Consider the following 102411-nt stretch of genomic DNA (forward strand, 5'->3'; position numbering starts at 1 on the left):
TTAACAAAAATCTTTCAATCTGATGAGGAGAGGATGTATAGTAAACAGTCTCCAGTTTGTTATTTAAATTCTCTGAACTAGGAAAATGCACTCTGTCAGATGAGAAATCACCAGTGATTTATAACGATGTAATTCTATATGTCCTTATACTTAAACACTTGAGTCTAATGTCAAACTTGTCTGCATTTTTCAGAGATCTAGATTTATATCTTTCTGGGAAACCATTCGTGCAGTATCAAAAGAGCATGTTTTTTGACCGTTTTTTACAATGGAAAGCCCTTGAGAGGTGAGTCAGCTGTGCCTGTAAATTTACATTATTAGAACAAAAGTTGTTGTTTTTTTGATGAACCTTTTGTACATTTACTCAACTAATATTTGTTTTGGCAAAACGCTCCCATTATACTTTACCTATGGCTCTATGTTTCCTTAAGGCAGCCTGTAACAAAGCATTGTTTCAGACAATATAGACTTCTGGGAAAAGGAGGGTTTGGAGAGGTCAGTCTATGTACACACAGTCACTGATTTTATAAGCACTTGATTGAATGCGTACCATCTGAACTTTTGTAAATGCCCTAATGACTAGCTGCGACACAAGGGAAATTAAAATGTTATTATGTTTTCTTTTGTAGGTGTGGGCTTGTCAAGTGCGATCCTCAGGAATGATGTATGCCTGCAAAAAACTTGACAAGACTCATGTGAAGAAACGGAGAGGAGAAGCTATGGCCCTAAATGAGAAAGAAATTCTTGAAGCTGTGGACAGCCGGTTTGTGGTAAGACAGTTAACTTAAGGCTCTTTGCAAAGTTACATACAGTTGTCCTAACATGTGCCCATTGTTAAGGTAAATTTAGCATATGCCTATGAAACCAAGCACGCCCTTTGTATGGTTCTGACAATGATGAGCGGAGGTGACCTGAGATTTCATATTTATAACATTGGTACACCGGGCCTAGAGAGAGAGAGGGTGTGCTTCTACGCTGCAGAGGTATGCTGTGGGTTAACACATCTACACCAGATGTCAATAATCTACCGGTCAGTGAACGTTTTAATTAGCAATTGATGTATTACACGGATAATAGCTGATTAAAATACTCCTTTATTTCTAGAGATCTCAAACCAGAAAATATTCTCCTGGATGAGTATGGTTAGTACAGATTAATTGTATTATTTTACTGAAAGTGTAACTTATTAATAAAGGTGGAAATGACCAAGGAGTTAAGACTGATTTATTGGTGATGAAAAATAAGTAATTTATATTTGTGGAGCAGAATGTGGCTCGTTTACTTGATGAAATCACCTATATTATTTTTTGCTTGAGGAAGTAATGATGGTATTGTGACATAGCAACTAAGAACTTTTGAGGAAGTAGGTGTGGTGGTTCTATTTTGAGAAAATTATGCACTTGTCCCGTCTAACTATGTGCTTTGAAACCTGACCTAATAATAAATTATAACTTTTAGAACAGTTAAAATAGTTTGAATAGAAAGTGGGTAAGGAAAAGGAAAATTCAGCAACATTTTTTAACATTGTTATTTACACCCAGGTCATATTCGGATTTCTGACTTGGGGCTTGCTGTGCGTTTGCCTGATGGGAAACTAGCTCATGGTCGGGTGGGAACTATAGGCTACATGGGTGAGTTTGCACTCTGTGTTTCATAGAAAGTACAACGTTAATAACATAATACAAATGAAAACATCATTTGCAGCTCCTGAGGTGATTGGACATGAGCCTTATGGGGTGAGTGCTGACTGGTGGGGTCTTGGATGTTTGATTTATGAAATGACTGCTGGAAAGCCCCCTTTGAGGAGTAGAGGAGAGCACCCCAAGCCCCCTGAGATGGAGAGGAGGATTCAGAATGAAAAGGAAGAATATACTAAAATGTTCAGTAAGGAAATCAAGGATCTGTGTTCGTCGGTAAAAATCAGAATTAAAACTACAACTTAGCAAATTTAAATTCTCTCTAGTATTTTAAAATTTCACTATTATCTAGCTGTTGGCCAAAGACCCAATGAAGCGACTGGGATGCCGAGGCTCAGGGGGAAGTGAAGTTAAAGCCCACCCTTTTTTTAAAACAATTAATTTCAGGATGCTGGAGGCTGGGTCGGTAGATCCACCTTTTAAACCAGATGTAAGTATCATGTATAAATGTTCTATTCATCTAGGAGAGACTATACATGACACATATTATAGCAATGTTTTGCTTATTTTATGATTTGCTAAACTGCATTTAACAGCCCAAGCTGGTGTACTGCAGTGATGTACAGGACATTGAAGAGTTTTCTACTGTAAAAGGAGTGGTTCTGAACGAGACAGATGGGGAATTTTACTCGAAGTTCTGCACAGGTCGAGTTTCCAGAATGTGGCAAAATGAGGTACACTTATTACACTTCCGTGTGGTGTTTCTAAGAAAGAATTAATTTAAGTCTGCCTTCTCTCTTAGATGATAGAGACTGGATGTTTTAAGGAGCTAAATAGTTTTGGTCCAATGGGCACTCGTTCTCCAGACCTGGTGTGTTCCCAGGTGCCTAACAGCCCTAAACGCAGTCTACTGCGTCGCATCTTTCGCAGACGTGTAAGGCCAAAATAATATATTGACACCATTTCAGTTTCATTAGAATCTCCAGATACACTTTTGCTTTTTTTTTTTTTTTTTTTCAAATTAGCACCAGCGCCCAGACTCACCAGAAGAATATAAAGTAATCAAGGATTCAGGACCAGACACTGAACTATGACCTATGACCTATGAACTGTTCACCATCAGAAAGCCAACCTTAAGTGTCATCAGTGGTATTCAAGATAATGTAGTATATGTAATGTAAATGTAGAATATATTGTAAATTGTGCTTATTTTTTGAATGTTTCAATGTAAATATATTTTGATACAAAAAACTACTGGGCTTTAATTTATTTCTGACAGTTAAATGTTTGGGTTTACTGCAAAGTGAGTTTGCGAGCTACTCATTCTGCTTTCTAGGTTGAAAAAACAAACAAACAAAATATTAAAAATGTAAATGTCTAGTACTGTCACATACACTGTATGGCCAAAAAAAAAGTCACCAACTGGATTTAACTAAGCAAATAGGTTGGGGTTGCTGCAGTTGGCATTGGAGGTCTAGGTTCAGCAACAGTCTGTGCTCAAAGAATGAGGTCAGCTGACACCTGAATATACTGAATGACCAGGTTATTCCATCAGTGGATTTTTTTTCTTGCCTGATGGCACGGGCATTTTCCAAGATGACAATGCCAGGATTCATCAGGCTCAAATTGTAAAAGAGTGGTTCCGGAGCATGAGACATCATGTTCACACATGGATTGGCCACCACAGAGTCCAGACCTTAACCCCATTGAGAATCTTTGGGATGTGCTGGAGAAGGCTTTGTGCAGTGGTCAGACTCGACCATCATCAATGCAATATCTTGGTGAAAAATTTATGCAAAACTGGATGGAAATAAATCTTATGACATAGCAGAAGCTTATCGAAACAATGTCACAGCGAATGCGTGCTGTAGTCAAAGCTAAAGGCAGTCCAAGGAAATATTACAACGTGTGACCTTTTTTTTTGGCCAGGCAATCTATATATTACCTTTAAAAAGTTGCAATATTTTAAAGTAGTGCTGTTAGACATAAATGAAAATACTGTTACAGTTCAGGAACTATTGAGCTTGACAAGACATACAATTTTATTGATCAGAGCAAACAATAAAAACAAACTTGTATTAATAGTAAAAAAAACAAAAAAACAAAACACGCACAAAACTGAGAATGTGCCAAATTATTAAATGAAAGTGGACTACACATTACAATACAATATTTTATGCATTATGATGCATTATGCCAAAAATGGTCGCAGCACAGCATATAGCTCTGTTTTGTACATGGCAATGGAAAACTGCTAAAAAAAAAAAAGATTGTTGTCATGGTGGAATTATCCTAAGGACTTTGTTTTAAGGAAACTGATCATCCTTCCCAGGGTGGACTACGCCTGCCGTCTACATCCGTCTCCACATGGTACAACATATCAGCTAGAGTGTGCTCTATCACAGCTCCCCAGCCCATGTCACTCATCTAAAACAGTAAATCAGAGGCTCAGAACATGTAAATGAAGTCATGGACTGCTAAAACACTGAAATTCAAATCTCACCGGCTGGTACTTAAGATCTTTGGGAGGGTGTTTGAAGTGAGGCCCAAAATTTACAGAGACCTACAAAATATATTTTAAGTAAGATATTAAGAAATTCCAAAATGACCAGAACATATACACCATGTATGTAGCAGGAATCTACCAACCGTGCAGCTCTTGTAGAGTGAAATGGCTGGATAGTAGATTCCTTCAAATAGGTTTTCAAATGCCACTCCTTGACTAGCCCCATTTTTGTAAAATATCATCTGAACCAGACATACAAGTTAGTACATTAACAATTAACCTTTGACTGCAACATAGATTGTCATTTCATCTTACCTTACTGGGGCTTGTTGCCTTGAGGTTTTTTTCTGCTTTATCCACATAGTCTTTTTCTTCAAAATACAAGTAACTTTTGAACTTGATTAGTGCCTTAAAAAAAAAAAAGAAAAAAAACAGCACTAAAGCTGTGCTATTTATTATGCATTTTGTACACTGGTTTGAAGCTTACCTTGTCCTTGTACGTGTCAGGAAGAGCTTTTGCAGTTTCAGTTTCATCTGGCAGCTCAATGTAGAAACCCAGAGTGTCTCCTTGGCCATATCCTGAGGAATAGTGCTTTCCTATAGACTGGTGAAAGCGGGTGCCCTTCTTGCTACGCCATGAATAGCTGAACTTATCATATCCTAAAGGTGCCTGCAAGTTACCTAAGCAGGAGAAATATAAAAAGGTTAGGCAATATAAAATTCAAAGGATTGCATCACTTAAATAATCAATACACTTTATGTAGCAACATTTAGGCTAACATGTTAGCATTATTGAGTTGTATGAAGCTCCACCTACCAAGAGGCTGTGACCACCCTAGCCTCGCAGCAGTCTCTGGAGGCATGTCATCAACAGTAACCTCAAAGAACCAAGCCCCTTTTCGCACTCCATGAGAAGCTCGCACCATTGAATAGCCCTTCTCCCCAGTCACAGTGAGCCGGTCATCAGAGATCTTCAGCTGCGGTGCTGAAACAAAAATCTGCCATTAATACCAAACATGTGCAGTAATATTGCATTATTTATCCAAAGAACTTATCAGGTACCTCTATCGTGCAAAGCTAACAGCACCCTCTCATAGAGACATGCCCTGTAGAGATCACCCGGTATAGGTTTCCCAGCCCAGCAGTCAAGCTCCAATTTTTCAGGATCAGGAGCATGTGGGTCTGGCTCAGCAAGGATGTACCGATAGCCATCCTTATTAAAGGGGTGCTCCAGAGGATAACCGTGAGGTGGGAGACGCTGGGCTGAAAACAAAGGGTCACTGTACGATGCAAACACAAAACAGAAAAATTTGATTATTTAACTTTAGAGACTTATTTCATAAGTGTGTGTGTTCCTACCTTCTGGTCCGCTTAGTTGCTCCTGCAGCAGTCCCTTCTTGTTGCTGCTGTTGTTTGCGTTTGGCTCCCCGTCCTTTTCCAGGACCTGCAGCTAATGCACCTACAAAAAAAAGAAAAAAAAAAGAACAAAAAAGAAAAAAACACAGGCATTAGAGAAACTTTCTAGAAAACTACGATACAGACAAAGACTTAAGCTGCAGCAGCCCAGTTAATCAGCTTTACTCCCAACAATGACTGAATGACTATTGTCACTTGTACTTAAATTTCACACAGCAAGCAATCTTATAAATAACTCAGTGCATTTTTCTATAATCTATATTCCAGAACTAGGAATGTGTTAACATATTTGATTTATTACACAATATGTGAGCAGTGTTCAATTTATTTGATTTATCTTTAAAACACCCTGTTCTCACAGAACCTTTGACATAGAATTTTAGTGGAGCACAGCTGAAGGAATTAGAAAGCCCATTAGCAGCAAGCCAAAGACAGGGAAAGAGTAGGAACCTTTTCAGGAAAGGGTAACAGAGGCAAAGAGAAGACAAGGAAATTATGAATACACACAGATGAAGTTGCCCAAAAGATGACAATTGATCATGTGAATTGATTAAAATTTTGGTTTTCAATTTAATTACAGATCTTGATCAAACATCAGGGTCAACTTCTATCCAGAGGATTACAACACACAGACATTAAGTAGCTCAGGGTACTATATATTCACCTGAGAAAGTAGATCCACCTGGAACACAATGCACAAAATGACCATTGTCACCATGTTCGACACTTGGAACATGAGCAGTATGATTTTGTTTATTCTGCGTTGCCTTCAACTGTAGTTTAGTTTAAAGGTAGGGTATGTAGACTGCAATTTAACTGGTTTTAAGAAATACATTTCCACCCGAACCTGGGTTGCCAGTGTTTTAACCTGCATATTGAGGACACTCACTATATGTACAGGCCATGCCCCATGTGACTCTACTGAGATTGTTATCAGTAAACTCAATATTTGATTTGAACAGGCTTACTTCATATCTAACAAGCATAGAAAAATATAAAAAAAATATTGAATAAAATCCTACATACCCTACCTTTAATCATTTTCAAGATTAATTTACCATTAAGTCCGGCAGTGGTGGGAGGTGCTGTGGTCTGTTTCTGTGTATCATATGAAGGACCAATGTTTCCAAGATCCTGAAGGAAAACAATAATTGATCATCGACAAGTGATATGTATCGAAGCACATTGTAAAATACTGTGAGACAATACCTGATCCAAAAGGCCAAATTTGGGGTACTCTTCTTCTGTGTCTTTGCTGCCAGGGTCAGGGTGTTCTTTTACAAGGAAAACATCTCGCTCTTTGCTCTAAATGAAAAAGACACATCACACACTATCTACTGACTTATTCAACAGAAAACACAAAAACATTCTTTCAAGATATTGTCAGTGGTATTTGCCTAAACAATATTAGCAAAGTTATCAATAACGTTACCATTGTCTTCACAATGTTGTTGGGCCATGTTAGTTTTCCAGGCCTCTGGCGAGTTGTCATACACTCCCAGTATTTATCAATGAAAGGTATGATATCCTTAAAAAAGTAATAATAATACAAAGTTAATGACCACAAAATAATAATTAATGATAGAAGAACTAAGGTTCTAAGAGCCCATAATATCAATGTCGGCTATTCAATCTCCCAAATAAACACAAGCACAATTGTAACATAAAAAAGTTATTTGCTTATGATACAAAATATTTTTGACATTTTAACACAACAAGGGTATTGATGCAAACTTAATGATTATTAGTAATGTGTGAAATAAATGAATAGACTCCTTAGAACCTTGTCCTTGGAGAACATCGTCTTTGGGTGTTCATCCTGTGTCCTGGAACGCCAGGTGAGGTTAGCCAGCGCCGTGAGGCACATTTCCTTTAAATCTGGGACAGGACAAAAAGGAAATGTTGATAGAACAGTTATTTAATTGGTAATTATTTATATATTTATATATATATATATATATATATATATATATATATATATATATATATATATATATATATATATATATATATATATATATATATATATATATATATATATATATATTTATTTATTTATTTTAATATATATATATTTTAAATGCACATACTTGCTTGTTTTCTTAAGAAGTATGTGTTGCCACTATGGTGACATGCATTGCAATGGAAGACATAATTAGTCATAAAGGGAAGACAAGTCCTGAAAAGAGAGAGAACATAGCATAAGCATATCCTGAAACTTTATCGTTTGCTAGGTTGGTTTTTATTCAGCATACGCGGTGTCGATGCCAAATGTATCTGCAGTGAACCACTTCATGCACAGGGCACACTGGAGCTCCACTTCGCCCAGCTGTCTGCCACTCTCCTCATCTCCAGACCCAGTAACAGTGTCTGCCGCCTCAGAGCCTTCACCAGCCGTGTCCTAGGGTTCACCACCACCACCAACCAATCAAATTAGAAATATCTGTGTCGTACAAGAAATATAGTGCTACTGACAGGGGTGTTGTTGATTTAAGGTATAATTTGTTACCATTCCTTCCTTGCCATTGGAGGATTCATTGTCCATACTGGCAGGCATTTCTCTGAATGTTGCATCACTGAAAGAGAAAATGAATAAAACCAACATTATCCAAATGGTTAAAGGGTGTAATATGCATAAATCTTCAACCGAGAATGTACTTTCAAATAAGAGAAAACTGGCTAATAGCATTGCCAGTTATAGTAGCAGCGCTATTAGTAGCTTGTACTGTTGCATACTAGTACCACGTGTAAACACAAAGAAGGATTATAACTTATTATATTTCATTAGTACAGGGGAAACATTAAACAGTGGCATATGAATAAGACATACCCATCTGCAACCTCGCCACTTGCTCCAGATCCGATGCCCGCCTCTGGCTCAATGGTCGCCATGTTTGGTTTAAAATCAATGAAAACAAAAGAAACATCCCGAGAGACAGAGACTTCCGGTTTGTGACTGGGGCTCACTAGCGCCCCTTCTGGGATCCTGTCAAAACAGCAACATTGATAAAAAAATCGTAAAAAGATGTAAATAATCAGTTGTGCAAGCACATTATGTAACAAACACTGCACTGTTATCTGTTTTGTTCCGTTTTAGTCTCACTGAACCTTAGTGAGAACAGTGGTTATGGTCAACTTGAGACAGAAAAACCTACCACGTAGATCATAAAAACATTAGGCTATAAAAAGTTGTATCTAATCTATTGGATTGAACACACATTATCATGACCGTAGATTACTGGTAGATTGTGCAGTGTCATTTAAAGCTATGAAGATTTTTAATATCTTTGCCTTAGTGTAGGTCTAGACCTTTTTATTTTGCCATGCTGTTTATTTTCCTCTTTGTCCTCTACATTTCAGAATATTTCGCCACATATAAATGCTCACTAATCTTGTTGGCTCATATTTACCCAACAACAACAACATCATAGCAAACACCATGTTGAGATCTTGGAAAACAAGGAGATGGTTGGGCTTCCTATACAAATAACATTAGTTCTATCTAACACAGTGATCTATGCATTTGGAAACGATAGGCCTTGTGCAATCAAACTATAAATGGATTTACTTATAAATTCAAAATGTAATCTAGTTTTTTTCAGGGGAGTGCTGGTCACAGAAAGAATCCAGTTGTCCAGATTTTTAATGGAGGAGGAAAACAGGGTAGTGGGAGCAAAGGCAGACAAGGGGCAGATAAGCAAATTACACCGTTATGCTTTAGTACTATATACCAACAAACTATATGGATTTTTCACTTGAATTACATTACTGTTTTGATATATAGGCCTACATTTAGCCTGATGAGTCGACAGAAGAAACTGCAGGCTACTTCTCTGGCTCAGTTAAGTCCCAGTAACGATACATTTTTTACTCTCTACTTCATTTTATTTTTTTTTTATTTAGATATTTTTAAGGTTATGAGTAAGTCTGTAAGTATCAGTAGAAAGGATGTGCATTTATTTATTTTTGTTTTAAATATTGAGATTTTTTCCAGAAGTTACATCCAAATAATTACTCAGTTCTTGAGTATTAGGCTACTTAACCCAATTTTAACCTTTTTAAAAATTCTAATACCTAATATGAAATGCATAGTGCTGATGTATTATGCTGAATTTTCTTGGCAACAGAAAACATCTGTTTTCACCTACCCCCATCTCCTCCCACAACTCATGGTGTATGTAACTTGTAATTATTCAAAACATTCAGACTCTGTGTCATACATGTCTGGTTAAAAATAATGTATTTCAGATTACAATGATATTTACAACTTCATTAATACCCCCAAAAACACAACATGTGATACTGAAGAGCAATCATAGCTTTTGGTTTGACAGATGTGGAGAAATTATAACTTGGGCAACCTAATTTTCCTTAAATCCCAAGTGGATATTACAGTGTACTTTCAAGTGCAAATGGCCTTGTTTGTATTTTGCTTTTACAGTTTACTTAGAGGAAGGCTGTAAAATCTTTTGTTGTGACATGAGACCACCCCATGTAGTTTCTTCCAAGTCAAACGTTATTTCAAAGATTGTGGGGTCGTTCAAACACCAGTAAATGTTTGTCAGATACAAAGACAAGTGTGCCAGTAAGCATCTCACAAAAGAGCAAGAGAATGCTAAAGAGCACCACTGGATGCTGCCATAAATGCCTTTAAGTCATTGTTGAGAATATAATGCTTGTGTTTTCTCCTCCCCTTATCCTGTACTGTAGGCACTACATCTGTGAGACCAAAGGTTACGACAGTGATCAGCTGGTGTTTGCCTGAGGTTATTCTGTCACAATAGCGAAAACAAAGTACTATATACATTTTTTCCAGAAAACATTGTGATTAACAGTAATAGTGATGACCATTTTAAGCCACTCGTACTGTAACAAAGGCAATCAGCACACCCTTAATATTTTAAATTATGAGCAATAAATGAATGACACAAAGAAAAATAATAACAAAAATTCTGACTAATGGGCCAACTTGTGGTGAGCCTTCTTTTATTGCTCTGTATTAAGATAAAATGCAATAGTACAGCTGACAAATGTTCTTGTTTATGCTGACTTACAGTACATAGTTGAGGTTGAGAATGTTTTGCCCTAAATTGTGTGTCAGTTATGTAATAACAGTAATAACTATTTTATCATTCCTCTATCATTATCAAGATAAAAAGCATCATTCTTGTCATTCATTCACCATGTTGACAGTGGTGGAATGTTGCTAAATACAATAAAGAGTGTAATTATGTTTATTTATTTCTACATCTGACATCTCTGCTGATTAGTCTCCTCTGACTCTTTTGACTTCAGTCTGTGCTGTTTCACAAAGGCTGGGGTTAGACAGGGTCAAACATCTGCTAATTGTCCCAGTGTCCGGCCTCTCTCAGCTCAGACCTACAGCTCTGTGGTGGACTCTGCTGGAGGCGACGGTGGCAGCTGTCCCTACTTCTCCAGAGTGGATCATTTACAATCACTTTACACCGTGACCAACAACCTCGCTCATCTTTAACCACATAACTGTAATGGGATCTTAAACATTGGACTTTGTGAATTAACAGAGCTGTTCATGAGTCTAAAAGGTTCACATTATCTTTGATGTAATAATGACTTCAAAACAGGAAATAGTTTACAACCATTAGAAATATAGTTTTAAGTTGTTCAATGATCTTATAACACATGTCACTGTATGGATAGCCTAAAATCACATTAGTATTTAAAATGTCTGCGCCAAAAAAGGCAAAATACCCAGTAATTATAGATATATTAATCCTTAAACCAACTCATAAAAACTAGGCATATACAGTTCGAAACAGAAGTTTACATATGCATAAAAAGACGCATACGCTTTGTTTGTTTTTTTCTCACTTTCTGATATGAAATCAAACTAAACTTTTCTGCTTTAGGTCAATTAGGCTTACCAAAATAATTTCTATTTGCTAAATGCCAGAATAATGAGATAAAGATTTTTTAGATAATTTTTACTTTCTTCAAGTCGGATGTTTACATACATTTCATTAGTCTTTGGTACTATTGCATTTAACCTGTATGATTTGAATCAAACATTTTGGATATATTTTTCTATTTTTCCACAACTTTCTCAATAGTTGGTAGGAATTTTAGCCCATTCCTCCAGACAGAACTGGTGTAACTGAGCCAAGTTTGTAGACCACCTGGCCTGCACATGCCTTTTCAGGTCTGCCCATACATTTTCAATAGGATTAAGATCACGGCTTTGTGATGGCCACTCCAAAACATTGACCTTGTTATCCTTAAGCCACTTTGTAACCAGTTTGGTGGTAAGCTTCAGGTCACTGTCCATTTAGGAGACCCATGAGTGCCAAAGCTTTAACTTCCTGGCTGATGTCTTGAGATGCTGATTCAGTATTTTCATAAAATGTTCTTCCCTCATGATGCCATCTTTTTTGTAAAGTGCATCAGTTCCTCCTGCAGCAAAACAACCACAACCACAACATGATGCTGCCACCCCCGTATTTCACAGTTGGGATTGTGTTCTCGGGCTTGCCAGATTCTCCCTTTTCTCTCCCAAAGTAACAATGCTCATTATGGCCAAACAGTAACATTTTAGTTTTGTCAGACCACAGGACATGTCTCCAAAAATTAAGGTCTTTGTCCATGTGTGTATTTAAAACTGTAATCTGGCTTTTGTTATGTTTCTTTTGGCGTAATGGCTTCTTCCTGAGTGGCCTTTCAGCCCATGTCAGTACAGTCCTCGTTTTACTGTGGATAATGACAGACTCTTACTAGCTTCAGCCAGTATCTTCACAAGGACTTTTGCTTTTGTTCCTGGGTTTATATGCACATTTTGGACCAAAGCACATCTCTGGGACACAGAACCTGTCTCGTTCCTGAGCGGTGTGATGGCTGGACATTCCCATGGTGTTTATACTTGCATGTAATTGTTTGAACAGATGAACGTGGCACCTTTAGGCATCTGGAAATTGCACTCGAGGATAAACCAGACCTGTAACTTCTCTTCCTGATATCTTGGCTGATTTCTTTTGATCCAAAGGTGTGCCTCTAATTAACTCAAATGTTGTCAATAAACCTGTCAGAAGCTGCCAAAGATATGACATCATCTGGGTTTTCCCAAATTGTTTAAAGGCATAGTAACTTCTGACTTTGAAAAAAGTAATGAAAAATTGTGTAAAAAACAAACAAACAAAAAAACTTCTTTCATTATTGTGGCATTCAGCAAATGGAAATAATTTTGGTAATCCTAAGTAACCTAAAACAGGAAGTGCTTAGTCTGATTTCATGTCAGACAGTGAGGAAAAAAAAATATGTGTATGTATATTTACTATGTAAACTTGAATATTTAGCCATCATCTTTAACTATGGCAGTGGTGGAACGTAATGAAGTACAAGTAGTAAAGCACTGTGCTAAAGTACACATTTTTGGTATTTGTACTTTACTTAAGTAGATTTTAGTGGATACTTCTCACTTTTACTTCACGTTGTATGAGAGCAGGTATCTGTCTACTCCACTACATTTTTCAACAGGACTGAAAAGTTTGAGATCTGCCGAAAAGACTGAGGGGTTTATTTTTTAACATGTTTGTAGTTTGAGTAAATGATCAATTCAGTTGTTTCTGTTGAACAAAATTCACCACAAATTTTGTATCAATTAAAAAAAATGATGCTTCATTAGATCTCAAAATCTGATATACTTGAGTATTGTTTGCTCAGGTATTAACAAAATATTCTTCTTCTTCTTTCACCACTGAACTATGAGTTATGCGTGTACCCTAACCCAAAGTGAAGTTATTTTGTTCAGATTTTGTACTTTAAGCTTTAGTTAGTGCCAATAGTGTCCACTCACAGTCATGGGGCATGTCCTGACAATAGGCTATTTCCCCTTTAACTGCAGTAGTCTCCACCATCCACTTTGTGAGTGAATATAAAAGTATATATATAAAAAGTAGTTATACTGAATGATATTATCTTAACAAGTAATGGTAGTTTTCATTAAGTTTTCTATCAGTAGGCACATTCATTTGTTTAATGGTGAAAGTGCCGTGTAAAAGCGGATCAGGTGGCCCTCGTTTCTATTGCTCGCATAAAGTTGTAGTGTTTTCTAATTCAGCTCGTCTGCTTTGTGGAGATGTCAACCTCCGCAGGACAAATGGCGCTTTAGAAACCGGGACACAACACACAAGAGAGGAAAAGACGCAAACTTTCCCTTTGACGAGTCCATCAATTAACATAAGAAGGTGCGTTCACGTGTCTCACCAGCGTAAAATCTCACATTTGCAAATAATGACAAGCCAGGACACAATAACGAACACGAAGAAGAAGAAAGGAGGCACATTTTAACCAGATGCACGGCAATAAATAACCGCGTTCGTGTGCCTCCAGCTGAGAGGCTAAATTTACATTTTCAAGTGCCACACGGGGGTTCCACGGGGCAGGAGCGTGTCCGCGTGCCCCCGCCGAAATGGCACTGACTGATTGTTCTCTTTTTATTTTAAACACTTATTTGAATGGGGTTAATAGGCAGTGGCGTTTGGGACCTTCCTATAAAAGCTAAGAGTTGCTCTGGCACAGTGTCAACTGCTGAAGCCAGCGCGTGAACGCAAAGATGCAGACCGTGAAAGACGCGTGTGCGCACAGGACGTCCTTCTCCGTGGAGGACATCCTCGACCCGAGGAAATTCACGCGCAGAAGGCCGGATCAAGACGCTGCTTTGGAGATGGCAGGTATGACTATATTTTAATATAACCTAATGAATTAGGCCTACAATTACAGAAAGACATCCAGTACATTATCAGGTTTTCCACCATATCTTTGTCCAATTTTAACCACACGTGGGTACTTGTTTCTTTAGAACTTCAAACTCCAAAAGAGAACCAAGAGCCCAAGGCCTGTATGGTCCATGCCTCTTCAGATGACAGCAGCAGCCCTGACGAGGAGGAGGACCAAGATCCAAAAAACACAAAAATAAAGACCAAGAGCCGCCGTAACCGCACTGCGTTCACGTTGGAGCAGCTTGAGATCCTGGAGCACAGTTTTCAGAGGTGCCACTATTTGTCAGTGCTGGACAGACACAACATCGCCACTCACCTGCACCTATCTGAGACACAAGTGAAGATTTGGTTCCAAAATAGGCGTACGAAGTGGAAGAAAGAGAGGCAGCATGGCAAGGAGGGAGAGGACGAATACAGTGCCTTCATGCCAAACTCTTCCACCTTTCATCCATCAACATTCTACAGCTCTGTGCCCTATAACACACCGTACCGTCAGCAACGTACTGCAGTCCACGTGTTTGCACCCTCACCTTTGGTGACCTACTCCTATTACTAATGATGGACAATATCTGTGTGTGTGTGTGTGGGGGGGGGGGGGGGGGGGGGGGTATGTGGGTGTGTGCGGGGTGTGTGTGTGTGTGTGTGTGTGTGTGTTTATGTGTGTGTCAAATGGACCACAAAAATATGTTTAATATTTTTTGAATGAGGATATATAAATTATTTTGCTTACTTTGACACATTTAAAATATTTTAAATAAATTTGTATAATCACATGAAAAAGGCAAATGTTATTATTGAACAACACCTAATGAACATCATGATTAAATAAAGAGACAGACAATTCTAAAATGTTACGATAAAATATGATAAAAATGAGGGATAAAAACTCCCATACGTCCAGACAACTGTAGCAAAACTGGTCAAAGACACACAAGTTACTATGACTATAATACTAGTTTCTATACTGTGTGAGCATTCTTCAACTACTGCCATGAAGTTCACAGAAGATAAACTAAACAAATACTTTTCTACATTTCAATTGTAAAATATATATATATATATATATATATATATATATATATATATATATATATATATATATATATATATATATATATATATATATATATATATATATATATATATATATATATATATATATATTCCTTAACTTGTTACATTCATGTCCACTTACATATGACAGACTAGTCTACTCTGTTCACTGAAACATAGGCTAATTATATTTATACTAAAAAATCTGCTCAGTTTTTTTCCTCTTCTCTTTTTCTTTGTCTTTATTTTGGTTTATGGTTTTTGTTCCTGGTTGGGCACAAGCAGCAGATATGAGATACATAGAGGTATTTGCATAACTCATACTTATAGCAACATTAATGGTAACACACTAAATTGCACAATATAGATTAGATTATTAAAAACAAATGACTACACCTTTGTTTTGTTAAATGAACGTTTAAATAGCCAGAAAAAGGAATACTTAAAGGTGAACTGTCCCTGAGAGCTGGATGAAATTATTAGTGTTGTAGATGTTGCATTTGAGTTCCACTAATTTCTGTATTTTTGTATGTTTTTTCTGAACTTTTTTCTATAAACTGCCACTTAACTGACATACAATTATTTACTATTCCACCAAAATGGAGTCATATATCGAAAAACATTAAACAAACATGAAAACCTGTCACAAGCAATTTTAAAAAGACAATTCAAATATATGATGGGACTCTACAGATAGAGACAAAAGCTCTGAAAGTCAATCACATGTCTTAAATGCATACCTATGTGCTGAAGGGGGGATGAGGTTTTTTAAAATCACATCTGAAACACATCTTTAACCACCTACACACACATACACACACACACACATACACACACACACACCCACACACGCATGTTATTGGAAACAGATGGAAAGAAAGAAAACAGGGCTGTGTGAGTAGGAGGTCAGACAGGAGAACAAGTGAACTTCAAGGCCAAAGAAACAGTCATCCGGCTCAGCTTCAGTCCTAACATCGAGTGCTCGTAAACTACATGATAGCCCCAAGTCTAAAGATATCATGTTATTTTCCACTACGATTGATTTTAAAGCATGTGGAAAACCGGAAGCATTATCAAGGTAATCACAAACACGGTCAGATGTGGTCAGCCTGATCATTTTGGAAAATTGAAGACTGCTTTGTTATTATATTACGTAAAGTAAAAGTCTGATTATTTATTAATGGTACGCTGCTTTTTCTGGTGGGGGATCCAACACTTGCTTATCTCTATGGAGATATTACATTTTAAATGTATTATTATTATTATTATTATTATTATTATTATTATTATTATTATTATTATTATTATTATTATTATTATTATTATCATCATAACAGTGTTTCTCAAACTGTGGTATCTGGGGCCCTCTTCAGTTAAATTATTTGTTATCTATCTATCTATCTATCTATCTATCTATCTATCTATCTATTTATCCACCTTTAATTTATTCAGGCTTAAAAAAAAGCTTTAAAACTCTCAACAAATCTGAATTTGTCTTGATGGTGTCACCTGTTTGTTTACATGGAGTTTGATAAGTTTGCCAAACTGGAACACTTTAGGCAAAGCAATAACATCTCCAAAGAGACACGTTCCACCACCAAAGGATTTACACAGAGTATTTGTGGTCAAATGTTGACCAGTAAAAGACTTCAATGATGTTGGCTTACATAAGCTGTTACAAAGATGACTGTTTTGTGTAGTTTAGTGGCAAAAACACAAACTTAAAAATATATATTTCAGTGGAAAGCAAACACACTTGAACCTGATTGAGATGGTGGATTGAGATCATTGATCAATAGTGCATTTGAAAAATAATAAAGAAATATTAAATAAATTATAAGTGTAATTGTAAATTTGCTCCAATCACAATTTCCTCTTAAGCAGACAGTCTATGGGAGCAGCCCATTGGGGTGAGTGTACTCCCCCACCTCCTCTTGTTTCCATGGAATGCGTGTGTGTGTCAGAAGCTCCACCCCTCCGTGCAAACCAGGGAGAGGGGAAGGGGGTGCAGGGCCATGAGGGAGAGATGTGAGTCCAGGCTGGGACGGGGCTGGGAGTTTGCCCTGGACTGATGCATTTCCTTTTCTTCAACAGTGCCAAAACTGACACTTTTATTCCTCTGTCCATGCACCAGTGAGACTCTGTAGTGTTCATCTTTTCTTCTCTGAGGACTTTGAAGACTTCCTCTGTAGCCTGGAGACCAGAGTGTTCATCTGCAGGTCAGATGTTGTAACACTAGACAGCTGGCGCTACTTTAAGGTTTCATTTCCAGTCTCTTCATTTCTCTCAGCAACAACTGGGGAAATGAGGGCGCATGTAATGGTGCTTCTGGTGCTGGCCTTAGCCCTGACCTGTGCCCTGGTTAGCTCTGAAGAACAAACAAAATCTACCAACGTCAGAGGTCAGCTTCAGGTGAGTGAGGCTCAGAGTCTGACCGAGGAGCACATGTCAGATGAACCAACTCAAGTGGACATGCCCGAGACCACAAAACCAAAAAAGAAGAAAACTCCAGAGGAGATAGAAGCAGGTAAGTGTCAACTTTCTCCCACTCCATGATAAATTACTTACAAGTTATTCTTGGACTGAGTATTGATTGAAATGATAAAAAGAAACCTGGTGATTTCACAGTTTTCACTGTTCCCACATCTGCAAACTACTCATCTCATCAAAAATGTACTTTTGAGACCAAACATGAGCAACAACTAAAACATTTCCTTTAAATGTGGAGCACTGGATTTGCACCATGTTTTTGGTTGTGGTTAATAGTACTGATGTTTTTACTCTAGACTTTCCACTGCATAAAGCAAAACCACAAAGACAGCAGTCCAACCACTTATAGGCAATTTAAGCTCCTCAAAAACCCCATGATTATCTCAGCCTCCTGAGGACCATACAATTTAAACACTTGTTTATATCTCATGGATTTTTGCTGCATAAGCAAATTTAGTAGACCTAGTTTATTACTGTTCAGCTGTTGAGCAATGAATGACTTTATACAGCGGCCTGTGGGAATCGTGGACCGCTATGAGATAAAGGTAAATGAACATGTCTGTAGTTTCTTTAATTTTCTTTCATTGTAGGACAGTTTGTACAATACAACTGCATATAGTAAAAAATATGTTTTTTAAAAGCTTAATTTTGATTCAGTTTATATCATGCTAAGAAAACAAAATGTTTCTTTGCTGACCAACTGTCATGATGTTTTTTTAGTAAAACTGTATGGATGTACAAAAAGTTGAAAATGTATCAACGAAATTATCTTTCTCAATTTTTAAAGTGTTATTTAAAAAATGTTATTCACCACCCACCCAACAAGTAAATGTTGGTAAGACCTAACGAATAAACAGAAGTGAAGCTGTGTTGAAATACAACTTTTACTATTGCAGCAGCACATAGTGAAAAGACATTTAAAAAAACATGGAAAGTTTGTACAATGAATGACTTTATTGGGTCTCGGCTTAAGTTCTTCTACTCCTTCCTTTGGTCCTGACCCAAAGTAACAAATGTTGTGGCTGAGTCAGAAAATCCCAGTTGCCTGTATGTCCACTTCAACTTTAACTGTGAACAACCTGAACAAAGTTACACTTAATTTTCCTGCAGCAAGGGCACAAAAGGCAGCAGAGAAGGAGGCCAAGGCCAAGAAGCAGAAAGGTCCAAAGCCCACCAAAAAGCCAAAAGCTCCCAAACCAACCAGGAAACCCAAAGCACCAAAACCCACAAAAAAACCTAAGACCCCAAAAAAACTGAGGACCACAACTGCTCCCGTGGAGGTCCGACTGACAACAGAGGGACAGCAACAGCTCACCACTGACTACAACCATCACACATGTAAGCCCACTATTCAAACACTGTGTTGTGTTAATGATAAATAAATGAGCAACTGCAACTGAAACACAACTAATGTTTTACAGTTATTGATACTGTGACCATAAAGGCACCAATATGGGAAGAGCCGGAAGAGCCAGATCTGGGTAAAACTCTTCAATTTACATGCATTGAATTTTATATATCTGACATACCATATGAGGACACAAGATCGACCTGAACAATTGTTGATAAACTTGTATGAACGTGAGTATAAAACAACTCTCTATTAATTTAATTTTCATAAATAGTGCGTAAGAAGCAGACTACCACCACAGAGATCATCATGTACATACCAGGTACTGTTATGTAACTCAGAAAGCTACTAAATCTGTTGAAGAAGTTTACTAACCCCCATCTTTTTTAGAAGAAACAACTGGTGTTCCATTTGTAGGCCCATGGTATGAAGAATATGACTATGATGACTGTAAGTTTTATCAGTATATTTTTGCGCAATGAGTCAGTGTTATCTCATGATGAAGTACTATCGCTTTTACAGTGGCAGCCAAAAAGCAAGAAGAAGAGGAAGAGAGAGCACGAAAGGAAAAGGCTGAAAAAGGTAGAATACTATAAGACTGTAATATAGGTTTACTCAAGATGGTTCATTTATTATGTTAAACCAACTTTGAAAAAGTGGGGGATTGGTTGATTCAAATGAAACATGGTTTGCTTTGGCGAGTCTCCCTGATTAAAAAGGGGGCAGCCACATGTGATTCTTTTACAGAGGAGCAGGAATGTTATTGATAAACATAATATTTTTTTAATCTATGTTTGAACAGTCATGACACAAACAGAGCATTCAGTTTTCAAAAGGGTCTATGCTCAAATAATTTACAGTAAACAGTTTGTAATCATATTTTACCAAGAGCAAATGTGCCTTATTGCATGTCATTGTATACGCATAAATGTACCAGTTCACAAAGCATGTTTTGTTTCGTTTAACTCTCTAATAACTTTCAGTGCTGGCCTAAAATGGCTTTTTGAAACAGGGCCAATAGCAGTATACACTACTGCTCCAGGTTGTTTTAAACTTATTGATTTTCCACATGTGTCTTTTCAGCTGAGCGACTGCGGAAGCAGTGGGAGGAGGAAGAGGAGGAGAGACTCAAGCAGGCAGCTATCCCATTGGAGCCCAAAAGTGAGTAGCATTTCATAAACAAATGAAAAAGCATTGTTGGACATGGAATTTGTGCTTAAACAACACAGAAGGCAACATTTTATGCCATGTAAAATTTTACAATGAACAGCACCATGTTGCCCCAGAGATTGTTTCTGATAAGTAATTAGAGCTGAGATCCTGAGTTTTTTTTCTGTCTAGAATGTCCTCCTTTGGGTCTGGAGTCTCACCGTGTGGATGACGACCAGTTACTGGCTTCATCACAGTCACATCATGGCTTTGCAGCACAGAGAGGCCGCCTCAACATGCAGGTATACAAGTCTCCTTTCACTTCACAACTTTAACGATAACACATTAACAGGCAGCTTTGTGAAGGGATCTGAAAGTGAAGATGACATGTATGGAGGTGCGTGGTGTGCTGAACCTGAAGAGAAAAGCCACTGGTTTGAGGTTGATGCTCGCAAAGAAGTGGAGTTTACTGGTGTGATCACACAGGGCAGGAACTCAGAGCTACAGTGAGTGGGATACATCACATAAGAATTATTAACCGACACTTTTGCAATAAGTGCATTTTCTGCAGGTAATAACAGTGTCTTTTATTTGTTTATTCCATTTCCAGCGAGGACTTTGTGTCTTCTTACTTTGTGGCTTTCAGTAATGACAGCCGTGACTGGACTGTGCTTCATGATGGCTATGCTGAATGGGTGAGTAAGAACGTTTTTAACCCAAACTTGTAATTCTGACCTGTTCTTATGCATTTATGTCAATGGTCCTTGTTTTTAGTTGTTTTATGGAAATGTGGATAAGGACACACCTGTGATGAGTCAGTTTTCTGCACCTGTTGTGGCTCGTTACATCCGCATCCTTCCTCAAAGTTGGAATGGCAGTCTGTGTCTCCGAGCAGAGATAATGGCCTGTCAGCTACCAAGTCAGTACAACATACAATTTTATTACTTTTATTAACCCCTTGAAGCAAGAGACAGAAGCTATATGCTCTATTGATTTAGGCAGCTATCCAAGTGAGAATGAAGTCAATGTATCAGATGACCTGGACTTCAGACACCACAACTACAAAGAGATGAGACAGGTAAATGTTTAAAATTGTGGCCATTTACCATTTGTTAAATTAAAATCACTGCTTTGTTTTCCAGATGATGAAAGTAATAAATGAAGAGTGTCCAAATATCACCAGAATCTACAATATTGGTAAAAGCTCACAGGGGCTTAAGATATATGCCATGGAAATTTCAGATAATCCAGGAGAGCATGAGACAGGTAACATTATATAGCTTCTATTAATACATCATCAGTTAGTGGAGGTGGCTTTTAACTACACTTAATTCTGTTCCTGTTAGGGGAACCAGAGTTTCGTTATACTGCAGGTCTCCATGGCAATGAGGCCCTCGGAAGAGAATTAGTTCTTTTACTGATGCAGTTTTTGTGCAAAGAGTATAACGATGACAACCCCAGAGTGCGCCGCTTGGTGGACAGCGTGAGAATACACCTTGTGCCTTCACTGAACCCAGATGCATATGAGCTTGCTTTTGAAATGGTATGTCTAATGCATTACATAATGGAGAAAATGTGAAGTTTAACTTTGGGGTCGGCTGGTTTACAATAACAAGTAGCAACGAGTGCACGTAAAATTCTGATTTCTAGGGATCCGAGATGGGCAACTGGGCACTGGGTCACTGGACTGAAGAAGGCTATGACATCTTCCAGAACTTTCCAGATCTTAACAGCATCCTTTGGGGTGCAGAGGACAGAGGATGGGTCCCTCGTATAGTTCCCTATAATCACATACCCATCCCAGAAAACTACCTCAATGGCTCAGTAAGCTTTAAAGACACTATTGTGGACTGTGGATATAAGTAAATACCATAACAAAATATCTTTCTCCCCCTTCTTTTAGGTTGCTGTTGAGACAAGAGCCATTATTTCCTGGATGGAACGTAATCCATTTGTCTTAGGTGCAAATTTACAAGGAGGAGAAAAAATGGTTGTGTATCCATTTGATATGCAAAGACCACCCATTTCTGTGAGTTTTGTGTGTGTACATTTCCTTGTGCCTTGGATATTGTTGCCTGTTGATCACTTTCTCTTATTAATACTTTTGCAGCTGACAGACAATCGTCGATGGAGAAACAATGCTGAGATGAATGAGGAAACTTGGGCTCGTATCCAGCTTCAGAATCAAGGCGCCCTGCGAGAAACCCCTGATGATGCAATGTTTCGCTGGTTGGCCATGTCTTATGCTCACAGCCATCTGACTATGACAGAGACCTACAGAGGCTCATGCCATGGAGATGACATCACAGCGGGACAGGGCATCATCAACAGGGCTAGCTGGAAGCCAGTTGTAGGCAGTAAGTGGCCACTTACACTACAATATAGGCTCAACAGTAATGAGAAAAAAATGACAACTATACAAAAAAGTATATAGATAAGTATATAGATGAGGTGCCAATTTTTTTCTGTTTATGTACAGGTATGAATGACTTCAGCTACCTTCATACAAACTGCTTTGAGCTGTCCATCTTCCTCGGATGTGACAAGTTTCCCCATGAGAGTGAACTGCCTCTGGAGTGGGAGAACAATCGTGAGAGTTTGCTCTCTTTTATAGAACAGGTGTGACTGCATTTTATGATTTCAATGAGAAAATAAAAATGTTGCATTTGAAGCAATATAGCCTGTTTTATGAATGATAAATCATTAAAATACTTCAACTTTATATACACCATCTTTTTTTTGCATTTTCAAAGGTACATAGAGGCATAAAAGGTATGGTGAAAGATACAGAAGGCAACCCTCTGGCCAATGCTACAATCACAGTGGAGGGCATTAGGCATGACGTCAGAACAGGTACAATTCTCACTTTTCATTGCGTAACAACAAGCAATTCCACTTATCATTTTGTTTCTGATTTAAATCTTTTTACTTTAGCGGCAGGTGGTGATTACTGGCGCCTCTTGAACCCTGGCGAGTACAAGGTAACAGCTAAAGCAGATGGCTACACCCCTCAGACCAGACTCTGCATGGTGGGCTATGACTCTGGGGCTTCTCCATGTAGCTTCACTTTACCTAAATCTAACTGGAACCGCATCAAGAAAATCATGGCACTTAACGGCAACAGACCAATTCGACTCGTCACAAAGAAAGTGGCCACAACAGCAACCCCATTTGTGCCCACCACAAAGGCTCATATTGACCCTGAAAGGGCGGAGAGATTGAGACGCCTCAGACAGCTGCGCTTACGCAGACTGCGCTTGCAAAGACTAAGAGGCAAACTGAACACTACTCCTACAACCACGACCACCACGACCACCACACCCCCTACAACCACACCTGACCTTGAAGGTACTACATCCTGGTATGACCCCTGGTTTTCAGTCGACAACTGGTTAACCGAAAACCCTTTTGATGGCTTTAATTTAGAGTCTGCACCAACACAAGACTATCCTTTTGAATTTTCTATTGACTGATTCTCTAAAGTTCTTTACATGCCAATAAAGTAATTATTCTTTTAAACATACACAACGGGTTACCAAGCCTATGCCTGTGTTCAGTGGCACAATTCACCAAGATAAATATTTGTGTACGTTAGTGGAGAGAATATATCTGAAGATATCTGCTGAGCAGACTGTATTTGGTTTTTAGTGAAAATATAAATCTGTACAAAATAAAACACAATTGCAAATATGTGTGTCCAAGATCAAATGATGTCCTTTTATAAAAGTGATTTAATTTGAAGAAATAGACAACAATTTTATTATAAACAATATCAAATACATTTTTATTGAACATGGTCCAACAATAGTCAGATGAGGCTTAAGAGTGAATTAACAAAGGTTTTACTGAAAAATGTAATATTTTTCTTTTTCAAAGACAAAACAAAACTAATTGCAGAAGTGATTAATAAGTTGTTGTTTTTTTCTTTTAACATCCACTCACTTCCATTCCACAGCAACTGCAGCTTCAACTGGTTCACTTTGATTTTTTGTTTCTTCCTCCAGCATACCGGAAAGTCTTCAATGGATTTTTCCCTTTAATGTTTTTCTACATAAAACAAGGTTTGAATTTTAATGGAAGGTTCATACCATAATAATTTATCTATGTCACCTACACCTTATCCCCACCCACAGCTCTGTACTTACTTTAAGTACAGAGCTGTGGGTGGGGATAGGTAACATAGGTAAAGCCCCCATTCCTGTTCAAAGATGGACTGTTTTTCCTAACAAAAATTGCCTCCCCTCTCAAACCTTTTCTTTTCTATGGTCAAGATACAGTACCTCATTACCTTCAAAGAAGTTATTAGTGGCTTTGAGATTGAGTTGTGCAGCAGATTGGGGTCCCAAGCTACTCTTGCAGCGGTGTTGTTACATTCTCTTATGGAGTGGCCATTTTGTTTCTCTAATGTAACGCTCACTGCACTCTTCACTACACTGAATGAAGTAGACCACATTGCTTTGTTTGTGGCTGGGAGAACCAGTTTCTGTCTTAAAGTGTTTGTAGGGTTGAACATGCATATGTTGTTCTTCTTTCAATTTTCCCTCTGTATTTGTGAGAACCACTTCAGTTGAGTTATTCAAACATTAAAACACAAGCGGTTCCTACAAGCACAGAGGGAAGAAACACTTTAAGACAGAAACTGGTTCACCCAAAGGACAAACCCCCAAGCCACAAACAAAACTATGTGATCTACTCCATTCCTTCACTGCAGTGAGCATTACATTGGAGAAACATAACAGCCATTCCATAAGAGAATGTAACATTACCGTCACAAGAGCAGCTTGGGATAACAATCTGCCGTAAATCTCCATCTCAGAGCCACTAACCAATCCTTTGAAGATAGTGAGGCACAGACCTTAGCCGCGAGGAGAAATGGTTTGAGAGGGAAGTTAAAGAGGCATTTTTTGTTAGGAAAAACAATCCTACTTTGAACAGGAATGGGAGCCTTAGACATAATTTATCTCCTATTTTTAACTCTATCCTCAGACCTAAATCAAAATAAGGAAAACAAAAGTCACAGCCAGTGTGCTAATAGGTGTGAGGGCACCCATTAGGGGCCTGAACAATCATGCAAAATATGAGTCAGGCACAGTTCACATTTAGTGTAGTTCAAAAGACCTAGCTAACAAACAGATATAACTACACTGAAACTAACACACCTATTTGTAAACAGCTTCTATCTGAAGGGAGGATCTAAGCCATAGTCCACCAGCAATCTGACCAGAACTGAAGAAACGGCTTGAATAAGCAGCGAAAAGTCTTCAGTTGAAACTTTTTTTTTCCAGTTGACAGAATTAAATTGTCTTTTGCTATATAATATGTCTTCTTTAAATATAATATGTATAATGGTCTGACAAATGCATGCAAATAATGGTCTTTATATTATATTAATGTCCTCACCTTAAAACTTGCTTTGATAAGACCATCAGTTCTAGGTTTATTCCTCTTCCTTCTCCTTCCCGACAATGGATTGACAATGCCTCTCAATGTTTGAGGAACTGCAAACCAACAAGTCAAGTTTATTACAACCAAACGCATCTGATGACAATTTATTTTTTATTGCTCCTCGAGTCTCTTACTGAGATAATCTGGAACATTTTTCATGTGTGGTTGTATAACAGCAGGATGGAGGTCCTTGTCATGTCGTAGCAGCTGCAAGTCTCTAGGGTTATCTTCAAAGTAAGTCTGAATGAAAAGTATGATACTTTTGTTAGAAATTATCAAAAAAAATTTGCACTTCAGCAGTATTGATAAAAATGCACTGTACCTTTAGTTTTTCAGAATTTAGAAGTTCTTCTTTGATCTCTTTAAGTCTAGCCTCCTTTACCGCTTGCTTTGTCACTGAACGCATGGCATCCTAACAGCAAACAGTTTTAGAGGCAGCTGTGAATGTCTAGAATGTAGCAAAAGCGTAAATGGATGAGGAAAGAGCCTAAAATTTCTCTCACCTGACATCTATAGCGAAAACCTTCAATTTCCTCCATCTTGAATTCATATGGTTTTAAAACACAATCTGCATTATCTAAACAAACAAAAGTAGGATTTTGTTTTTCAAACAATTGGTGTCATTAGTCAAGTATTATATTTTTCAAAGAAAGTTTGTACCTCCTTTTAAAACCTCTTCTACTTCTGCCAGCAGAGGCATCTCGGTGTGAGAAATAAAAGAGAGAGCAGTTCCAGGATTGTCTGCTCGAGCAGTCCTAAACAAATAAAACCACAGCTCTGATTACAAATAATTACAAACAAGTCAGTGATGAACTACACATTTAAAAAGATACATACCTTCCTACTCGATGAATATAAGACTCCACTGTTGTTGGAAAGTCAAAGTTGATAACATTGGCAATGTTTTGGAAGTCAACACCTCTGGACACTCCATATTCCTTGTCTTTATTTCTTTAAAAAAAAAAAAAGAAGACTTTTTGAGTTTAGTTTATGTAACTGACTCAGACATAACACGAACTAAGCTGCCAAACTACTATACAAGTATAGCTGCTTGTTCCACTAAATACAACTCACTTTGACCCCTTCCCTGTGGCTCGCTTCTTTCCTTTGCCTGCAGTCACTTGTGATGCATTACTGGGCTCAGCCAAACTCTCTTCATCAGTGGCAATTATGTAATCATAAAAACCTCGGTTGAATTGTGTGATAATGTGGCACCTGAAGAAGAAAAAACTAAAGTTAGCCTGTCACAAGTCAGGAATTATCACATGTTTGTTTTTTTTGTTCAGACCTGGACTGTACAGGTAGCTCAGAGTTCAACACACACGCAGGAATACCAAATTGTTCAAGAAACAGTTTGACTCGGTAGCATCTGTCCACGTCTCCCACAAACAGAAGAGTCTTCCCCTGAACTAAGCGGAGCTTCAAGAGTGTGTAAATTAGCAGGAATTTGTCTTCCTCTTCACATTTGATACTGTACTGCTGCAGCTGGCTGCTGTCTGGGAGTTGAGAGCCTTGCAGTTTCAGAATCACCTGCGAGGTCAACCAAAAGCCATATTTTAGTCAGAGACGTACATGGCAGTTTCATTCATTTGAAAAGAATGACAACAATATGACACTGGGATTACCGGGTTGTGCAATAGCAGCTCCTTTAAGGCCTGCACATCTTCACTGAATGTAGCCGACATCAGAAATGACTGGTAGATATTTGGCAAATGACTGTTTTGTACAGAATCATAGTAAGCTTTTGTTATGGTATGTTATAATGCAAAAATGATAGAAAGGCTAGGCATGTCCCACTCACCAAAGTAAATTTTTCAAATCTGCCTCAAAACCAAATGAAAAAAGCAGGTCAGCCTCATCTACAACCACCATCTCAACTGATGAATGCAGGACAAGGTTTTGTGCGTTCAGGTGTGCAAGTACACGTGACGGAGTGCTCACCACCACATCTGGTTTCTCCATCAGGATAGGTCTGGACAAAAAAATATATATATTTAGGTCAATGCATGGATTTACTATGAACTTGTATGGATGAAGCAATATGCACACCTTTGAGTTGACAGGTCTGTTGTGCCAGAGATGTCAGCCACTCTAACATCCCTAGAGCAGTAGGCGGTTAACTCTCGTATCATCATCTGAACCTGGTGACCCAGCTCCTTGGTTGGCACAAGGATCAGTGCTCTTACATCCTGCTCCCGGACGCTCTAAACAGATGACATGATTCCCAAAGATCCAAACATTCCTACACCAAATAGTTACATGCTGCTACCTTGCCATTGCATACCTGTTTGGAGTCTAGTAGACGTTGTATCACAGGTATCGCATAAGCGGCTGTTTTTCCAGAACCAGTTCGAGCCCGAGCCAAAATGTCTTTTCCTTCTAGTGCCAGAGGAATAGCTTTCTCCTGGATTAAGGTGGGCTGCGACCAGCCTAGGTCTGCGATCGCCTGCATGGCAAAATACCAATAGGTTGGTTAGCCCACAACATGTTTTAAATGAGTTAACACAATAAACAAGTAATAGCATACTGTAAACATCGACTTGAACTAGGCTTGACAGAAGCATTTTAAAAACACAATTGACTCCCATTTCGTTTCTGTTAGCGCTTTATCTATCGCTTTCACAAACTTGTACCTTCAAAACGCGATCATCTAATCCCATTTCATGAAATTGTAACCTCTCTTCTGCCATAATTGCACCATAAACTATTCAGTAAACACGTGCGTCGCATATATTTTACGTAAGCAACGTGGGCGGGGCGTGGGGGGACACGCTACTGGCATGAAAAAAACAGGATAGGGTAATGCCTTTTGCTATCTTAAAGCTTTTTTTCTTTCTTTTTTAAAAATTATTATTATTATTATTATTATTATTATTATTATTATTATTATTATTATTATTATTATTATTATTATTATTAAACGTTATTATTACAAAAACACGTTGAGGTAATAACATATAAGCAATCAACTTCGGGAACACAGCTTCTGCAAGGCACAAAAAGGAGCACACAATATCCAGACCAGAGAGCCAAAATCAAAACAAAAGGACCTGAGACATCGAACACATTTTTTTTTTTCGCACAGACAGATTTAAGCAATTTCAAGGTGCTATCTTAAAGCTGTCTCGAGTTGGATTGGGGTCACTCCTACAGCTTTCAGAAAGATCGAGTTTTGTGGCTATGTTTACCTATTTTCAGATCATAAACTTTTTCTCATCTAAAAATTCTTCAGTTCCGTCAAATTGCAAATAACAGCTAATCGTTACCTTTGTTATTTTAATAGAGCCATGCTCTATTTCCCTCTGATTGGTTAGAGCGGGGACACGCTCACGAGCGTTTGCGCGTGCCCACGTGAGATAAGTGTGCATGGTCCATGGATGTAGACATGGTCTATGGATGTAGACATGGTCCATGGATGTAGAGATGGTCCATGGATGTAGAGATGGTCCATGGATGTAGAGATGGTCCTTTGTGCCCTTATCTGGTCCTCCTTGTGGCACAGATGTTGGCTACACAGGTTAAATTGACAGATTTCTATGGTATCTGTTCTTTTGACAGAGAATTTAAATTATCACAACTGGCAGACAACACTGACATCTTCATTAAAAATCAAGCAGAAGTAGGTAGAAGCAGTAGAAGTATTTTACTGTATTAAACAGTTTTCCCAGTTGTCAGCATTAATGAATACATTTAGGAAACTCTGTGCTTCTTCCTCTCAATGTAGTTCTTCAGAAACATGTGGTATTCAAAAGAACAGCTAGCTACTTACCTTGGGGAAACTTTAAATGGCAGTGAATCTTATCGGTCGGTCTTAACTTCAACCCTATTGTCAGTCAGAATCAGATCAGAGTCAAATACAATGCTTAATATGTGGTTAATGTCAGATCTGTCCATTTTTATGGACAGTGTGTTATTAGTAAAACAGACTTTCATGATGATGATGATAATAATAATAATAATGATGATGATGATGATGATGATGATGATGATGATGATGATGATGATAATAATAATAATGATGATGATGATGATGATGATGATGATGATGATGATGATGATATCACAATAATCATAATGGTAATCATAATAACCATAACCATAATCATAAACAGACAGAGACATGAGCCCATGGAAGTATAATAAGTATAATAAGATCTTATTATAAACATATGCATGCGCCATATTTAAGCCCGGGGTTTGATTCTTATTTTTATAGATCTCTGGTTGGATTTCCTCAAAACCTCAACACGTCGATTGCTGCGATATAATAACCACGCGGTGTGGGCCACACATACAATATCCAATATAACAACCAATATCTGCCTCTTTTTTCTTGTTTTATTTCCTCTGAGGAGCAGAGTACTCGAGGAGCCGCGCCATGTGGCGTATCGATTCTGTGTTGTGTTTTCTTTCAGACAGTAGATGGCGACAAAGAGAAAGTTATGTAGGTCTTTTAGTGTTTTAGTTTAGTTATATAATCTGTTCTACATAAACGATGCTAAAAGGCCTAAGAAAGCAAGAGCACCGTATATGTGGTGATAATAACCATCTTCTGGATGATTAGTCTTGTCCTTATAGTCCCATTCTATAATTTTGTTGGGTCCACTTTAAATAATTTTACACACGTTTTCCCCTACATCATGTTTAGACTATTTGTATTTTCAGAAACAGGGAGCAGCAGCCTGTTCGTTCCGCACTGCACGGGACCTGTAGATAAGATGGTGAGCCGCTGGAGGGGGATGCAGATGTCTGGTTGCTAGGCGTCTGCCTCCTCATCCTCCCACACCGAGGAGGCATCATGGCTGCGACGCTATTCAGCTCTTAAATATTGGCAAAACAAAGACAGGAAATACACACAAGGTAAGTGGTAAAGCGAATATCTTAATTGATAACAGCCATGGCATTGTTTTGAATAAGCCTATTCCAAACCCACAGGTATCCTAGTACAAATGACTCAACCGGACGAGTAGGCTACATCTTTAGTATTATTATTATTATTTATTTGTGTTTTTACAATCTTACAATCTTTTGTGCTTTCTACAGCAACGAGAGTGGCGTTATTCATTCAGAATAAATGGCGTTTATGTCCCGGTTTTCCCGGTCAAGGAGCAGCTCCAGATCCCCCAACAGAAAAGACTCGGAGCGCGCGTCCCCTGTCCTGTCCGTGTCCGAGCTGGAGAGACTACTGTGCACTGGCAAAACCGCGTGTAACCATGCAGATGAAGTGTGGCCACGGCTGTTCATTGGAGACCAGTAGGTGCTCTTGGCGTTATTATTTGCTCTTTCACTATGTGTGTTTAATATGGCTCTATGTTCAACTTTCTAGAGACATCGCCTCAGACCGCCGAGAGCTGGCCAAACTTGGCATTACACACATTCTGAACTGTGCCCAGAGCAAATGGCGAGGAGGAGCAGAATATTATGCCGGGATGAACATTACCTACCATGGTATTGAGGCGCATGACTCCCCCACGTTTGACATGAGTGTCAACTTCTATCCTGCTGCAGAATTTATTCATAAAGCCCTCATCAGTGGAGGTGAGTTTTCTTATGCGCTGGCACACACACATGGCCTATAAGCTGTTTATAAAGTCTGCATCATGTGTGGGCATCATCCGCACCACAACCTTAGGCCTATACACACCATAGTGTAAAAGTTTTATTGTATCCTTTTCCAATGCATATGGCCTTTGTTGCATCTGTGTGTTCATTTAGGCAAGGTGCTAGTGCACTGCACTGTGGGAGTTAGCCGCTCTGCCACGCTGGTGTTAGCCTATTTGATGATCAGACAGAACTTGACTCTGGTGGAAGCCATTAAGACTGTAAAGGACCACAGAGGTGTCATCCCGAACAGAGGGTTCCTCCGTCAGCTCAATGGGCTGGACAGCATCTTGAGAGAGAGTAGAAAGACATCCCCACAGAGCTGAGAGCCAACTACAAGTGAGCAGCCAACTTCAAGTTTTTAAACTCTTTGGATCATCTGAAAAGTTAGTTTCAGTTTATGGTGCACATCATTTACTCTTGGTGGCTATTGAGAAAACCAAATGACATCCTTAAAACCTTTGAACCAAAATGATTAAATTTACATCAACAAATAAGTTGACTAATTGTTTCAGACATATTAGCCAATATCAACTAAAACACATACACCCATCTCTTTGTAGCAGGATTTATGTGTTTATGTAACAGCATACATTATCTCCAACTTGGTAGTATAGAATCAAAGATTATGTGAGTTTACTTAATTGGCACACTTGTCACTGTGATGAAATATTGTAACTAAGTTGTAACTAAGTTACTATAGTTATTTTCTATTGCAATGTTACTTTGGGGCCCAACATGGCCGACTACCACAGTGAGCTTTTATGGGCAACACACTGACAGACCAGCACTGTTATGTAGCCTTTTTGAACAGCATCACAAGTGTTAACAATTATGATCCAGAGACACAGTCTGTTGCTGATGTGTTGCAGTGAGTACACTCACACTCTCTATTAACTTGTACTTTGAATATGTGTGTTTTAAGCGTTTTTGACCTTGTATCACATTGTTTATCAATTTCACTTCAGAGTCAAAACATGCTGGTGAAGCTGTGTTATTACTTCAAATTAAGTTTGACTACTTGGTACTAATCAAAAATCTATTATTAATTTCTACTTTCATTGCGCGAGAGAATGCGCCTAATAAGTATTGAACAGTTTATTTATATCACAAAAGTGCCATTTCAATAGCTACTTGCTGCCTTTACGTATTCTGCAGCGGTTGTGCAAATTAGATTTGCACGATACTATGTTAGGCCAATTTAAACCAGCTTTTAAATCAAAACAAGTAATTGTTACTTGTTACAAGTGTTGCATATGAGTATTCTCCACACACTGACACATGTGCTCTGCTGTTATCACAACTCAAAGTGGTAGTTGCTTAATATTTCATGGACATTTTACATCAGACGGGAAACTTTCACATATACACTCATATATACATATACGCTCACATATACATTCACAGTGTGAACATATTTGAGTTTGGGTTTTTTGTCACTACATCTCACATAATGTGCATGCTTTTCTCCATACTACCTGCATTATTTATATTGTACTGGTGAGTAATCAGCTCTTGGCTGGATGTTTGTATTATACTGTATCTTCAATTTGTTATAAATCTTTCTATCTTTCATAGACATTTCTATGGCAAGGATTATAAATATAATTTTACTTATTTTTGTAATCTCTCTTTCTGTGCTTCATTGTAAAGTAACCTGGCAAAGGAGACGTTGATGCCTTAAACTACTGTATGTAATTCTATCACTTATGACATTTTATTTATTATGCCTTGAATGTTTTAATAAAAATGTTGTAAACGTATTGTTTCTTTTATGAAAGCAAAATCTGCTGAGGGATTGCCTTGATTATTAACTTGGAGTGGTCTGTGGCTGAGATATTTTTAGCACAGGTTGGAAGTTGAAAGCTGGGGAAGGGGGATTTTCATCTTGGTCCAAATTCAACTCTCACCACTAGATGGCAGGAAACCTTATGTAATCTTAGTACAGGTGAAAAAGCCCTCAGTGCACAGTTCAGTCTAATTTTATTAACAATTATTTTCTCAGTTAACAAATATAACCTTTGTTGGACAAATAAAATACAATATATTACACAAAGAACATAGACATAAACATAATTTAAGGAAGGTAAAAGTGGACTGGGTTTTCTACTGCAAATATATACTCCTGAACCTCAAAGTACTTCATACTTAAGATACAGTGATTTGATGCAGCTCTGCAACCTACTTAAGTTCACCAGAGTCAGCAATGACAACTTTGGCTTTAGGAGTGCCACTTTTTGTCCCATGCTTCTCCATTGCCTTGACAACATCAATGCCTTCTACAACACTGCCAAACACCACATGCTTCCCGTTCAGCCTACAAAACAGATCGAGACCTTAGTATGGTACAGGCAAAGCAAAGACTTTTAATGACAAATTGCCAGTAGAGGGTGAACATACCAGTCAGTGGAGGCTGTGCAGATGAAAAATTGGGATCCGTTAGTGTTGGGCCCCGCATTGGCCATGGACAGGCAGCCCATGCCTGTGTGCTTTAGCTGGAAGTTCTCATCAGCAAACTTCTCTCCATAAATGGACTTGCCTCCAGTACCGTTGTGGTTGGTGAAGTCTCCCCCCTGAAAACAACTTGGTGTAAGTAGCAGAGTGTATGTTATAATAAACATGGAAACAGCTAACATACCTGGCACATAAATTTAGGGATGATGCGATGAAATGAGGAGCCCTTATAGCCAAATCCCTTTTCACCAGTACAAAGTGCACGGAAATTTTCTGTAAAGTAAATAATTTATCAAATCTCAGACAAGAATTTCTTCTGGTCAACAAGTGAACTGCATGTGAGGGGAGCAAAATGAAGAGCTTATGCTGAATGCTGTGCAGAGAGAGACATGTAGGCCATTATGCATTCAGAATAAATGAGGTCAGAGCTAACAAAGGCAATGTAGGACAAAATCACTGAGAGCATCAGGGCAATGCTGGCCCTGTCGCTTTAAGCTTCCGTTTTCTGTCAAGATCAAATAAATATTAGTCTAAATATTAATCATCAGTCATCACTGTCATGCACTGTCAGTGTGGGATACAACCTTTGGAGGGTGGCTGTGGGTTTGCAGTTAGGGTATTTCTTTTAGACCTATTCACAGTGTAAAATCGACTTTTTTCCATGTCTTACCTGCAGTCTTGGGAACTACATCAGCTCGCAGCTGGAACACAAAGACATTCATGAGAGGATGCTGCAGTAGTCTAGTAGTTGACCATACCACATTCAACATCAACACAAACATCATTTGGCAATGTGTCCCGATTTGTTCTTCAAAGATAAAAACAAACAAGAGCATCACTATAGTGAATGCGTAACATTTACTTCAGTGTTGCCATGGGCGTTCCCAGTAAAGCAAACACACTTTCTGGTGATTTGAAATTATGGAAGATCTATTTTCAGCCTAACCCATACAAATGTCTCATAATAGACCCTTGATCACTAATAATGCGTGGGGATTCATATAGCCTAGTTTTTTGTTTGTTTGTTTGTTTTTCCTAGTAAATGCATATGTCTTACCTCCATTACAATCCTGCCCGCGTTGGAGCCATCAACTGTAATGTCAAAATAAACTCGAGGGTTTCCCATTTTAACAGATATGTTTGAGATAAAAGATATTCTGATATCCGACAACGCGTTGAGTCCGCTCTAACCAGATCTGTATAAATATGTGCCTTTGGACCGGTGATGCTAAAGATTCAAGCCACCAATGAAAGTGCGCACACCCTCAGCGCCTCATGTGCGGACCGCAGTCTGGACCAATCAGGGACAAAGGGGCGGGTGTTACTCAGCTCATCTGGACAGGACGCTCAGAGCTATGAGAGGCAGCCTACATTTGTGTGATTAAATCATAGTCGGCGCTGTATTTAAAATAGACTCATGAAGCATTGTTATAGTTATGTAATAAATTACCTTGTTATAAATCAATGTACAAAAAAGGATAAACCTAATAATGTAGTTTTCCTATATCAAACAGATACAAGTCAGTAAGTATCATGAAAAAGTGAATATAATTTTACAACTACATCAGTGTTCAAACAAATTCCTTTTATTATTCATATTTTTTAGGAAAGAGAAATAAAAGTACAATGACAAATATGATTTAAAATAAATATAAAATAATGGCATTTTCAATGTGTTACAAAATATATACAAGATAATATTTAAAAGATATTTCAATGAATTAGCAATTAAATATTAATGTAGCCTATTCCCAACACAATTATTCCTTGCTTAATTGTCAAAAACATTTATTGCTGCCTTCTTCAAACAATCTTGGACCCCACGGGGTTCAGTCCAAATGTTAGTTGTAGAAAAATCTAAATGCATTATTTATTGTCAGGTGATAATTACCGTGACACATACAATTTGTATGAACTCTGTTGTGTACCAATACTTTACACCTCCATCGACAATTCATTATCAAATTAATACAAATTTTCAATGAATATAATCTTTTGTTACACACGTTCTCTAATGAAAACATTTGATTTACATAACATAAACCCGTGCCACGATGGGTTACACATATCAAATCTAATAAATAGAACACAGCTTTCCAATGGCAGAAAATGCCACAACACAACAGCTGTACCAAATGTTACATTATGCTTGAAGCCCTCAAAGGGAAACAGAAAGTCTATCACAGTGCACAAGGATGCTGTAAACTAAATTTGTGAAGGGTTAGAAAAATATGGTTGGTACAAACCCAACAAATTTAAGCACATATATGGAATCCACTTTCTTTTTCTCAATTAGTATTTAGGTACATTTTGTGTAAATTTCTCAAATAATAAGTAAAATACAATTCCTTTTGCATGTGCTGTAGTTTATACTGCTGGTTTGAATTGTCAGTGCTTACTGCATCATTGACTGTAAAAACAACACATGATTCTGAATGGACATGAGCAAACAGTCAAAGAATATAAAACACAAAACATATGTACAAACATACAGTGCATGCTCATAAATATACACTTATATGCCTGCGCACACAGGGCCGGAGTTAAGGGCCCAGGTAATGTGTGCCATGTGGCCAGCTGTGGATTGTGCGGTCAGTTGTTCTCAAACAGTGACAGAAGGTCATCGCTGCTGTTATTTGGGAGATCAGGGGGGCCCAAGTAAGACAGCAGCTCATCTGGGTTAGTCAGTTCTGGAAGAAACTTTATTTGAGAGACAAAACTGTTTACAAATGTCTCAAGGTCAAAGTTGTGTTTATTTGTTGTTAAATACAAACTATTCAAATGAATTACGCACTCACATCAAGGGTTTGGTCTGCTCCATCTCCTGCAGGTGTGACTGGGCCTCCTAGCCCAAAAGAGCCCTCACTCTGTAGTCGTGTGTTCTGGGTACTACTGGTCCTCTGGGACAGAGGGCTGCCTGTGTCAGCATGGCCCTGGTTACCATGGGCACCTGGGCCCATGTTGTGGGAGTGTTCGATACGCCCAGCATGAGGAGCCTGACAGGAGTGAAATGAGAGGTCAAGTCCTAGTGAAAAGTGAATTCATACAAATATAACAAAGTTTTGTTGTAAAATGAACAAAATGTTGCATGTTTTATATTGTTAAGAGGCCACACACCAGACGTGAATGACATAAGATAGACACTTTGAAGCAGCTGCATGTGACAGGGGGAGCCTGTTATTGCGCATGACTGTCAGATAAATACATTTCAGTCAATGCTGTCTACTTCAGCTTCAGTCAAAGACTCTCCAGAGACCTTGTGAAGCAGAAGGACTCGACAGTGAGCGCTGTATAAAATGGGCATAAATGTACCTGAGCACAAGCTCTGGTAAAACATAAGAAAGGATTTCATCATGACCATTTCTCTATTTTATATATATTTTTAACCAGTTGCATAAGAGGGTTATTCTATTATCATATTGATGCTTGCTTTGTTGTCCTGGTCATTGTCTTATGCTAGGTCAACCATGAAGGTAAAGAAATTAATCCAGTTCCATCCAGTTGCTGGAGGCAATTTCATGAACAAGCTAAAATGAAAATGCACAGTATGTGTCTGAGTGTGTAGGACAAAACTGATCTTACTGGGTCAGAAGAATAGGTGAGTGATGATGGTGGTCCTGAAGTTGGATATTCTCCTAATGTTGGGGTTCCAGGTGTGTTGGGGAAGTCTGAGAATCCAGATTGGCTGATAAATCCTTGGCTTGCTGAAGCATCAAAACAATACAAATAACTCCAAGCTAACAAAAACATTAATATTATGTAATGTATGTGTTTAGTGCAGTTTAAAGTAAAGGTGCATCCAGCTGTGTAGTAATCACAAGCACCAATAGAGCGTACACTGAGGCACTCAGGACTACTTATATTTTTCCAGGTCAAATCCTTTTCAAAAGCAGTACCAATAACACTTTCTGTGCATTAAGTCATAGAGAGATACTTTATATAGAAGGCCAATATTGAATATAATAATTCAATTGCAGATTTTACTATAAAATATATATTAAAATAAAATATTTATATTATATAAAATGAAAAAATTTAACTTATTAGCAGGACAAAAACAACACCACCAGCTGTGATGAGGGCATGCATGTATGCCAAATAATCTATTACATTAATAATTCATAGCAGCTAGGGACTTTATCCCAGCACTTACATGGCCTGTTGAAGTCAGGAGTTGATCTGCCCCCTGCTGTCAGGGTCTGGTATGGCGAAGATGCAGGCCCTAGAGCAGCGATCATTTCCATAACATTAGGCAGAACCATGAGGCTGGGGCTGACTGTGCGGCAGCGTTTCAGCACAGGCCCGTCAGGCTCCTCTTTTATATGGAGATCTGGTTTTACAGGTACTGGTCTCCAGCCACACACCGGGTCTATGGTAATCTCCTCATAGTCCGAACTGAGGAAGATCAAGTGAAAGAGAAACAATAACATGACCAATAAAAAGAAATTGTTTCTTACACTCACTTTTGAATATACACAAGTATTCCAAGCATGTATTGGTCCACCTCAAGTCCTTCCAGCAATGCTGTTTTACTGCCATCAAAAAGCACAAGAGTCAATGAAAGATTTAGGACATACACAAGACAATCTTGGATTGCTTTGTTTTGTATACATACTTGCATACAGGACATCTCCAGGTCCCTCTTTCACAGTTTAGTTGCAAATATGATTCTAAGTCAAAACACTAGATAAAACCAAAAAAAATGTTTATGGAAAAATAATAACACGTGTGGATCTACAAATTGCCAGTTACCTGTATGTGCCTGCAGTCATGGCCTCGTGCTGGAAGCTGGATCCTTCTGAATGTAATTGGACATTTTAAAGACACTTTGATAGCTGTTTGCTCAACTCCATCCTCCCCGTTCAGGCCAGGGGTGCCAGGAATAGTTCCAGAAGTGAAATTTCTTTTTACTGTGAAAACAAATAGAACACATAAGTAGAGTAGTAAAAAACAGTGACAGTCACTGAATAGTTTGGCTTCAGATGATGTAATTTTAAACTGCCCATGGTTTAAAATGATGCTGAAGACAGATGAGAACTCTATGGTCATATTGTCATAAACATTTAATCATTTTGTATTTTCACCTAGATGATGGTTATCATTTAGGTAATATAATACTGGGCCTATCCACGTGAAGGTTAAGGTAGGGCTGGGCAAAAAAGCAATTAAAACATTTAATCAAATTTGAAGTTCAAATTGTTTTGTTTGGAAGAATTTGCTTTGGAAATTGCATTGGAAATGTAAGAAAGGCCGCTCACTGCAGTCACAGGGACCAAAGTTTAGCAAAGGGCCATGCAGCACTGACTGTTCTGAAACCAGTGACGTCAAAGTAAATGTTGGGGCTGCATGTTTAATGCAATAGTTTGTTTTATCTAATTCAGAAAATATTTCCCTACTGGCCAATGGGTTAAATATGATCTCTGAAAAAAATCTTTTCAGTTTTTACCATTTTCTGTAGTGTTCAGAACATTTTAGTGGAGAGGGAGGAAAAATTTTAAATCAAACATTTTGACAAAAAAAAAAAAAATCTTTTATTTTCATGTCAAATAATCCAGTCCTAGGTTAAGGTATATGTTATTGTCCTTGTGAAGTTCATCTACTCGGGTCCAAATGTACAGCATTATTCAGTCATAAAGGTGTGATCTTTATCAGTTGAGTCTGAGAGGACTTTTGGCCACAAAATTGATATGATAAGTCTGTGGACCTGATTTCTTAACAAAGAATATTCGGTTCAGCATTTTTGGATTGTCATTTTTGATAGTTCACTCACCCTTTTGTATCCATGTCATAGTTTCCAATGGAGGGAAGGGGTGTATATGGGCAGGGGGCTATTAATGGGTTTCAAGCTATTGCAGAGGTGCTCCATTGGCATGGCAATTATAAATGATCGATTATATGTTTTTAATGGGCAAATGTCTTCTTCAAATGCCTCTGAAAATCCTTAATATGGAAGATTCACTGTTCTTAACGTTGAACCTTATTATACTATTGGACAGGGATTGTGTCCACAAAAACAGTGGTGATCTTACAGAACCAGTCAATGACACTTTTGTAATGCAATAATAGTACAATTTTTGGAACCATTGTGAGGAAAGAAATAATCCACATTAGTTAATTTGTGCGGAGAGAATAACTTTTTTTTGTTTCACGTGGATAGGCCCAGTAAATATCAGTTAGCAAATTAATTAGTACTATAGATATTAAACAAAACTTTTTTTCCTTTACAGGTGATCATCCGTATAATGCTGAGCTGCCAAAAGAGCAGAATTTTAAACTATAGGCATAAGAGTGCTATGAAGACATGTGAACCTACTTTTAGCAATGCAGTGCTCCGCTGGCAAAAGCCTCTTTTTCATCAGACCTTGTAGGACGGATCTGACAGACGGCCGGTGGACAAGTTGTAGCACAAACAAATGGGACTAAAAGTCAAAAGAATATATTTGCTATGCGTTATGCATGAATGGTAAATAACTGTAATGCATAATGATTCACGGTTACTCACACAGCAACAAGCTGTAACAGTGATCTGTACGGTGTTGCGTCCAGGCTGGCACACCTGTTTAAGGTACAAGGGCTTGTGGGAGGTTTTATTGTCCCCTCTTTCAATGGACAAAGGTGTGGCATTCACGCTAACCTTAAGTAAGGGCAAAACAATATTGTAGTAGTCATAACATGATATGCCAAACAAATTTCTGTAAGATTAGGACTAGCCTTGGTTTTAATACATACTTGAACAGATGCTGGCCAGTTAGTATTCATTTGTCTGTCCTCATGATGATAGCATTTAAACTGTAACTCCAAGTCTGGTCTGAGGGGGGCAATAGAACACAACTTTGTGAGACCGGGTGGGGTTAGGATAACTTCTTATACTGTGTCCATTTACAATATACACATCATTAGATAGGTTACAAATCTGCTTCTTACCTCATCATGAGTGTTTTGTACACAGAGTCTCTAAGCTGAAAAGCATGATTACTAACAGCAAGGTTGTGTTCCAGTCTGAAAGGATCTAACACTATTCCATCTCGTACAGGAAAGGTCAAACGCAGGTCATCACTGGGGTTCCCTAAAAATAACCCTTATGTCACTGGATCATTCTTGATAGACACATTGATTCAATACAACAGTAGTCTTTACCTGTAGAGACCTGTTGTGATGTGATGTTGGGTTTAGAGTCTGGGGGTAGGTAAGGAGGTTTAGTATCCTGGCCTGGAGAAAGATATGAAGGCATTGTGGTCCCTGGCGTCATCGGTGGAGTAGGATTTCCACCCATAGGTGAATTGGGATATCCCAGCATCACTCCACCCCTACCTGGCTATGATATGTAAATAAGCTGTTTTAACATTCAACCATTCACATTCACTTTTATAAATTCTAATTATTTATACATGAAGTAGTTTACCCCATTTACGGCAGCTTGTGTGAAAGCATTATATGCTCCAGTCCCTCCCTGTGGATGGCTTCCTTGACCATTGAGAGGTTCAGGCTGCAAAATACAAACAAATCAATAACTACAAAGTTCGAACAGAAAAGGTTAATAACTCATACTGCAATGAAAGTGTAAACCTTGTAATACTGTGGAGGATTTGGTTGGGCAGCTCCTGGGGGAAACTGTCCTGGGTTGAGCGATGCAGAGTTGTACTGTCCTAGATGGGGTAAGCGGCTGGATGGATAAGACGGGGAGGGGGCACAGCGCTGCTGAGGCCCAGGCGGAAACTGTAAAGGCTGGTTAGGGTATGACATTCCCCCAGAGGCATATTGCTGCACTGTAAAACCCTGAAAAAAGAAGGGTTTGAGATAGAGTTGTATCTAAAGGTAAAAATACATTCAAAAGTAAGAAATGGAGTCGCATAATATCTAGCTAAGTGAATAATGTTTGTGCACCAAGTGAAGGGCACACCTCGGAGTGGAAAGGCCTTTTGATCCCTTGCTGTCCCCCTGAATAGCTTCCATGTGGGGGCATTTTCTGCATCTGTGCATGATGAGAGGGGTACAAACCCCCAGTGGATGGTGAATGGCCATGTCTGTTTGCACTCATCCCACCAGGATTCATTCCAGGAGGACCACGGGGCCCAGATTGAGATAGGAACTGGGTGCTGTAAGAGGGTGCTCCACCGATCTGGAAGGGAAAAGTATGAGAGAATACTTTTGATAGCAAAATCTTATTAGATATGTTGCTCTAAAAGAGTTCATCTTAACATGTATAAATAATTAGACACTGTCTGTAGCTTTTGTTAAGTTGGATAAATAAAACTAACCATGTAAAAACAAATAAACACGTAGTCTGCTCCCCTGGTACTTTAACTATCAGTTCATAGTCCAAATTCTTTGCCGTTAATTGGAAGCATGTGTCACGAATCTGTGTCAACAACAGAAACCCAGCTTTGTGCACCTCCCACAATCCTGCCACCCAGAGATAAAATAAAGCCAAACAGGAAAATAACATCTGAATAAGCCTTTCTTATGTCAGACTGTACCTGGCCATAGCTCAGCTCTTGATTCTGTTTTTCTTGAATGGCTGCAACAGTAGCTGTAGCAGTGGCAGTTGCCGTGGCAGCAGCGGCCGCTACTGCAGCTGCAGCCGCCTGCGTGAAGTCTGAAGGAGGACGTGCTCCTAAACCAGGTCCCCCATTGTTCCCAGAGTAACTGTGTGGATGGAGAGATTGAAAATAAGCAGGAAATTATCCTGGTGTGTCTTATAGTGTAAAAGCTTCAGTTACAAAAGAAAACTAAAGAAAAGAAATACCTTCCGGTGTAGGCTGGAGGGTTGTATGTTGAACTTGGGCGCCCGTACATTACATGTTGGCCGTAGCCTTTAGAGATTGCATCACTGTAGGATGGCTGGCCCATAAACTGTGAACCCATGCCAGAACCCATACCCAGGCTACCACCAGGCATCATGTGACCACTGGAGTTTTCACCTGGACCCATAGGTGCACCAAGTACCTAAAGAATGATACCATGAGAAAGATGAATTTTCAGCACAAGGTATGTACAAAAGCAAAACTAAAATGTACCAAGACACTGGGTCATGTGTTACCTGGCCGCGTGTGGGATTGGTCACGCCCCACACTGTAGTTACTACAGAGAGAGATCCTGCGTGCTGATTGGCGCTTGGTTGCCAGGAGACTGGGTCATGCAGGAATGGGCTGTCACTGCTGCAAATGATGATAAAGCCAAGTTATTGTAATGGTTCAGGAGCCGTATGAGAAGGTGCAATCAAAATGTATAAAACCAGCCATCTGTACTCTTTGACTATTGTTAACAGGTGTAAAATAATCTATGCCTTTTTTTAGATGTTTTATGTAATAATTTGTTATGACAAATGGCACTGCTGTTGAGACCTATACATGACACAATGCAGCACATTTGTTTATCACTGTCATCTCTTTAATAAAATTCAAATTATATTAAATATATAATAATATATTAAATATTAGGTTATGTGGATACAATGAGTTTTCATTTCATGTGTGTTTTGGTTGACAATGAATGCATGACCACCAAGGGCAAAAATAGCCTACATTGGACTGGTGTTGAATTATTTATATTGCTTAAAGTTGGTGTGTTCCATGAATTGTTATATCAATTATTTCAGGCTTGAGTCACAGAGGTCAGCTAAGGAGCAAATGGTTCACCTGAGGACAGCCAGCAATAAAACATGTTCAACAACATGGGTGAGCATACCTTTGTGGAGTGGGAGGCAGGGTGGGTTTCATGGAGTTTAGGTGGTTCATCTGATGAATGGTGAGATCATCAGAGCACCCCTTGTGCTTTAAGAGGCAGCCCTAAGAAAAAGAGCAGAGGTAGACACACAGAAGTGGTTAAAGCCAATTACCTTCACTGCACACTTTGTCATCCGCAGATCCCACATGCCTGCATGCACACAGCCTGTACAGCACCCTCCCACTCAGTGCCACTAACTTTAATCTCTGTGTGTGCCTGTGTGGACTGCGCACATCAAAATGTTAGCCTATCAGTGACTGCTGTAGCTCTGATACCTCTCAAAAGAGGGGGAGGGGTGCTGTAATCTAAATTTAGCTCTGATTTCAAAAGGAATTTAAGAGAACAGAGATGTGAAGAGAAAGACTCTTCTCTCAGCTGACTAACAAAGCATCCGCATGTTCTCCACACAATTGCTAATGTGATTTTAAGAGTAATACATCTGCATGTTGATCTGGCTCTTTGCACTTAAATAATTTGTAGAATTTCCTTGTACAATTTGTAAAATTTACTATCTCACGTGTAACTGTTTTTATTTGGGTCAAAAATTCATTATAGATCTTGTACAATAAAGGAGGCTCACAGTGTTTGGTTAACACCTAACTTCAGTACTAACACTAGAGCCACACTACAGAGCCACACTAAAGGTACAGGACATCCAGGTAGTGCATTATCAAGTTCAATAACAACTGAAGAACTGAAAAGCAAATGAAGCAGGTCTCATCAAATATGTCTCCCCAAAATCTGATACCAAAGATGAATGAATTCTGTGTGTGACTGCACCACTATGCTTCTTAATATGACCCCAACTCTCAGATTGTAAGACACGTCTGACACACTGTACTCATATAATTTCTTGTCTGCACGTACATTACATTAGCAAATGATATGACAGACAACCACAACATCAGACCTAATTTGGTGCAAATGAAATGACTTGAGAAGGAAACTATCAGTGTGATTGTTTTCCCAGCCAGCTGCATTTCTGTGCAGTTGTATTTAAGCAAGTGTATAAGAATCAAAAATATGTTTTCTCTGTGGAGCTGCTTATGATATAAATTAATAGGCTAACATATTTATGCAGGACAGGATTATAATTATAAACAAAGAACAAAATGCAAAAATACATACTAATACTATGTACCCCAGGACACAGTATAAGATCATTAGTGTCACATTAATGCAGACGGAGACAGGTTCTCTAAAACATGTGTTACAAACTGCCATAAGATTTACATGCATTAAAAACCCTCAGTTGTCAGAAGTCAAAATCTAAAGGCATTCTCCAGATCTATCCACCCCTTGTGTGGCTCCGTGATTCCAAAACAACAACAAACTAAACATGCAGTAGCGGAACAGAACAAAGCAGCTGGTGCAAAGACTCAGTGAAAGACTTTAAATGCAAGTGTGACCAGTCCATGAAAACACAAAACACTCACCAACAGGATCCTCACAATAAACACATGAGACAATAACAATGGACCCTGCACAGCAAGTGGCGGAGGACATTTAACCTCTTAATCATAAAAACCGTTGTATAATATCTTCACACCTGGTTCCAGGTATGAGTTGTGCGAGCATTCTGTTGCAGAGGTGGACGCGCTGTGGAGGAGCCTTTTACGCGCTGCGCTGGCACCAGTGTCCAAATCCGACTCCACGCGCCTTTACGTGGTGGGGTTGAACAACGCTAGTTTCTTGATAACAGTTACTAGCCTAATTAGCTGTACGCTGTTGGTTGTTTCTAGTCCCGATGCAGGTGTGTGTGATGTGACTGCCGCACGCGAACTTACCCCAGGCTGCTCCAGCTGCCAGACGATGTGACCACTTGGCGATCAGACACTTTAGCTCAACATTAGCCGCCTGCGTCGTACCCGAGCCACCGCTGGGACACAACAGAACTGCTTCACCGAGCGTCCAAAGCCAGCTATTCGCATTGCCTTTTAATGAGCCTTTTCACCTGCACATTAAACTTGTCAGTCTATTCATCTATTAGTAACTAATAATATTTTGCAGTAGGCCTTATAAGATAATCGACGTTCTGTTGGTGTTTAATAAACTTAGACAAATTAAATGACTTTCTAGTCTGTGGTCTGAAAGCAGGACAGCAGTTCATTGGCAGCCCGTAACCTGACAGCCCAGTGTACCTTCCTGATTGCACAATGACCCGCTATAATATATTCATGAGATCACAGGGCTAATGTCTCCCACAGAGAAAGGAATTTTCCTGTCCCTCCTCCAAGTCAAGCGGCTGACTATACAGACAAGACCAGCAGATCATTTAGCGCGAGGGAGCGTCGAGACTGACGTCACTTGTAATTGATTAAGGTATCTGTGATCAATGGCTGCATATGGTGTGTTTTGCACTTAATGAGCAACCTGCTTGACAGTGAGTGCAACAGTCACATCCTCATACTGTATTTGTCAAAGACTGCATTCCTTTTTGTCATCACATGCCTTTACATCCACTGCTCATAGACAGTGTGTCACTAGGAACATGCTGTTTTAGTAGTCTAGCTGGACTAGGGAGAGCTTTGGAGTCATTAAAGGTGTCTGAAATATGTTGCCAGAGGGCAGTGCAGCTCTCAGAATAAAAAGTCCAACCTGCCTGTGTTTTTCAGACCTCTGTTGCCCTGGAAACAGGTGCTGAGATTTCCCATTTCTTCCTTTTTCTCTACACTATCACTGCTCACCCCCTCCGCCACCCCTCTCCTGCTGCTTCCTCCCCCACGACCTGCCGCATAGTAACATACACACACAGACCTCGCACAATTCAGTGTACTGCAGTCATTTTACAATGTCACAAGACAGACCGACTGACTGCTCTGTTCTGCTCCCATGGTACTCCTCTGAGATTACACCTACTGCCAAGCCATCTCCATATTTAAGGAGAGCATCAGCTGACTGCAACAATCTGACCTCAAGCTAATCTCTGAGGAAAAAAAGTGAGGAGATGGGGAGGGCCAAGAAGACAAAGAGGAAACCACAGACAAGTGGAAGTAAAAGCAAAAACTATTGAGCACTCTCTGTAATAGTGGTTTATACAGAGTGACACAAAACACAGATGATCTGTTCAGTTGACTCATTAAATAAAAACTTCAGAAGAAGAGGATCATTACATTGTTGAACATATGGATGAACATATAGTGCACATGTATTTTTATGGATGCCATTTAGAAAACAGATCCCTCAAGAAGAGGGTGCTGCCTCTCACCTGAGCCTACACGATCATCTCGTTTTCAGACCTTTTAAAGTCATTTATTTTGTTTCTACTGCATTCTCTGTGCGTTCCTTTGTAGTGACTGCTCTTTGGCAGGAGCAGAGCATTCCTGGGAAATGGTTGACCCAGAATAACACAGAGACGCAGGGTGACTGAGTGAGAGAGGTCCTCCACCCTTTCATTGCTCTGCATACACAAAGCCCTATTTCCTATAACACGCATCAGCTCGTCACACTACAGCAGTCAGTTCACACACATGACTGTCAATACCAGACCACATGACTGAACTCTGCTCTGTGTGTCTGTTAATATTGATGTCCTTAAACCATGCACATGGTACAATATTATCTCTAAATATAGGTTCATCTGTACTGAAATTCAAATTCAACTTTTAATGTCTGGTTTTACCATTGGCTCATGTTAAACAACCACCAAGACCATCAACTGCTTACTGTGTAAATGTGTCAATTATCCGCAGACAGACCTGGGATACTGTAGGTGGTGTGTGGAAGACAGGCATATTGTTTACTGTCAGACCTACAGCACACTGATACCAGTGTCATAGCTCCCAAATTTGTGAAATATTACCATTACAATTAGGCCTATAGGAAAATAAAAAATAGTTTTGAGGAGACATTTGGAAATTTAATGGGGAAATTAACACCTTTTCTATTATGGATGATGGAAATCAATGTGTAAAACACAATTCCCCTTTGACTGATGGTTATGTGTAGAATTTGAAGAGCACTGCTGCCACCATGCGTTTATCCCAGTGTATTGACAGTATCATTTTCATAGACTGTGTCACTTATGCATAAACACCTCACAAATGTGTTATATTATATACCTTTTCAAAAGTAGGGTAAAGCTGCAGTATGTTTAACTAGATACAACACTTTGTCTAACCCGCTTGTATTTGCGCTCGTTTTAATATTTTGTTTTACGTTAACAGGCCTGACCTACCTGCACCATGACTCCCTCGGCATTGTAGTTTGGTGATAAGTCTTAGTTATTGATGTATAAATAGTTATGTAGCTCTGAACTTCCACAGATAGCTTTTGTGATGAAAATGAATTAAATGAATGTTTTCAAAAGAGAATAGTTTTGGTAGTGCGAGTTAAGTAATAAAATAAAGCAATGCACTGGCATAACCACAAGGGGGCGATAATGTATCTTTTTGATTCTGATTGGCTACAGCAGAGACTATCAGAGCATACCATGTGCTTTACTGAGCTTTGGAGAGCTTGGTTTTAAAACATTAAAATATCGCATTATGTAAGCTTATTTTTAATGCAATAGCAAATGTCTGATCAGCACTAGAGAAGTGTATTCAGTAAAAAAGTGTTTGCGCAATTGACAGCACTTGGATCATAATGCTAGTCTAGGAGTTAAATTGGCACAGACAGAAGTATATAAACTCGCTATGAACATAGGTCTAAGACATTTTATGTATGTCTAAAGACATGAGAAACTGTTGGCAAATAGTTTTATTTGTTAAAAAATCCCCTTCTAACAATATACAGAAATACAATGTGCAAAATTTAAAATCACTTAATTAACTTATTAATTAACAGTACAGTTGATGGAAGTGTTAAAGTAAATGTAATATGTTGACAAAAGCACATTTACAACCATGTGTCACATAACATTCAACAATAAGCATGTAATAGGTTCCTCATTATTTGTCTCTGAAATTCAAGAAAATTCCAAAAAGTAACTGGGGGTTACCAGATATTTTCAGCGGGTTCTCTGAACACATATGATATACTTTTGCAACTAGCGTAGACAAGGCTTGTCACACTTTAAATGTAGTTGTAAATGTACATTCCTGTAGCATAATAAAATGAGTTGCAAAAGCCAACAGTTGTAATTATGGGGGTCACTTTGCAACTGAAAAAGGCTGAGAACCACTGCTCAGTGGTGTAGCTAGTGTAAGATCTTCAACTCTTTTACTGAGAGTCTCAGTTGACTCTCACCTTTTCATACTTATCTGTCCTGTCTAATAAAGCTCATAGCTCAGAAATTCTCAAATGCAATTCTCATAAAACGTAAATGTAATTTACATTCATGTGTAAATAGGCTACTACATTCAAGTAACAGTTCATTGTGCACATTGTAAGAATCACAGTAGCTTATGTTGAACTGATTTGATATGTCTATGATAAATATTCAAAGCTTTGGCTCAGTGGTGGCTTTCTTGCTGAGAAAGTTACAGATTGAAGGCTGTGTCCAGCAAGCGCTGCAGCTCCATGAGGTGAGTCTTTTTGTTTCCTGTAGCCGGTGCAGCAGCAGACTCACGGCCAGCATACCTGTAACAAAATCCACAGAAAGATGTACAGATATTAACATTCTCCCAGCCCTTTATGATATGCACCACATCAAGGCCAGTTATGTCACCCTGAATTTGAGGACAGGTTTCTCACTGTTGTGTCGGCCTGTGGGGCAAGGAGCAGCGCAGAGTACCTAGCCTTCTTGGAATCCCTGGGGGGGTACTGGACACTGCACTGACCGGGGACTCTGTTGTTCTACTGGGGGACTTCAATGCAATGACAGTGACACCTCTAGATGGGTAATTGGAAAGAATGGCCTCCCTGATCAGAACCCGAGCAGTGTTGTTATTGGACTTCTCTGCTAGTCAGTTTGTCCATAACACTATGTTCAAGCACAAGGGTGTCCATCAGTGGCACCAGGACACCCTAGACTGGAGGTCGATGTTTGACTTTGTTGTTGTGTCATCTGTCCTTCGGCTGCATGTCTTGGACACTTGGGTGAAAAGAGAGGCCACACTGTTTATAGTGAAGAGAGGGGCAACATTGTTGCCCCTTGTACATTGTGGGTGGAGAGCTGCTGACCTCGACTCTGGATATTGAACAGTGGAAGGAACACTTTGGGAATCTCCTCAATCCCACCATTACGTCTTCTGAGGAAGAAGCAGACCTCATCCATTACCCGGGTTGAAGTCATTGAGGTGGTTGGCAACCTCATCAGTGGCAAGGCACCGGGGGTAGATGAGATCCATCCTGGATTCTGTGAGGCTGTCTTGGCTGACATGCCTCTATAACATTGCACGGCAGTCGGGGACAGTACCACTGGAGTGGCAAACTGAGGTGGTGGTCCCTCTGTTTAAGATGCTGAACCAGAGGGTATGTTCTACATGGGAATCGCATTCCTCCGCCTTCCTAGTAAGGTCTATTCGAGCATACTGGAGATACAAGAGGAGCATTCGAGTGATAATCAAACCTCGTATTCAGGAGGAGCAGTGTTTTCGGTTCGGACCTGAGTACACAGGACCAGCTCTGTACCCTCCATTGGGTGCTCGAGGCCTCATGGGAGTTTGCCCAACCAGTTCACATTTGCTTTGTGGATCTGGAGAAGGCATTCGATAGTGTCCCTCGTGGTGTCCTTTGGGGGGGTTCTCCGGGAGTCTGGGGTCCGGGGCCCTTTGCTAAGGGCTGTCCAGTCACTGAAAGACCGGAGCACGAGCTGTGTTTGCATTGCCACGGCTGCCCTTTGTCACCAGTTCTATTAACTGTTAAGGAGCTTAGTTGAAAGGCAAAGTTCTTGATTTACCGGTCAATCTACATTTCTACCCACACATATGGTCATGAGCTTTGGGTAATGACTAAAAGAACAAGATGGTGGATACAAAATGAGTTTCCTCCATAGAGTGGCTGGGGACTCCCTTAGATATAGGATGAGGAGTTCAGTCACAGAGTAAAAGCTCTGAGTAGAGCAGCTGCTCCTCTATATCAAGAGGAGCCAGTCGAGCATCAGTTCTAGATGCTTCCTGGACCCCTCCCTGGGGAGATGTTCCAGGTATGTCCCACCGGTAGGAGGTCCTGGGGAAGACCTAGACCACTGGTGGGACTATGTCTCGCGGCTGGCCTGGGAATGTCTTGAGGTCCCCCGGAGGAGCTGGAGGAAGTGTCCAGGGTGAGATAAATCTGCGAGTCCCTGCTTAGACTGCTGTCCCCGCGACCCAGTCCCAGATAAACATAATAAGATGGACATTCACCCACTATCTACTCTCAACTCAGGTCTTTAAGGCAAAAAAGCTAAACATACCAAACAGGGCGGCTCCTGTTGATGGTGGTGCGAATGCGTGGCTTAACATAGTCGTAGAAGCCCTGATTCTTGTGTTCCTCTTGACACCACATTAGGTCTGCGTTTGGAAACAGGTCAGTCTCTTTTTTGACCAGGTCAAAAGGAAACGGTGACAACTACAATCCACACACAAACATGTTTTTATTCAGTAATACCATTATTAATTATCATTATCATACAGAAATGACAGGAATTCATCATGATTTTACCTGTTCAATGCGGACAACTGCTACATCACTATCCATGCCTCTGTTTGTACGCTCTCGGGTCAGGTCATAGTAAACTTTTCCAGTGCAAAAGATTATTCTCTTGACGTTTTTAGGGTTGGTTGATGCAGGTCCATCATCTGGGATTAGTCGCCTGAAGCTTGTGCCTATGTACACAAATGACAGTTTAAATGACTGAAAACAGAACACATTGCTATTCTTTCTCAGTACTCACCTGGCAGCATGTCATCAAAGCTAGATTTAGCCTCTGGGTGGCGCAATAAAGACTTGGGAGTAAATACAATGAGCTAAGAAAAAAAAAAAAAAAAAAGTTTAGTTTCTTAAATGTTTTAGATACATATCAGATAATGAGTCACATTTCTGATAAGTTGCTCACAGGCTTCCTGAAAGGCAGCAGGATCTGACGGCGAAGAACATGAAAGTAGTTTGCCGGGTTGGAGCAGTTGACGACAATCCAGTTACAGTCATATAGTTGACGTATTGCAAAATCATCTGTCAGTTTCTTCAACAAAGATACATTGTTAAATCACAAAGAAGTTCTGCATATATTCTGTTTATTTGATTTACTTACAGGGAATACATCTCGATCATCATTGCACATTTGTAAAAATCTCTCTGGGCGAGCAGAAGAATGCTCAGGGCCCTGAAAGAGCCAAACATGAATGAACTGAAGTAGAGATCTGACAGACAGGATAGTTACCAAACACATGTTGCTTCCTAATACGCACCATTCCTTCCATTCCATGAGGCAGGAGCAGCACAATCCCATTCTGGCGGACCCACTTGGCCTGTCCTGAGCTGATAAACTGGTCGATAATGCACTGAGCTGTGTTGTGGAAGTCACCAAACTGGGCCTCCCACAAAACTAGAGCATTGGGGCTAGCCATGGCAAATCCTAATTCAAAACCTGTCCGGGATAATTTGATTTAGGGTGAGTTCACACTAATGGGGTTAATTTTGAGTACTGCTAAGGTGCCTTGGAACCTTAATATCAGCTCTGTAGCATATCTGTTGTTGAGGTCATCATGGTAGAGAATATTTATTAACACTTGCAGTAGAAAGTACTAGTTAGTCCTATGGGCTAATTCACCAGGAATTTTTAGATCAACAAAAAATAGTCTGATAGCTACATTTGGCACCTGGGGTATTGTTTGGAGGCAGGTGAATAATGTAAAATGTGGATTTAGTTTAATATGATTTTGTTTAATACCTAATACTCCATATTCTGACAAGGAGCTGTTGCAGACTGTGTAGGGTGCTTGATTGGGCGAGATGTAGTTCATTGGGATACAAATCCTTTTATCCACATTCTGATCATGAAGAACATGATGCCGATGGCTAGGATGAGAGACAAATATATGATATTTCTGTAAATATCTGTACATAAAAGAGTCATGAAAGAAATCTTTTGTTTTTACCTAAAAGTTCCTCTCTCCACATCTTGTCCACTAAGACGTACATGAGTGCCCTCTTTGAGCAGAGAGCCAAAGGCCATATATTCTCCTAGTGCCCAGTCACAGAGTCGCTGGTCTACCATATTGGCACGACCCTTTAAGACGCGAGAGAGTCCTAAAACATCAGTCAGATTAGTTTTGTGAGCCTGGGTAAAATGTACAAATAAACAACCAGGTGTCAGTGAAGTTATACCTCCATGAATAGTGAAATCTTTCACTGGGACACTAGCTGCAATATTTCCAATGTGCTGTAGTTCCTCTTCTGTGATACCAGTGAGAGGACAGCTCATGTTTTTGGGCTGACCATCAAGAGTGAAAAAATCTGCAATTACATCGAAACATTGTTACACAAAACAAATATGCAAGGAACGCTTTGTATGTTGCAAACTAATAGTACCAAAAGTTTACCAGGCCAAGGTGAGTCTAACCAGTGTTTAATATGGAGGATCTTCTCATCTTTGGAGCGGGCATATGCATCTTCGCAGATTTTATCATAATTTGACACTATCTCCTAGATAAGCAATAATAACACATTAATAGTGCACGTTAGAAAAGTAAATACATATCAAGTAAACAAAACAGCCACTATACACACATTTTGCATACCTCATATTCTTGAGCAGAGACAACTCCCTGGCCAATAAGTTTTTCTGCAAAATTCTGGAGGACGCCTTTCTGTTTTTTGATGCGTTTGTACATTAGTGGTTGAGTAAACATGGGCTCATCAATTTCATTATGTCCATTGCGCCTGTAACACACCTGAATGTAGACACAGTGTTTGTTATGACTTACAGAAGATATGTGGTTTCCTGGTAACAGTAACACTGTACAATATAAAATGTGTACTAAACAAACAGTTGAGCTGTTTTCTAAAAATAATTATAAGAGTAACTGTGACGTACAAGGTCTACCACCACATCTTTATGGAATGTGTTTCTCCACTCAGCTGCCACTTTGCACACATACATCACAGCTTCTGGGTCGTCAGCGTTTACATGGAAGATAGGAGCATTGACCACTCTGGCCACATCTGTCGGGTAAGGAGAAGAGCGTGCCATTCTGGGGTCAGTGGTGAAGCCAATCTGCAGAGAGCCAAAAATAACTTTTTAATAAAATAATCTTTTAAAAAAAGCTATGACTGTTACGTGTAGGAACATGCAGATTGTACCTGATTGTTGACAACCACGTGAATGGTACCATGAGTGGTGTATGAGGGCAGGTCTGATAAATGGAATGTCTCATAGACAATACCTTGGCCAGCAAATGCAGCATCTCCATGAAGAAGTATAGACATCACCTGCAACAGTTAAACACATAATTCACCTTGCCCTTAATAACGGCGCTGTATATGAATACTATATATTTGTTAAGAGGTGCCTACCCTTTTGCCCTCTGTGTCCCCACAATAGAACTGTTCAGCCTTGGTCTTCCCCTGCACCACTGAATCCACTGCCTCCAGGTGAGAGGGGTTGGCCACCAGGGACAGAGTGATGTACTTATCACTCACACGGTTCATCCGTTTGTGATACATACCTAAGTGGTATTTTACATCACCAGAACCCTGAAGGTAAAAGACAAAAACAAATATGGTTGGTAATTTGTGCACGTCGCTGTGCTGAGGGTTATTTGTAAAATGGAAAAACCCTCAAAATCCCTTTTCTAACCTCATCTGCTGCCTCTAATTTGGAGTCAAACTGGCAGAAGATCTGCTCCAACTCCTTCCTAATAACGTTGGCCAATACATTTAATCTTCCCCTACAAAAAAAAACAAAAAACATTGTTTACAGGTTCAAAGACAAGAAACAAAGGTTCCCGCTGATGGTGCTGTGTACCTGTGTGGCATTCCCATAATGACACTCTCCACGCCACTCTGACTTGATATGTCGATAATTGTCTTCAGAGCTGGGATTAGCGACTCACAACCTTCTAAACCAAAACGTTTCTCTGAAGACCATTTCCTCTGAAGGAACTCTTCAAATCTGTGAATTGAACAGATACTGGTTTCAGCTAAAATAATATTTGAAATTGTAATTGACCCTTTCATGTTTGTAACTAATATACAATACAAGTACCTGGTGGATCGGATCATCCTTCCTAGGAGGGTCCTCTTTTCTGCAACATTGAACTGCATGATGTCTGGAGTCTCAAACTTTTGTCTGATCCACTGGCACTGCTCCACATCATTAATAAACATAAACTCAACTCCTATGTGTTGACAGTAAGCCAACTGGAACAGAAACAAAGCTGTGTGTCAGTGGGTACATTTACATGATCAGTGTTTAGTTTAGTGGCGTGTGTCATTTAATTGTTGGAGTTTTAGAGTAGCTGTTCTGAAAACAATTTTGGAGTACACTCTTCAGCATTTTCTCTTTCATTTTTTCTTTGCCACATTTGTTTAACCTTTTTTGGATATTTTTGCTTGTTCTCTTGCTCCGGTGTGAATAATCAAGAAATATATATATATATATATATATATATATATATATATATATATATATATATATATATATATATATATATATATATATATATATATATATATATATATATATATATATATATATATATATACACACACACTCTGTCAGTTTGAATGGGCATGTCTATAAGTTTAACCCACCTCTAGACGTCGTATAATCTCTCTAAGTGGAAGAGCACTTTCACCTCCTCCAATGAAAGTAGTGGTAGGAAGACGAAACACTTTGTCCAAGTCAGAGTCAGCCAGCCCATAAAAACCTGTTTAATTACCAAAATAATACATCATTTACACAGTACTACAAAAGAAAAATAAACACATACACATGGAGGTTAACCACTATGGTAGTTTGCCACATAGACCACAATCTTAATTTAAACAGGACCAGACTAAGACTAGAACAGGAAAAAACCCAACTGTGAACGCAGCCACAGATACATTGAATAAACAGCAAAATAGTGAAGTTTGCAACACCACTCAAACAGAGATTAACTGTAACACAGGGGATAGACTGAGATGTCACTTCTGTGCATCAGCAAATTACACTGCGGTATGCACACAGGCTGCTCAGCTGAACAAGGCAGAGTCAGCTCTCTGTTACGTAAAAAAATCTTTAGACTTTAGACTCCAAACCTCTGTACTGCACCACACATAAAAGTACATTGTTGTTTTCTTTGATGATTCAGCATAAAGGCGTGATCCAGTGAGGTAATCAATGACAGTATCTGCTATCTAATCAGAGCACAACTTCAACAAAGATAAGTCTTGTCCGACCCCAGTGACCAACAGGCAAAGGTCAGTCCCCCAGGAATCACAAACACCTCAGATGTATACAGCAGGTAAAACATTAATACCAACACAACAATGTTCAGCATTATAATAACTTAACTGCATTGTTTCCTTGGACCATTGAGAAAGAGCTACACATGCTCATTACAATAATTGATACTGTACATCAACATTTCCTGGGGAGGTGATGCTAGCTAAAGGCACTGCTCTGCCTGAGGCATTGTCACTTAAGTTAGACTTTAATCTGATCTTTGTTAACACAATCTGACCTTAAAGAACAAATTTAGTTGGAATTGCAGCAGGTGAGCTGATTTGTGCTGTTAAACAAGTCCCTCTCAAATAACATTACAGTCACAAGCTAGCTAGATTACCCAAAGGTTTTTCATTCACCTTAACTTTTCTTGTTGAAAATGAAACACCTACAACAGGACCATGAACTCTTCTTTTGGCTCCTGAAATTGTATTGTTTAAATCCATTTTGTATTATTTTTTATTTATTTTAAAATTTTTTGCAGACCATCTTGAAACTTTTTTGGCTGTGCTAATGTTTTCATTGTGTCATCATGTGTAATTGCTGAATGTTCTGCCATAGACATACATGCAGAACCCCCGAGGGTGATGTCAGGGTTTCATCTGATAGTCAACACTAGCTTGTTTTACCCTTGATAAGAGGTACATCAAAAGCTTCAGTGACAGTAATGAGAAAGATGAATTTGTCGAGTAAAGTGACAGTAACACCACGTTTTTTACTTTGCAGTGCAACTCGGTCACATCCATTATTAGGTGACACAGTTAAATGACACTGACTTAAATAGTGACATGCTCTAAATCAAAGTCCTTGCCAGTAGTTTTTAATTTCACTTTTGATTGCATTTCCAGCGTAGTCAGGCAGATCCTTTGTAATAGTAACTGGAATGGTTTCAATGACTTCAAATTGATAACATTTTCAAAGTCTTGTTTTTGGCTATTTTGATGCAAGTTCTGGTCCTATTATAGAACTGCCAAGATAATGCACAAGAGGTTAGACCAGGACTAGTATTGACAGGTGATTTATAAAGCATTTTTTCACTCCTACTAGGTACTCGAAAAGCTGGGGGCAAGGCAGGTTAGGTGCCTAAGAACACAATAGCTGAAAGCGCCAGTTGGAGTGGGGATCAAACTTCAGGTCAAGCTGTAAAAACTCTACCTACTGAACTACGCTAGTGAGCAGTAAATAAATGTAATATAAGTAAAGATAGGACAGGTTAAGAGATGAAGTAACATATATATTTTCTTCTTACCAACATTTTGGAAACCCACAGCACATGGAGCATCATCAAAATCTACACAACTGATCCCCAGCGGGTCAAGTTTGGCTATGTGGTGACCTCGAACCTGAATGGAAACATAAAAAATGTGGGTCACAAAACCGGTCCATTGTGAATACTGCACAAAAACACAAATATCATATCTCAGTTTTTACCTGATAGGCACGAATTAGTGAATGTACTGCTAGATGATCTGCAACAAGTTTCTTTGTATTGGCTTCAGCCCCCAACAGAGAAGGGGCACTTTCTGCTCCCTGGGACATCCCATTAAGATGCAAAGGACTTTGGTAGGCTAGACCAGGAGGCACCCCAGCATTAGCATTACGGAAAAAGACATCCCAGGACTGCAGAGAGGAAGACTGATTTAAAACTCCATAGGACAGAATTCTTAAATATGATATTACTGTTTGCAAATGTAATATTAGTTTTGAAAGAGAGAAAATATAGTAAGTCCCTTGTTGTTTGTACTGCAATATTTACATATGCATAACCTTTAGCCTACATTTTGAATGTGGAACTCCAGTAAAGTTTCTGTTAGTTCACACAACTAGAAAGAATCCAATCCAAGACAAGCTTTACCTTGTGCACATTCTTTGGATTCTCCAGCCACGCATAGTACATCTCTTCTAGATAGTTTGAGCTTGTGGCATTGAGAAAAGGTTCAGCAGAAACAGATGTAATTGGACGTCTCGTGGGCTCAAACGTCCTGGGAGCCGCTCTGACCCGCAGGGGTCTGGGCTGAGAGATGTTCTGTCCCGCGTGCGCAATGGGCCCAAGCCGAGCCACTGTAGTCCTTAAGCGGTACATGACTGTAGCTCAGCCGCTCTTCACTCACTCCAGAAACAGAAACACAGCTGATCCACACGTTTACCGCTGAATTAGAGCGTGTCCTCTCGCATCTTCAGCGCAGTCTCTTTTGTTGTCCTCACGACACTGAAGAAAAAACCTTTGTTACTCCGGTCAAGACACACTCATAAGTTTAGCCCTGGATAAAAATACAGCCCACGTGTTATTTTAATTAGAATGAAGCCGCAAACGTCCAGGTGCCTTCAGAATTTTTACTTCTTAAAACTTTCCTCTCCGTCCATTGACTGTACGACTGTCCGCCTCTCTGCGCCAAAATAAATGCACCGGTAGCCACACTTTCCCCACAGGGCATAGCCCCTCTCCTTTAAGCCCTAGGTGAACTTTAAATACCTGACTAAATGGTAACCACAGAACATTACCTTTGCCTCCCGTTTGCGTCCCGCGTTTTACGCAGCCTTTCTTCTGATGTGTCCGGGGTGAGGGGGGGAGTTGCGCTCTGATCAGCGCGCACTATGGCGTCATGTTGACGTCAGGAAGAGCCATAGGTGAAGACTGAAACTAAAATCTCATTTAAATTTGTAATTGCCCAAAGCCTAATGCTAATTTTGAACTTCTAGTTTAGAAGAAAAATGGGCATCGATCATGGTAATTTAATGGCCTTATCATGGTCTTTTTATTTTAGAAAATATATTGGGAAAACTTTTGGCTGTGTATAGTATGTGTCTAATTGTCTCATTTACATGTGTAAGCGGAGACCTCCGGAATGATAATTAATGATAATTTAATCAATTTAGCAGAATAGACGGTTTAGGTTTATAGGCTCCCTGTTGTGTGTAAATCTGTAGGCTATTATATAAAGATGAACGTAGGCTACAGTATATGTCTGTCTATTCATATTCATCTAATGTGGCACACAGTTTAGTTCAAAAAAAGCTTTATTACATTTTAATCTCACATGTCCATCGAAAACGGTTTGCTATGCCCTTGGCTCAATAACTGCATAAGTTCTCTGTTTGTAGGACCTTTAACTAACCTCAAGAACATAGATGTCTCTTGACACTATTGACACTGTTGAGGCCCTACACAAGAGGAGGTCTGGAGGCCTCTGACAAGAACATTTTAACAGTTGATTATTTTAAAATGTTTATTGTGCATGTACAATTTAGATTTAGGAAAGTTTGCCTATCATCACAACTGAAACTTTTCCCAGCCTGCTCGTTAATTCAGTCACATCTTTTAAGGCCATTTTGGGGTCTTTTGGCATGTTTGCCCACCCCACTGTGGTGACTCTGGTTATAAATAATGCAGCTGGCCAGTCTACAGTGAGTGGTAAATGTGGAAAGGAAATGTAGAAAGCACTGTACACTTGTGTCTAATGCAGTTTCGGGGAATGTTAAACAACCTGAGTCCACATTAACTGCTCGCTGCTCTAGCATTATATTTTTCACAATGCTACTGAAGTTTTGTCTGATACTTATATTTATTGCCCTCAGTCAGTGCGCACCATCAGTGTAATGCATTTTGATTGAAAAATACACTGTGGTGTATTTATCAGCACATAATTGTGGGTATGAAAATGATTTAAAAAAATAATAATAATAAAAAATAAAGTAAAAAAGTAACAATACAAACCTATCCATGTAAATGGAAATTTAGAGGAAAAAAGTTATTTAGTGAAGTTTCACATTTTGTGCTCAAACAGCCTATTAGAAAAAATCTAAAATTTTGAATTCAGTTGTTTAAAATTTTCATAACATTCAATTTATTGATTAAACAAATCAAATATGATTTGTGATAATATTCTATTATAAATTGCAAATTGTATGCAATTACAGAGCCCAGTGCAAAAAGGCATTCATTTACACTTCTGCAGTTTAGTTAACAAAAATAAAAAACACAGAGAAACATCCAAATTATCAATGTATTAACATGAAATGTCATGCGATTAAATTCAGCATATTGGAGATAGATCACCACAATAAAACTGCAAATGTACACAACAGTGTTATTACTTAACTTGTTATTTATAGTTACATTAATTTCAGTAGTTACTTGCAATGTTCAGGATGTTATTAGCTCATGTACTGTATTAGCATGCTGCATGTTTTCACTGCATTTGTGCAACATTTTACAGAGGGTCCATGGGACACTGCAACACACAAAGTCTGTTCTGGGTCAAACACACACAAGAGAAAGCAAAAAAACTGAACTTATTACACCAACTGGTCTCTGTGAGACTTTAGTACTGAATGTTCATTGTCCACAGGCAAGTCGTGCATAATAGCCACTGCTCTCAATAGCACAGATACAGAAGAATCATGCTTGTTATAAAAAGATAGCAAAATGAAAGAGAATGACTATTAATATACTGTACAATAGAAAGAGTACAACAACAGGCCGAATCCAGTAAGAATTTTAACAATGACTGTAGTGGAAGGTAAAGGAGGTTACGCCTAGGTATGTCGGGTCACTATGGTGTTAATTTGAAAGTACACCTAGGTCCAGGCCATTGGCAGAAGGTTTGACGATAGTGTTGCTTTCATGTTTTAGTCCAGTGATGTTACTCAGAGAGAAGAGAGAGCTGGTGTACAGAGGACAGGTCTGCACCCAGCTGATCCTCTCTCTCTGTCATAACATGCTGATCTTTCCATAGGTTTTCTTTGTCCTCCCACAGCACCAATTCATCCTCCTAAAAGAAGAAAGTAGTTGCATGTAGCTGAAAACAACAACGGCTAATTTGTTTACTGTGCAAATTATCATGATTAAAATTGTATCAGTTTAAACAACCAGTTTTCTTTATATTTTGAGCATAATACATTTACTTTTCATCTGTTTACTAAGTTTTCAAGTCAGGAAACATGCAAAAACAGTTCTATCTAATATTTTGCCTCATATTTTTTCTTTAAATTCACAACCAAATATCAGCAAAAATGTTTACAATTAAGGGAATCGATATTTACCCTTAATTTAAAATCCCAATTTAGTCTATACTGTGTTTTCATGTACATACCTCATCCCTGCATTGGGGCAGCAGGGGCCCCTGAACAGTGGAAGTGGACATTTTGCCACCGGCTGTCCCTGCGGTGCCATACTCGAGTCTCCTCTGATTGGCTGGACCGGGGATGGCCCTGTCCGTCCACAAACTGTGTCAGGCGGATGTAAGCGATGCAGGCAGCGTCATCACCAATGATGTGGACGTGAGGGTTGAGGATGGTGGTGTGAATGGGCTTGCTGTTTTTGGAGAGAACTATGACGAAAAATGTAACAGGCATTATATAAAAAATGTACTTCTCATCAAATAAATTACAATAAAGCACTTACGATTGTCAAAATAAAACCTGTGAAAGTCCATTCCTTCCACAAGATTGCCCAAACCCTCAGGCTCAAACGAGGTGAGGCCAGGGTCACAAATCTTCCTGTGAAAGCAAGATGGATTGAATGGAAGCTGAAACATCTAAACCTAAAGAACCTGCCCATTGTCTGACAACTTTTTTGATAGTCAAACATACCTAGATGATTGAGTGGTCACTTCTATATTAAATGCAACAATGTAAAATTTATCATCAAATCAGAATTGCTCTGTACATCTAGTGAGGTCTTAGGTGTTGTTAACAATGTTCACAACGTTTTGCCCCTCCCTCACTCAATCTGTCAAGCATTTGTCTAAAGTGTGTGGTATTAAGAGGATAAAATAAGTAATTACTCTTTAATCTTTTAATACAAAGATGAAACACATTTGTATGGCAGTCAGATTAATGTTTTTTCCAGGTCGATAGAGAGCTTTAGCGGTTACTTCACACACAAGATCTGCTAAAAATGATACAAGACGAAAACATGTGAAAAACTCACGCATAGGCCTCAAAGTCTCCGTTGTTGACAGCTTCAATAAGCTGCTCTGTGATCTTTATGATCTCCTGTTTTCGAGCTGTAGAGAAATTAGAACACTGTGATACTGGCCCATCTCATCACATTAAAGGGTTATATGCACCTAAGCGTATAATAATAATGTCACTGTAATTAATGGCATGAAATGTTCAACATGTTAAGACAAACACTGTGGACTTTCAACTCACCAAAAGCAGTGTAAATCTGATCTGCCCTGTCCCTCAAATGTGTCAGCTTGAATAAAGTCTACACTACGCTTCAGTGCACACTTTAAACTACTTCCTTATATTACTACTTCCTTTCCCTCTGAAGACATACATATCTTATTCCTTACTATATTTACAATAAAAAAAAAAAAACTGTTGCCATATCTCCTCTCACCTCCATCCATCTTTCTTCACTTCTTCATTTTGATGCCAGGCTGCTGTAGCTCATCACTCTATCCTTGTCCCAGCTCTGGATGAGATTTAGCGTGTCCTAGTCGGCTGCTTCCTCCTGACTCTGAGAGGACGGCTTAGTGCTCCCCCATGTCTCCCTTGTGCTCTCCCTGTCCTCTCTCTCTCTTCCTCTTTCTCTCTCTTTCTTCTCTCTCTCTCTCTCTATTTCTGTTTCTTATTTCCCTACATCTCTCCTTCTCCATTAGAAACCACTCCTAGCTACATGCATATTGTTCATTTGATTTACAAATAAGCAGTCACAACCCTCATACAAATAGGTCTTCATACAAGTAAGTTTTAATGCCATAATTTTCAAATTTTGCAGCTTTAGTATATTGTTTTGTCGATATAATTGTCCCATATTTGCACAAATGATGTTATTATACTATACTACAAAGCAAAGAATTCAGATGATGTATCATTGTAAGAACGATCTTGAATCATTTTTAGAAACCATCTACCATTATGAAATCAAAAGCATACATTATTTAGATGTTTCAGAATGTGTATAAATTATGAATACTAAAACATCTTCCTTAAGTGAAGCTGAGCATGAACCCACAAAAGAAATTCATTAGAATCATCTTTTCACCTCTTAATGAAATACACACTGACATATGTCTTTCTTACATTGTGACATAATCATGTTTATGTTAAATGAACAATTTCACTCATATACTCTTGTTCTCAACCATAAGCCAGCAACAAACAGAGCTCCTTTCAGCATTGTCAATAAGATAAATATTCACTAAAGTTTACCTTATTTATTGTAAATGTATTTTAAATGATTTACCTGATTTTAAAGATTCTGCTCACTACTAGGTGTTTACAAAACATGTTATCTGTTTATTTCTTATATAAGCATATTCATACAGTAAGAAGTGACTTGCCCAAGGACACAAGGGAAGTAAACAAGTGGTCAGAGCAGGGTTCAAGTCTCCATCCTCTGTGTTTCTCATCATGATAACTGACTACTGTATGCATCAATAAAACCATAAGCATAGGCAGCCAAAACTTAATTTTACCTTTCACATCCTCATCCTCTATGGTAGTGTTACTGCTGTCCGATGATTCCTGCAAACAAATATATATCAGTGTCTGTAGAAATCAAAATCATTTTATTTGAAGAAACCAGTCACAAAATAACACATGCACACACTTTACTTTTTGGACCTTTTACACAAAACTTCACATGACACTTTGGTCAGACTCAGTGACAGCTAATCTATGAGTGACTCAGCAGCTGCGCAGAGGCACTGCACAGGCATTTCTCAGTTGGGATGCTCAACATGGTAGAACGCAAAACATTTAACCACTGTTCTGACAGTTCAACAGTGGTTAAGATCTACACAAGGCAAAGTCTTGTTAAGATTGTTCAAGCTTTATCGCTGAGCCTCCCATACACACAGGGGCACTATAATACAGTACAAGAGAGAGAGCACCTCACTTTGGAGCCCATCATGCACAAAATTAATAAAAAACACATATACTCAACAAAATGAACCTGAAATAAAGATTAGAGGCAGAAAAATGGAAGAAAATGAAAGAGTGAGTAGAATGTACCTTGATCCCATCTACTGGGTTATGAATAACAGTAGTCTGAGGCTCCTGGATAACAATGAGAAGTAAAGACAAGAGAGGTGGATATGAATGAGAGTGGCTGCCATGGGCATAACAGGGCTTATATCAAAACTGTAAATGTATCACAATGGATGCAAGGAACATGGAAAATGGACCAATGAAAGAGAACATCAGAAAAGATGAGTACTATATATTAGTAGATGAGGGTGACTGAGACCTCAAGTGATCCATGTTTGTTTTTTGTTTTTTTTCTCCACTTTACCCTATAAAAATAGCATAAAATCTGTGTAGGTTGTTTAAAGTAGTATCTGTATAAAAAAATAAAATAAAAAAAGATCAGCTACATTACTGTGCGTGGAGTGGGCAATGGAGGCGAAGCATAAACACCAGTTTGTGCTTGGCGGGATTCCAATCAGCAACATTAGGGAATTCTCTGACGTGGATGTCACTGAGCGCGTATATATGCATTTGACTATCCCGGTTATGATCAGGTTTTTTGAATATCCTGGTTCTGTGTGTGTCCATATAAACGCAGTATCCTGATTTCCGTGTCCTGGATAAGCCAGTATCCCGGTTCTCACTGGGATATTCTGATAGTATGCAGGATAGTGTGCCATGTAGAGGCAGCGTCCTAATTTCTCAACACTGGTGCTGCACTGAACATGTGAGATTAAAGTAACAAATACAGTATGAACAGCATCTTCCCAAAAATGACTCAAATGCTTACGACAGCTTTGTAAAACGTTATATCTACAAACAACATATAGATGTACAAGAAAGCAACTTTTTAACAATATATTCATTCTGTGGCTGATTACGTTGCTCTTGAACTGAACACTTTTTGCGACTCTGTTGGATTTTTTACTGTTCATGCCTTTTTCTGAAGCTGTGACTGTGCTCTATAGTCTCATAATATTATTTGTATATATATCTTGATTTTTTTTGTTGAAAGCGTGATAAATTGGCTTAAGTAAGTAAAGTTGCTAACATGTTTTGCTCCTTGCATTATCCGTGCCATATTTCCCACTCTAATGAGGTCCCTGTATAGTATAGTACAGGGAGATTAGTATCCTGGTTTCTCTGAGCGCGTGTAAATGTCATATACAGAATACTGTTATAAACAGGATAAGGCTTATAACCGGAATATTTGAACTCATGTAAAAATGCTCAATGTCAATTACAATATTCATCAGCAAGACGCACAAATTGTAGTTAAGTTCACAAAAATAACTTAAAAACTGAATTAGTCCTTTTTTTTTTCTAAATGACACAACTAGGGACAAATTCAGAATGACACATGGGCACAAAAAGAAAAAAATTACCCAAATTTGTGTCCATAAAGAGGCTGATAACTAAACAAAAACCCCACATATCGGCCAATATCTATATTAACACAGATATAACACTGTAGACTCCATAGGCAACACTAAAACCACTGCAGCAAATTCACCCACATTGTACGGTGTCAAACTGTTTAATTTAGGGTATTGTATAAACTTATGATTTTATTTACATGATATTTCCAAACAAGCACACATTATCTGCATGCTCCTTCTTCACACTCCACACATCTGTGATTTGTCGGACAAACAGACACACAGCTGCATACCAGTGCAGCTGATGGGACGTTGCCTTTGGGACTGGTGACTATGCTGTTTCTGGTGCTGTTAGTCTGGGGCTGCGCAGAAAACACAAAGTGTGCCATTAGTGCTCAGTAACAACAAAAGTGCCCCCTGAAGGATTAAAAGTGTGGCAATTATAAATTTCAGAGTGAATTGCAAATTAAATTATATTACACACAAATATGATTCAACAATGCACGAGTGAGCCAATGACAGCAACATCCTCCACATCTATGAAACAAGCGTCAGATTTACATTGCAAATGCAAACTGAGCATATAACAACAAAATACCTATGATGTTGTGTATCATTTTATGCAGCTACATTGTTATGAACACAGAAATACTATATTTCTTTACAACTGTGGACAATGGTCTTAAAGACATACTGTGCTTTTTCATATACAAATAGTGTGCTGTGCAAATAAGTAATTATTCTACAAAGGCCGTAGTATGTTTGACAGATTTTGGTTTAAAATGTGTATTTGTCCAGAAAACAGAGGTTTTCTGAGGCAGTGGAGAGAATTGGGTGCATCCAAGGAGAAAAAGTGATTATGTAAAAACAGATTAATAATCTGTTGGAAAATAATCTGAGATTAGCATCAGAGGACCAAAAGAGAAGAGCCTGTGTCTAAATTAGAGAATGCTTGAATGTGAATGTTTGAGATTATTGAGGTTTAAATTAGTCAAAAAATACAACAACACAACACAAGGAGGCATTGCATAGAAACATTAGGTCTTGCTGAGGTGGTCTTGTTCTGGGAGAGTACTGGTCATTAAAGGCCCATATTACGCTATTTTCTCATCTATGTTATAATGTTGTTTCCTCACCAAAAACATACCTAGAGTTTTGTTTCATTCCCGCATGTTTGTCACACAACGTATATTTAGGTTGGGTTTTCCTCTTGAATAAAAAGTACTCTGTTCCAGCTTGTGATGTCAAGTGGTAATACAGGAAGTGCTCCACTGTGTTTTTAAACTCCGTACACCTTCACTAGAATGATTTGGATAATTTCAACACTAGAATTGCCAATCTCTACTAAAGGAAAAAGGTAGCGTTTAACTACCTTTTACCTTGCAAAAGTCACTTCATGACTTTACAACGTGGAACAGAGTATTTGGAGCTTTTTTGATACAGTCAGCCCAATAATTCAGGGTTATCCAAAAATATGTGAATAAAACAAAATACAACTCCAGATATGTTTTTGAGGAGGTAACAGAATTCTGACATGATTTAAAGTACATTTTGCGTAATATAGGACCTTTAAGTAAATAAGTGGGTTACCAAGATTTAGAAGAGCAGAAAACATAAATAAACGTAATAATAAAAAGTAACTAAAGTAATTAAATAGCCTCATTAAAAGTAATTACTGCTAAAAGATGAAAGTTATAATCAGTGTTTAAGCATTCTGCATTAACTGATAAACGTACGTGCAGGTTGTGATCACATGCATAAGAATAGGGCAGAAATAAATACATCAAAAGCAGCAAAGAAGATATGAAAAGGAAAAGAGGAAGGTAAAAACAGTGTAGATGTTAAGACTCACCTTGACATCAGCCTTTTTATTGAGGAGACTCTTGGCTGCTGCAGAGAGGCAAAATGACACACCCTCAGATGGTAGAGTACACATAACACCAGTTTAGATAATCACATTTTACTACACCTTGGAGGATATCTTGGATCTGTACAATTTGCCATATTTGCCTCTTAAGACAAAGAAGCTAATTTATCTGTCGCACTCAAAAACCCTTCCAGCACTGAAGAAAACCCATGAACCAACTAGCACCTAAGTCTGCATTGCATAAGCAGAGGGCATCGGCTATGAGGCAAAAGTCATGATTTACCATTTAATCCCAATACTCTCCCAGGACACACATGCACTGATAGGCCGGGATTAGGGGCAAAAGCAGCGGAAAATGGAGAGGCAGGTATATGATAATGAGGCTGTTAATCTCTAGAGTAGGCTGGATTTTTATCAAATCACCACCACTAAATTTATTCATGGTTTAATATTGTAAAAAATTCCGACAGATGCAGCTAAAAAGATAACTCTAATTTCAGTAATGGAATAGGATCACTTCCTGCTTTGCTTTCAAGCCATTTCCGTTTTAAAAGGCACTCTGTACATTTATACCTTTTAATCCCTTGTGCATGAGAAATGTAAGATGCAGCATAGAAACAAATTTGTGCCATAATTCCTCTGAAGCAAGAGAACACACCAGATAACAAAAACAAAAGCCTAAACCAAACCCGGCAAAGACGTCTGGCGGTTAAATACGCTGTGCTTCACATGAGAGATGATCTTACCTTGGCAAACGTTTCCGTAGCATTAGAGAAAGATTTAGAAAGACAGATTAAAACAAGCTAAGCCACTGCAAGCAGAATGTTATAGTATTTTAGAACAATGTAGAATACAGTGGGTGCCCAACCCCACCAAAGCCAAAAATCAAGCATATAAATATCACTACTAGAGAGTATTTAGATATGATTACCTTGTTCAACAATGCCTGCAGTGGTCCCAGCAACTGCACTGACAGCAGCAGGGGCTGTAGTCTGACGTCCCACTTAAAAACAGAAATACAACAGTTGTGATGGTGTCTTTTGATTTAATATAGCCATACTGTATGTGTTTGCATTTCTCTCCACATATTATGATTGTAACAAGGTTTATTGACTTAAAGGCGTTCTGTTTGAAGGATGATCAAGAACAACTTTTGTTAGATGGAAATTTAGCATTGCTTCCTTCAACATGTAAAATATTAAAGTGTATCTGAAACAGATTGCCCTGTTGTCCAGAGAGCTGCACTCACCAGAGAAGTTTCTGGAGACTAGCATAGTGGTCAAAATTGCCCCCTTGACAAAAAAGCAGAGGAAAGTAGATTTTAACTGGTGACTTAAACAATGGCCTTTAAAATAAATATTTTTAAACCTTGAGTTTCCTTCTGGCGTTAAACTTCTTGAGACACTCCACAGTCTCCTGTCTATGCATCATAGAGGCGACTGTTGAGCGTTGCTGAAAGTATAAAAAGAAGAGGAACTAAAAATAAGGTATTACGAACAGAGACAGTGACAAGTTTATGTGGGCAAACTGTGTGAGTAACACTTGAGTGCACAGACATAGCACCTGAGATGACAATGTATTTGGCAAACATCCTTGAGTTGGATGAACACAACTTTCATATTTATGTGTATATATTATATATACTAATCTATATATTGTTTCTGTCAGACTTGGACTCTGGGTTCATTAAACATCTATGGCTCTGATCTGCTGTGGACATTTAAATGTACTTACCCTGTTGCTAAATATCTATATTTTGTAAAAAATAAGATTTTTGAAAATACCACGTGTAATAGTGTGTAATGTAATTTCAAGCAGTTCTTTAATTATATAAACATTTCTACACACTTACGCAGACCCATGGGTGCTTCAGGGCCTCCTGTGCAGTGATTCTTTTGGCTGGGTTGATGGTCAGCATCTGGTTGATCAGATTTTTAGCCTCAGGCGTCACTGTGTCCCATTCTGGGGATGGAAACTGCACACACATAATTATAAACATTTGACTTTAATTTGACTCAAATTCTAAAAAAACACATGCGATCAATCAGAGTTTCGACTCCTCTTAACCTCAAAGACTTTAAAAAGGTTTAACAAAGTGAGTCATATGTAAGCAGCAGCCTTACATCATAGGCTCCTGCTTTGATTTGCTGGTAGAGTTTGTGTTGGTCTTCATCCCAAAATGGTGGGTATCCAACCAAAAGAATATAAAGAATCACACCTACTCAGAACAAAATATATTAATTATGTTATGAAAAGTGGAGGAGGCATCAGTTTAAAAATAAATAAAATAAGGAGAAATCCTTACCACATGCCCAAATGTCTACGGGTTTACCATAAGCCTCTTTCCTCAGAACTTCAGGAGACAAGTATCCGGGAGTGCCTGCAAAACCTACACACAATAGTGTTTTTCTGTAAATAGGAAATGTTTATTTTGAAATGCATGTCTTCACGCTTCTGCAAATTATTTGTTTTTAGTAATACATTGGGTGTTATCGGCTAAAATGAGTCACCCACAAGGTGAGCCTCAGACAACCAGTGTTCACCAGTCTCAATATTCCTCTGTCTTTCTCAATAATAATAATTCATTATATTGAGGGATTATGAGCATACCAAACCATGCCTGTTGGTCTCCTTGGACTTCAATTGCGAGGCCAAAATCTGCGAGTTTCACTGCAGCATTCTTACACTTGCTCGCCAGGAGGAGATTTTCAGGCTGAGGGGAAAAAAAAACAAAAAAAACACGCACATCTGACTCAACATACCACTGACCCAACCCACTCAAGTCACCAAATGTTGCCTTAAGTAGTCGTGGAGGGTTTTCTAATATAGTAACTATCAACGTGTATAACAGGCTGAATACAGTGCCTTTATTGCCCTCTGCTGGCTCCACAGGATAGTGCAAATTATAGTGCAATTATGTTAAAAAATCACTGCACTTATTTTATACATCACTAGTCCAGTGTGGCCCCGGACAAATTTTCATTGAAAAATGTTTTTAAGCTGCTGAAAGGTTATATAATACAAATTAATCAATATTAAACCAAGTATTGGCTTAAGAATATCATATTATAAATTTTATAAAGCCAGTTATAAAGGAACAGAAGAAGCTCAACATTTTAAACTTAGGTTGCACGTTAATCACTAGTCTATATACAACATATTTAACACCAAGAACTTTTAGTCAGTCCACTGCTGTGCACACTTCGTCTGATAATATGTGCGAGATTACAACATTTTATCTTTAGTGCACATAGTTTGCATTACTTCCACAGAAATACAGAAACTTTGAATATTTAAAGTAGTGATTTATTACAGGCATGCACAGACATCGGCCTAATGAAAAAACAGCAAGCAGTCATGCATATTGTTATTTAGTTACGGCTCCATGCACAAGCATGTGGTTTGTATACTGTTCATTGGACTTACCAACTGTCAGAGGCAAGTACAATAGTCAGACCTAAACACACACACACCAACCACATGACTGCTCCAAACACTCTCTTTGGGGGAAAACTTACCTTCAGATCTCTGTGTACAACACCCATCTGATGGCAGTGGAGCACAGCTTCCAGGATCTGCTGGATGCAATGACTGCATGCAAACAGTAGGGGGAGCAGGTTAGTCTGAACAACATTCAGCCCCCAACTGTCACATCCATGCAGAGGCAGCAATGTCTTAATACACGCCCCACATTCGCACTGCACGTATTTTCCGCAGTCACTAAAGTACCCAGCACTCATTCCATACAGTCAGTTCAGTCAGACCTCTATCAAAGCACAGGAGGAGTAAACCTGTCTGTTGACTTCTGTTGTCATAAGGTGTGCTATTTTCAGTGTAGGGGAAAATGCCAAACGTTAGTCAGACAGGCAGCCTAGGAGTACTGCAACTTCATAGAGGCCTAACCTGTGCTCTCTGTGTTTGTATAATTTATTCATCAGAGCTGTTAATATATCTAATAGATTTTTAAGTTTTGTTTTCATTCTACAGAATGTACTACACTCTGTCCCATGCACTTAAGGAGATTGTCATTCTATCTTTGACCCTGTAAAATAGTGCAAAGAGTTCCCAAAGCAACATCTGAAAAACGGGCATCTGCAGACAGAGACAGACAGCAGGCGCAGGCAAGGTCACAGGCAGGAGAACAGAGCAGGACACAGGGGTGAAGGGAGGTCTGACAGGTGCAGAGCAGTGCAAGAATGAGGTACACACACCTTAAGGTCCCTGTGCACTATGTCATGTTGGTGTGTGTAAGACACACTGTCTAGAATCTGATGAATACAGTGACTGCAGAGACACAACAGTAAGCAACGCATCAGGAGGGATGACAACAGAAAGCAACGAGACACACTGAGAGGGGCTCGGACAGGGAGTCAACATTTAGGATGAGTTTACACACACTGTAAGATGGTTATTTATGATAATTAACAGGATAATCAAGAGAAAAACCTTTGAAATTCCTATGAAAAAATCTGTTTTGAGTCAAATGATCAGAAACAAAAAAACATTTGTTAAACTGTGACACACAATTTTTTATTTATTCATCACACTTTTTCTCACTGTTTGAGCCAAAATAAAAGTTTGGCAAATATGTAATCTCACAGTTATTAAATATTATCCAATGTTCTATTTAGTTTTGATTAAAGTAAAGCAAAATATGAAACTGCATTTATGTAAAGGAGAGAGACAGAGAAGTGAAGGATGGATCCTGAGTGCAGATGGAGGATGCAGAAAAAACGTCAGTGAGACACGGCTGGACATAGATCACGCTGTGCTGTCACGCACCCACACAGAGACACAAACATAGACATACACAGAGACACACAGGAACACACACAGAGACACATGCACAGGAACACACACACACAGAGACACAAACAGGAACACACTTAGGAACACACACAGGAACACAGACGGAAACACACTCAGAAGCGCACACAGAAACACACAGAGACACATACGGGAAAACACACAGGAACACACACAGAACCACAGACACATGCAGGGACACACACTAGAGCACACACAGGAACACACATAGACATACCAGGGACATACACAGAAACACACACAGGACACACACCTAGGCATGCACAGAGAGACACACTGGAATACACAGAGACACACACAGAAACATACACAGAGACACAGACACACACATAAAACCTACAGAGACACACACACAGACACACCGAGACACACACATGAACACAGAGAGACACACAGAGACACACAGTAACACACACAGACACACACAGGCACACACAGTCACACAGCAACACACGACTTATTCAAATAGGAGAGAAAACAAAGCTGACGATGGGACAACAAATGTAAATAATGATTTTAATGATTCAAACACAAAAGGGAAAGAGGCAATCACAAAAAAAATATGGCGCCTTTAGTCTAATAATAATATAATATAGAGACATCATTTATCGCATTACTACTTAATGCAATATTACAGGAAAAAGTCAAGTGTATTATCCTAACAGAGTGACAGAGAAGGACATAAAATATCTCAAAACTGCCTTGCAACATCTGTCTAACTGCATTTGAACACCTTAGACCACCTGAAACTTGATGAAATTAATGTCACATTTGACTGAGGCTGTTTTCTTTTAAAACACCGGTCCCCTTTTATTAGCCTTTATAAACCGCCCCCACTGAAACTGATGTATGTTTTTTCTCGTGTGGGCGTATGTGATTTTCTGTACGTTTCCATCTGTCTCTAATCTTGCAGTCAGGGGAATTCAAGTCGACCTTAATTGTGATTCAGTTCACAGAGCAAAAGCTGCATTAAGGTATTTTCCCTCACTCTTGTGTCTGTGTGCCAGCTCTACGTGTGCTTGTTGTGAGATCCACATTTTCCTCTCAGTCGACTGCAGTGGCTCCATGACTAGCACATGATGTAGGATTCACTGGAAGTTTACCTGGCATCTGCTTCACTGTAGTACTCTCTAGCAACAATATCTTCAAACAGCTCTCCTCCTGTCACCCTGCGAACGACAAAGATGGACGTTAAAAAGAGCAAACAGCGCTCAGAAACGCATTGTCTTTGGGAGGCAGCGCGCACACACACACACACACACAGAGGCAGGAGGGGGATGTCCTCATTAGGGGGAAACCCCGGCTGCAGGATTCTCTCTGACTGGGTTGCCATGGAGACTGGCTCCGGTGCGGGGGAGTGAGCGGTGTGTGCATTAAAGATGGAGCCGCAATGAGGAGGTAAAAAGAGGAGGGCAAGGGGGGTTGTTATGTAATGGGGGAACTATCTTACAAGTGCAAAGCGATAGAAGGAAAGACCAAATGAGTAGGGGAAAAGAAAGAGGATGAAGGGAGGAAGCAATGTAGAGGATAGAGATGTAGGGAGGATAGAGGAGAGAACGAGAAAAAAAAGAGAAAAATCAAGCTCAGAGTGGGAGACGGGAGAAACATGATTCAGAATTAGCCTGGTGAGGCAGCCCCTTATTCTATTCAGTTCAAATGCAAAAAGGTTTGGGTTCAGACATACAGCATTTCATTTCTTAGACAAGTTTTTGTGCCAATTCCAACTGTAGCCACCAATCCATGAAAAACCCTTTCCTTACATTTTCAAAACTAAATCTATAACATCTCTTAATTCAACAGAGAATAGAACTTCACACATTGATTCATAATTTTTTTCATTCTTTTTACTTTTAAGATGCCATTTTTGTTTTGATAGAAATGGACCGTGCATCTTTCTGATTGGCTGATCTACCTGTCAATCAATCCTCTCACAACCCCGGGGGAGAAAACTTGGTTCCAGTCTTTGTAAAGTATTGGCAAAGCGTGTAAACTTGACTTCACAATAAGAAGAGAGAACAGAGGAAACAAATTTAAAGAAACAAGAAGAGTTGATGAAGCAACTCACAGGTCAAAGAGGAGATAGTGGAAACCCTCCTCTGAAATACTGTCATGGAGGCGAACTGAGCAAAAGCAAGAAAACAGATAATAGATACATTAAGACCGTAAGAGAAAATATTATACCGTGTGTGTGTGACTTCTCCTTGTGTTAACGTAACGACGTTTCTTCCACTAAAGTGATCTTCCTCACTAGTGTGCACCAAATGAATATGCAACTTCAAGCAGCCCCCACCATTTTAACATTAACTGATCTGCTCCTGCAAAACTAGCACAGGCAAACACCCTGAATGGAAGCATTTAATGTATTTATGAATATATTTATGGGACATGTTGTGGGAGCTGACACTTCTTTTACATAATATGTGAAAAGCTTAAGTGGGTCATGCATCATGTTACAGATGCTCTTGCACAGTACCGTTACCACTAATACGCTGTTTACTTCACCGCCATGTATTAAGTCTTACCGATGTTTGGATGCTTGAGTAATCTGCAGATTCTCGCCTCTCTCTCCAACTTCTGATGATCTGCAAGTGTAAAATAATCAAAATAATAATAATAAGCCCTTTACCTTCTGTAATAGATGCTGGTTTAATGATTTCTGAATTAAAAATAACAGGTAATAATAATTATGCCTTATACCTTAATATAACGTGTGGTAGAAATATCGTATGGAGCACAAACATGTCTCAATTCATTTAATACAACATTTAATACATGTATAAATGACTGACCTCACTATTACACCTTTACATAAACAAACAGAGACAGTTGATGTTACAAAAATACATAAGTTGCGCAATGCAGTTATGTACAGTCAGCTGGTCCAATTGATAGCAGTTAATATAAAGTCTTCAAATTTCTTGTAATTATACCTCACTGTGATAGGATCTATTTTTGGCTGCTGAGTTTGGTACATTTGACACCTCAGTGAAGAGCCTGAGCACAACTAGTGGGAGGCATCATTGGATAACTGGTCCCATTTTAGACACAGACCAATAATGGCGTTTTAAATTTAAAAAGATTGCAAAAAGCACTTTGGCTATTTTGTCTTTGCGATGCCTGCAGACAGACCCCATGTGCATATTTTAGCTGTACTGGAACTATTGGAAAATTGTGTGAATCCCGGCCGTGCTTTTGAAGCTGGGATAATCTGGAATTGTGTTTCAGTGAATAGATTTGAAAGTGCACCTGAGTGAAAGTGTCATCTGCTGCTCTGAATGGAACAAAAGTGGAGGCTTCACACGCTCAAATCAAACACTTGCTAAAATATGCTAATGAGACTTCAAAACTGGGACGTACACATAGATAGCGTAATGAAAATAAATCCTCTGCTTCCTCTTTTCCCTGGAAGTACACAGAGTTGTTGTGCTTGTGGTTTCCTCTCTTACCTCTGGCTGAAAGCTTTTTGGTGTTGATGATTTTTGCAGCATACTCTTGTCCTGTGCAGAGTTTGACACAGCGGCGAACCACAGAAAAAGCCCCCCTGAGAAACAGACAGGAGACAGGACCAGAAGAGGGGTCAAGTGGCGTAAAAGCTTTGTCAGCATCGCACCAGGCGTCTCAGCTATCAAAGTGACATCAACACTTTTTTCTTTTTTTATTCAACCGGGAAAAAAAATCAGTCTAATGAAAGGCATTGAGTATTAACAGTCGCATATGAAAGTGAGGGTGTCTCTGCTGTACATTTGCTCACCAAGACCAGAGGGGAATTACAGAAATAACCACCTCTGTCAATTCTCAGAGCTAATTTTACCTCACCTTTGCATTGTTACGCAATGAACCATGTCACTCTGATTCAAGCCTCTGCCTCCGTTCACCGCATCTCTCTTAACATACATATGTGATAAGGATGAGTAAGCATGACAGTGGGGCCATGTGGCAGGGCTGTGACAGGTGAAGGACCACGCTGCTGCTGCTGGGAATTACAGGGGTGCAGTAAAGACATCTGAACATCATTTTACCCACTGTATGTTCAATGTAATCTGATTTAGATAACAGTTTTTTAGCATACTGGATGTCAGATATTTTGGGTTGGTTGGTTAACTACTTACACAACATATTTCAATAACATACAGGAATTTGTTAAATGCTGAAATAAACCAACTAATGTGATTGAACAAAGTGCTGTTTAACTGAGCCAGCGCCAGTCAGGGAGGGGAGGACAGGGGAAGCTAATCACAGGCTGTAAGCACACATCTGCACAGCCCACTCAAATCACAATACAACACCACACAACTAAAAGGCTGAAACACAACAAGTCATTTGTTATCAGCGGGGAGACAGCTGCTGTGGTTGTTGTCCTGAACTTATCACAGGTCTCCCACAAGGCCATAGGTCGACATCATCAACATCAACTAGGCTATCTGAGCAAATAAGGGTCTGTAAGTGAAGGCAGTGAATTTGGACACTGCACTGACATTGCAGAGAATTCCTCAGCCCACGCACAACCTGATCACATCTCCAATCGTCTCTGCCACTCTATGGAATACATCTATGACCATTTGTGTGTGCATGGACTAGAAGACATGTCCTTAGATTAGTGGTAGTCAGGTCCCATGTCCACTTCAGTCCCCACGCTCTAAAGACATTCAAATGTACAGCACAGGATGAGGCAGTGTAATTCAGACACATCTTCTTGGACATTAGTAGCTAAATTTGTCCCTAATCAGCCTTTAGGCGCATACACTCCCCACACACAGAGCAGCACTCACGGATTAAAGCGTGACATTGAGACAAATAGTACAGAGACGTGCGTTTCCGAGGCAGTTTCTGTAAAAGTGCGGGAAAGCTCTGGTATAAGTTTGCTGCCAAGGACTGAAGCATTCTCCTCCAGCATCACGCGCCCATGCTCAATCGCTCTGTCTGTATCAGCTTCTACTATTCGCAGGAGCCAAATTGCGCGCAAAGACATCATAGAAGTCAGAAGGCTTACTTGCCAAGCTCCTCGTACAGCTGGTATTCATCTGTGAAGCGTGTGCAGGTAGTCGTTGCCATGATGTTTGCTCGGATGGTGCAGCTTTCCGAGTCCAAAATGCGCGGTGCGTCGCTGCGGACAGGGAGACCTCAGACACAGTCCCCGCCCACATCCGAGCCTCCTGAACCTCCACGAGCGTCTTCTGGAGCCTCCAACGCGCACCGGAGAGCTGCAGCCGCTTCTGCTGGAGTCCTACTTTATGTGAGCGCTGAAAAAGAATAAATAAATGCAGAAAGATAAGACTATGTAGTGGTTTTGTTATGCATGGTGTATTAGGGACCCTTCAGTCAGCTCGTCATGAAGCCAAACTATAAATATAAACAATGGTGGAAAGTAACAAAGTACAAGTAGTAAAGAACTGTACATAAATGGATACTTTTTTTTTTTTTTTTGTTTACTGGATTGAAAAGTAAAAATAACTTTGATTGGAGGTTTTTGTCTCTCTTTTTTTTCTTTTTTTTCTTTTTTTTTGGCTTTGAGCAACTACACATAATTCATAAGAAAAATTAAGAAATATGTAAAAAAAAATATATATATATATATATATCACTACGTTTAACACTTTGACAAATTAATAACACTTTATCAAAATTTGTGTGAAATACTTTTACTTTTTACTCTTAAGTAAAAGTATTTAAATTAAAAAAAGTACTTTAAGTAGATTTTTTTCATGTGATACTTTTACTTGAGTGACTGTTTACCTCTGTATCTGTACTTTTACTTAAGAATCAAAAAATAGTATTTCATCCACCACTGAATGTAACGCACCAGAAACTGTTCATTTTGGCTGGAACTTAAAGTTTTTCAAAGCAGCACACCAAATAGTTCATGACAAATTAAGATCAGTCAGGAATTTAATAACTGTTGTTATGGGACTGGTTTAAGTTGAAATGCCATGTCTTGCATCAAGCTGTCTCTCATCATGACCACTGGACTCCAAACTACTTTATATATTTTATTACACCGCTACAGACACATAATCTGCCAATTGAGTCTGTGTGCCAGGTAGATCACATAATTCAGTCACAGCTCAATACAATTTTATTTAAAACAATAAACACAAGCAACAAAAAAAAACAAGCACTGAAGATTTTCTGGGTTACTATTTCAAGACCAGATTTTTATGCATCCAAAGACTCTTAGAACGCAAACGAGCATTGTACAGTGCAGTATTTCCATATAACCTAAACACAAACTGTATGTGGCCAGTGGGTTTACAGAAGCGCATTTCCAGTTATATGGTAAAAAAATAAATACGGTTTTCCGCATTTTAGTACAACAGTGTTAAAAACATTTGGAATCTCCAAAACAGATAAAGAAAGACTTAAGCATCTGCATGTTACAGTAGCATTGAAGTGGAAAAATTTCACTTTGCAACATGACAATTCCTTAGCATACAGGCACTGCAGAAATAATAAATTACTACCAATGTTTCTTATTGCCAAAACAGGACACACTTTTTCAAACCCCCTAGTCCGTTTCATACTGGTCAAATTTGTGTAATGTTTCAGTACATTAGAGTTCATATTTGGCTTGTAATCAGGGTGTGCCTCAGAACTGCACAGCACTGGAGGGGATGTCAAACATGGAGGGGTCAAACTGCTGGCCTTTGAATGGCGAGCCTTCAGCGTCCCAACCTTTCTTTAACATCTCATGAACTTTCTGTGAAGACAAAGAATAGTTTTTACAGCACATGCTACATCTCTCTTGAAGCGTCAACACACCACAAAGGTTTTCCTCACCAGTTCATGACTCTGTGGTTTGCCTTGGAGTTTCTGATGGTAGTCAAATGTGAGTCGATCCAAAACAGCATGCTCCTCTTCATCAACCGTTGCCATAGATCTCTCGCGATTAATCTCGTTGACGTCTATTTCCTTTTCTCCTTTCAGCACTGCATTCCACCACCAGATGTCGGATGTTTTATTAAGTGATAGCTGCAGCAAAATTGGAAGCACATTACAATACCATAGTTGAATTTAAAACAGTCACTTAAAACAAGTATGTGGCTTCACTTACAACCACACATTTTCCAGGCTCCAAGCTCCACAGAGAGTTTTCAGTGTTGATTTTGTGGGTAAATTCTCCCTCCATCAATGTTTTCTGCTCAGCTCCATCTTTTACACTCACAGACACGCTACCACTCTGCAGGTTTACCGAAACCTGGGATTCAGGAGGATAATAAACATTTGATACAACTCGATGTAAACTGAGAACACATAAGAGTGAACAGTTTTACCTGTCTGCCCTTAACAATTGTCTTTGGCACAAACACACGGACCTCCACATCAGTGGCGTCCTGGGACCAGCTGTAGTTTTCTCTTACTGCCCCATTGTAACTGTCTGGGTCCGACTGGTATTTCTGAGTCCTGGAACATGATAACATATTACTATATGACATTAAATGCTCAGTTTCAAAGTATTGTGTAACAACATGACAATAACCAATTTATAAAGGTTGATGTGCTTGTTTACTCCACATAGATGATACACTATGTGATTTATTTTACCTAATATTCATGATAGCAAAATCTTGCATTAAGAAATAACGTTTACTGACAAAAATGGGTAGGGTTAAAAATGCATCTGGACAACATCATTTGTAGGTACGTACTCGTTTGAGGGATCAGCAGCAGCTGCTTGGTCTCCCTCAGTTGACTGCTTTGTAGGACTGTTAGATTGCTGAGCATCCTGCACTGGAGCAGCGAGTGGCGGAGAAAGGGCATCCTCCACTTTTGAAGTTGTGTCTATTTGTGTTTCTTCTGTTCTTGGATGTGGTGATTCTTCCTGGGGATCTGAGGAGATTTCCAGCTCCTGGACGGCAGGAGGAACAGTTCTGCCCTCCTCTCTTCTCTGAAGCTCACTCAGCTGTCTCTCCCGGTCACGCTCTGCCACTTTTTCAAACAACTTAAATGTCTAAAAAAAATACATACTATTATGCTTAAAGTATATGTAAAGTAGGCAGTGTTGATCTGAATTAAAATAATAACAGACAAAAACAGATAAATATAAAAATGTAATAAAATCAGTTATATATACTTACACTTGTTTACCATATCAATAAGGTAATACTTTGTAAGAATATTAATATGAATTTTTAAAAAAAGGGTCAAGAATGATAAATCTGGATAAATGCATTTGAAAAGATAATTTAAAATAAAAAATAAAAAACGTTTATCAGTTATCAGTTGAAACAGAATTCTTTCAGAAATACATTACTAGGCCTAACAGAAATAAAAGAAAACATTAACACTACCTTTAGCACCATTTTCTCAGCAACACCAGGAGGAAATCCCATTTTATCATTAGAACTTGACATAAGCCGATAAAAGTCTGTTTTGCGATACAAAAAGCCAAAGTAGACTTGTAGAAAGTCCTGTATATTTCCAACATGCTGCAGTATGCCCAACAGGGCGTTATCGTACATTTCTGTCATTTCCAACGACGATGCCATCCGCAGTTAAGACCTTTATCAGCTTTGAGAAACTGTTGAAGAAATGTTGTATAAGAGAGTACAAAAATAACGCTTTACTATTGATACGGATAGTTGTTGTTAAGATTAGAGACCAAACCAAGCTCTTTCCCGAACAAAAGTACCTCCGGTGACCCCAATTCAATTTAAAAATATTTATATTCTACCAGAGAATAAGATCACTGGATCAAACATTAACCACTCTTAAATTAACTTACCTTTAATATGATTAGTTGTACTTATTTATATAGGTTGGCACTTAACCACAGCAGCACAATTTCAATAGAATTTGGTCCATTGTTGTTTTAATTTGAAATGGTTCCGGGCTGTACAACTACACACGTCCGGCAGAAACTAATGACAACAAATACATAGTTCCGTATTTACAGTATTTTTGCAAACTGCTCCTTACTTCACCTCATTTTACATAGAGGCATACGTGTAAAGCTTTATTATTTAAATGTGTTTTGGTTGTTGTAAAATGGGTATAGAACCAAATAACATACTAATCAGTTACTAATACTAAAACTACAACTATCGGTTTGGAAAGCATGGCGGCGTCCTTGAGGAGCGCGAGGTTGCTGGTAAGAAAATACGTATTTTAAAGATAATTACTTTCTTACTGTATGTGCCTTGTTCATGATCATAAAATAAATGTTCTGTCATGTTTTAATTTGACTTTTATGATTATCCATGACGTTTTTGCGCTACTTGACACTCGAGGCCGGATTCACCACAGTCTGATAAGTCCCAGATTCTTGTGTTTGGAATGACAATTTCCACTTTATTGTTTCCAGAGTGTATTGACCAAGTTATGCTCCGGAAACCGAAGTTTCCACGTCAGTGCTGTGTGCTTCAAGGTAATATCATTCATGATCATCACCCATCACCAGCACTGGGATGTCATTCAACCTGCTACAGCAACATCTTATTTGCAATGGTGGGCTTATTGTTGTTTTTGGGGTTTTTTTTTCAGAATAGAGCGGCTCGTATTCGTGTTGGGAAAGGAGACAAACCTCTTACTTATGAACAAGCTCACCCTCCTCATCAAATTGGTCATAGGAAAGGTTGGCTTTCACAGCACACTAGTAAGTTCTTTCACGTTCATCTTTAAGATATAGTGCAAGCAGAGATTTATTTTATTGGTAAACAATTATTAATACATTACAAGTACATAATTGTGTTGTTTCATTATAGGTAACCTGAAAGGAGAGGGTGGAGCTGCGGAGCGTACAACTGAAGATGTTTTTATAAGACGCTTTATGTTTGGCACTTTCCATGGCTGCCTTGCCAATGAGATTGTGATCAAAAGGCGAGGAAATTTGATTATAGTATGTGCTTTAATGATCCAGAAATTACCCCCACAGAAGTTTTACTTTTTGATTGGCTATTCAGAGTCACTACTGTCACATTTTTACAAATGTCCTGTAAAATTAGAAATTCAGACTGTGCAGGATAGACCTGTGTATAAATACATATAGGCTTACCCTTTGTTGATTGTCATTGTTTGTTTTTTTCATGAAATCTGATTGAATTCCAGATTTAAGTAAATGTGCATAAAAGTACATACATTTTCATTTTATTTAACCATTTTAATCACAGTGCAAATACATTCACATTTAAGGCACATGAGCCATGTCAGTGCAAACACGAGGCACTTTAAGCAAACAATTCCCTTTATGAAAACTCAGTTGTAAAAGAATTTTGTTATCACATTGGCAGTCTCAAGACAAGTGAAAAAGTTAAAAATCTAGTATCTTTAAAATATAGTGCATTAAAAATACTTAAATCAGCACATCCATTCAAGAAAATACAGCAGTCTTCTTCCAATTAAAGAGCAATAAGTCATAAATTATGGTTTCTGTTGACAGCCATTCTCTACATACCTTGGTATGCGTATGGTTGTGCATTTGTTTAAAACAACTGAATGCGTAAGATTTGGACAATACTATACCAAAACTTAGAACAAGAGACCATGGCCTATGAATAGCGAATAACGGTGTGTCAGAACTCTCTGCAACTCTGTAATGATTCCTGTAAATTGAACACCTCATATAAATTTCATGTTTTCATAGTCTCTGCAGCCACTGCTTACGCATGACTGAAGCTTAATCAGTCGCTGATTCATGGTTTGGAGAACAGTTGGGTCCATTTTCTTGAAAATATTTTCGAGCTGGTTGGGGTCTGACGTTAGGTTGTAGACCTCTACAAATGACTAAAAAGACGATAGTTGAAATCATTTTTCATATAGTTACAGCTGTGACTGAGTTATACATACCTCGCTGTCTGCAAACTCGCAGTATTGGAGATCTTGGTCTGAACTGAGGGTCCGTACACATGCATAGGTATTGTTGTAGGCATCTTCACATACACAGTCGGGAAAACATTGCTGGAAAAAGCACATTGGATTAAGTCATTTTTATAAATGATGTCTACTAAAAAAAAGGGTCATTCTAAACATGAGATTATGCTGATTTTGTCAAGACCACTTACTGACAGTCCAGGTCCCAGTTTGGGACAACTTGGATCTGAAGTTGGAGATCCCTCTCCTGTATATTCCACAAGGAAAAATGGCCGAGCTGTCCCATTACGCAGTGATGGGGCCTGGTGCAGTATCAATATAAATGTTGTAAAACTGAAAACACTTTCATAAACAGTAGTACTACAAAAGAACAACCATTTGGGAGAGGAATGATTGACCATCCACATTGACAGCTGACAGGTTCACTCCTGAGATGTCCAGTATAGTGGGTGCAAGATCAATGTTCAAAACAGGAGCCTAAACCACAAAATATAAAATGTTACCATTAGCTTTAAATAAAAATTGCTGGAGTTGAAGTATTCTTGTGACCTTCACTGTAATGTTTGGCTTGATACCAGGACCCCGAACTAGGAGTGGAATCCTAATGTCAAACTCATACAGCTGTCTTTTGTCGATTGGCAGCGAGAACTGACCTGGAGCACAAAATAAAAGTTGTTTATCTGAAGCATATGAGCCTCATGGTCATTTCATGAATAAGACCCCCATAGTAATTGCATCAATCACATAATGATAATTTGTTTTTGGCCAAACCTGTGTGGTAACCATTGTCCGATGTGTAGAAAATGTATGTGTTATTCAGCTCTTGTATATCTGTGAGTTTTTTTACTAGTGCAGCCACCATGTCATCCACAGATAATAATGTCTGCCACCTGCAAAAAATATCCTTCATTTGGCATTGAAAATAACCCCACTGAATTTAACCCCCTCATCCATACCACACCTCTTCCTATACGCATTGTCCAAATAGTTGAGTGAGCTATTTGACATTGGGTTGCTGGCCTGACGTAGAAGCCAATGCTTGTCCTAACACATACATTATATGATCAATAGGATATACATCCACAGATGCATGTACAGTACAGTATAATTGACTAAACCCAAAACGTGTTTTTAATTTTACTTACTTTTCCTAGTTTGTCAAAACTGCCATCTCGAGGTGCTTTTATATCGACAAACTTATTCTGGTGTTGTGGAGCTGCTGTCCAGGGCGAATGTGGTGCAGGGGGAGATAGCATCAAGAAAAATGGGTGCTGAGGACTCCTATTGTCCAGAAAGGTCAATGATCGGTTTGTCTGCAAAGAGATTAACAAAGTAGGTAATAGCAACATTTTAGATAACATGTTGTGTAGTGTATCAGACACTAAGATAAAGTAAAACATATGTCAAATGCATAAAAATGAGACGGTATGTGATGTGCATTCTTCACTATAACTGAAATTACTACTGAACCAGTATTTTTCCCAGCAAACTTTATTTGCAAGAACACTATGTCAGGAAAAGATAAAATTTCCACTGTCACATAGTACATTTATAGGACACAGCAGCTGATTCAGCAATTTACTAAGAACATTTATACTTTCTCCATAAAAACTTACATAATTTGGTCTTTAAAACTTCAGATCATGGAATTTAGATTGAAGAGACAATAAGGAATTCTGACAAACTTACAATGAGATCAGTGAGGTAGTCTTTCTCATAGCTGTCACCATGCACTTCTTCTTTACCGTTGACAGACAGAGTGTAGTTGTAGTACTGGGAGTTTCCAACCTAAAGTGATGCAAAGAGTATGTCACATAATACTGTGATAATTATCAACATAATGTGAAAAGGAAACATTTTATTTATTTTTAATATTGAAATATGAAAGTCAGTCACCAAGGCATGCCACTGGTCCCAACCGGGAGGAACATGGGCAACATCTCCCACTTTTTTTCCATACTGTGAAATAAGGACACAATACAACACTGTACATTCACACGCTGGACAATCACATTATTGTTTCATTGTTATAATGTAATACCTGCTACAAACCTGGTTAAGATACTTTCCAGCGAAGAAGGTCTGATACTTCTGTTTGTTGAGGTAGATGGGGAAGGCCACAGACTCTGGGCCTTTCTGCCAGAGTTCACTTGAGCAATTTCCAGACAGAGAATTATTCCTCACTGCATGGTTGTGAGGGTACTGCCCTGTCAAAATACTGCTACGACTGGGACAGCAGAGTGGTGTCACTGTAAACTGGCAAACACATATAATCAAACACATACAATATACCTATTTAAATGTTACAACTTAAAACAGGAACACTCACAGAATTGACAAATGTTGCTCCAGCTTCTCCAATCAGAGCTTTTGTTTGGAGCATAGGGTTCTGTGGAAGAAAAGGGTAAAGGCAGATCTCAATGACTAAAGGCAAATCAGTTTTTTACACTTATTTTGGACCATTGCGTTTACCTATAGGCCATATATTGGCATAAATATATATATATATATAAATTAACATCGCAAAATAGATTCTAAAAACCACGTTTGGTGTAGGTGGATAATTGTAACAATAATAGCTATAGAGATTGTGGCTGGCTCCACCAGACCATTCAGTTTTAAAATTTAGATGAAGATTATGCTGACAGAAAAATATGTAGCCAGTTTAGATCTGATATGTCTCTTTTTCCGTGCTCACCATTCCACCCAGCGTGACATCCTGATCATCGGCTAGGATCAGTACGACGTTACTGAGTTTGTCGCACCTGACGCAGCAGGTGAGCAGCGACGTGACCAGGGCCAAAGAGACAACATGGTGCCTTCCCCTCAGCGGAGCCCCTGTCGCTGCCATTAGGCTCCACGCCAGTGCCCAGTTTCCAGACAGGTCTGCTGGGGCTCAGATAGCTTTCGTTTCTTTTCAACAACAGCCCTGAGTGAGGGGTGGCGAGTGCAAAGTTTAAGGAAGTGCGTGCTACAAGTCATATGACGGTTTTTAGGACTGCAAAGAGGAAGAGAAGGGTCAGCTGAGCCATAGCCAGAACACGTTGTACAATTGTACATAAATCAACAAATAAATGACTAGTAAGTAATTAGTCATATAAATATAAATAAATATATATAAATAAAAAATATAAATATATATAAATAAAAATAAAAAAAAAAAATATAAATATATATATATATATATATATATATATATATATATATATATATATATATATATATATATATATATATATATATATATATATATATATATACACATACATACACACACACACATAATATGGAATTTAAATAGAAGCAGATTTGAATAGAAGTGTGGAGGAAAGTCCTAATGGTAGTTTATTTTGCTTATTATTTTTCCTCTCTGTTATGCGTGATAATAATAATTCAAAAATAAAGTGTAATATTCTTTTAGTTGAATTGTTTGTAAAGTTGGTTTAGGAACAACAATGAGATCAGTTTTCCCTTAGTGGGTATGAGCACATCTGCCGTTTGTCTCATGAACACTTTATAATATTTGCACAAAACTGGACACTTTATAACACCGGTCACTTTAAGTCATAAGTCATAAGTTTGCACTGTTCTGATGCTGCTGGTGTATATATATTTTCTACTTTTAAGTATCTTAATAGATTTTTTTAAGCATATCTTTTTAAACTTCATGCATGCCCTTATTTGTATCTGTATTTATTCAGTGTGTTTTATGTTGCACTTTATCACCGAAGTAAGTTCCTTTGTGAACTGTGTTTACAAACGATGGCAATAAAAGGATTCTGATTCTGATCTAGTCAAATGTCTCCCTCTATTGACCCTGGTGTTCATCGCAGTATAATTCATATTCAACTTCAACTAAATGGATGGGTTTCACGTCAAAAAGGTAGATGCCATGCGTAATTTAACAATGTAATGCTGTAAACTGATTTTTTTTTCACCTGAAAGTTATGGTGTGGTTATTACCATTATCATTCTTTGACACTAAAGCGGATTGGTATCTAGAGCGTGTTTCCAGTCGGAAATATTTTGATGAGACACTGCAGCGTAGAGCTGCCTGAACTGAAATTAAAATGAGCAGTATCACGTGATACTATCACGAAATTACGTGATAGCTTCAGGTTAAAACGTGATATAAAATTATCAAGAAAATTCGTAATAAGAAATTATCATAAAAAAATGTGATAAGAAATTATCATGAAATGGCATGACATGTAAAACGAGGAACTAAGGCAACAAACTATCCACGTTTGCGCGTTTGTATGGAGAGATATGGGCTATGATACTGATGCTGGCATGACGACTTCCCACCAGTAGCAGCAATAGTAGTAGTAGTAGTAGTAGTAGTAGTAGTAGTAGTAGTAGTAGTGTCTGGGAGTAGGACTACTGCTCGTGCATCAAGGACAAGGACGCATCACCAATGTAAAGACGGAGCACTGAAATGACCACGTCAGCTCTGTAAGCTTCTTGTGGTCCTCCAGGTCCAACTCTGTGGCTGAGTGAACTCAACTATGCTATGGGAGATGGATGACTTGGGTCGCCCTCTTTACGCACAGATTGAGGTATATACCCATAATCTACAGCTGTGCATACAGCAAGAAGCAGCTCTTTGTCGTTGACAAAAGCCTCCACCTTCAGTAAATAAATCATACACCTACTTAAGCAGCGTCTGCGTCCTCATTCTGATCCAGCATCGGTCCGATACTCTTCTGCTGTCATTATCATGGATTTATCTGTCCCCCGTGCGTAAAGGTTGTAGAATAGAGCGCGTGGCCAGACGTATAAACTACACAAATCAAAATTAGGTCGATTTTGTGTTGGTCCATGTTTTCCTCCTGCTGGTCCATTGTCCAGTGAAGCTCATCTTCCCGGGGCCAGCGCAATGAGTATCGGGTACTGAGCAGAGGCAAAGCAGCAAACAGGTGAAGTTGAGACTGATATGCCTCATCACGGACAGTGGGAGTATTGTCCGTGGACACTTTGCACATGGTCATTCATAGGATTTGTGTGGATATTTCTCTTTTTACAAGATTCACAAGTGCAAGCAAATGGAGTTTTGGAGCTGCACTACGTCATGGTGCACGGAGCTTCTCTTGGTCCAGTCTTGCGGGGTTAGCCCTGCATTAGTCTGGGGTTTAGTCTTGATTTAGAGACGAGTCCATTGTGGAAGTATAATCTCTGTTTGCAGATACACTGACCATATGGGGCGCCACTGCTCTCGTGCGCCTATGGTCCACTCAAGGGTACATAGCGGTGCACTGCGCGAAAATATTCAGTGCTGCTTCACGTTTGAGTCCAAACTAAAGCTCAGGGCTAGCCATGAGGCACAGCAAACTTGTGTGGATTTTTTTTTTTTTTTTTTTTTACAATATTCACAAGTCCCATGAATAGGGGTGTGCAAAGTGTCCACAGTGAACCAAAAAAGTTTTGGTCTATAAAGGAGCAATTTTGAATAGTCAAGGGGCAAACAGGGAACAGTGCTTGTATATATAAAAACTTTAAGAAAACCAACAAGAGCTTGTGGAATAGCATTTATGACCTGTGTAAACTCTGGTTGGAGCAAATAACATTATTCTTATTAGTAAATTCTATAAAGTCAAGCAGATTCCCTTGATCATTTATTAAAAGTAAAACTAACCATATATCTTGTTCTTCCCAGTCTTTATAATTGAAGGATTTTTTTTTTCGTAATCAAAATATACCTATTATTCGATTTGGGTGTATCCTAAGGTGAATAATTATGATTGTACATAAATTTCCAGTACTGGAGAACTTGCTCATGAACTTTGACAATTTTAAGGGTAATTTAGTACAACTCAAAATTACATTTGATAAGAAATACAACACCACCAAAACTAGAGAATATCTTAAAGGGGAGAAAAAACAGAAACTGTCGAGATCTGCTAGAAATGTCTGTAACCATGTTAATTTTAACACTCCTTTCATTGGAGCGGTCACGTGGTACGACATGAACGAGCACGTGGGCGATGTGGACGAGTTGTACTGTCATGTATGTATATTTTTATGTAAATTGGTTTGCATTTGCATTAATTGATATATTTACAATCATCAACATTATGGTCAGCATTATATTTGTATATGTTTTAATGTGTTGAGCTACCGCCCATGATACTTTGCGCGACGAGAGCGAGCGGAGGAGGCAAGGGAATAATAAATAAATTATAAATTATAATGCTTATGCTTCCATGGCGCTTCTGAATCATGCTCTAGACCTACAGCTCGTTCATGACAATTGGACTCGTTCACAGCGCTCATGTGCTCGCTCATGTTGTACCACGTGACCGCTCCAACCAATCAGCGCTTGAGTTTAGCTAAAGCGGACATAGACCGTAGCCGAATCTAACGATTATAAAGCAGTTTTAAGACAATAGACGGATTTTGAGTTTAGAAAAAGTTTATGTTCTGAAAATAGGTAAAAAGCGCCACAAATGTCGACGTTTGGGAAAGCTGTAAGTGCCCTGTCAGCCGAACACGAGCAGTTTGTGACTACATTGCGATCTATGAGAAAAATCCTTTCTGGCAGGTGGGATTTTTTCGTTGTAGTACCAATGAGTGGCCACTAGTCCAACTCGAGACAGCTCTAAGCTAGCAAGACTCAATCCTGTCATTTAAATAGATCCACGAGCGAACTCTCCATGAGTGAGGGGTGAAGGTGGCATCATGAATAAGATCTGCTTACTATTGTGCATCAGTTGATATGCTTTTTAAATGACATTTTCTAAGTTTTTATTATTCGTTAGAAACTTAAGTTAGAACGGTTTAGCTTGTGGCTGTAAATGATGGTGCCTCTGAAGCGAAGGAAAGTTTGTGGTCCTGTATCTGACAGAGGGACAACAGTAAAGTTTCCATATGTAGTTATATTTTTAGTAGAACGAAAAATGGGAGCAAGTCGGAGAGCCTTTCTTTCTCGACTAGGTCGAAAAAATGGTTTTCAGGTAGAAGATGATTTCAGGTAAATGTTCTTACACCCTTTTCATCTATTTTTCCACTTATTATCTTCAATCTTTTCTATTTACTACCTACACCTTACAGCTGTATAAGCCACTTCTTGTGTCCACAGTGACTGTGTTACTCATGTCATCTCTGAAAACAACTCTGCAGATGATGTGAGGACATGGCTGGACTTGCAGCAGAAAGGCAATGTGACAGTAGAACTTCTGGACATATGCTGGTACACTGAGAGCATGGAGGCAGGCTGCCCTGTTGAGATACTGGCCAAGCATAAATTACAGGTGCTGTAAAACACCACACACACATGTTCTCAAAGTAGTTTTTGTTTTGTTAGACTTTTATTTGTTTGTTTTGTTTTTACATTAAAGGATTGGATGTTACTGATTTATGTTTTAGGAGGTCCAGAAAGTTAAAGAAGAGTCAGTGGAGTTTTTAATTCCAAGCTATGCGTGTCAGAGGCGAACCTCTTTGGACAACCATAACACTAACCTCACTGTCCGTTTACTTCAGTAATTATTTAGTTGTTAATTTATCATTCACATTGTAAATAATGTCAGTAGTGTCAATAATTGTTTGTTCTTTGTTTTAGGATGCTCTGTCACATTTGGCAGAAAATGCAGAGCTTAATAATGAGGATGGCAGAGCTGTTGCATTCCGACGAGCTGCTGCTGTTTTAAAGGCACTTCCTGTAAAAGTCACATCCATAACACAGCTCAGAGGGTTGCCCTGTCTGGGAGAGCACTCTCAGCGGGTCATCAAGGTGGACAAATGAACATTGTGTATAGCAGCTTGGAGATACATTACAATCACTTTTGGTTATATCCTAATCTTTTTTGCTATAGGACGTTATTGAGAATGGAGTATCAAGTGAAGTGGAATCAACTATACATTCAGAGCGTTTCAAAGCTCTGAAGGTAAACAACTGACAAATGTACTTGTCCACTTCCACCTTTACCATGTAATCTTAATAACATAAGTTATATTTTACTTAAGCTTTTAACTGGTATTTTTGGAGTTGGGGCAAAGACTGCTGACAGATGGTTTAAGGAGGGGATTCAAAACCTGACACAGTTAGCAAATTCAGGACATGATCTTAATCGTGCCCAACAAGCAGGTACTTCTTCTATTCATCTCATATAACTATTAATATATTACCTGTTCATCTAAATCTAGGTCATGCTTTTATTAGGTCTGGAGCACTATTATGACCTCAACCAGCCAGTTACAAAGGCTGAAGCAGAGGCCATTGGTGACATTGTGAAGAAGGCAGTACTTGATGTGTTACCAGGATCTGAAATTATCTTGACTGGTGGATTTAGGAGGTTAAATGGCACATTATATACATTGAAACTGATAACAAAAGCATAAACAATCAGCACAAATCAATTTACAGTAATGAAATCATCTTGACTATCTCTAGAGGGAAGATAACAGGACATGATGTTGATTTCTTGATAACTCATCCAGACGAGGGAAAAGAAGTTGGACTTGTGTCTAAAGTGGTCTCCTGGTTAACAGCACGGGTAAAATAAATATAAAAACAAACATATGCCAGTGTATGTATTTTTTAAAGCAGCTGTATTTTCAGGGTTTGTTGTTGTACCAAAAAAACACTAGAAACTCATACCTGGAGAGTGAGGACGGCCCTGCACAACCACCTTCGAACATGGACCGATTTGAAAGGTGTTTCTCCATTTTTAAGCTGGAGAAAAAGGAGATGCATTCAAAACATTTACATCCAGGAACACAAAGTAGTGACCAAAAAACGAGCATTGAACATCTGCAATATTTCCAAGCAAATGACTTATCAAACTCACAAATGAGACCAAATAGAAACTGGAGGGCTGTCAGGGTGGATTTAGTGGTGTCCCCCATAAGTCAATTTGCTTTTGCTGTTTTAGGCTGGACGGGGTCTAAGGTGATTGTAACTTTACACTGTTAGTATTTATTATTATTGTTAAGGTTATATTTACACTTTTTGTATCATTTTTAGTTGTTTGAGAGAGAGTTGCGCCGTTGGGCAGGTCAAGTAAAGTCTATGTCTCTCAGTAGCCACGCTCTCTACGACAATAAACAGGTACAGTGTCTGTCAATATATTTCAGGTATGTTGTGCAATTTATGTGTTTGATTATGTACGTGTTCTTTCAAACAGTGTAAGTATTTGAGGGCTACATCAGAAGAAGAAATATTTACTCATCTTGGTCTGGAGTTTATCCCACCATCAGAGAGAAATGCATGAATTTGTCACTGCACATATTGCCAAATAAAATTTACTAAATAAAACTACACATGACATTAACTATGTACAATTGAGGCTGGTTGTTATTATGTTTTACACTGGATTTTTAATAAAAAATATTGCAAATGATAAACTCAAATGTAAAAGCATAGGTCATGTGTGTAAGTGTGCCACTTAAAAGACGTTTAACCACAAAAACATCTGTGCTCTAGTATTCTTGTAGCTGCAGCATTTGTATCTTATACAGACATTTTGAGTGTACTTTGGTGCAGTAAGAGCTGAGACACTTGTGTGTGTGTGTGTGTGTGTGGGACCACGGGAATGTCGTCTCAGAGGCAATTCCACACCTCTCACTAACAGCCTTATTAAGCTCTAAATACTAGTGTAACATCAAAGACAGCATCAGCACTCACACCTCTGTCTCCTTCTCACATGCAAGCCCTGCACACTGATCATTAAGAAAGTTACACACAAACATGTAGCAACTCATTTTTATTTTTTTATTGAGTTGTTTGGTATAAAAGTGTTGTCCAGGCAACAAATTAGTACAAGAGATAAGAAATGTATGTTGTAATACTGTTAGCATTTAATATTCTGTTCCCTTTCAAACAAATCATGCAAGTTTAAAACCACATCTCAATATATCTGTAACAGATAACCTCAATCAACCAACCTCCTTAAATATGAATCACATTTAATGTTGAGTCTATTGCTTAAATGATACTGGTCAAGAACAGCGTCTGAGTAGTCATAGTCCAGACCGTCGGGTGTGAGTCCTCATGAATGTCTTCATCACAAACATAAATATTCCCTATGCAAGTTTTTCAGAGGCAGTTTCCCTCTTGCCCATGTGTTGAGGGGTGTCTCCTCCGTCAGGACCAGTCCCACTGGCCCCATCAAAGCCCAGGGTGCCTTTGATGAGGTTGATAGGGATCAATAGAAGAGGGGAAGAGGCCTTAACTGACTGTGTTACAGACAGGGCGGGCAACCACTGGAGACTGCAGCTATTCAGTTCAATGATTATTGGGTGTCATCTGCACCTTCATCTGCATTAGAGCACCCATTCAGGCACTGTTAACATGGCTTGAAGATTCTAAAACTTCATTCTATTAAGTTACTACACAAGCTCCCAGCAAATGATGCAGAATATTCTGATACAGACATCTGAACTTAACTTTGTGACAAGGCCACAAACTTAAGGTCAAATGTCAGATTGTTTTCAAGGATAAAAGCAGGGGAAAGTATCTTTAGATTTGACTAGTGTCCCGGCATGTCTGGCTGTCTCCCCGTAGCTGGTTACCTCTCTCTGGTGCATCTTAAGGGGCAGAGATGTGTTTGTTTCCATAACAGAGTAGCAAACAGGCCCATTAGACATGAAAGGCTCTGAGTGCAACCACTCAGATGTGGTCCCAGCAGGAGACAGAGGGCCACAGACAGTATCCGCCTGGGACTGCTCTGATGGCACTGAAGGATTAGCGGAGCAGTTTATTGTGATACCACAGTGTTTGTATTTGGTCAGATACATTCATCTGATGGAGATGTATAAACAAATAATGTGATAAGTAAATGTCAACAGGTACTGACCCATAATATTTGCCCATAAGCCTTTCTACTGAGTCACCACAACAAACAAACTTTGCATGAAGAATTATGTTTGGATTATTATAGCACTCAAATAATCTGAGGCACAATGGCACAGAGTGCACCGATCTGTGGCCCCAGCTGTACTAAACATATTGTGCAATAATATAAAGAATGTTATTGCTAATGTCACATTTGAGGCAGGAGACAGTTGTATCAACTGTGTGGTTGTTTTCTTTGTGTCTCCTCTTGTCTGCCTGAGCCTTGGGTGATACTGTCCCAGCTGACAACCAGACATCTATTATTTCCATACAGAGACTGCATGTATATGTCTGCTCTTAAAGCAATTGTTATTTATGTTAAATGAAACTTTCTCTTAATTAATATCAATAACTCAACAGCAGATGACTTCTAGGCAACAAACAATATTATTAAAAATGAAAGCACATTCTTAAAAAGGAAAGCACGTGAACAATACATCAGATTCCAATCAAAATAGTGTTGAAGAATTTCTAGTCTACAATTTTTTTGTGTTTTGTGTTTTTTTTTTTTTTTTTTACAATGAAGACCTTAATATGATGCTCTGCCTGTGAGGCATGTTGACCTTGATAAAATGGAGAGAAAGATTGTTGTACAAGATACATATTTGACTCAACATACAAAGGAGGATGGATAGCTTACATCTAAGGCTAACTCTGCTGATAAAAGGTTATCTACTACAGATATTGTATTGATAAAAATAGCGTTGAGTGGACTCGATGAATGAGATATTATTGTATAGTGCCAAAACAGATTTGGCTTTTGGAAACACTCCCATACAAGTGTAAATTGTGTAAGGTAGTTTATATGTTACATGTGAATTTTGTTTTTCTTTTTTTTCTTTTTTTTTTCATTTTCTTTTCTTTTTAAGTCTATACTTCAATTCCAAATCTATGTTGGCCTAAATTAAATGTAATCAAGATTATGACAAATTCCCCGATTGCTTGTTTGAAATAAAAAGTAGCCTACCTACCATTGGGATACCATTTATGAATCCTCTTGTCTGCTGAACTTTTCCTTTATAAAGGGCGACTCAGTTGCATCATATAATTAGGCTGAATTTTACATGTCTAAATCTTGACACAAAAAGGAACTGAGAAAAATAAAATGAGGCCATTACTTGAATGTAGAGTATCAATGCTGAACAGCAGCCTAAAGCACAGAATATGTCTGCTGCACTTGCACTAGTCTGTCCTTTCATTGCGCCTCAGTTCATCTTGAATAACGATGTTAATGGAGGATTATGGATAAGGCTAATTTGTTTTGTGGAGATGAGCGTGAAGTAGCTCGTACCATCAGCTACACATATCCTCTGTGACCGTCTCTGGGACAGCAAATGATAACTGTTTTGTGTGCAAATGTTGCATTGAACGAGTGACCATATTGTAGGCTTACAGAATAAATCAGATCAGTGGTGAAACGTCGGCATTGATAAGATAATGAGGGCACTCGGTGAAGTCCGCGGCTGCAGACGCTCGTCTGTCTGTGGAGAACAGGCTGGTGCTAATAGCTCATTAGAGACAGTGGCACTTCAAAGCTTCTCTGCACTTTGAAAGCAACACGCCCAACACGAGACACAAAACCTGCTCCGTCGTCTCATGAGTAAAGGCGCCTGATTTAAACACTGCTGCTGCTGAATGTAGGTGTCTACATAATGTGATGGAAGGATATCTGCTCAAATATGATACATGCACCAGTTAAACCTAATTTAAGCCTGCAGCTAAGCCTAATTTAAGCCTACAGTTAAACCTAACTTAAGCCTACAGTTAAGCCTAATTTAAGACTAATTCATTTTGTAGAGTGACCAGTCTTAAATGATTGTTGATTATACTGTGTTATGGGGGTAGCCTGCCTAGGTCTGAATGATGATCCCTCATTAATAGCCGAATAATAAAGGACCATAATAAAGGACCTTGCTGTTTATAGACCTACCACATGTTATGTGATCAGGATCATCATTGTGAAAGCTGACAATTAGTCTAATCAAAACTAAACAATTTCTGTTAAGTGACAAAGGCATTGACAACGGCCATCACCTGGGACTGTTACATGGATCACCTGGATCATAATAATTGGATGGGGGACCTATTAAACAAACAAGTGGATGTGACAGGAGAAGCAGACAGAGGGATCAAGGTGTGTCTCTAGAAGGCAGGAAAAGAGGACAGGACTAAAGGGGGTCTCCCAGACTCACTGGAGCCATGGTGTAACAGCCTCATAGAGACTGAATGAGACGATCTTAATTACTCTAGTTGTGAAAACGGAGGGCGGGAGCAATGGGCAGATGCAAGCTTTGATCTCAGGCTGAGGGGCTCTGACATGAGGAGGGTCCTCCTCTATAAATACTGACCAACTCTCATAACTCACAACAAGCTCATGCCTCACCATTGTTGTACTTTGGACATTACCTGCTCTCAACCGGGATTATAACCATGAAGGGAATTTTTTCTATTGAATGGATGGCCCAAAGCAGCCAGTCAACCAGTGCAGAATCTGTATCTGGCCCCCGACTGGCCACTGAACCCACAACTTGTGGAACAAACTCGGAAAGCCTGCCTGGATTCTACTGCAGACAGAGAGCAGAAGAGGGAGAGCAGGAGAGCAGCTCTGACATTGGACAATACAGTCAATCTAGTTTACACAGTCCTCACCATCAAACCTCCTACAATGCTCCAGGTAAGTTTCCTAATGGAGAATTAGGTGAGTTCAGTCCGATGTTGATGTGTGTAATCTAAGAGTACCAGTTTCTTTAGAAAATGGAGCAGATTTCAGCAGTGGGGCAGAAGAGGAGACTTCTGGATATGAGAGTGAAGAGGGACTTTCCCATTCCCCAACACCTCCTGAAAATGGAGCCTCCACAGTCCCATCTTCTCCTCCATCAGGAAGACGACCTCGCACAGCCTTTACAGCAGAGCAAATCAACAGCCTAGAGCAAGCATTCAAAAGAAATGCATACCTGGGAACACAAGACAAGGCCGAGCTCTGCAAGAAGTTAAACCTCTCTGACAAACAGGTAAACACCAAGATTTGGTGTTTAGCATTGCATATGTCAGACTCCTTTTGCTAATAATACATTGCTATGTCCAGATTCGCAACTGGTTCCAGAACAGGAGAATGAAGCTGAAGAGGACAGTGCAGGATGCCCTGGCTCATGCTTGTCAAGCAAATGTGGCCTCTCATTTCATGCATTACCCTGAGCTGCAGTCCTTCAGAGCATCTCCATATCCAAGATTTCACTCAGCTGGACAGGACAGTTCCCTTACTGCTGCCCCCTATGTCCAGCCACAGAGCCTGCAGTACACCTCTACTCTCAGTGCTAGGATGTCCCGAGATCCTCTGTACCAGTACAACAGTCTGCCATCAGTCGTGCTTCCATCCTCTACAGCACCACTTATGGGCTCATACTCCTCATACTCACCATACTACTGAGTACTGTGAGGTTAGGTCACACCACGTATGTACATATATCCTAACAGGGTAAAGACTGTTTTGATGTAGCAAGCGTAATAATAAGATGATAAGAATGTGGTTACAGACCACTCCATATGTATCAAATGTATAGTTTTGGTCTATTTAAATTTGAATGAATGCTTTATTTGATATTTTTCTCAGCCATTATATTGCTTAAATAAAATTGGCATTAAAATTACCAATGTGCACTTTGTTAATAATTTTCTTTTGTGAGTTATTATATCTTAATGCAAATTATTATATTATATGTTTTAAGACAATGAAAAAAAACGTGAACATACAAATGTAATCCATTTGGATGTCCCTTATTTTGCTCAAATAGGCCATAGCACTTTGTCAATGCCTAGCCAGGCCTTGTAGATACTTGGATAGAAGAGCAGTAAAATCAGGTAACCCGGTGAGGCACCAGTAGCAAAAACATACATGTGTCCTTAGGCAAGAGTAAGACACTTCACTCGCATTGTCTAACATGAAAGTGGTGTGTGTTTGAGTGTTGGTGATGGTTGGATGGGCTGATGGCACAGATTGGCAGCCTTGCTTCTGTCAGTCTGCCCCAGGGCAGCTGTGGCTTCAAAAGTATCTTATCGCCAGTATGAAGTGAATGAATAATGCACTGCAAAGCAATTTGGGTGTCTTGAAAGCTATCACCAACACTCAAACACACACCACTTTCATACATTTGAAAGGTGCTTTATAAATTAAATACATTATTATTATTATTATTATTATTATTATTATTATTATTATTATTATCAACAAAGATTTAAGAAAGACCTAAAAAGAAAAGACATTTCCACTCAAGTCTAACATAGATTTACTCGATTTGAAACAGATCACCATTTTTTTTACCAATTCATATTTATTTTAACAGATTTTTGTAGAGTAATATTTAGCCTATGTGTACGTGTTTCACTGTGATTTTCTCTTTTCACTTGAAAAATACTCGTCTTTCATCTCTCAACCAAGTAAAGTCATTGAACAGGATGTATAGTCTCTTTTTCACATTGTTGGCCAACAACATTCTTGGTCTACAATTATGTTGTTGGCCAATGTTTGGCAAAGTTTAAAAAAGTACTACTGAAGAAAGTACAATTACCAGTGAAAAGAAGCCTACTCAATTGCGTGAGTATTGCCCCTCCTTTGGCTCATCTATTCTAATGCAGTGTGCACTAATGGCGCCATCTGTTGACAGGTCAGGGAAAGCGCAGTTCTGTGGATGTCGCCCTGCTGGTGAAAATTGTACTTGACAGTAAAATGGGCGGAGAGTTCTCTATGCAGAAGCCAATAGAAAAGCTTTAACCGTGGGAACTACTATTATTGACAGGTACACAGGCCTATCAGAGTCCTACCCCAGGCGCCTCTTCGACATGCGTGAAAGGAGCGCGCTGAGGGTAGTCTCGCGCAGAAAGCAGCTACGCAGGAGCGGGGCAGAAGCCGATGGTGGAGTCGAAGATGGCGGATGGAGACAGCGGGAGTGAGCGCGGTGGGAGCAGTGGCGGAGGTGGGGGCTTCCAACACTTTCAGAGGGACCAGGAAACCCAGGAGCTGGCGTCCAAGCGACTTGACATCCAAAACAAACGCTTTTACCTGGACGTTAAGCAAAACAGCAAAGGCAGGTTTATAAAAATCGCCGAGGTTGGGGCCGGGGGTTCCAAAAGTCGCCTGACTCTGTCGCTGTCAGTTGCAGCCGAGTTTCGGGACTATCTCGGGGATTTCATCGAGCATTACGCACAGCTTGGGCCTAGCAGTCCGGAGCAGATAGCCCAGGCCAGTGTGGGTGAAGACGGCGGACCGAGGCGAGCGCTTAAGAGTGAGTTTCTCGTACGTGAAAACCGCAAGTACTACCTGGACCTGAAGGAGAACCAGCGAGGGAGGTTCCTGCGCATCCGGCAGACCGTGAATCGTGGGCCAGGCTTCGGAGTTGGGGGCCCTGTGGGCGGTATGCTTTCCGGACAGACCATCGCGCTTCCGGCCCAGGGGCTCATAGAGTTTAGGGACGCCCTGGCTAAGCTCATAGATGATTATGGCGGGGACGACGAAGAGCTGACCTCTGGCACTGCTGCAGGGGCATACGGGGAGCTACCCGAGGGCACCTCTATCATGGTTGACTCTAAGCGCTTCTTTTTCGACGTCGGCGCCAACAAATATGGGGTGTTTCTGCGAGTGAGTGAGGTGAAGCCGAGCTACAGGAACTCTATCACCATCCCGTTCAAGGCTTGGAGCAAGTTTGGAGGCGCGTTCAGCCGGTACGCCGAGGAGATGAAGGAGATCCAGGAGAGGCAAAGGGATAAAATGTACGAGAGAAGAGATGAGTCTGAGGCGGACGATGTGGACGACGACTGACCAGTGAAAGTTGACAGATGTGGTAAAGAAGATACAGATAATGTGCATGACGATCGTGCTGTATTAGCCTACTAAAGTTTCGTGGCAGAAAAAAATGTTGTACATGGATTTTGATGTATATCCTGAAGTGTGTAGGTTCAGGTTGGGTTGGTTGTGTGAATTTGAAAGTGAAAATGTGGATTTAATTTTAATTTTTGGCTCAAAACAGAGTGACTTATACTTTATATTATTAAGAGGAGAGAACCCACTAAAACCAGCAAGTTTATAAGAAAAAATATACTTTCCTATTTGCAACCTAGTTTTACACATTAAAGAGGCTGTCTTTATGTTATGTTTTCTAATGGAGGGAATTGGCATAAGTTGTATTTCTGTTTGGTTCAGCTCTCTTCAATGGATAATAATATGTGGGGACTTGCAAGTCAATTAAATGTACCTATAGAGGAATGTAAGGAAAGCCTTTGTTTTTGGCTGGGCGTTTGCATTTGGCATGTCAGCAGATGGGCAGCTGTCAGAACATTGGGTTTTGCAGCAGATTACCCAAAATGTCAAGTGAAGTTGTAGAGCAGATTATCTGTAAACCCAAATAAAGGGGCTTGGGGACAAAATTTAAGCTTTGATTTCAGTAGTCAAGGCTGTTATAGGAATCACCAGGGTTAAATGTTAACGATAAAAATCTGAGCAATATTTGGGAAATCTTAAATATGCTGCATTATCTGTGGGAGCAGTGTGTTACCTGGCGTGAGAGCACCCGTGTTTCACAGGGTGCCGCTCTGAGTCCCAGAGCGATGGGACTCTCTTTATATGTCATTGCTGTCCCGCATGACACTTAGGGGTCCAATACTGAGTTCCATTCCCATTCAGCACCCTGTTGTGGTCAATGCAGATGGCCACTGTTATCTGCACATTGTGCAGACCCCGGCAAGAAACAAAGAAACTCAAGTTTGTTCGTTTTTTTTGTTTGGAAAGTTCCTTTTCCTTTTTTCAAAAGAGAACTTTATATTGAAATGAAAATCTACTTATATCAAAGATATTACTGAAAAGATATTTTGAAATACTTATAAGAAAATGTATTGTGTAAAAGAACTTCATGACGAAAAAATAAATGAGATTAATTTCTTAAAACATATTTGTGAGTCCAGTTCGAGTTTGTAGTAATAGTTTGTTCTTGCTAGGTGTTACTGTTCTCCCTAACAGTGTGATTTCTTCGAGACCCTTCACCCATGGCTCTGCACATTGGGAGTAGGGCAGCTGCTGGTCACCCATGCGTTTGCAGTGAGCGCATGCTGACGGGGCATGTGGGCTATTTTAATGTGGGAGGCCTCTGCAGATGCACATTCCAGGTTAAGGAGTCAGCTGTGCCATTAGGACCTCATGGCAGTGGGTACAACGGAGTGATTGTGCTGAGTTACATGACACATGGGCTTGGGCTGCAGAAGTCTGCTATACCACAACACTATGGCGGATGAAAAAAAGTCTCACGGCATGTGACCCTATTGCGAAGATGGCGCCAATCTAAAACCGTATAAACATGAGTACAATAAATATATTTGCCATTAATACTTTACAATGTACAACATTTAGAATGATATACAGGCACTGTCATTTTGTCAATTTTATAATACAGTAAAAGCCTAGGTTAAATCTGTTAGCTGGACAGAAAGTTGTAGGAGTGAAGACGTTTCGCTCCTCATCTAAGCCGCTTCATCAGTTCTGTTTAGATCTGAAGAAGTAGTGGCTTTGGATGAGGAGTGAAACCTCTTCACTCTTCACTCCTGCAACTTTTTGTCCAGTTGACAGATTTAACTTTGGATTTTACTATGGATCAGACCTGGATGACTGAGGGATTACACAGACAGATTCTATAATATGGGCAGGGTGATATGGCAAAATAATAATCTTGATTTTTGATAGGATTTTCTTTTTTCAAAAACATATTAAAACAGCTTTCAATATAGATTCAATTAACATAAACCAAACAGAGCTTTAATCTGCAACATTTAACATTAGGGCCATTTAACTGAATTTTGTTCCAAACCACACGCTTTTACCAACAGAAGATTGGCTGTAGACCTTTTGACAGAAAAACAAAATGATTTGATAAAACTGAATTTCAGATTGGATTCAAATTCCTTTGATTGCCCAGCCTCTATAGATGTCCATTGGCTGCAGTTAGAATTTGAACAGCAAAACTGTAATTAGTAGGTCTACTGAACTATACAGTATTTTCTCATTTCAGTGACTAGGAATTTGAATGTATTAAAATAATTTTATGTAGGACAGGCTGCAAATATTTTTAAACTAAGCTTAAATCAAAGTTCAGTTAAATCAAAGTTATTTTTGCAAGATGTTATTACTTGAAAAGACCAATTCAGTGTTTTAATTGTGTTTTTATTGGTTGACAAACCTGGCATCAACAAACCATTGATCTCAGCAATCATGTTCACCTTTGTCTTTAGACTTCTTCATCATCTTAAACAGCATATCTGTCCTCAGTGACCCTCATCACTGCAGTCACTTCTGAACCGTTTCAATGACACAGACAATGAGCAATGTATTACAAACTCATCCATGATTATGCAACATGCCCACTACATATCATATTCAATTAGTTTGCATTTATTGAACACATGGGCCAAAGTACAAGTAAGTTACATCCATGTTTGACCACATTATAGGAAACAATGTCCTGCTGCTACAAAAAGTAAAAACATGCTCCAGGAGCTATGATGAGAGCAGAGGAGTACATGTGAGTAGTGTAGTAGGAAGTGGAGCAGAGGGATCCTGGTTGAGTGAGGAAGCATGATCCCGCAGTGAAGCCAGGCTGTGGGGCTATATTTAGCTTCTGTTGCCATGTGCCCGGAATGTCCACGGAAGATGGAACACACTCATACAGTCTCTCATATGCACAAATCGGTGCATTTCAGATCATTACTACAAACCAGTCTGCATGTACACAACATTTTGCCTAAATCAACAAGATAACTGCATGCGTTATGTTACTCCAAAAGTACATTTAGCACAGCAGTACAGAAGGGAGTTTGACATTTTTGGACAGTTTACACTTCATTTACTAGAGGGACACAAAACAGAACTATT

General features: G+C 39.1%; 16 protein-coding genes across 29 annotated transcripts in view; 8 read left to right on the forward strand and 8 right to left on the reverse strand.

Moving 5' to 3' along the window:
* The window catches only part of LOC117391712 (G protein-coupled receptor kinase 5-like), a 4488-nt gene extending 1727 nt beyond the window's left edge, over positions 1–2761 (forward strand). For 2 of the 3 annotated variants that reach the window (XM_033989605.2, XM_055231603.1), the window contains 11 exons: positions 194–286; positions 432–495; positions 630–770; positions 840–1030; positions 1105–1142; positions 1542–1631; positions 1705–1913; positions 1990–2127; positions 2234–2371; positions 2440–2571; positions 2663–2761. In XM_033989605.2, the coding sequence (XP_033845496.1) occupies positions 194–286; positions 432–495; positions 630–770; positions 840–1030; positions 1105–1142; positions 1542–1631; positions 1705–1913; positions 1990–2127; positions 2234–2371; positions 2440–2571; positions 2663–2731 (1303 nt within the window). In that variant the 3' untranslated portion in view covers positions 2732–2761. Of the gene's footprint in view, positions 1–193; positions 287–431; positions 496–629; positions 771–839; positions 1031–1104; positions 1143–1541; positions 1632–1704; positions 1914–1989; positions 2128–2233; positions 2372–2439; positions 2572–2662 lie in introns of those variants that run through there. The other variant, XM_055231604.1, reaches the window with a different exon arrangement.
* An 885-nt stretch (positions 2762–3646) lies between these two features.
* ash2l (ash2 like, histone lysine methyltransferase complex subunit) lies at positions 3647–8506 on the reverse strand. Of its 2 annotated transcripts, XM_033989937.2 has the most exons (17): positions 8390–8506; positions 8069–8135; positions 7815–7960; positions 7650–7738; positions 7343–7437; positions 6992–7087; positions 6769–6864; positions 6618–6693; positions 6224–6241; positions 5503–5602; positions 5206–5423; positions 4961–5128; positions 4631–4824; positions 4459–4551; positions 4287–4385; positions 4141–4200; positions 3647–4064 (listed from the first exon to the last, which is right to left on the reverse strand). In XM_033989937.2, the coding sequence occupies exons 1-17, from the start codon at positions 8449–8451 to the stop codon at positions 3957–3959; spliced, it is 1785 nt and encodes a 594-aa protein (XP_033845828.2). In that variant the 5' UTR covers positions 8452–8506; the 3' UTR covers positions 3647–3956. The 2 variants fall into 2 exon arrangements, with proteins under 2 accessions (XP_033845828.2, XP_033845829.2); XM_033989938.2 differs by lacking the exon at positions 6224–6241 and having other exon boundaries at positions 3651–4064.
* Positions 8507–14143: 5637 nt separating this feature from the next.
* On the forward strand, positions 14144–14865 carry pnx (posterior neuron-specific homeobox). Its single transcript, XM_033990020.1, has 2 exons — positions 14144–14261; positions 14390–14865. Exons 1-2 carry the CDS (start codon positions 14144–14146, stop codon positions 14863–14865), a joined length of 594 nt encoding a protein of 197 aa, XP_033845911.1.
* A 2504-nt stretch (positions 14866–17369) lies between these two features.
* On the forward strand, positions 17370–24035 carry aebp1a (AE binding protein 1a). Its single transcript, XM_033989730.2, has 20 exons — positions 17370–17889; positions 18963–19190; positions 19274–19333; positions 19478–19525; positions 19594–19653; positions 19726–19785; positions 20287–20364; positions 20545–20654; positions 20719–20858; positions 20963–21047; positions 21127–21271; positions 21351–21430; positions 21495–21618; positions 21699–21895; positions 22003–22176; positions 22256–22381; positions 22463–22709; positions 22832–22971; positions 23106–23205; positions 23287–24035. The coding sequence occupies exons 1-20, from the start codon at positions 17667–17669 to the stop codon at positions 23823–23825; spliced, it is 2964 nt and encodes a 987-aa protein (XP_033845621.1). The 5' UTR covers positions 17370–17666; the 3' UTR covers positions 23826–24035.
* Positions 24036–24114: 79 nt separating this feature from the next.
* On the reverse strand, positions 24115–28545 carry ddx56 (DEAD (Asp-Glu-Ala-Asp) box helicase 56). The gene is made up of 14 exons (XM_033989887.2): positions 28431–28545; positions 28082–28243; positions 27847–28001; positions 27599–27769; positions 27423–27513; positions 27086–27327; positions 26872–27012; positions 26635–26748; positions 26458–26552; positions 26301–26374; positions 26120–26209; positions 25932–26037; positions 25753–25850; positions 24115–24399 (listed from the first exon to the last, which is right to left on the reverse strand). Exons 1-14 carry the CDS (start codon positions 28485–28487, stop codon positions 24328–24330), a joined length of 1668 nt encoding a protein of 555 aa, XP_033845778.1. The 5' UTR covers positions 28488–28545; the 3' UTR covers positions 24115–24327.
* A 1996-nt stretch (positions 28546–30541) lies between these two features.
* Positions 30542–33161, forward strand: LOC117391928 (dual specificity protein phosphatase 26). Of its 2 annotated transcripts, XM_055231527.1 has the most exons (5): positions 30567–30657; positions 30733–30763; positions 30841–31050; positions 31124–31335; positions 31513–33161. In XM_055231527.1, the coding sequence occupies exons 3-5, from the start codon at positions 30872–30874 to the stop codon at positions 31722–31724; spliced, it is 603 nt and encodes a 200-aa protein (XP_055087502.1). In that variant the 5' UTR covers positions 30567–30657; positions 30733–30763; positions 30841–30871; the 3' UTR covers positions 31725–33161. The 2 variants fall into 2 exon arrangements, with proteins under 2 accessions (XP_033845774.1, XP_055087502.1); XM_033989883.2 differs by lacking the exon at positions 30733–30763 and having other exon boundaries at positions 30542–30657.
* A 202-nt stretch (positions 33162–33363) lies between these two features.
* Positions 33364–35054, reverse strand: ppiab (peptidylprolyl isomerase Ab (cyclophilin A)). Its single transcript, XM_033989884.2, has 5 exons — positions 34910–35054; positions 34523–34553; positions 34037–34125; positions 33799–33971; positions 33364–33715 (listed from the first exon to the last, which is right to left on the reverse strand). Exons 1-5 carry the CDS (start codon positions 34976–34978, stop codon positions 33580–33582), a joined length of 498 nt encoding a protein of 165 aa, XP_033845775.1. The 5' UTR covers positions 34979–35054; the 3' UTR covers positions 33364–33579.
* Positions 35055–35416: 362 nt separating this feature from the next.
* zmiz2 (zinc finger, MIZ-type containing 2) lies at positions 35417–45939 on the reverse strand. 5 transcript variants are annotated; one of them, XM_033989867.2, is made up of 20 exons: positions 45366–45939; positions 43540–43640; positions 42893–43010; positions 42599–42798; positions 42330–42498; positions 41753–41971; positions 41419–41628; positions 41255–41338; positions 40990–41167; positions 40777–40918; positions 40582–40660; positions 40355–40486; positions 40166–40271; positions 38605–38762; positions 38468–38535; positions 38316–38384; positions 38006–38247; positions 37435–37556; positions 36651–36848; positions 35417–36552 (listed from the first exon to the last, which is right to left on the reverse strand). In XM_033989867.2, the coding sequence occupies exons 2-20, from the start codon at positions 43587–43589 to the stop codon at positions 36445–36447; spliced, it is 2652 nt and encodes an 883-aa protein (XP_033845758.1). In that variant the 5' UTR covers positions 43590–43640; positions 45366–45939; the 3' UTR covers positions 35417–36444. The 5 variants fall into 5 exon arrangements, with proteins under 5 accessions (XP_033845758.1, XP_055087930.1, XP_055087934.1 ...); XM_055231955.1 differs by having other exon boundaries at positions 41419–41661; positions 45366–45544; XM_055231959.1 differs by lacking the exon at positions 45366–45939 and adding an exon at positions 45128–45233.
* A 2839-nt stretch (positions 45940–48778) lies between these two features.
* Positions 48779–58429, reverse strand: ogdhb (oxoglutarate dehydrogenase b). 2 transcript variants are annotated; one of them, XM_055231954.1, is made up of 23 exons: positions 58376–58429; positions 57729–58082; positions 57305–57493; positions 57123–57216; positions 55198–55313; positions 54650–54804; positions 54410–54556; positions 54242–54332; positions 53959–54138; positions 53746–53874; positions 53480–53659; positions 53184–53336; positions 52986–53088; positions 52771–52899; positions 52542–52692; positions 52334–52461; positions 51852–52030; positions 51695–51766; positions 51500–51625; positions 51338–51410; positions 51106–51269; positions 50858–51012; positions 48779–49101 (listed from the first exon to the last, which is right to left on the reverse strand). In XM_055231954.1, exons 2-23 carry the CDS (start codon positions 57954–57956, stop codon positions 49002–49004), a joined length of 3042 nt encoding a protein of 1013 aa, XP_055087929.1. In that variant the 5' UTR covers positions 57957–58082; positions 58376–58429; the 3' UTR covers positions 48779–49001. The 2 variants fall into 2 exon arrangements, with proteins under 2 accessions (XP_055087929.1, XP_033845752.1); XM_033989861.2 differs by having other exon boundaries at positions 57729–58392.
* Positions 58430–58876: 447 nt separating this feature from the next.
* LOC117391920 (calcium/calmodulin-dependent protein kinase type II subunit beta) lies at positions 58877–77063 on the reverse strand. 5 transcript variants are annotated; one of them, XM_033989872.2, is made up of 21 exons: positions 76860–77063; positions 75316–75410; positions 74392–74451; positions 73935–73989; positions 72973–73038; positions 70561–70633; positions 69653–69755; positions 69348–69431; positions 69166–69260; positions 68895–69017; positions 68411–68494; positions 68292–68334; positions 67974–68045; positions 67028–67062; positions 65469–65537; positions 63842–63886; positions 63304–63352; positions 61806–61881; positions 61278–61372; positions 60967–61203; positions 58877–60645 (listed from the first exon to the last, which is right to left on the reverse strand). In XM_033989872.2, the coding sequence occupies exons 1-20, from the start codon at positions 76919–76921 to the stop codon at positions 60968–60970; spliced, it is 1620 nt and encodes a 539-aa protein (XP_033845763.1). In that variant the 5' UTR covers positions 76922–77063; the 3' UTR covers positions 58877–60645; position 60967. The 5 variants fall into 5 exon arrangements, with proteins under 5 accessions (XP_033845763.1, XP_033845762.1, XP_033845764.1 ...); XM_033989871.2 differs by having other exon boundaries at positions 67028–67065; XM_033989873.2 differs by lacking the exon at positions 63842–63886.
* Positions 77064–77843: 780 nt separating this feature from the next.
* Positions 77844–80503, reverse strand: nudcd3 (NudC domain containing 3). Its single transcript, XM_033989880.2, has 6 exons — positions 80155–80503; positions 79513–79814; positions 79138–79267; positions 78918–79061; positions 78644–78835; positions 77844–78563 (listed from the first exon to the last, which is right to left on the reverse strand). Exons 1-6 carry the CDS (start codon positions 80350–80352, stop codon positions 78453–78455), a joined length of 1077 nt encoding a protein of 358 aa, XP_033845771.1. The 5' UTR covers positions 80353–80503; the 3' UTR covers positions 77844–78452.
* Positions 80504–80729: 226 nt separating this feature from the next.
* mrps24 (mitochondrial ribosomal protein S24) lies at positions 80730–83362 on the forward strand. The gene is made up of 4 exons (XM_033989885.2): positions 80730–80954; positions 81168–81230; positions 81347–81458; positions 81568–83362. Exons 1-4 carry the CDS (start codon positions 80922–80924, stop codon positions 81849–81851), a joined length of 492 nt encoding a protein of 163 aa, XP_033845776.1. The 5' UTR covers positions 80730–80921; the 3' UTR covers positions 81852–83362.
* Positions 82421–85605, reverse strand: gnsb (glucosamine (N-acetyl)-6-sulfatase (Sanfilippo disease IIID), b). Its single transcript, XM_033989877.2, has 13 exons — positions 85371–85605; positions 85002–85061; positions 84725–84928; positions 84569–84631; positions 84362–84460; positions 83818–83985; positions 83634–83716; positions 83444–83562; positions 83222–83325; positions 83048–83149; positions 82864–82974; positions 82649–82759; positions 82421–82585 (listed from the first exon to the last, which is right to left on the reverse strand). Exons 1-13 carry the CDS (start codon positions 85521–85523, stop codon positions 82421–82423), a joined length of 1542 nt encoding a protein of 513 aa, XP_033845768.1. The 5' UTR covers positions 85524–85605.
* A 3719-nt stretch (positions 85606–89324) lies between these two features.
* On the forward strand, positions 89325–91936 carry polm (polymerase (DNA directed), mu). The gene is made up of 11 exons (XM_033989875.2): positions 89325–89642; positions 89751–89922; positions 90038–90136; positions 90231–90401; positions 90484–90555; positions 90635–90755; positions 90831–90963; positions 91062–91164; positions 91230–91559; positions 91635–91718; positions 91795–91936. The coding sequence occupies exons 1-11, from the start codon at positions 89467–89469 to the stop codon at positions 91879–91881; spliced, it is 1548 nt and encodes a 515-aa protein (XP_033845766.1). The 5' UTR covers positions 89325–89466; the 3' UTR covers positions 91882–91936.
* A 3671-nt stretch (positions 91937–95607) lies between these two features.
* Positions 95608–97056, forward strand: ved (ventrally expressed dharma/bozozok antagonist). The gene is made up of 3 exons (XM_033990021.2): positions 95608–96177; positions 96255–96514; positions 96589–97056. The coding sequence occupies exons 1-3, from the start codon at positions 95934–95936 to the stop codon at positions 96928–96930; spliced, it is 846 nt and encodes a 281-aa protein (XP_033845912.1). The 5' UTR covers positions 95608–95933; the 3' UTR covers positions 96931–97056.
* Positions 97057–98345: 1289 nt separating this feature from the next.
* Positions 98346–100441, forward strand: purbb (purine-rich element binding protein Bb). Its single transcript, XM_033989881.2, has one exon. It carries the CDS (start codon positions 98410–98412, stop codon positions 99313–99315), a length of 906 nt encoding a protein of 301 aa, XP_033845772.1. The 5' UTR covers positions 98346–98409; the 3' UTR covers positions 99316–100441.
* Positions 100442–102411: the final 1970 nt, after the last annotated feature.

The sequence above is a fragment of the Periophthalmus magnuspinnatus genome, chromosome 23 (assembly GCF_009829125.3).
Source record: "Periophthalmus magnuspinnatus isolate fPerMag1 chromosome 23, fPerMag1.2.pri, whole genome shotgun sequence".
Lineage (NCBI taxonomy): Eukaryota > Metazoa > Chordata > Actinopteri > Gobiiformes > Gobiidae > Periophthalmus > Periophthalmus magnuspinnatus.

Coding starts and splice junctions, on each gene's coding strand:
- ppiab (XM_033989884.2), bottom strand. CDS start 34,978: ATGGGAAACCCTCGAGTTTATTTTGACATTACAGTTGATGGCTCCAAC. Junction 34,554..34,909: donor CGGGCAGGATTGTAATGGAG/GTAAGACATATG, acceptor TTTGTGTTCCAG/CTGCGAGCTGATGTAGTTCC. Junction 33,716..33,798: donor TGCACAGCCTCCACTGACTG/GTATGTTCACCC, acceptor TCTGTTTTGTAG/GCTGAACGGGAAGCATGTGG.
- aebp1a (XM_033989730.2), top strand. CDS start 17,667: ATGAGGGCGCATGTAATGGTGCTTCTGGTGCTGGCCTTAGCCCTGACC. Junction 19,526..19,593: donor GATCATCATGTACATACCAG/GTACTGTTATGT, acceptor CATCTTTTTTAG/AAGAAACAACTGGTGTTCCA. Junction 19,654..19,725: donor AGAATATGACTATGATGACT/GTAAGTTTTATC, acceptor TCGCTTTTACAG/TGGCAGCCAAAAAGCAAGAA.
- LOC117391928 (XM_033989883.2), top strand. CDS start 30,872: ATGGCGTTTATGTCCCGGTTTTCCCGGTCAAGGAGCAGCTCCAGATCC. Junction 31,051..31,123: donor CGGCTGTTCATTGGAGACCA/GTAGGTGCTCTT, acceptor TCAACTTTCTAG/AGACATCGCCTCAGACCGCC. Junction 31,336..31,512: donor TAAAGCCCTCATCAGTGGAG/GTGAGTTTTCTT, acceptor GTGTTCATTTAG/GCAAGGTGCTAGTGCACTGC.
- ogdhb (XM_055231954.1), bottom strand. CDS start 57,956: ATGTACCGCTTAAGGACTACAGTGGCTCGGCTTGGGCCCATTGCGCAC. Junction 53,875..53,958: donor GGGACACAGAGGGCAAAAGG/GTAGGCACCTCT, acceptor TAACTGTTGCAG/GTGATGTCTATACTTCTTCA. Junction 52,693..52,770: donor AGATTTCACTATTCATGGAG/GTATAACTTCAC, acceptor CTGATGTTTTAG/GACTCTCTCGCGTCTTAAAG.
- gnsb (XM_033989877.2), bottom strand. CDS start 85,523: ATGGCAGCGACAGGGGCTCCGCTGAGGGGAAGGCACCATGTTGTCTCT. Junction 85,062..85,370: donor ATGTCACGCTGGGTGGAATG/GTGAGCACGGAA, acceptor TTTCTTCCACAG/AACCCTATGCTCCAAACAAA. Junction 83,717..83,817: donor GTTTTGACAAACTAGGAAAA/GTAAGTAAAATT, acceptor TGTATGTGTTAG/GACAAGCATTGGCTTCTACG.
- ved (XM_033990021.2), top strand. CDS start 95,934: ATGAAGGGAATTTTTTCTATTGAATGGATGGCCCAAAGCAGCCAGTCA. Junction 96,178..96,254: donor AACCTCCTACAATGCTCCAG/GTAAGTTTCCTA, acceptor CAGTTTCTTTAG/AAAATGGAGCAGATTTCAGC. Junction 96,515..96,588: donor TAAACCTCTCTGACAAACAG/GTAAACACCAAG, acceptor TGCTATGTCCAG/ATTCGCAACTGGTTCCAGAA.
- nudcd3 (XM_033989880.2), bottom strand. CDS start 80,352: ATGGCATCGTCGTTGGAAATGACAGAAATGTACGATAACGCCCTGTTG. Junction 79,062..79,137: donor CAATTGTTAAGGGCAGACAG/GTAAAACTGTTC, acceptor CCTGAATCCCAG/GTTTCGGTAAACCTGCAGAG. Junction 78,836..78,917: donor AGCCTGGAAAATGTGTGGTT/GTAAGTGAAGCC, acceptor ATTTTGCTGCAG/CTATCACTTAATAAAACATC.
- zmiz2 (XM_055231955.1), bottom strand. CDS start 43,589: ATGAACCACCTAAACTCCATGAAACCCACCCTGCCTCCCACTCCACAA. Junction 38,763..40,165: donor GGAGCACTGCATTGCTAAAA/GTAGGTTCACAT, acceptor TTGTTTTCACAG/TAAAAAGAAATTTCACTTCT. Junction 38,248..38,315: donor ATACTTGTGTATATTCAAAA/GTGAGTGTAAGA, acceptor GATCTTCCTCAG/TTCGGACTATGAGGAGATTA.
- ash2l (XM_033989937.2), bottom strand. CDS start 8,451: ATGGCGACCATTGAGCCAGAGGCGGGCATCGGATCTGGAGCAAGTGGC. Junction 7,438..7,649: donor CTTCTTAAGAAAACAAGCAA/GTATGTGCATTT, acceptor GTCCTGTCCCAG/ATTTAAAGGAAATGTGCCTC. Junction 5,424..5,502: donor GCAACTAAGCGGACCAGAAG/GTAGGAACACAC, acceptor TGCATCGTACAG/TGACCCTTTGTTTTCAGCCC.
- pnx (XM_033990020.1), top strand. CDS start 14,144: ATGCAGACCGTGAAAGACGCGTGTGCGCACAGGACGTCCTTCTCCGTG. Junction 14,262..14,389: donor CGCTGCTTTGGAGATGGCAG/GTATGACTATAT, acceptor TTGTTTCTTTAG/AACTTCAAACTCCAAAAGAG.
- ddx56 (XM_033989887.2), bottom strand. CDS start 28,487: ATGGCAGAAGAGAGGTTACAATTTCATGAAATGGGATTAGATGATCGC. Junction 26,553..26,634: donor TATATTCATCGAGTAGGAAG/GTATGTATCTTT, acceptor TTATTTGTTTAG/GACTGCTCGAGCAGACAATC. Junction 26,210..26,300: donor GTTTTCGCTATAGATGTCAG/GTGAGAGAAATT, acceptor GTTTGCTGTTAG/GATGCCATGCGTTCAGTGAC.
- LOC117391920 (XM_033989871.2), bottom strand. CDS start 76,921: ATGGCAACGACTACCTGCACACGCTTCACAGATGAATACCAGCTGTAC. Junction 69,756..70,560: donor TTGTACACAGAGATCTGAAG/GTAAGTTTTCCC, acceptor TTTTCCCCTCAG/CCTGAAAATCTCCTCCTGGC. Junction 69,261..69,347: donor CGTAGACATTTGGGCATGTG/GTAAGGATTTCT, acceptor TGTTCTGAGTAG/GTGTGATTCTTTATATTCTT.
- polm (XM_033989875.2), top strand. CDS start 89,467: ATGATGGTGCCTCTGAAGCGAAGGAAAGTTTGTGGTCCTGTATCTGAC. Junction 90,964..91,061: donor TTGACTGGTGGATTTAGGAG/GTTAAATGGCAC, acceptor GACTATCTCTAG/AGGGAAGATAACAGGACATG. Junction 91,719..91,794: donor CTCTCTACGACAATAAACAG/GTACAGTGTCTG, acceptor TCTTTCAAACAG/TGTAAGTATTTGAGGGCTAC.
- mrps24 (XM_033989885.2), top strand. CDS start 80,922: ATGGCGGCGTCCTTGAGGAGCGCGAGGTTGCTG. Junction 80,955..81,167: donor TGAGGAGCGCGAGGTTGCTG/GTAAGAAAATAC, acceptor TATTGTTTCCAG/AGTGTATTGACCAAGTTATG. Junction 81,231..81,346: donor TCAGTGCTGTGTGCTTCAAG/GTAATATCATTC, acceptor TTTTTTTTTCAG/AATAGAGCGGCTCGTATTCG.
- purbb (XM_033989881.2), top strand. CDS start 98,410: ATGGTGGAGTCGAAGATGGCGGATGGAGACAGCGGGAGTGAGCGCGGT.